The 144,179-nt window shown below is 44.0% G+C and overlaps 1 protein-coding gene across 1 annotated transcript; it reads right to left on the bottom strand.

The window, feature by feature from the left end:
- Window positions 1-39,125: 39,125 nt before the first annotated feature.
- SKI (SKI proto-oncogene) lies at window positions 39,126-139,157 on the bottom strand. The gene is made up of 7 exons (XM_010208319.2): window positions 137,914-139,157; window positions 50,388-50,513; window positions 49,784-49,899; window positions 48,632-48,906; window positions 47,944-48,245; window positions 45,790-46,020; window positions 39,126-43,921 (listed from the first exon to the last, which is right to left on the bottom strand). Exons 1-7 carry the CDS (start codon window positions 138,823-138,825, stop codon window positions 43,733-43,735), a joined length of 2,151 nt encoding a protein of 716 aa, XP_010206621.2. The 5' UTR covers window positions 138,826-139,157; the 3' UTR covers window positions 39,126-43,732.
- Window positions 139,158-144,179: the final 5,022 nt, after the last annotated feature.

Genomic DNA, 144,179 nt, shown 5'->3' with positions numbered 1-144,179 from the left:
ATTGCTTTTACTGCAGAGAGAACTACTTACACTTTCTAGGACCCTCCATTTTTTGGCCCCCTTGTTTATATCTGGACTTAATTTTCTTATGCTTGTACACTGTTTCATATGTTGGATCTAAACCAGAACCACATACTTAATGTCACTTACTATTCCCATGGTCTAGAAAATAGGATCTTTATCTGAACTGCCTTTTCTCCTGCTCTGCAACAAGAGTTTACATGCTACAGTTCCTCTGTGAATAGCTAGCTGGTCTGATAACGATTTAGCACACTGGGATCACCCAGATATCTGCACCATCCTCCTGTTCCTTTGTTAGGATTATCAAAACTTCCCAGTACTAATCCAGGATTACACATTAAAACTGAGTACTGTTTAGCTGGTTATATCCCAATGGCAGGGGCCCTGCTTGGTTGCTCTGACTGCTTGGTTTCTGTAACGTTTGCTCCTTAAGGAATTAACACACAGTTCCTACAAAATGAGATTTGTCTTCCACCATCAGATGTAAACACTGAAGCAGTGGAGCTTCTTTTGTCTACAGGGATGAGAGGAGGTTTCACTAGTGGCTAATCCACAGAGGTGTATGTTAGGACACGCAGCTTTTTGTGAGGCCTTGGGGAAGTCACAGCACCTTGGTGCCTCAGCTTCTCTCTCTGCAGAATGCACAAAAAACTCTCAGGAAACATCATCATCATCATTATTACTATTAGCATCATGCTTTATTCCTCTAGGAAAATTCCTTGCAAAAAGGCAGTGTTACCATTTGTCAAAGGTATGGCTCTTCCTTCTTTGCTAAGGCAGATTCGCCTTGACTTCTCTGGGAAGGCTGCCTGAGCAAACAGGGAGGAAAGCCTAACTCAGGTTTTAATTGCCCATGACTTGCAGTTTCTGGATTTTCCCAGCTCATTCCTCCCTAAACACCAAACTCATATTTCCTGTAAACTTTTCAGAGTTTCTCTTTCCACTTAAACTTTCAATATTCTAAGGAATAAAGGTCCAATGTTCAGAGCTGGGTACACGGCAGCAGCACGGATCCCACTATTTAATTGCAACTCCTCTTCCTGGGCAGATGCCTGGCCCTGCACTCATGGGGCTAAGGACAACTGGTACTGTACAGCACTTCTACAGGAAATGAGCACCTATGTCTGTCATCTTGTCTCGATCTTGTTTCAGACAGAAACCAAGTCTAATCCCACTGAGACCTCCCAACAGCCGCCGTCTCAGACACTGCCTGCAGTTGTTTCCTCTGTGTGTGCACCTGGGCCCACAAACTCAGCTTCTGTCTGCTGTGGAGGAAGAGGAAGAGGGAGGAAGAGGAAGGGCTGGGTTAGTGGTCATGCAAGAAGCTGGTTTGCTTCCCAGCATGCTGCCTTCATCAAAGTGACGTGCTGAGTAATTAACAAGCCCTTTCCACAGCTAGCAACGTAAGACAGGGGACATCTTTGTTCCTGTTTGAAGGGCGAGGGCTACAGGAGAAATTAGGAAACACAGAGATGAGAGCAATTTGGCTTTGTTCCACTAGTACACACTGTTTTATTAATAGGAGTTGCACATGTTTCTGAGCCATGGAGCCAGCCAGACACTGCAGCAGCAGCAGCGAGCCGGGACTGTCTGCTGACTGCCGTCGTGCAGTAACTGAGCACCAGCGTGCAAGGAAAGTTGATGCCCTTCTGAGAGGGGTAATGGAACTACAGTCATGAAGTTGTTCCAAGCAGCAATTCATTTACTAAGAACTGGTTGTTTAGGGTAGCTGTTACCGCCTTCAGTGGAGTTCATTTCTTCAGAGCATGCTCTCAAGCAACTAACACTCTCAGCCCATGTCAGGGTCTTTCATGATCCTCAACACTGTAGTGCCTGACTGACTTATAGTTTACAATGTATTTACCTACTCCTTACCCTTGTTAAATAGAGAAGAATTGTTCCTTTGGCATTTTAGGTGGGCATCTGACACCCTGGAAAGCTAAATCGCTTGGCAGAGCTCTTATGGAAGATCTGTGTTAACAAAGGAGACTGAATAGAGCTCTCCCAGCTGCTGTGATAGTGTTGCAATCACTGCACTGGCCTTCACTGTGCTGTGCTCAGCAGCTCTCACAGCTCAGCAGCTCTCACACTTCAGCAGCAGCAGCAATCCAAAGTTTTAAAATGCACTATGCCTTTTGAATGGTTCAGTTTGTCCACACAACATTCTGCACAGCTGATCATTTACAGCAAACGTGGCACCTCTACATATCGTCAGCTGTTTATGTTTCAGTTACAGCACCTTCTTTTTCACTAATAAGTTTCATTTATACTGGAGGTTCTTTTCCCAATGGACTTTATTCTTCTACCTCAGAGTGCCAGGCAATTGTTACAGTGCAGCAAGCTCATCTTCATTCCTTTTTCTTATTTGTTTTCAGGCAGCATTATGCTAGGTAAGAGTGCTGACAACATTCCTGCCTCATTTAGGTTAATTCTGTGCAAGTTATGCAAGCAGACAAGTTCAAAGGAGAAAAAGCCACCAGCAGCCTCCTTTATTTTGGTAAGATCTTTATTTTATTGATTACAAGACAAAGCTGGGGCATCCCAACGTTATTAAATTGCTCACTATTCTGTTTAGGAGCTGCCATCGTGGAAACACCACTCTGTATCCTACTTAGTAGTTTGGTTTTTTTCCACAGCTGACGTGCACCAAATTGTTCCTATAATTGACATCATCTCTATTCTATTCTTGTGAGGTTATTCCACCTACAAATATTCTTTGTAGGTCTTCATCCATGAAATGACCTGCTGTAATTCAGGCTGTCCCAGTGAGCACAGTGGAACTGGTAGTTACATGAGTGAAGCTTGTAAGCACTCGATCCCAAGCTTAGACTTTAGTCACTCAGTTACTGTCTGGTCCTACAGGGAGGCAGGATGACTGTACACAACAGAGCAGACTAGGAACATTTGATTCACTATCACAGATTCTTTTGCCTGTGTCTGCCTATTTGATTTAAAAATATATACATGCCAAGGGGCTCGATCTGTCTCTCGTGCCCCGTTTAGCATCTGCTGAGCATCCCTGAGCAGCCTGCAGTGTGACACAAGTCACTGGAGGATAGATTTGATAGAGGCAAAAAACAAAGCAATTGATACCCTCAGGCTCCAGAAGTCTTCAAACTGATTCTTGCTGACTACAGGCAACAAAGCAATTTATGGCAACATGGTTGAAAGTTCCTTTTATTTCAAAGCTGCTAAACCCTCCCTGGCACTTAAAGTCACTTTTCATAAGGCAAACCTGGTGAGCTTGCTGTGTTCCTAAGATCTCAGCCCCAGGAAGCTTTTACCAGGAGTCAAAAGAGACATTAAGCACTGGGGAGGAATCAGGGAGACATAAAACAGAAATTAAGGTTTAACACAGGCCCATGAGGAGCTCAGTAAAGAAGAGGCATTTTTGTCATGCGTTAGTTCCTTTGCACAGCATTTCCCTTGCGGTCAGCCCCTCGGCATAGCTCTTCCACGGACGTGTCCCGCTTTGTCCAATGAATGAAGTGACTCTGCAGATGGGAGCTGGGCTGTTTGGGAGAGGGTGTTTGGAAAGTGGTAGCCAGATTATTTTATTTTAAGGCTCTATTGCAGCAAAAGGCAGGAAAACAGACAGGGGGAGAGTAGTGAGTGGTTCACTGGCATCGATTGTCTACCACAGCAGGTTCAGCACTTAAATTTGAGTGACTTCTCTCTCCAGATGGTTGGTGGGAGCTGAGTACCCAGATCCTTGCATAGCATGCTCCATAATGAAAACGTATGGCATCACTTGCTATCTTATAAAGCTTTTTTCTTCAGCCCAAGTATAGCTCACTGTATTATGGATCCCTTCCTTGCCTGGTGCAGAAAAAATGGGTATCTGTCATCTGCCTAACCAAGGACTCTGAGCTTCTGAGCTAGGGCTTCCTTTACTTCAAGACAGACTAGCTCATGCTTTTACAACCTCATAATCCTACAGTAATGGAAGTGTAGTCTTCCTGTCCTTCTGATGCTGCCACTGCTGCTTTCTTCACTTCCACCATGACTGAGGCTTGTTTCTCTCCTAAAGTCAGCTCATGATATTATTCTGGAAAATGCACAGGATTTAGACTGAAAACCTGGTTTCTTAACAGGCAGCTACACTGCCTCTCGAAAAGCAATAAAAGGAAGATTGAAGTACCCCCAAGAAAAGCTTGTAACAGAGAAATTGATAGAATGACCTGACATTTACATACCATGTTATCAGTTTGCATGCTTTTCTGTGACCTAAATATTCGGTATATTGAGTGATTCATATACAGACACTGATCCTGTGAGAACGGAGACATTCAAGTAATGTGAAGAATGCATCTTTGTATCCTCACAAAGCAACACTTATTTTATGGAACATAAACAGACTTACAGAAGCATCATCTTCAGAAATGCTGGACAGACACATTTCCAGTTATTACAGGGTGCATACCAGTGTCTGGCTTTTCTAGAAGTGCAGTATCGTGTTACTTGCCCAATAATAACTAATGATTTTGCTTAAATAAGGAACAGAACTCTATTCTTCTGAGTTCTGGTGCCCAAACCTAACTACTCCCTCAATATTGTAAAACACAGAGAAAGAAAACAAGTTGGTTTTGCTCCAGTATAAACTACGAGCTGTAATTCATTGTAACTCAGGTTCAGATCTTTGCATGTGGCAGTTCTCAGATACAGCTGGAACAGTCTCTTGTCTGAAACACACAGGTCATTAAGCCCTGCCCATGTTCTATGTAACACTATTTCCACGTTCTATAACTTAATTTTCTGGCTATGAAAACCCACAAATCTGCCCTCTTTAATATGTCCCCAGAGTCTTTGGGGACAGTGACCTTGCTGGGTTTGTTTTTGGGTTTTTTCTCCTCACTGGTGTCAGGACTTTGCATCTAAATTGTGAGATGAACCTGGGTCAGACTGGATTCTACTGACTTCTTTCCAGGCAAAAGTAAGTCTGAGCTCCTAGAGAGCCACTCTCATGCTCCAGTTAACCTCAGCTTATGTGTTACACATGAGATGTGTGATGCACTGAGTTCCCTTTGCTTCCCCCACTTTGTACTTTCCACCCAGACGTGGTGTGAGCTGGGAAACGCAATCAATGAGGAGAGCACACAGGAAACAGGAGCCATAAACAAAAGTGACTGGTTGAGTCTCAGCAAGGTCTGGAGTACAGTTGTTGAAACAAACCACTGGTGACCCAGAAAGATCTGAAGCTAAACAGAATGCTTTCAAGATGGAAATGTGGGACAAAGATGGCATAGATGGGTTGGCAATGGCCTCATCTTTTCTTTTGTAGGCTCTGTTCCAGATGTAGCTTTAAAATAACAGCAGCATGTTGGACTCAAAAAAGGGCAAGCCTGAGAGTTAGGAATCCTTCATCTATTGTGAGACTCACATTGTGACTTTGTCTTCCTAAAGCTGGAGAACCATCTTTTAAAAGATCCCAATATTCAGAGCTGGAGGCACGTTATCAGAATATTTCAGCTTTTTTTCAGCTGCCCAGATCTGGGCTCCCCGGTACAAGAAAGAAAAGCACTTGTTGTGTTCAGTCTAGACACCAGAACAAGCTTTTAACTGTGAGGGTGGCCAAACACTGGAACAGGTTGCTTAGGCAGGTTGTGAAGTTTCCATCCTTGGATATATTGAAGGTCCAAGTGGACGTGGTGCTGAGCAACCTGCTCGGGTGACCCTGCTTGAGCTGGGTGCTTGGACTGGACGATCTCCTCGATTCTGTGATACACTGCGTCCTTGTTTGTGTTGGTGTGACTCACGTGTGACTCACAAGTCTTTCCATTCTAAGAATTTGAGAGTCTTAACATTCATTTAACTGGCAGTGAGATGAGGTTCCAAGGTGTCAGAGTGGTAGAAAGCTCTTTATCTCATGAAGCTCCTGGGCACCTTTTACTGGAATTAACTCTGGGCTTTTTTCCCTTCAGATATTCTCCAGCTTTTGCAAAGGAAACTGCAGTAACGAATCAGGTTCTGCACTAACACATTTCAAGACCTGAAGCAAAATTCAGCAGTTTTAGAGGGACAGCATAAAGGAGATGGGGTGGGGGAAGTGGAGTGGGAAGTATTTATAATCCCTTTAATATTTTAAAATTTCATTATTTCCAAATTGGGTTAGTGAGGCTGACAAGAACACTGCATCTGAAGCACAGAGCCCAGAGGCAGCCCTGGAAAATGAGAGGAGAAATTAATAATAAAAAAACCCCTATTGCTTCGAGGCAGCAGACTGGAACACTGACATTCCATTACTCTGTCTGTCTGCTGAATTCATTTAGCATCTGTGGCCTAAATAGGCTAGTTTTAAAGAGGCATGCTCCAGTTTTTATGTTGGAAGGGGGTGGGGGTTGTCAGAGGATTTTTCTTCATTGAAATCTGTCTCAAGAAGGCACATCAGATTGTAGTTAATAGGGTAGAGTAATGCTAACCTCTTAGTCATTGTTAAAACAATATCTTGGAGTGGTTTGTAATGCCTTACAGATTGGGGGCTGCATCTAGCATTTGGCCCACGGCAGTTCGATTTCTGAGGGTGAAACTAGAGCAATAATGTTGTGTGTGTCATTGAAGCACAAGGTCTAAATCTGTAAAGGCATGACATCAGCCACAACTAAAGCACAGCCATTTCCAGCATCTCTCTACTGGAGGTATTACAAGTGCAGGCTGTCAAAATGCTCTCCTTAGCTCGTCTGAAAAACGCAGTCTCGTCCAGCAGCACAGCATTCCTGGCACAAACTCTTCCAGGAGTGCCACCCCAGCAATTGCTGCAACACACAGTTTCTTCCTCAGGATGCTCCTTTTCCACCTTTGCGTGGCTTTTGTAAGATCTAAGATCAAAAGCCTGAGGCAAGCTGTCTGCACTGTTACAGAGAACTTAATACGTGTGTACTGGAGGCCTGATAGATGGCTGGGCAGCAGGCTAGAAGGGAAAGAACAGCATCACACTCCATTTTATTTCCTAGAAAACTACAAGTGTTTCACTTCTGGGTGTTTTCTGAAACATCTGGATTGCAGGAGAATAAAAGGTACCAGTGTAACCTCCCAGTAAGATCAATTGTTTAAAGCTTTCTGTATATTTCCAGTCTTCTTTGGCTTCCTTCCCAAGATTATAGAAACAGGTCTGTGAACTTCCTTGGAGTACAATACAATGTGTTCTGGATAGTTCTGGTTTTTTTCCTGTAAGGTCATAGATTTCTGTGGTAGGACACAAATGAAATGCCACCTATTCCAGTTGTTTGTGATAAATGGGCTCTGAAAAGTGTTTCTTTTTCCTGGGAAAAAGCACTGGATGTACCTTTTATCGGGATGTTAATACCCAGCTCTTATGCAATTATGTTTTCTCACTTAAGAGATCTTTAGTTTATTGAGGAGAAAAGCAAAGGACACAACTGGTCCTGTGATGGCTCGTTTGTTCTCTGCCTCAAACAGGCTGCATTCCTTCAACGACAGTCTGTGTTACACAGCTGAGATCAGGCAGAGCAGCAGGTAGGTCATTAGTGATGATTGAAGCTAAAGAACCAGCTGAGTGGAGAAGTAAGTTCCTTAGACCATGCAAGTGGAAAAGACAGCTAGTTTGATATGGTGGGCTCTGAGGCAGTAAATGGTTTCCAGCAGTTGTATTCTCTTCTGCAGTTTTGTTTCTGTGTTGTGCTGCTTTCTTTCATGGTATAATATCCAGTCATGGGAAGACAGACCCAAGGGAATGCAGGTAGGCAATGTAGCTCTTGGGTGAAAACTATCCAAGACTTTGTCTTGTTATTTGTATAATTAATTTGATATTACAGACTTTACTTGTATGATTATTTCTACTGATATGTGATACTTTATTCACTTGGTTAAAGACACATTGCGAAAAGAAATGTCTCCATGTACTTACTTTCTGAAAATCGCAGCGTACTTGAGATTGTTCCTGCATCTTGGTGTTTGGCATGACAAAGAATATCATTTGCCCAGGCAAGGACAGGCATATTTTGAATAGTGTGCAATGTTTTGTTCCATCCCATATTTTCTACATGCTACATCCTGCAAAAAAGAAGTTATGTTTTAGTAACTGGAAGAATATTTATTAGTTCCATCTTCTACCTATAAATCTAGAAACTTGGCTACTGGGAGTCGAAGTATGTGGGCTTCAGTGGCAAAGGAAAAAAGTGTATCACAGTCTATCATTAACCCAAAAGAAAACAATTATTTTCACTTCTTTTTACCCTAGGAGTAACTCTTTCTAATCCTGACTGTGTGTAGATCTTTGGGCTTAAACCTATCCCTTTTCCTAATGTTATTCACCAAATGGTACTGGCCTGAATACAAAGTGCCACACTTTCTGTGGGAGGGAGAAGACAGGAAAAATGTTGTGGCAGGTGGCTTAAAATAAATAAGAATAAAACAAGCTCTGTTTGAAACTGCTTGGAGCTTTGAGGCAGTCTCTGCAAACCCAGGTTGCTTTGGAGAGCACTGTGAGAAGGCCCAGTTGCAATTATGGTGTGGCTTTGCAAGGTGTTTTTGCATGGCTATTGCTATGAGCGACGCAGTGTGTGTGCATTTGCATCCTAGGAGATACATAAACTAACCTTTAAATACTACACCAAGACTCTAATTGTAAATCCAGATAGAGGGTACATATCATGGACCTGTTTGTTAAATATAATGCACCTGAGACCAGGATTTGGCCTTAAAGTCAGAGTTTTACTGAAGTTTTTCTCCGCCTGGATGATAATTTTAATAATGTGAATAAGAAACTGTGCAGATGCTAACCAGATGCTAATATCAAACTGTAGTTCTACATGTTTCCATGTAATAACTACAGTGTTACTATGGTGATAACAGATTCACTAGAGGTTTGATTTAATAAAGCAGGATTGCATGTTAGTGTCTGTACAGTTGCCATAGTTTTAGCCAAACAATTGTGCTTCTTCTGACTGAGTTAATGGTGTTGCCACTGAGCTTAGTTTCACTTGTAAATCCCTTTTTCAGGAATAAATCTGCTAGGTAAGCAGGTTCTAGTATGTTGCTGTATGACCTCTCTTCTCTCCAATGGCAAAAACGACGTTTGGAGTATGAGTACAAAAGCCATTTTGCTTGGAGTGTTTTCTTTGCTTTTCCTTTTTCCCCCCAAACGCTGCATTTCAACTTTAAAGGTAGTTGTGCCAACTGACCAAAACTTCCCAGGAAAGCCTAACTTAGAGTCAGCAACAAACCTAAATTGGCTTTCACATGAGATCACCTGTTTTTGCACGTGGCAGAAATGGATGTTAAGTTTTATTGTTCACATCCAAAAGACCCAGCAGTAAGGACCTGCGTGTTATTGAGCTCATATGCAGTGTATGGATCCTGAAGGCCAAATTGTGCTGGAAGTTCTGTGATGACCAGTTCAATAGACTTGTGTTGTTGGTCCGAACCCAGACCAGGAGAACTGTGTATACTTTGGTTCTGAGCTTCCTTGCCTCGCATCCTGTGTAATCATTTACAGATCTACAGGGCAGCCACCAGTGCCGTGAGAAGACAAAGCAATAGAGTTTCCACTCCCAGCACGCTGTACGAGGCACAGGAAAGTTAGGTCCAAATGAGTCAGTTTCTTCCCTGACCTCAGACCAAGTACTATTTCTAACTAGTGGAAAGCTCTGTAGCTTTTTATGGTTCAGGATGTTCTTAACCCTCTAGCTCCTCTGACATGGATATGGTTGCATGGAATGGAGGACAGCATGTGGGTCAGAGCTGGGAACTCATCTGTCTTCTGTGAGACCAAGAGGAGCTTTTGGCTTCCTTTGTGTTTTAATAATAGAAGTAATAATAACAATAATTAATAACTATAATGATAGTGATAACCTTCCAGCTGAACATGTGCAATTTGTATTGCCTCAGCATTATTCCCAGGCAGAGCTTCATTGATATTCAGAGCATCGCCGTGTCTGTCACTGCTCTATGCACTTTGGGTCTGGAATCCTTGGGGAGCCTCGCAGCTGTCAAATTGACTTCCATCATTTCTCTCCGAGCTGAGAGACAAATTATCCATCCAGCCATCAGACCAGACTTTGCAATCAAACCTGCAATCTCTAAGTGATAAAATGCTGCCTCCCAGTTCAGTCAAACAGTTTGGCCTGTGAGCAGAGGGAGGCTGCCTGGGAGCATCGCTGCAGCGTGTTCCTCCGTGTCCTTATTTATTCTTTAGAAGCTGCTATTGGGCTGCTTTTTTCTCTTTTTTAAAGGGGTATTCACGGTCTAATGATCTGGCAGGCCCCACAGTGAGTCACTGACATATGTCGGCTCAGAGCCCCACTGGGACAGACTTCTACTCCCGGGCGATGCTGACGCGGTTCGGAGACTCAAAGTGCACAGCGTGAGGACCAGCACGGTTCACGGCTTAGCTGCGGCCGTAGGAACACAAAACCTACCCCATCAAGGGTCTGGGACCGCGATGGGAGTTGGAAAGGCTTTCCCAGTGTTTGCTGTTAGGTGCAAAGAGGTTTTGGGAACCTCAGTGAGCTGTCTGGGAAGAGCCTCAGTCCCCGCAGCCGGAGATGCTCCGAAGGTGCACAGCGGAGGTGCTGAGGGCCATGGGCCGGTGCTGGGCCGGGCACTGCGAGGGCAGTGTCGGGACCCGCTGTTCCAACCATAATGACTCTGTGACTCCATCTGTGCCCCCAGAGGGGAGCCGTGGCGAGAGGCGCAGCCAGGCTGCGGTCCCGCAGATACAAACGCTGCCCAAGCTCCAAGGGGCTACTTCTCACCCGTTTGTGTACGAAACGGGCAGGTGCTTACGATGGAGCTGCGGCGGGGCCCTGGAAACCCCAAACCCAGGGCTCGGATCCCCGCTCGGAGCGGGAGGCAGCGGCCGCCGCCCGCGGGAAGCGCCGACACCCCGCAGCCCCGCGGCGCTGCCCCCGCCCGTCTGCGGCCCGGCCGCCCGCCAGGGGGCGCCGCCGGCGCTCTTAAAGGGGCAGCGCCTCCGCGCTGGGGGCGAGGTCGTCGCGGGGCAAAGGGACAGAGCGGAGCACAGCGCCGCCCCGCCGCCGTGCCCCGGGCAGAGCTCAGCCCAGCGCCGCCCCGCCGTGCCACGGCCAGAGCTCAGCCCAGCGCCGCCCCGCCGCCGTGCCCCGGGCAGAGCTCAGCCCAGCGCCGCCGCCGCCCCGCGTCCCGTCCCGCTTTCCCGCCCAGCTGAGGCGGCGCGTGGGCACCCGGCGCCTGAGGCGGCGCGCGCGCAGGCCGCCGCCATTTCGCCCTGGGCGCGGAGCGGCCGCGCTCCTGCCCGCGCTCGTCGACGGTTCGGCACAGGGCCCGATGTCCGCTGCTCCTGCCTTCGATGCCCGCCTGCATCCCGCACCGGGGAGGTGCTGGAGGGGTGGCATTTGCAGGCAGGCACTTTCTTGCGTGCTGAGGATGTCGCGCTGCTGAGGGGTGTGAGGGCGGAGGAAAGGCAGGTGCTGCATTGGGAAACTGCCTGTGCGTGGAAAGCTGTATGACAAGAAAACAACTGAGCCGTACAAAAGGCCTTTCCCAAGGAGGGAATCTCGGTTGCACGTAGTGCTCAGTTGAGGGCAGAGGACTGCCCTCTGTGACAGCCGTGTGGTGCCAGGGTGAGGAGGAAGCACCGCTGAGGGGCCAGCGGCCCACGCGCCTGCTCTCCCCACCAACAGCGCGGACGCTGCGGAGTCTGGCCCAGGACAGGGCTTTGACCTGTTCTTCCTCTTCAGGGCAGTTTACGGAAAGTTCCTCATCATAAGAGGAGGAAGTGAATCAAAGAGGTGAGACTGACCAGAAGTATACGATTAGAATGTACTTTTTGGTGATTCTGGAAGCAGGCAATGGGGGTTGTGTCTGGAGCAAGAGATGGCTCATCACCTGCAGCCACTTGTATTTTCCCCTAAAACAGAGGTTGCCCGTGTACTTGAAGCTCAGACATATCCCCTAAAGCATGACATACCTTTCAGTTTATCATCACACTGTGTGGATGTTCAACCTTTAAGCAAGCTGTCCAGCATCAGTCCCCTATCTCCTCATCCTCCTAGGCCTCTCCTAGGTGTTTTTTCTGGAACCAGAATAAATATCTCAGCCCCCAGGAGCTTGTTGCAGGGAGAAGAAAACATCTGGGTTTCTCAAGGTAGCAGCCCTCCTGGGGACGACGTTAGATGCCACTGGATTGTGCTTTTCTCTAGGTCATGTCTGAGGTCAGGATTTGACCTGGGATAAAAATGTATGAGAAAACACCTGACTTATTTGCTTGAGGTCCCTATTGACTTCCCTCTCTCCCTGTCTATGAGCATCTAGGTTAAAAACAACACAGTTCTCCTAAACAGCTTTTTCTCTTTAGCCTCTTGATTGTAAGTAGGTGTTTTAAAGGGCCAGTTTGTGTCCTCATTAAGAATTCTTAAAGTGAGTTAAAGTAAAAAAAAGGTGTTTTTTCTTTAAAAAAAGCAGTTTCTTAGTGTTATTGTTTTGTGTGATAAAGAAACAAAGCGTCAGCTTGTCTGTTTCCTTCTGGCCACATGACCACACATCCCCTGAGAACAAGCAGGCTCCGGGATGGAGGTCAGTTTCACCTGTGAAGCTGCAGAAGATGAGATCAATGCGGTGCAGTGACGCAGCTCTTGTTTTGTATGATCCTATTGCTGTTACAATCAGCTGTGTTTGGCTGAAGCTGCAAGCGTGGATTTCCATCTGCTCTTCAAACAGAACTTGCTCCTTCAAAAGAAGTCAAGATTTCTGAAACTCGGAGATGGACTTTGCAGTCCACGTTTACTGGCCATTTTGTTGTTTCTTTGCTCGTTTAGCATTTGGGATTGATTGCAGTTCTGCCTTTGGTGATTGTCATGTGACTATCTCTTGAAGATGCCCAGAGTTAGTTGTAAACACTTGGCATTAACTTGGACGTAAATGTGCTGGAAGTCAAATAACGATCTATGGTATTTCTCAGAACGTTCTGAAGCTAGCTCACATTGGTATCAGGTCTAAAATGCATTCACTGTCAGGGTTTTCACTTTCTTCTTTCCACCACTTCAGCTTTTAATTACAGCTGTCAAATAGAGAACAAGCCAGACATGGCATTTAGCAACCTGATTCTACCATCCTTCTTTTCCATTTCCTATAGGCATCCACAAGTGCCTGTACCAGTGGGTACCTCTGACATTTCCAGATTGCAGTGTGACAGTGTCAGAAAGGTTCATGAATTATTAAAATGTCTCAGCATCATAGAGGTTGGAAAATTACATATAATTTTACAAAACAGGCACACACAGAAAAAGAAAACCCCACCCAGGCATTCCCAAATCAAGAGGGCACCTTTAAAACTTTCCTTTGAATTTGCTTAAAAGGCTTGAATAGTAGGAGAGATGCATGAGTCATTCTCTCTCTGTCTCTCTCTAGAACAGGAAAGCTAGCAGAGGGTGGAGGCATGTCAGCACATAGTGTGGTACACTTTAAAATATCAGCTGAAATGACTAGGCTGAAGAAGTGGGAGGACTGATATTAGTCACATGCTATTACACAGTTCAGAAGACGAAGGCAGAAGGAATTACCGGACAGGCATATGCCACTTGGCCCAACCTTTTAAAACATGTATCTTGGCTTCAGATCTCTCCATTCTTTCTTCAGAATGTCTCTGTTTGCCTTGCAATGTGAGCAAGAGTCATTATCTTGGCCACACAGAGAACAGCGGACTGTTCTTAAGCTGAGATGTTAGAAAAATGGTTGAGTTTACCACACGGACAGTATCAGCAACTCACAGCCATGGTCATTTTGCTCAAGCCTTTTGTTCCTTGTCCCACTGGACAAGCACAGGAGCTGTTGCAATCTTCCAGCTCCATGAGCATTAGCAGGGAGGATGAGGATCGGTGTGGGAGGCACCAAGATCATGGAGAGATCTTCTACATGATTTCCTGCCCTGCTGCAAGCAATTCTGTGTTAGCTGTCTGTACAGTGAAGTAATGTGTTCTCAGTCTCTCAGGCCCTTGTACCCTCATTCCTGGCATTCACAACATGGTGCAGAGTTGGCCTAACTTGAAAGGAGTTTTCTTTTCCACTTTGTGTGAACCGCTCGTTCGTGTTGGCAAAACCTCCTGAAGCCAACGAAATCACAGAGATGCAGATCACATGGCACAGACCTTGTCTGATACTGGCTTGAGTGTGGATAAATCCAAACTGAAGTACAAGGCTCTGCACGCCCCATCTTTCCCAAGCTGTCTGTTTTTGGTAATGTTTAAGTCTAGGGCACGTGCCTGGTGCAAGACAATTGGTTGTGCTGAGCAGATCTGGGGGTCAGTCTTTCTTGAGCTGAGTCGTGATTAAGACAGAGACGTGGTCCCTGTTTTGCCCAGGTCTCAGTGTGGTGTGTTCCCCTGCATACGGGTTTTATCCAAAGACGGGAAGACATTTGTGCTTGGGTAAACATCACCCAGTACAAACAGTGGTTTGCTACTCAGCCCCTCTGCTTGGGCCCGTTGTGGTCTGCAGGATAGAGCCCTTTTTATGTAGCTGAACTTTTAAAGAAAGTGTTTCATTAAGTAGCCCAGATCTTGTCTCTGTTCCATACTGCTTTATCTCTCTGCAGTACATCTGATAATCTTACATCTCATGTTTAACCAAGCCAAAAATAAAGCCTGCAACAGACCTTCTTAGTTGTCTGTGACTGTCTTGATAAATACTTCCATCAGCCCTGTGAACCATTGTAGATTTGTTCTTACTCAGGCTTCAGCCCGTTTGCCACATAAAAGAATTTCCTTGGTGCCACTCCTCAAGAAACATTTCAGAAGTAAGATATAATGCCTTTTTCTGTCAAAAAAACAAAAGTCTTGGTAACTTTAACTAATTTTCTCACAAATTCTGAGATGCATGATTGAAATGGTACTGTTCCTCGTTCCTCTGCCCTAACTGGATAGCTGGAAAGTCCAGAATTCTCAAGTGAGTAAAATACAGTGCTAAAGCTTATGGAAGTTTTTATAAGCAAGCTCCAGCAGCTGATGTTGTGAAATAATTTTGTTCATTAGAATGTCCAGAGTAGTTTACTCTTCCCTCTGGTTAATGTGCTCTGTAGGCTTGCCACAGATCTTTTATAGCATGTATTGAAATATCTTTCACAGAACCATTATTTTAAGGATAATAAGGGCAATAGCAGGCAAATGAAAAAGCCCCTCTTGCCTTTCATGGTGAACCTTGGCTTACTGAGCGCATTTGTTTGCTTTTTTGATTTATTTTCTTTTGATCAGAACCATCTGACCCTCGTGTTTGAAGGAATGTTCTTTCCAGTTTTGAAATCTACCCATTAGAGCATCAGTTTTACAACCTGCAGCAAAAGCAGGCAGATGCATATTCGACCGGTACTGAGCAACTCTGACTCTCCTGGCATGCAGAGTTCACACCTGGAGCATATCAGCAGTGTCCATGGTCCCTATACAGGGGGTTAAAAATCCAGGTTGCAAAGTTACAGATTCCCTCAGTTTGCCTGAATTTTCTTACATGTGCAGAATATCGTGCACAGTTTTCTTGCATGAGCCTTTCCTCTCAGTGTTCTGGTTATATCTGCTTTGTAAGTCTCACGTAATCGAGTAATCTGGGTTGTGTGTTTAGTGAATTTCTAATATGAACTTGTTCAGGCAATACTAGAGAAGGCTGTGCTAACCACACAGAGATTTTACTGCAGTCAGTGACCAGGTGCTTCTCTGGAAATGATTCCTATCATCTAACTTATGAGATATAAAATAGGTCACTTTGTGCCTTTGATTTCCATAGTGAATCTGTTCAGGTGACCTCACAGCAGCATCCTGCAATCTGGCATGGTGGGTTGGAGCAGCAACAATTTCTTCACAGCATGAACCTGCCACAGTCCTTCCTGTTTTTTCTTTGAAGTAGGTCAAGTCTATGAACTGCTAAGACACTGTGGACCCCTCATTCCTTTTACTATTTTAGCTTTCAGAATGGAGAGTAGAGAGATCACCTACTGCGTTCTGTCTGAGCACCGGCAGCTTAAGGGCAGAAAACATGGATAGTGCATGCTAGGCCTCAATCAGAAAGGGTCTCAGTAGCATCGTACTTCAGCTTGAAGTACAGTGAAAACCCTGAGCCTAGTTTCCTGTTAGAACAGGTACCCTTAAGTTTCGTTAGCGGGTATTGGATGAGAAACATATACATCTTTGTCACTGATATTATATATAAGTTTGTCATTACATGCATTACCAGGGAGAGCATATAGAATTTTTCCTGTTATACTGACTGAGGAAGTTAAGGTCTAGAGAAAGGAAGTGATTATTCACAGAACCTGGAGAGGAAATTGAGTCCAGAATTCTATATAATAGACCGTGTAGACAATGAAACATGCCCTGAAATAACTGTTGCATTTCAGATACACCTGTGTGCTCTGCATCCCAAAGAAAGAACATACCTGTTGCTCTTTTTAACCAACTAACCCCCTCTCTTTTTTTTCCAGATAATATCTTGGAGCCAGGCTCTGAAAACACAGATGACTTACGCCCAGCAAAATTTTTGGTAAGTCAATTAAATTTCAGACTTGAGCAAAAGAAATATGATCAGTAATCTCAGTGTAAGGCTTTACTAGTCAATTAGTTGCAGTAGAGCAGGAAGAATACAGCTGTTGAGTCAGACATTGCTACCAACATGCTTGTGACAACAGGTGAAATTGTGGCTTTCAACAGACTGGCAGGGAAGACAGTCCACTGCAAGGAAGGTGCAGAGAGGGAAATGAGTGTTGGGAAAATGGTGTTGGTGGAGCCAAAAATGCTGAAACCCTTTTATTTGCTCTGTGACTTCAGGTCTCAGCCCAGCTCTTTGAAACTGCAACTGCCAGGACTCAGCAGAAGAGTAATAATGCGTTGCCACAACAGCATTGTTTGCCTCTGTTGATGTCCTCGTGCAAAATACAAATCTTGAAACAGCTTGGCTCAGAGCAGCTAAATGAATTCAACCTCTTCTGAAAGCTCTTGCCTCTGTGGGGCCCTTACACAGCATGGAGACGCTGAACCAGATGCTGACAGGTCTCTCATTGTGCACAGTTTGTGTCTTTTTGCTTTATCTGCCATGAGTGAACTCAACAGTCCTGGTCTTGTTCTTGTCAGACTAATCCCATCTGTGATGGGAACTCCCTGAGGTCAAGGGGAGTTGCCTGTGCCTAGTGGCCTTCAAAGTTCGGTCCACCGAATTCAGGGAGGTCTTTGTCATTAACTGTTCTGGAACCAGGAGATACAGCCTGATTTTGATTACTGCTGTAGTTAAATCTGAGAAGAGAATCCTTATATTCGTTCATTCTCTCAGTCTACGGGTACTGAAGCAGGCAGCATCAGGACAAAGTATTAGTTAAAAAGACAACTTCCCATTGGCTGTAAATCAAGATTGCCATGGCCAGTTAGAGTCAGAAAATGGGATGGTTGGGGGAGGAGGCAGAGGAGGAGGAGGAGCGCTTGCAGAGTCTTGCAGCTGCTTGCATATCCTTTCCTAAATTGGTAGCAAGGACTTTATGCAGGAAAACTTTGAGGAAATCAGGTTGCACAAATGCTTTTTTCCCCTGGAGCTGCCATAAGTTGCATTAATGCATGTTATTTTATTCCACTTCTTTCTCTCTCTGTGGAACTGCAAAAGTGACAGCGCTTTAAATGGAAAGATTTGCAGCAAGCCATCAGTCATTGTGCATGGAGGATATATCTCCTGGTTTAGTCTTGCTTGTGCTTCCATAAATCAGCATAGCTAGAATATTTGTGGTAGTCTGTAGGAGATTTATGCAGGTGGGAGATTAGAGTCAGTCTGTCATTTTTGTGGGGGAAGTGAGAGATGGAACGGGCTGGGGAATGCTGGCGTGCAGGAAGGAAGGATTTATAATAATGTCGGTGGATATTTAGGGGTTCTATAGAAACTATTAGCAAAAAACTCTGTGTGTACATGTGTGCACATCTCTGATTTGAAACAGGCTGTTGCTTCCCTGCATCATTTCTTAGTCTGGTCAGAGCGAGACACTATATGAAGTATTCTTTTTCTCAGATTCCTTCAGACTTGGTTTTCTTCTTTCCCGGTTCTTTTCCTCCCGTAGGGCCACAGTGTTCTGTGTACGGGCTCTGCCTGACTTTTGCTGGCATGTGCCTTTCTTAAAAACCGACTGTATGGGAATTGTGTCGGGTCAAAAAGATCTTATAGACTGTCTCTCGTCTCACAATCACTGAGTGTAGGCTGAAGTACCTTTGCTAATAATCACTACGTAAGTTGAGCTGAGCAGAGGATGAAGAGGAAGGAGTGGTGTGAGAAATACGTATTCTAGTGCTGGCAGCAGAATTCAGGCCACATTCTCAGTTGCTGTAACGTTGTACGGCTCCGCTGACCCTCATGTTTCACTAGTTCATAGCAGCTATGATGTGGCCCCTGACTGCAGTGGAGTTACACTGATTTACACCAGCTGAGGTCCCAACACTTTCTAGGCGACAGAAGCAGCCCACCAGTAATGGAACAGCTGGAAGTGTCCTCTAAGCCTCTGCCAGTTTAGCTTCCCTGGGCAGCCTCAGGCAAAGGCCAGGACTAAGCTGTGTGGAGGTCATCACTGTAGCTTCTCTTTCACCTCATTACTAATGAGATCAACCTTGTTCCTCAGTGTTGGCTCGTTTAGGCAAGGTTCAGTGGCAATGGGGGAGGCTGCAGAGCCCCAGAACCTTGTAAATGCATTTTGGAAAGCTTAAAAAGAAGTTCTGCATAAAATACGTTACTCAGAAGTTCTCTAGGCCTCTTTCTCCTTTTCTTCAGTAGTGGGTTTCTGATTTTTCCAAATACCTCTGTTCTGTACCCTCTGATTCTTTTATTCCCCCTCAGATTTGCTTCAGACTGAGCTGTAATATGATACAACCAGTCAGCAGCAGCCAGCCTGGCTTCAGGGCAGAGCCTAGGGAGTCCTGTGTAATTCCAGCAGACAGGTCTGCGTAGGCCTGTCCTGAACACTCTTGCTTAGGATGTGAGGAAGGGGCAACTCCACCTACAGGACTCCCAAAACCAACACACTGACCAGTGGTACCAGGGCCTGACTGGGTGAAAAATTACCCCTTAGTTTAAGCCCAAATGAAAGTCTTCAGTGCTTTACTAATAGACATACTTTGCCAGTACTGTCTGGAGTGAAAAACATCATGAAAGGAAGTACCAACAGCTTTGTTGAAGTAGCATTGCTGTGCTGTGCCACTCTCGTGTATTCTATTAAACTGAAGTAAAAATAATTTCCAGAGATGTGTGTGATATGAAGGGACAGAGACTCTAGTCTTCAATCAGGGTGTTTTTTGCCTGTTTTCTGTCTTTGCCAAGTCCCTATAAATCTTCGCAGTTGTAGAGACAGCCTAAAAAACTGCTAACATTTCCAGCTACAGAGCATAACACTGAATAAGGAGAGTTGAAAAATTTCTGTCAAAACTGTGTTTAATGGAAAATAGAGTTTTGATAAAATAGCATTTTCACCAAAAATAGCTGCTTTCCATGGAGAATGATGGTTTTTCACTGCAATATTTTGACAGAAATTTTTAAATCTTGGGTTGAAATGTGTACAGCTGTTCAAGTCCGTCTAGTGCAACTCATATTTCTTCACCTCCTCAAATTCGGGGTATTTTGCCAACTCTTTGGTTTTTAACATCGTGATACTTCAGGGTTTTTGTCAAACCCACCTGTAGATTCATGTCATAGGACTATCAGCTTCGTGTTTTAAAAGCTGAGTTTCTATGGCTTTTGAAGATGGAGGAAAAAACCCTCTTGCAAATGGGCTCCAAGTATATCAGGAATTAGAAACCAAAGCAAGCAAACAAAAGTTTTATTTTCTTGTTTCAAGTAACTCCCAAGATTATTAAGGCATTTAAAAATCTTTCTATATAGAAAGTGGTTTATGTTCTGATGAATTATTTGGATTATATTTCTCTGATAATGCATTCTGCATAAGTTTCAAATGTATGATTTTTAACCAAGTTATGTGAGGAACGTTTAAAAGAACCCAAGAAAAACACAAAACCAAAACCACCTTAATTTTCTCCTGTGAAGTGAGTGGTAATGAAGTCTCCCATATCAGGCTGTGGTAAAATTTACTGAAAGTATATAAAACATTGTGTGATCTTAGTATGTCCTTGTATTAGCTGTTCTGTAGCACAAACGTGCAAGCATCAAACAGGTCTGTGAGAACTGCCATACAGTGTCAGGCAAAAGATTTGTTTAGCCTAACGTCCTGCCTCAGAATTGCTCCTGTCATATGACCAGGGAAGAGCAGGAGAATGGACAAGTAGATATTGACAGTCTTGAGCCAAAAGTGCTCCTTTCTTTATGTAGGGTTTGTTGATATTTCTTCTTCTGTTTGCCAAAATACATTTTGTGTTTTAGCATCCACAGCATGCCGTGGCAGGGAGTTCCAGGTATCTGCTCTGTGTCTCTGCCTATCCTCTGCTCCGTTTGCTGTACCTGTTCCAGTTCTATTTGCATTTTTTTAACTGGGGATGAAAGTCAGGGAGAGGGCAGTGCTGTGGGTGTACTCAGAAATGTACCTAGTAGAAATGCTCTCTGGTTTCTTTCCCTTTTCTAGTGATTGCTCACATTGTGTTTGCCTTTCTGAACACTACTTATTGCGCTGTTTTCATAGAGCTCTTTGCTACATCCCAAAGATGCAGCTGCATGGCAACTAGAATTGATTTCTCTGCAATAAGATGACATCTTTGTTGTTCTTATCAAAAGAGATGAAGAGGGTGAAAGAGGTGAAAAGGAGGAAAAGAGAAGCCTCGGAGACTTGTGGGCAGGAAGGAATGATTTGTGTGTGCTTTCAGTAGCAGAGAGGCTTCTTAATGTTTCTCATTAAAGCTGGCGTTGATTGGTGCTTTGAGATCACTTTTTTAATGACAAGGTTAAGATCTCTGCAAGCTGTCTGTCTAAAGTGCTGTGATGGTTGTTTATTCCAGGACAAGAGTAGAGCAAGGGTGTAGAATAAAGGTTTGCTGAGCACACGGCTAAATGGTGCTTGTTCCAAACTGGACTGGAATCTCTTTTAGGAAGTAACGTTAGCTGTGTTATTAATCTCTGCCATAATAAAGCCTCTCTGGTTGTATTTTGTTTTGCATGGGTTCTTTGTTCAGAAGACAGTGTCCAAGTAACAAAACTTTATTCTAGTAAGCATCTGGAAATCTTAGGCTGTGTCCATGCTAGTAAAATCAAGGATGCCTGGGAATGTTCCCAGGAATGTTCCTCAAATGTGGAACACGATACTGTACTGCTGAAGTGCTGGAATGTTTCTTGGCAGAATTTTGGCCCATGCCAGCTAGTATTTTTCTAAACTGTTCCCAGGTATGGTTTGAAGCTGGGAGACTGTTCCCAGTAAGTAGTTTTTATGCAGTTTTTATATAGGCGTAAGCCCTTCTCTGTCAGTTGCCCTTTAACGTTTGTGAGCATTCCTGTGCACGTTTCATTTACCAGTGTCAGCATCTGTTCCGTGAAGTTAAAATCTGGCCAAGCCCCCTTTTGCTTGACATGTCACCTTTACTTTTCAAAGAACATGATAGTACTGCTGAACATACTTGAAGAGCCTGTTTGCATAGTGTTTATTTTAAATTACACTCCTAGAAGTGTCATTGTAGCTGATTCTGTTATTTACTTTGATCGGGGAGAAATGCTTCTGGTGATTTCAAATGGCATCAATTTGATGCAGTGGTGTGTGTGAATGTGTAATACACTTTTGAACAATATTAATTGTTTTGTGCTGTGGTGGCTGTAAAGAAAGATCAAAGATGGATTTTTGTAGAGCTGTGTTCATATGTAGTAGGAAGTTCCCACTCCCAGAACTACAGTTGCACGAGCTAATGTACAAAAAAAGTGGTTCACCCTTTTGTTTGTTTGAGGGTCCAGGAAATGCAGAGTAGTGGCTAATGTAAAATTTAGGCACTTGTATGGTGTGAAAATGAACAGATGAAATAAGGATGGGCTCAATATATAGACTGCAGGTGTCTTCTTTTTTTTCTGCGTTCATTAGAAACTCTCAGTTACTGCAGCTCTTCATTTTACAGTTGTTGGAATTTATTACCTTTCTTATAAATAACTAGGTTTATATGATCCATTTAAATACTGTATGTAATAAATCACATGATGATGATCAAGATTTTGTGTACACATTCTGGATAATGTGTTTGATTTTGCCCATCTAAATTCAAAGTGAATGCTTCTGCCTTTGAGTTCTGGGGTGGGAATTCAGGAGTTGACTCCACGTTAGTTTCTGGTAGAATCTTAACCCAGTAACACAGAAGTGGTAAACGGGCCCGAGTGATTCTGGTGAAAGAGAGCGTTCGGGCATTTAGAGTAAGGGACGTAGCAGTAATGGGGCAAAGCTGGAAAGCAGAGTGTGTAATTGAGACATGAAAGAAACGCTCCAGTGATGCGAGCTGCACACTTGCAGATTTTCCTACCCAAGTGTAAGCAGTTTCACAGCTCCTTTAAAACAAGACATCAGGCAGATGCCAGTTTACAGGTTTCCATGGTGACTGTTACTCTGATGTGCAAATGCTACAACCTCAGTGATCACTTGAGGACTAATATAATTGGTAAATAGTTAGGTCCCACACTGTTGCACTGAGACCTGCACACCCTGTTCTTATCTGGCAAAAGGGAAGAAACTAGCCCCTGCAGAGTGGCTCATATGACAATTCCCATAGAGTACCCCAGCCACTAACTCAACGTCTGATCAGAAAGGGGTAGTTGTCCTCAGCCCTAGCTCACAGAGTACTTTCCTATTGAGTCACCGGCAAAGTGACAGACGTTAGCAGTTTGAAAATTTGGAGCTGGTAGGCATTAATGTGAGTCCTTTCAGTTGCTTCAGTGGGCCCTAAATCCAGCTCACAGAACAGAACTTTAAAAGTCCAAGCTTCCATAACAAAATCACAGAGCTTATAAAAGAAAATTTCCCAGATACATTTGAAGCCGAGTTTTTGCGTCGTTTGAGGTGAAACGCTTATCAAGGTTTACAAGCCCTCCTGGTAAATTTTACCCGTGTGTCAGGGGAATTCCCTGCAGGGGGTGGTGGTAAATGTTGAGGAAAGAGCTATAATGTAATTGTGAAAGCATGAGAAACCATAGAGGGTTTTTCAAATGAATTTTCAGGTTCATTCACAGCTTGACTGAAGAGCAGCTGTGGGAAACAAACCTCCTGAGAACTGAAACCACCGAGTCTAGCTCAGAGTTGCAATTCTTCTGTAAAGCAGGGAATTTAAGCATTTTAGTGTTGGGGAAATGAAACTGGCCAGTGCTCTTATTTCACTAAGTGAGAAAGCAGATCTTTCTGTATGGTTTGGACTTCATTGCAGAGAAGTTTTCAAGGCAGAGGAAGACGAAGGAATTCTTTTACATTTCTTTTAGCCCTGACGTGTCCGAGAGGGGAAATATTTTTGGTTTAAATTTCAGAACTAATCACTAGTGGCTTAATGGAGAGACATGTGGAGCATTGTTATTTTGAAAGCATTGGGCCCCTGTAGCTGTCTGGAGAGAGACATGAGTGTTCATCATGTGATGAATGAACAAAGGTGTCTTATTTGTTGTCAAGCTCCAAACTGAAGGGCTCATACTCAGTGCAGGGATCCTGCTTGGAACTGGTATTCTATCCCAGAAGCAAAAGTACATGAAGACTTTCTGTAGCAGTAAGTGGAACTAGGGGATACTGGGGTAGAAAAAAAGCCTGAAATATGATCTGGAAAGCAAAATTAAATTGACCAAAGAATCCTTACAAAGCATTTTCATGATATTATAGAGATTTACTTAGTCCTCTTTGTTTTAACAAATGAGAGGAAGAGTCGTCCTTTCTGTGTCCTTGCCCTGTTACACCAAGTTACATAGTGCTGTGAAACTGGAGATGTGTGTTATAAAATCTTAAGATGTTTCTGTGTAGTATTCCATGGAAAGGGATCTTGTAGAGCTGAGACTACAGCTCCTGAACTGTACTTCAGTTTCCCCAATTGTGTGCAGACCAGTTCTAAGAGAAGGCAAAGATAATTCTGAATTCTTCCCCTCTTTTAAAGCTCCTTGGACAACTAAAGCTATGTTTGCATGGAGCAATGAACTCAAGGAAGATAGATGCCAATATGGGGCACAGTAATGTATTTGCAGTTTGCATCACAGAAAAAGGGTCCATGTGAAAGCACGCAGAGAGATGGTGTGTGAGAAAAATTCAGAGACGGTACTTTGGATTTTTGTTAGGAGAAATAGAACTTGAGGCAGCTGCACAGCCATGCAGTGTCCTGTTTCTCAGACTGTATAGGATATTTTTTCTAACAGCCCTTTCACCAGACTAGCTTGTATTTTTGCTATGTATGCAGACTTCCTGAGCACATGTAAACAATTTCCTGAAATATGTCAGTGGCTCTATCAAATTAAGGATTACAATATGCTTTCTAGCTGTTTTCTCTGTGTGAGGGACAATGTGAATATGAAGCATGCTTCCCTTATAATTCTTCCTTTTATAACCTCAATTGGCAGACTCCTTTGTTCCAACAACTCATGAAGAATTGATGTGGAACTGACAATTGTTTTAAAAATTATGTTATAAATTTGATTGCACTTGAAAATCAGTGCCTTCAGCATCTAGATTAGGCTCCTAAATGCTTTACTGTCCATTGATTTAAATTGGAATGAGACACCTCTACATCTTTTGAAGGTCTGCAACTTTATCTTTTAATTGCCACTATAATAAAGAGGTGGGTTTTTTTTAAGCCTGTCTATCCTGATAACCTCATCTTCTAGTGCCCACCCTACAAGACCTCCCCAGCTTTTATCTCTAAAGCACCAAGTTTTTTGAATGAATTTTCATTTGTTCTCAGCTAGATAAGCAGTATCCTTGTGATATCCACTTGCTACACTGTCTTCATTGACGCATATAGCCTCTGTGGTTAAGTCCTTATCAGATTAGTGCTTATCAGACTGCACAAATGCAGCCTGGACACTCTTGTCTCTCCAGGGTTACATTAAAGTCTAGTCTGCCCTGTAAGTTAACAGTCTCTATTCAGGAAAGTGTTTAAGCACATGCTTAAGAGAGTGAATAGTCTCATTTAAATTAGAGCTTGAGGTTGGATGACTTATCATGTAAGTACTAATCTGTACAGGAGCAGAAAGGATATATTTGTCAAGATGGAAATAGGATCTGATGTTGCATAGTTAAATGTGAGAAGTGTGCACCTGGTGCAGGTGTTATTACTGGAAGTTATCAGTGGTACATAAGCCATTTTGAAGCATGAAAAATATTGGCAGAGAAAAATGTTGTGCTGAAAAAAGTGCTGTTATGCAGTTGCGGTGTATTGTAGACTCTAAATCAGATTTAGTGCAAGAAGATCATTTATGTAATGGATAATGAAACATGGCATGAGTGCACATGATTTTAATTCATGCTGGGAGGGGAAAAAAAGCCCAGAAAAAGCCAGTCATTGGGCATATTGTTACCAGGACAAAGCAATGTCACTTTTAAAGTAAAGAGATGTTTTCTGTTCCATAAGGCTCTTGGGCTGTAGAAACCCAGAGATGACACCAGTGCTCGCTGCTAACATGCAGCCTGTGCAGTTAGCAATCAAGGCACAAATGTAGTGGAAGCAATAGTAAGTCACCTGTTCTTGCCCTGCAACCTGAACTGCTCAATGTGTCTGTAATCGCTGATATAACCGGCACTGACAGCTACCCAACAACTGTGGAATTCTTACCGAGTGTGCTCTTACAGAGGTGACAGACATTCAGCCCCGTGAGGGGAAAAATGCACTGCAGGATTTTTCAAACCTGTAAGCCTATTTGCTTTGGGGAAGAGAAAAAAGCCACGGAACATTGGCAATGGTTGCAGGTCATGACCAGTGACAGTGAGTCAAAAACATGCCTTGGCGATTTCTGCCAGATGGCTTAGGGCTTTGGTTCCCCAGAATTTCAGCTGCTTGCAAGAGATAAAACCATGTTATTGGTGAATAGAGAGGATGATTTTTTTTTTCCCCCTCCCAGAAGAATTTCCCTGAGTCCCTTGCTTCGTGGGTGGCTGGAGCACGAGCCTTGGACAGGTACATAGTATTGTCTAAAAAGAGACAGGTATATATCTGGGTTGTACCTTGGCTGTAAAAGGTATCATCCAAGGCATAGAGAAGTTTTTGAGGTGTCTGAAAATACCAGCAGGTTCAGCAGTTTGGGTTCACTTATAACTGTATTTCTTTGGTACTTTTCCTGGGATGAGTAAGCAAGCTGTTCATCTGCATCCTTCAAAGCACCAATCATAACAGGATGCCTAAAATTCAGGGGACTTGAATATCCCTTCTTCCATGAACTTCAGTGCAGTCAGTTATAGCTGTACAAATGAGTGCTTAGCATCTGATTGCTTTGATCACCCAAACTCTAGATAGTGAAGAAATCGGGCCTGAGAAATTTGATATGTCCTTGTGGAAGTGACGTTTTGCTGCTTTCAGTAAGGAGCCTTAGTTAGCTTCCCAGTGTTGGCTGTAGTTTGGTGAATCCAACCTGTGGTAGGTGTGAGCCTCTCACAGCTTCTTGTTGGGAATCTCAGCTCTTTCTAACCTTAGGTGTGTGGTTAATCTTTGAACTGCAGAGATCCTTGGACTGATCTCCAGTGTGGCAGCCAAGATAACAGCCATTATATATAGTCATGAATTATACCGAGTTTAAATTTGTATACATTTTGTAAATGATTAATAGCTGCTTTAGTAAATAATTGTTAACCCCAGCGTGTGTAGTGCCCTGACTTGTAAAATGTTTATAACATCTGTGAATAGTTTATTGCCTCCATATAAACTGCTTATAAATGGAAACTTAGTCTGACATGTGACTAAGCACAGGAGCAGAGGAGAGGACGGGGTGTTTGGCCTCTGTTCCTAAGATCCACTGGATTCTTGTGGCTTGGTGAGGATGTGAGACCCTCTGTAGCTCTGTGAGCAGAGGCAGAAAATCACTTCCCTTGGCACTTGCACTATTCAGTGTACGTGAGCTAGAAGTTGTTAGAGCCCTTTGGTCTCTAATGTGTATGGGATTTACCTGAGAATAGAGGTGAGAGGGTATTATGATGACTGGCAGCTGGAAGACAGGGAATTGCTGCCTCTTTTAGTGCTTAGAAGTCACTGGATGGTCCTCAGAGGAGATTCGTTGCATTTCCATTGCAGTCAGTTCCTTCCTTTCTCAGTGTCTTTCTTTCTCCACCTGCTTTGTTTGACATGCCTATCTACATCACCAGTCATTGGGGCTGGGTATGAATCTCAGACTCAACCTCATGCTCTAAGTTTTACCCAAATGTAAATAATCAACAAAATATGTGTGCTAGAAATCATGAATACCTTTCAGTAAATTTGTGATAAACATGCTTTCCTTTATCTTCTCCTCCATCTTTCCTTTAAGGATGCTTTTGTGTCTGGCTTGAATCACCCACATTTTCTCCATTTGGATTGGCTTCTGGTGTGAAGTTTAGCAGCTGTACCTTTTTTTTCTGTGTGCTCTCTCACTGCTGCAGTATGTGAAATTGCAGCTTTCTGTATGACAGACAGTTACTTACGTGACTATGTTAGCCAGAAAACACTGCAATATCAAATAGACAGAATTCTGTACTGCTATTATCTGGGACTAGAAGAGCCTGTGTCTCCTCTCTGAGCCACCCCTCCAAACCCCAAAAGCTGTAAGTCTAAGGGAGCTCTAAGGATACTGTAGGGTTTAGTTAAATTTGAGTTAACCCAAGCATCTTGGCCTTTGTGTTTGTTTTTCATGGGCTCTTTTCCTTCCACAGGCCTGTTTATGGAGCTAAAATAACATAAATATAACATAGACATAAAAATAACATTAAGACCTCTTGATCCAGGCTTCAAAAATGAGATGAACGTGTTTACACGATGTGAAGACCACATTAGTTTGGCACTGAACATGGCTGCCTGAGGCATATAAAAAAGCCTATGGAAAAACATAAACACAAATTTTAGGAGTATCATACAATGGTTTAGGTTGGAAGAGATCTTCAAAGATCATCTAGTCCAAACCCTAAATACATTTTCCTCATGTTTTCTGCCCTAACCCAAGAGCCAGCATGTGGACTTAAGAGAGAGCAAGGTGAAGTCTCTTTGTTTTGATGAGCATCCTGTTAGAAAAGTGTGGAAATGTCTGATCTCACAGGTTGTCACAGTTGTGATGGTGGTAGCCAAAGCAGACAGACTCTGGCTTCCAGGTCCAGAGGTGAAGTCTCATCAAATGATAATGTGTTTTGAGTAAGTGAAGCCCATTTGGAATAATGGGTAAAATTCTGTGGTCTTTACTCAGTTCTGATTCAGAGATGAAACTCCAGCATTATGTTTAATCTCACATGAGTCTGAAAAGAAGTATTCCTGTTCATAACTTGCATGAGTAAGACCTAGGCTACATGTCTGTATGTTACAGCTGCTGCTTTGAGGGCTTCTCACATTGTCTGTTACTATCTATAATACAGAATATTGTGTCTACTCGTGTTCTGACAAAATGAGGTCTGAGTCCAATCTGAAGTAGAAGGGCAGCTTCTCTGGAGAACTTGAAAGTTGGGACATGAATTGTTGGAGAGAGCATACAAAGCTTCACCAGCATTTCTAGAGTTCTTGGGCATGAGACATCGTTGGGATTGGTTTGGTTTGTTCTGTGTGTTGTTCCCCCCAGGCCCCCTTCTCTGTCTTTCAGTCTGAATAACTTTTGGGAGCTTGCATGGATATTTTGTGCTGCATCATATGCAGGGTAGAATCTATGAAAAACAGAGATGTCAAAATGATTTAGTATCTGTTTCTCCTTGTTGGGTTACTTTTAATAAATACCTGGATTGTTGTGCTGCCGAGTCTTTGGCGAATGGAGCCTTGGAAGGAGGGCAGGGTTATGAGCAATTCAGTACTTTTTTTTGGGTGCATTTTATTTAGCACCTCTGCAAGATTTAACATGATAACTCTTTAAATCTTAGCACACTACTCAGAGAAGCAGAATGTCATAAAGGTGTCTGGTAAACAGATGTTCCAGTCTTTATAAGCTGCTGGGAAAGTGTGCATCATTCTGAATAAATATGGGAGCAGCTGCAGCTTTGGAAGCTTTAGTTTCCTGAATAAATACTTTGGACATCTATTCCACTTTAGCAATTGCAGCTCTGGTGATCTAAAGATACGAGTAGAAGTGTAGTTTACGGTAACAGACAGTATCTTTTATTAAACCAACTGGTGACATTAGAAAAATAAATTCACTTCAGGCAGTTAAAGCCTCCTTTGGATTTAATAATACTTCTTCAACTATTGCACCAGCTAAAGAATGTACACAATGCAGAGGGAATCTTCTCTATTGTAGGCTTCTGGCAGTGGAGTACATTTTGTGGCATTCCCTTACTAGTTTGGCTCCTTGGAAAACCATTATGATAAACAAGAGTAGAAGTCTTTTGAGGAGAGTTTCATAAAAGTAGCTGTGATACAAAATCCAGAAAGTTCCAGTAAAGTCAGTATTGAACACATTGTAAAACTGTCTGAAATTAGGTTAGTGCAAATGAACACGTATCACTGTATTTGAGCTTCCTCTTTGGAGGGAAACCATCAGTATCTAGCAGTAATAGATTGGGACAGTTTGCTGTCAGGATTCTCTTTTTAGAGGTAGTGAGGAGGTGTTAACATGCTTCAGTAAGGGTGATACACATCTCTGCTGCAAGGTCACCAGAGGATAAGTACAAGTAAGAATTGCAAGGCTTAACAACAGAGTAATTGTGCACAGTTATTAGAGGAAGATGTTTTGTTTAGGGCATTCACGCTCTGACTTTTAACTTGAGACACTTTAGGCGGCTGGTTTTCAGATAATCCGTGTGGCTGGAGCTCTTACAGTTGCCTGGGATGGCCAAAATTAGCCCCTGTCCTTCAGTGGTTTTTTATAAATAAGATTTGAAGTGGGCATTCTGCCCAAAGTCCTGCTAGAAGATTGCAAAAGAGAACTCGAGACTCTTGCTTGAGCTCCCAAAACCATTTTGAGGTTTAAATAAAAAATATGCAGGGAGGAAAGCAATGGCTTGCTGGATGAGTCTCATGGCATGTTCCATGCTGTAACACACAGGCTCAGCAGGGTGAGCTAACTGGGGATTTCCACTGTGAGTAAAGCTCCTGCTTCTTGGAGGTGTAATTCAAAGTTTGTCATTATCTGATCTCTGGGCTGGTTCATTCTTTTCCATGTAGCTGGCTATCTATCATACTTGACAGAGAAATTGCTATGACAAAATGCTAAAAGCTCTTGCTCTGGGCTATTTTTAATCTACTGTAGGTGAAAGATCAGGACACATTTTTGGGGCTGGATAGAATAAATGGGAGCCGATGAGCTGCAGGACAAGAGATTTAAACCGTTGGCCTCTGACATTAAGAGTCATCACAACTGTATGTTATCACATTTATGTTCAGGAGTTAAAGGCCTTGCTCTGAGGGAATCTCCTAAGTGCTTAGCAAAGGTACACAAACACTGTTCTTAGTCTTTAAGCTTTGTTGATGATCTGTAGTTACTCCTCTCATGCCATTGTGGATTTTGGTGCAGAATATTTGTAAACAATCTTTATGTCTTTGGGTTGTTTGTGCAGAGGAACACATCTCTGTTTCTTGAAAAGGGTGTACCTACTTAATGACAGTTTGACTTAGCAGACTCATCATATTTTGCTGATCCCTTAATAGTCTGGTCTTTCAAACTGCTTCCCAACTCTAGGATCTCTGTTAACCGTGTCCATTTCTGAAACAAAAGCCCTTATAAAGCAAAAAGACATTTGGATTCATGAAGTACTGTTTTCAAGTCAAGTATATACTTCAGTGTTCTGCTGAACTAAGCCCCAAATTTCTGCAGTGCATCATAATGCAAGAGAATAGTAGGAGGAAGATGGAAGCATGCAGCTGCTCCTCTGCCTGTACAACAGATGTCATCTAAAATACTATCAAGCCCTTTTAGAAAACAGGGAGGAGGGGAATGAAGGAGAGAGGGGGAGACTGATAGGATGGAAGGTGAGGTTAAAAGTGGTGGCTAAACAGGAAGACTGAGCTTACTGCAAGTTGAGGCACTGCTCTTGACAGTCACCAGACTGGAACCTGTCCAGTGTAGGAGATCACAGTAGGTCGTCGTCTTTATTGCTGCCAGGAGATTTTTCAGGCGTGTGTAGTCGACTAGCTGACCCTCCAGTTCAAACACAGGCTCTGTGCAATGCTGAGTGCTGTTCACCGTGTTCATCATGCACTGCATGCTTCCTAAATTATACATCATTATGAAGGGCACATAACCAATTAGTATATGGATTTGTTCTGCATGTGCAAATCTTTTCTTGGGCTAAGGAAGTGTCGTACAGAGACTTGGCTGAGGGAAAAAAGAAAACAATTTAATCTTAAATTGTAATTGTCATCCTCTGGCTAATGATAAGCAATATTATGGCCTGCATATCAGCTGTAATTAAGCAGTAAGACACAACAAGGTGTATGTTACAGAGAGATAACACAGTGTTTAAGAGCCAATGACCTGCAAAGCACATTATCTCCCAGCTGCACAAGCCCTACTGAGTCAGTTTGTACATGTGTGGTAGCAAATCCACCGTCCTCTCTTCCCCTGCCTTCCTTCTGCTTCTCAAGGTGCAGAAGTTGTAAAGCATTTCCATATTACTTCTTGTGTCACAGGATTTCTTTTTAAAGCTCCTTTTTTATACTGGGCAACTTCTGCACATATAAGAAGCCAGGTTTTGGTTAGAATTAAGAATTGGAAGCATGGAGTTTGTACTGTTGGTACCAAACATGAAAACCTCTCCTGTTGAGGCACCACTGCCCATGTAAGTCTCATATAGACTGACCAAATTACGCTGCTGCATGAGTGACTGAACTCAAACCAGGGCTGACAGGGTGGCACAAGCACCTCACGAGAACAAAGGGTGCAGGGTTCCTTTTTCTTTGTGCAGGGGTTCTTCTTCTTCTTTGTTGCTCGAAGCGGGAGTGACCAGACACCAATCTGATGTGCATGCGCTCCAATTTATTGTCACATCATCATCACTTCTATACCTTTCCAAATGCTTTGTACGTGCCACAATTCATGGCAAAAAGTTAATACTAAGCATCACACGCTGTGCATAAGGCCTCAAAGTTTCATTTTTGTAACAACTTAAACACCAACCTCACTGTGTTTAAACACCGTCCTTATTGTGCTTAAAACATCAGCCTTATTGTGTCTAAAATATCACCCCATCTGTTTGGCCTTCAGTTAGTTTTCTCTCACACTATGGTTGTGCTTACCTTACATTTAGTTAACTTTATATTATTGTTATTGTCATATGTTACAATTTATTAGTCAAGTACAATCAATCATATAATGCTAAATTGAATGCTCTATTCGGTCTTCTACCAACGCTTAGTTTAATGTCCTGTCCTATCTTCTTGCTTTAACCTTGTTTCTGTTACAATCTGCAGTTTGGGTTTTCCCCTTGCTCAAGCTTGCTGTCACATAGACATTCCTTTCTGTGCTTTTTTGCTGTAGAAGGCAATTCAAAGACTTTCTTCGTTTCTGACTGACTCCATAATATTCATTATAGCCCAGGCCCCAACAAAAGGGGATTAAAGTGTGTGAGTCATGCTCTGAGGACAGTGTATGGTTTCTTTGGTGTGGTGCAGGAATCCAAATGTAAAACTTGTATTGGAGGAAGAAACCCTGGTGAATGACACCTTCCAAATAGTGACAGAAGATGTAGAACGAGTTCAGTTTGGCCTTGTTGAGCCCTGTCAGGGTGTTTGTCTCTCAGTGGAGAGGTCTGCTAAAGGAAAGAGAGGATGGTGATAGGGAGATGCCTGTGACCTTCCTTTGCCTCTTTGAAGGAGCTTCTGGAAAGAGGGCCAAGTGCAAGTATCGTTGTGCCAAGTGTTAATGGCACATTTGTGATGCAGGATGGATGTGTATTTACGATTGTTGGCAAGTACTGTGACTGTTTAATTTTGAACAATCAGATACATGTTGTTGAGGCTATTCCTTACGCTACCCCTCAGGAAACTGCAGCACAAAAACCCTTGTTGATCACATTTTCAGTTTAAGCATTATGGACGTGGGTCTCCTGCCTCTTAGTATTGAGCAACTGTGTGGAACTGTACGAAATTAATATCAAATATAGTAGATCAAAGTGCTCAATTTGGTTCCTGTGTAACAGTCTGCCATACACTTAGTTATTCATGTTGTTTTCTCCCCCCAGCTATACAAATTGAATTCCAGATTAGAATGTCACTGTGATCTTTGTAAACAAACTACTGATTATATAGTCTAGGCAGAATGAGAAAAGCAGCAATAAGCTGTGGCAAGAAGCATCTTATTTACTGTTTTTTAGCCAATAACTACCAGAAGAAGAATCTGCATTTTTTGGTAATGTTACCCACTGAAATGAGTGGATGCTTCTTTAGCCAAAGGCGGGATCTCATCCCTATAGGAAGACAATCCCCTCGTAGCCCGAGTTGTACTAGACCTCGTCAGGAGCAGAGATAGGTTCTTAGGGTTTGAATGGTGCTTAGCCCATCTGGACCCTGATTTCAGTTGGATGTCCTAGATATTAAAAGTATAAGTAAATAAATTTAGACTTAATATAAGAACAGAGAGATGAGGCAGAGGGAAGAGAGACAGCTGTTTCTTCTTCAGAGTCCTTCTACTGGATTAGACTGTTTCTGCTTACAGCTGTAGCACTGCAAGTGCCTGCTAGATGTCTGGTGATAATCCATTCAAAGCAATTACAAGGCATCCGTCACCAGCAGGGTCTGAGCCACAGGCTTCTTATCTGGGAAAATTGATGGAGGAGAAGGGGGAGCGAGGGAGGAAATCAATGCCTTCCACCAATGTTATCTGCCAAATTGAATTAAGCGGCATGGGATCCCTGCTTTGCACACTGTGAGAGTCAGGGCTTAAAGAACCTGTTTGTAGTAAGTTCAGTTCATGGGCAAGGCAGGTGGGGGGCCACACGCTACTGCTGCTTGCTTGTCATGTCTCGGGCATCCACTGCTGTCAGTGGGCAAAAGCACTTCAGAAGTCAGCAGCGTGCAGAGCCTTTAACTGAACGGCATTGCTTCCACTTGGGAACCTTGGGTCTGCCTGTGGTCTTCACGTATCCTTCCATGTTCTTTTTCTGGTTTTGATGTAGCCAGAAGTGTCTCACTGCTCACCACATCACAGTATTTGCATGCAAAGGAGAAAGCAGCTATGATGACATAAGCAAAGATACAATAATTGCAGAGGCAGTACTAGTAAAATTTTACTGCTTAAAAGTGATGCCTCTGAATCTTTTTGGCCGTGCAATCGTGCTGCTTAGCATGTAGTTAAGTACCAAGATCTAGTAAAAGCCAGTGGGTCTTGAGTTCAGGGGTGGGGGCAATGCCTGCAGAGGTTTTAGGTGGATGTTTTTAACATGCAAGGGAACAGGGCACGTGGATGTGGATTTTGGTGTTTTGCTTTCATTAGCACATCTTGCTTATTTTGCAAGCAAGGTTGAAATCCAGGAGCTAGATTCAGGCATGCTTAACAGTGTTACCAGCTGTATCCCCTTACTAGCCCTAAGACCACCAGTACATCTGTGGAGATGTTTGCTAGGTGCTCCCCACTTGGTATATGAACACAGGAGAACAGACAACAGCAGGGGGATTGTCACTTGGGGTACTACAAAAAAGAATCCATCTGTACTGTCTGAATCAGTTTCATCTGTGGGCTGTGTCCGACAGCCGCTTTGATGCTTTGTGTAGTACCTGCTTTTATACCTTGGCTACATAAAGGCAGGGGTTTAGTGATGGTTTTCCACAACTAGCCAGTAAAGGAGTTTCTGCAGCTCAAGAGCATCTAGTGTTACAGGTCTTGGAACTGACAGCACATGTAGCCACTCCTGTCTCATGAACCCAAACATGATGCAGGTAAACTGGGCTTACAAATTTCTGTTAGTAAGCTTTCTTCCCAAGATAATGATGACTGCTTGAGCTCATGGTCTTCGTGGTGTTTAGAGATATGAGCAGATTTTGGCACGAATTTGAGGCAGTAAAACCCCATTTACCTTTGATCCATGTACGTTTCCTCTTGTCCAGCAAGGTTTTTCTCTTACAGTTCATACACAGGGGAGATACAAGTGTAGTCATGTAGGGTAAGTGGCAGAAGGGCCAGAGAACTGGGATAGCTGGGCCAGCAGAGGCTCTGGGGAAGTACTCAAAAGCGTGAAATTCTCAAGGTTCCAGATTAAGGAGCTGACTCAGCAGAAAGCAAATACAAAAGCAAATTCACAAAGATGAGCCAGAAACCCCACGGATACTGCACAGAACCCTTCAGCTACATCAGTTCAGTGCAGAGATCTGTGGAAACTTTTTTCCCTCCCAAATGAAACGTGTGGGAATTTGCATTGCAGTCAGGTATACTTAAAGTGCACATAAACCATCTAATAAAAATTCCACTGGAGTGTACGTCATACAGCTGTGTTTTATTATATTTGTGCTCTCTTCCTACTGACAGTGCCTTTAGAACTGGATTACTCACATATCATCATTAACTCTGACACTCCTGGGTTTTTACTGCTTACCTGGTTCCTATCATCTTCTGCGAGTTTTAGCCCTTCCTTGCAGATGTGCCAAGATGTATTTCTTTAATACCTTTTCAGCAAATGAACGTGGGAGCGTGTAAAAAGTACAGTTTGGACATGGGCAGTGACAAGGGCTCTCATCATTTCTACTGAAAAGCACTGTCAAACCTCTACTCTGCTATGTATGGGTTACGTTTTCCCCTCACTCCATCTGTTGGGTATGAATAAGGGGTGCTGCTTCCAGGGACAGGGAAACCAGGGAGGTACAGCCCTGAGCTGTTGTTTAATCCTGGTTTTGGTATTTTTAGCCATTTCTTTCAGCTGTACTCTGGGCAAGCGTTTCATTTTACCATGTGTACACCATGTTCAGAGGGAGCAGCTCTGAGTGTGTGTGGAGGGTTCGATTTAAGGGTTTGTTGAGTCTTTTTCTGGTGGTTGAATTTGTACTTGGGGAAATGGCCTCGTGGTCCATGGGGCTGGGACAAAGGCTGCACTCGGTGAGCTTAAAGGTCTCTTCCAGCCGAAACGATTCTGACCCTCTGAATAACAGCAGCCGTTGAATAAGAAATGAAGGCTTTTTACTTCAGGCCTCAGGAAATTTGATCTTCATTTCTGATCTCCAGCAGCTAGTTTGAGCTTGGGTCAGTTCAGCTCACTTTGCCGTTGATTTTTCCCCCTTGTTCTTTGTTGTTCCTGTCTCTATGGAAGCTCTTTGGGGTCGGGACTGTAGCTGAGCACAGAAGGGGCTGGGGCCTCTATTAGACTTTTAAACTATTTCTACTTTGTGAAATTAAGTTGAAACCAAGGGGTACTTGAGCACACCAGGGTCTGTGAGTCAGGTTTCTGTGTACCTGGCCAGCTTTAGCTGAACTTGGAGTGTCAATTGATCTCAAAGTTCTGCTCTAGACACAGGTTCCTCGAAGGGTCCCCAGTGCTGTGGGATTGAACGTGACGTGTTAGGCACAAAGGATTTCCGTGGAACTACAGCCCCAAACAGATTCAACAGCTCTTCGTGCACTCTTCTTTAATTGTTGAATGAGCAGTGCCAAGAATTAGCTTCATTCCTGTTTTCACTGTTAGAGGGTACTCTGCCCTATGTTTTAGGGTGGGCATCTTGTTCTGGTTGGACTGTGCAAACAGACATTTTGGGTGATAAACTGAGGAAGGCCAGAGGCAGCCACAACCTTTTTCCTGGGCTGCAGTTGCATCAGGAAAGGCTACAAATGTGGCCACAAGAAAGGCCACAAATCCACAAAAAGTGAGGAAAATGGTAGAAAAGCTTTTCCTGAGTGACCGTGTTTTGGGCATTTTCATTTCTTGCTGCCCAGTAAGAAGCTGTGACAGGCACCTGACTTGATTCCTTTGGAAAACACAGCTCCCCTCAGCATGTCCCCAGCTGTCTGCTTACACTCACAAACCCCTTCTGAACACCTCATTTACAACATCAGATTAAACTGGCGTCCTTGCAACGCAGCTGTAGCTGGCAAATTAGAAGCTCTGAGGGTTTTTTGGTGTGATTTTTGGTTTTGTATGTAAGCTACTTAGCCAAAAAAAATTGACAGCAGTTTTGTAGGTGTGTTTGAGTTTTGCCCACATGTACCCGTGAGTCTGTGGCACCTGGGACAGCCGAGTGCACATCCCGGAGTCGCAGCTCGCGACAGGACGGCAGTGAAATACACATTTCTTTTTGCTTTGTGTGTAATCTAGGTCAGTTAAAGGAAAGCTCCTAGAGTACAGAGGGGCCAGATAAATCTGGGAGAGCTGAAAAGGGGCAGGCCAAGCACAAGGAAGGTGTCCAATGGCACTGGAGAGCTGGATGCAGGCATCGGAGCTTTCCGTGTGCGAGGCCAAGCCTGGTTTCCAAGTTAGCCTCAGTTAACTTCAGAAAAAAACTAAAGCAAACAAGGTTTCTTTTTGAAAACTCCAGAAGGGCTGTGTCCTCCTTACCTGAGCTGGCAGCTGGCACCACCCCAGGGTTGATGCAGATGCAGTTCTGTCTGTAATGGCAAAACTGTGACCCATTCTCAGGGGGAACCGTCGCTTCTCCCATCAGTGCTGCTCTTGTACAAAACGTTGGCCTCCCACAGTCCTGCTGCAGCTCTGGCTGCTCAGAGCCTGAAGCCATTTTTGTGGGCTGGAAAAATTTGTATCTTGTCTTTGTTTTCCTTGCATAATAATTTGAAGTGTTCTTGTATGACTGCAGTGGCAGGAGGATCTGTCTCTATGTGAACTTGAGTTAATATGTTGATTTGCAGTAGAATGGTAAATGACACTGAAGCTTTCCCCATGTTCCTAATTGAAGGAGTCCTAGTATTTCAAGTTAACAAGATGGTGAGTTCCTGAGCTAAGAGACTCCTGCCCTTTGTGATACAAGAATATCTTCCTTTCTTTAAAGTCACTTTGCTCCAAAATGGGGTATTCCCAAAGATACTAAAACATAAAGATAACGTCCTGTGCTGTGCTGAACTGTGATGGAGGGCTAATGGTGACTAAACCCAGGTGCTTTGCTGCAGCTCATCATCCAACAGGCAGCTTCAGACCTCAAGCCTGTATTTATTTCCAGCATCACTTGCAAGCAAAGTTTTTGCTGTTTCCTTCACGCAGTAAGGGTTGGGTCACTCTTTGGCCTCTCACACTTATGAACCAGGGGCCTGACAGCTTGTTGTGCCTGTGCTCACTTGTCAACAAGGTATAGGGGGAGAGGAGGAAGGCAGTAGCCTCATGATGCTCCCTGGGTACAGCTCTGTACCTGGGTGACTCCCTGGGAGCACTGAACAAGTTTCACCTTCCCTGGAGCAAGATTCAGCAGCTCAGTCTGGGTTTGCCACTGGCAAGATACAGGTGGTAGAAACAGGAAATAAAGCAGCCTGTAGAAAGCAAGGCTGCAATGAGTCACAACTAGGAGGGATTTTTTTTCAGCTGTTCAATCATCCTCTGGCTTTTCCACTGTTTTACAAGGGCATGTTAAGAAATGTACCAGAGCTGTGGAAATTCTGCAGCCATTTCTCAGAAAACCACGAGAGAATGACTTTAACATCTCTTTCCATCCTCTGTTTTTTACATTTTAGCCTTCTTCTGTTTCTTTTTCTTTGACCTGGTACAAACTTTTCTATCTGCTTACACTTCCACCAGTCAGAATTCCCTCCAGCGCCGGTGCCCGGCCGGTGCCATCCTCCCTCCCTCTGCTGCAGCGCCGAGGCTCAGAGGTGCTGCTCACACACAGCCTCGGCTTGCTCGTGTGCCTCAGCACGGTTATGGTGATAAGGACCATTTTTGGGGGGGGGGGGGGGAGGGTCTGGGATGTCACAAAAGGCAAAGCATGGCAGGAAATCTCACCTTTCCTCCAACAGCAAAGAGAACTTACTGCTGCTTCTGCTGATGGACAAAACGGGGTTGGTTGTGGCCGGTGGGGGGCTGTGGGGTGTCTGTGAGAGGCTGAGGGTGAGTTATGTGATCTCAGACCTGGCTCACTAGCGGCAAAGGGGGGACACTATAAAATATGGCTTGGCTATAGCTGTATGGTCTTGAAGTTTGCCTGTCCTGAACACTTTGGCCCCAGCTGCAGCAGAGGAAGGTCAAAAACCATACCATAGCTCTTGATCTTTTTTTCTGGACAAACAATTTTATTTTAGGTAATGCGTCTATACACTGTACATTCAGTCACTGTGGTATATAAGCATAGCTATTTTCATACATAATCTCATAAAGTCCTTTATTTTACAATATTATCTGCTTCAAGGGGAGGGGATGTGGAAAAGGGGGTGGAAAAGGACTATCAAGGTACACAGCGAAATAGATAAATATGCCAAGCTTTTTTCTTATTTTTTTTTTAAATCAGGCATTTATAAACAAGAAAGCATACATTACTTACATAAAAATAGTTCTAGAATAGTAGAGTAAGTCATAATATTGTCATTAGCAGCAGCATAGGAGAGACCAGGATAACAAAAATGTGCTGAAATGCTATTGGCTATTATAAATGTAAAGATTTATTTTTCTTCAATTGAAAAAATGTCATTTCTGTGAGTTCTTTTGATTTAAAAAAAAAAGAAAAACCACAACAAAAAAAACAATCAAAGCAACAAAAAAACTTGTCTCTAAAACACATGGACTGAGGAGAGGGCAGAATGGAAAGAAAACCTTTTGGTAATAAAATACTTTACAGTGAAAATAAGGACTAATCCAATGCGGGGGATGGAGAGGGGTAACCCACGGTTAGAACTTGCAAAAAGATCTCGTGTTGTTTTTTCCTAACAGACAGCAAAGGTTCTTCTTAGTTAAAAACACAACTCATAAAACAAGACAACTACCAGTAAGAAAGAGTTTTGAAAAAGTAAACACCATATACACTTATAATACAACAGTGTAAAAGGAAAAAAAGTATTTACATGTTGAATTTACTTTTAACTTTTTTTACATTGGCTAGTTCTGTTTGAAAAGCAGAATATTATGTATACGAGTTAGCTGCTCCAGAGATATGAATGTTATTGCTGTTGGTTTTTTCCCTTCGTTAAGTCTTCTTTCAGTAATAGAAACAATGAGTATTTAAACTGAATATACAAGTACTGAGTAATATATTTCTTTTAGTACAGGGAGAGTCAACAGCCTGTGTGAAACACCTCTTCTCCCCTTGAACTTCTTAAAGGAAACTAAAGAGCGGATGAAATGAGAAGATGCGACTTTACAGTTCCTCACTCACAGGTTGGAGTGCAAATGGAATGCAGCAGGGACCAAGGCTATGGCAAAAGAAAAGCAGTTCCATCTGAACAGGCCAACACTCGCTCTGCTGAAGCGCTGCAGACACAGAAATTACACACAGAACCTCCTCACCGTAAGCACCTGCACCAGAGACTTTGCGGCTGCCCCGGCTCTGCCAGCCCCGTTCTACAATTAGTGTCTCGCTGTCCATCTCCAGGCAATGCAGGACTCAGGGTGGGAGCAGGAATTGGGAACTGGAAAGAAATTCTGTATTCCACAGACTTTTATTGATAAGATGTATTTAGGGAAGAGAGAATTCTCTCAGGTGGGCTCCTATCCTGGGAGCCTCTCCTGGTGGCCTGCTGCTGGCGTGGGACGCTTGGCGGGTCATCTTATTTAATCACTAAATTACAAAGATGTTGTTACCAGGAAGTTTTTGCTCCCCAGGATTGAATCCTGTTGAGTATTAACTTCCAAGAGTGGGATATATTTTTGTGATCTACTAAACTTTATAGAATTACCACAACACAGGCAAAAGAAGAAGCCATGGGTTTGTAACAGCAGTGGAGACTTCTGTCCTGCACGTCTCATCCCCTTTGGGTGGGAAGCACAGGTGGCTGACAGGACTATTTACTACCCATAAAACTATTCACTGTTCTTTCTTTGAAAAAAATCACAGATTTCATGAATTTGGGCGGATAAAAAGCATCAGGTGCACAGAAGAAATCGTGCCAGTGCATCAGTGTGCTTCCCTAGAGCAACAGCAAAGAGCCACGTCCTGGGCCACAGGTAAGTGGGTGCTCGTCCTGCGAAAAAGCGGGTGGAGATGGACACGGTGCCATTTGCTGTGGAGTCAGAAGGGGGAAGACACACTGAAAGATCAGGGGAGAAACCCCAGACAAAGCAAACATGCAAAGTGAGGCTTCCAAAAGCGCACAGGGGGGTGGCAGTACGGTTGTTCTATGTGTAATTTCTTACCGTGGCAGTAAAGCACAGCGTAGGAGACTTGAAATGCACAGTGATCAACCCAAGCTAAAATTATTTAGTTTCCCTTGAAGAAATAAGTAATTAATACAGATCTGGAAATCATAAGGCTGAGAACATTTTTATGCATACTGCATAACAAAACAAACCCTTTACATAAGACAGTAATAATGCCCATTAATGAGTATACGTATGGCAGAATTTTAATTCCATGCATATGATTTAATAATCGCAGAAAAAAACATACAAAGAAGAAAAAAAAACCTCACATAAAAACACCTGCTGAAGCATCATCAAAATTCCTTTTGCATTGCACTTTAGAAGAGGAGATCTGCATCTAGACTTGGTCTCCCACATCCCAAACACTCGGGGCCGACCCCCGCAGGAACGGACAGTTTCCTCCCATGGACTCGGTGTAACTGGTTCTTGCTCCCAACAGTTTTACATTGTCCCAGTAATTCTACTCCTTTCATATTTCTTCTTTTTGTACCTAAAACGTATATATGAACTTCTCTGTTAATGCTCACAGTTATTATAATGGTTATTATAATGGTTTCAAGCAAACAGCTCTTGTTTGAAAAAAAAAAGAAGTCTTTGTAATGTGCTGTAAGTAAATACTGTAACTTTAGGATTGGAAGCCGCTTTCTGTCTACTGGGAAAGAAATTTGAAGCTTACAGAGCTTGCATTAATGTCCAAAAGCAAATAAAGATTACTGGAATCTGTTTCTTGGTGTGACTCCTGGCTATGATGATGCATAGGCTTTGCTCCTTTTTTTTTTTTTAAATTTTTCCTTGTTTTATTCTTTAAGGTAAAAAAAAAAAAGTGTCAGCGTTGGCTCCAGGAGATGCTGAGGAACAATGAGCTGGAAGGCACATCTGCAGCCCCAGATCACATCTTCACTTTCCGCTGATAAGCTTGAGTGTGCAAGAGGTGAGTGTTAACGAGTGAAAAGAACTTTTCTCTTGTTCAGTAAAGCACCAACTGTATTCATGGAGCACTTCGGGGAGCATCGCTATGGCTTCCCAACACAGAGCCACACCACAGCGGTGCCGCGGGCGCATTCCATACCTGCTGAATCCTCGTGTTGCATAAATGTAAGTGATGATGAAGTGTCACACGGTGGAAAGCTGGGTTGATGATTTTCACATCTGTGAGGCAGGGTAGAATCTAGAATGCTCAACTTGTAAACTTTAGAAGTATGGGCTAAAACACAGAGTAAGATTCTGACAAAGTGCAGTTTAAAAACAAAAAACCACCAGCACCAGCAGTAAGACAAAGTGAGGCCATGCTGCATTCTGCTGCCAGGGCTGCGGCTTGGATCCCAAAATTAAAGTAATTTCTCTTTTTGGAAACAAAAAAGTTCTTTTTCAAAAAGATGGAGGCTTATTCACAGCAGCAAGAGGGTTGGTTTTCTCTGGTGTATCCGATACTGCGACGTTGCACTCTCCTTGGGCACAGAAACCCCGACTGACAGTTCAGAGGAAAAGCAGGTAAATACTGAGTTTATGGTAAGATGGTGCAGCAACGGTGAGGCGTCCAGGAAACTGAAAGCTGAAGTAAGATTTCAGAATGACTTCGAAACGCACGTATCTTCTGCTTCATTTCTCAACCCACTTATCAGACCATCCATTTCCTTCCTTCTTTTCCTAAAGCTGAAGTGCTCTTGGATGGAGTGAGTCTTTCCAACACACCAATTAGTGAGGATGTCTTTAGAAAAAGGTGGCATGATTTACAGACACTGAAGTGGGTCAGGCCGGGTCTGTCATCCGCAAGCACGCGCCTCCCCTCCCTCCCTCCCCCCCGGTCCAATCCTGCGTCTTCCTTTCTCCTGGAGTTCGGGACATGAAATGAAGAAGATTCTTTGTAAGGAAAAAATTAACTTTGACAAGCACTCTGAAATTCTGAAATCCCCACGAGACGGGATTAAATCTGGGATGGCTTCCTGGATGGCTGGAAAACTGCTAAGAAATGGCATTATCACCAGAGGGCTTCTCCATTAAGAGCCCCAAAGCCTAGAACAAGTCATTAAAAATTGTGCAGCGAAGGTTTCTTTGTTTTGCTTTTAAAGGTTCATTATAAAAATCTTGTTAATTTTTAATACCAAGTCTGTGTAATTAATTACTTTAAATAGCTTAGAACAAAAGTTTGTTTGTTTTTTAAATTCCAAAATGTCCCACAGGCAGAAGGGCAACACAAAAACCCTGCCCCTGCCTTTGGCTCTGGTTGTAGTTGGACGATGCTGCTTGCTTGGAGTTTGCCAGTAGAAAATTTGCTGTGGACTCAAAAGTATTTTGTTTATAAACACTTTGTGTTTTATAGGCACAGTAAGATGTTGTGCTATATGGATTGGGAAAAAAAAAAGAGGCGTAATTCAGTGCTTCTGTTATAAAGAGTAACATTTGCCTTCAACTAATAAGAATCCAGATTCCTAGATCTGTGTGCCAAGACACAACTCACACATGCACTTACACGCGTACCCACACATCCTCCCTTACTGTGCATATATGTCATTCTGGGGTGCAGCAGATGCCGGGGGTGGCTCAGTTCTCCATGCTGCTGGCTGTGCTCTCGCTGCCGGGCTGGCTGCTGGGTTTAGGCCACAGTTGTTCCTGAAGTTCCTTGACTACCTTTTCCAAGTGTTCTCGCGCCTCCCTTTCGTGCATCAGGTCTGCTCGGAGCTGCTCCCTGTCAGCCTCTGCGTGCTGAAGCTTCACCTGGAGGTCCTCAATCTAGAGAAAAACATATTAAGAAACCTTTTTCTTAATTTCAGGCCCAGTGTGATTTTTTTCGTAGACTTTACAACAGCCTCGTAAAACCAACCACTCCCAGCCCTGCTCTCCAAGAAACAGGGGAAATCAGCTGGGGACTGGGCCTGACATGTGGCACCTTGGCACAGAAATGGACTTAGAAATACAAGCTCCAAACAGCCTCAGGGGAGATCACTTGCTACAATCTTAACAGTCTTTTCCAACTTCCATGCAGACAGCCTCAGCCTCCCCAAAGGCTCAGTAGTCAGCCTTCCTCTTTTTTACTTACTGAGAAGAAAGGCAAAGGGAACCCCCAACATTCAGGGGTGTAAACAGCAGAAAAGCTGCACTGGTTTGAAATATGCAACTTTAGGCCACGAACAGGTAACACAGTTACCAAAGTGTCATTTAACAAAGGAAAGGAAAACTCCTGTGTTTTGGCCTAAAACACCACCCCATCCTTATTTGGGGCTCAGTGTCAAGGTAAGAAAAAAGAAAGGCATAAACTGTACTGCTATTCAAGAGGTATTAAGCATCTAATAGCTTAAGCTTGCACAAAGACATTCACACCCCTGAATGTGTTGTCTTACTTCCTCCTCTCGGGCTTATCTAATGCTACTTCTCTCAGACTAAGCCTGTCTAGAGAATTGTGGTTTCCTCAAAAATAAGTGATGAATATGATGTGACAAACTTCCTGTGTGCCCTCCACAGCACAGAGCCAGGGCTGTGCAATGCTTTACAACTTCTTACAGGACTTAAGCCACACCGGCGTGTTGTAAGATTCAACTCTGAGGTTATTTAAGGCATCTTGCTACGAAGGCCGTGCAGACATCTCGGAGGTAATCAGTAGCTAATCAGAAGGTGGTAGTAATCAGAAGGTGCTGTGCAGCCCCTGGGCCACGAGTTGCCACGTCAGCCTTTGCCCAAGCCCAGTAGGGTTTCGCTGCCGTGGGGCTTCCCCGTGCCGCTGTAAGTGCCGGTACCCACGGCAGGACGGGCAGCTGGGGCTGCAAAGGTGCCAGCAGCGTGTTCAGAAAAGACAAACCAGCAGAATATTCCACTACCTGAATTCTTTTTGAGGTGATTTTTTTTTAGGCTTTTCATTTTTGGAAACCCCATTTCTTCTGTCCCGAGGTGGGGATGTGGCAGGAGGCTGGAAAGCCACGTTGTGAAAATCTGTCGTAGGAGGGGAGGCCGCAGCTGCAGCTTCCCCAGCCCTGGCTGCCCTGTGTGGTGCTGCTTCTGCCTGCACTGGCTGGTGCCTCCAGGCTTTTTTTTCCCTCAAGTGGAAGTCAACTGCTGGTAACGCCCAGTGCAGCAGCTCTCACTCTGGTTGTGTTTAGTCTGGACACCTCTTATCAGTGAGACATCCTGTGATGCGAGAGAGGAAGCCCACATCATTTCCTGCTTCTGGTCTCCTGGTTAGACATGTCGCAGCGGTACAAGGGACAACTCCCCTTCCTGTCCGGGACAGCCTGGGCTCAGCACAGTTTCTGACTGCTGTTGCCTTTTCCTTTCCCCTCCTTCCCTTAAAGCAACCACAGCACACAGCTGCAGCTCGTGCCCCAGGAGGCACCTGTGCTCAGCAGCACGCCCGGCAGAGCTGCCACAGGGAGCAGGGGCTGGGTCCCTGCAACGGGAATTCAGGGGCTGTAGGACGTGGGAGGTAACGGTGCAGGTGTTACCTGGTGCCTGGAGTGAGCAATCCCCATGCTGGGGGCAGAGACGTGAGACAGGCAGGAGCTGGACTTGTAGCAATTAGACAAACACAGACCTGACCTAACCCTGAAACCTGCACAAAGGGTGACGGGCCCTTGCTGTTAGCGTCGCGTTCGGGGTTTGGGTCTTACCTGGGCTGAGTACTTGGCGCGGAGCCTGCCTGCCTCACAGCCCTTGTCACACACCCGGATCTGCCTGGCTTGTTCCAGTTCCCTCTTCAGTCGTATCCGAGACTCGTTGGCTTCCTTCATTTTCTTCTCATTCTCAGCTCTCAGACGTTCAATCTCTTTCCTTAGGTTGCGCTTCGCCTCTGTTGCTTCTCTCAGTTTCTCTTTCTTAGCCACTCTTAGGAACTCCAGCTCCTAGAATACAACAGCAGTTATGTGTGAGAACTGAGAAGCAGAGACTAAATTAGAGCAAGGAAACAGAGCTGTAAAAGCAGCAATCCAAACTGAATTCCCACCCTTCTGTTGGTTATGACCAAGAGGGCTCATGTCTAAACCTCTCTCTGAACTTTGTGCAAGCTCTTCTCCTTTAAAATCAACATGAGACCTTACACTCAAGATACCCTGAATTCTTGGATAATAAAAAGCTCCATGCTACAGCCACATTTTGCTTTGTCAAGCAAAATAGCTGTGACCATCTGTGACTGAATAAAGATGAACTGCAGTTGGAAAGAGCTACTAGCAATGTACTCCACGCTAGCTCAGAGTTTCAAACAAACCAACTGTAACGCCTGCACTTTAATTGAAGACACCAAAGACACCCAGCATTGTGATTGATGCAGATTGTGAGTGCCCTTTGCATACACTGAAGCTGAACAAGAAAGTTCACTGCTGAAGAAATCGGCACTCAGGTCCATTTTATCAAGCCTCCTCAAAATTCAGTTCAGGGTTTATGAAAAACAAACCCTGTCTCTTCAGTCTAACTCCAGGCAATTTTGTTTTGCTGTAGGTGGCTGGTGTGTAGCCCTACGTCCTTGGCACTCAGCCAGGGGGCTGCTCTGTCACAGCATCTGGAAAACTCCAGGCTAAAACTTTAAGCTAAATCAAAACCAGGCTTTGCTCTGGAAATTGCCACTCTCACTGTCCAGGTTCTTAATGGGAGCTGTTTCCTTGAAATCTCCAAGAGAGAGCCATTAATGGAAGTGATAATGATAAGGAACCTACAGCTACAAAAGAAGAAACCTTTGGTTGTTAAAAAGCTGTTGTTGAAAGACACATTCATCGTAAGCAGGAAAATGTGGCTCCCTAAAGGTCTGTCTCCTAAATGGTTAAATTAGAAACTAAAGTTCATGTTTTCCCCCAGAAGCAGCATTTCCTCTCTGTCAGAGTCAAACCCTCACAGCAACGGGTTTCTGTTAAGTAACACTGCCGTCGGGTCATGGGAAATTCACTCTTTGGTCAGTCCCACTTCCCAGCCAGGCCATTGTTAGCTGGGCCTGGCCTCGGCTGGTGCCACACGGGGCCTCTGGCCCTGGAACCTGCAGCCACAGCTGCCCAAAGCGAACACCGTGGCCCCATCTGCAGCCTCTCACCCCAACACCTCGCCCCATTTCACGTCTCAATGCTCAATTCTGCTTCAGCACCTACTTCATGTAATTCCTGCTCTAAGGACACACTCCGTATTTAGTTCAGATATTTAAAAACTAGCTTTAAATATGTATTACTTACAGGTATTTACTTCACATAAACCCGAAGCCATGTTTACTGAAACCCGAGGGAACGCAGCGATTTGCTCAGGGTGACAAAGAACAGCCCGTTCAGCCGAAAGCCATCTCCCAGCCACCCTTCCCCAGGCCCTGGCTCTGCAGCTGTACACAACACACCACCTCCTCACCAGAGCAACGTGGCACAAAACTGCCTCCCTGTCCTGCCGCTTTGCAGGGATGTGAGGTGGCAAACCTTTGTTAAAACTCTACTTGTGAGCATCCCTGCACACTTAGTGCAACCTCTCCTTCACCTCCTCATGCCTGCCACAGACTGCTTAAGCTGCTGCTGGGGTTTTGGGATACTCTTCCCCAGCTGGACTAGACCATTTCTTCAGTAATGAAAAGATGTTGATTCTGGTAACCATGGGTTTGTACCCCACAGCAAAAGCAGGTGGAAAGCTTAAAAATGTAGGAGTGGTTCCTGTGTGCCTTGGTTTCCCAAACAGGACCCCAGTAAAGGCCGTTGCTATTGGGGAAAAATGAGGCAATTCTTTTCTACATGGGACTACCTGATGGTTTCTACCCAGAGAGTATTTGCAGACAGGGGTAAGAGAAAGCTCTTTCTCAGCATTACCTGATGTAGACTGCGTTTGGCTTGCAAGGCAGCATTCAGCTTCTCTTCCTGCTTCACTCTCATTTTAACAACTTCATGGAGGAATTTTTCTTTGGCTTCTTTTGTATCTAGGCCACTGTCCAGGGCCTGCCTTAGGTGCTCCAGCTCAGCTTCCAACCCGCTGCTGTGGGAGTCAGGATGTGCTGCAGCCTCATATGAACTGCTGACTGTGACTGGGGGTTGCATCCCAGGTGAGCTCATGTCCTTGGCAGAGCTGGATGAAGTGAAGGATGGGGAGGACAGCGAGGATAAGGAGGAGGTGACTGAAAACCAGAAACATTGAAAAGTCATTAAAAATTGTCTCAAACTAATGTAACTCAAAATTCAGAGGCCCTTTTGTACAGGGGAGACACTCGGCATTTGAGCAGGACAGGGCAAGACTCAACTCGTTTGCCAATTTGACATTAGTGAGGTGACACCAGCGTCTCCCTCAGCTTTTGCTGTGGGAATAGTGCTTCAGAACAGCCTGACTCCTCAGCTCTGCCCTAAGCTTTTCTCTGCCACGGTTTCCATCGTTCCTTCCTCTTGGATCGTTCCGTCCTGCTGAGCTTTTAGGCTCCCAGAATTACATTTAACCACCACAGAGGCTGAAGAGCTGAGGAAAACCCAGTAACAACCCAGAACAACAGCAGACAGAACCCTCACTTACATTCTTCCCTGGTTTCTACTTCAATTTCTGCTTCCGATTCCTTATCCTCTTCGGTGGCAGTGACAGCGGCCGCAGCAGTGGCTGCTGCCTCGGGGACAGCCGTGTGCTCTGCAGCCAGTTTCCTCTTGCGTGGCTGGCTGGTGCTGCTCGGCGCCTCGCTGCTCCGGGACACCACTGTGGCACACGGCGGGTTGCTCACCATTTTCTGTTGGGCTGGAGGTGCAAGTGCCACGTTGGGGGCCACAGCATTCTCAAAGCTTTTGTAGGAGTAAAAACTGTTGGAGGGGGCACAAGGAAGGAGAAAATGGTCATATTCTCAGCTTTAAAATGCTTCCCAACCCACGTGTGCCACTGAAGCTGCAAGACACTGACTAGACTGCCAGTGAACTTACACTGATTTGCACCAGCTACCAATCTGCCTGTTTATTTGCTGGTGTTTTGCACTCATTTAAAGATGGAGGTGATTTACACAGCTCATCTCCATCCAGATGGAACACAGGGATAACCAAGGGCATATTCTGACACTAGTTTAGCTCTTCTCTATCTAATGTAAACGTCTGTTTAAATGCAAGGATCCCCACAGCTGCTGAGAAACTTGTTCATAGGGGCAGCAAGACACGCTCTCCATAACACTGCCTGCAACACCCAGCACCACCCAAACTTCCCAAAGAAACCCTCACCCCTGGGCAGAAATCTGGCACAGATTCTTCAGACTAAACAGTTCCAGTCTGGCAAAGGCAATGTGTAGTTGCTGTGACAGTTTCTGTTCTGTGACACCAGTGGTCCCAGAGTGACAGAGCTGCTGCAGTTGCCCATTGCCTGGCCCCTGAGCACCTGCCCCAAGAGAGGAAGGGTCTCCTGCAGACAGTGACACCTGATCATTCTGATGGCTCTTCTGATACTCCAGAATGATCAGAACTTCACAGAAGCAGCCTTTGGTTTGGGCTTTCAGGGCAGTTTCACCTCAGAAAAGGTATTTAATGAACACACAAACCAACACCACTTTGGTTTTGTTTCCCTTCTGTGAATTAAACCATTGCAGCTGCAAATGCTTTTATCTGATACTGGTGGGTGAGTATCACAGAGCCACCAGTCACCACTGCAAGGGGACAAACGTCCAGCGAGGTGCTGCCAAAGCAGCCCCGTGTGTACCTGTCTCGGATCAAGGCGGGGAGGTGTGGGGACAGCTCCTTCTCGCTGGCCGACACGGCGGGGGACCAGGGCCGGAACGCCGAGAGACGCTGGCGGGGATGGACACAGCCGATGCTCTGGGGAGCAGGGGAACAAACATCAGCAACTGTGAACAAGCTTTTAAACTGTAACTCAGGATGGAGTGTTAGTGATGCTTTTGACTACACATTCTCTTGTCTCTAAAACCACTCCCACTGGCTAGGACCCACGTAGAAGATTCCACTCGAAGAGCTGAACTGTGCTACTGTAAAACCTCACACCTTTTTTGCTTTGCCAATGAGTTCTATGTAATTTGCAGAGACCAGAGAGTCCTGCTGGATTCTTGTACCTCCCAGGCATGAAGGAAAAGCTTCCTGCATTGTCACAGTCAAGGTCAGTGGCCACTGGAAGATGGCAGGGAAACTGAGAGGACTGTAGAGCTCAATGTGTACCAGGAAAAGGACAGAAATGTCACTCATTTAGAAAACCTGAGCAAGTTCTTTCTCTTGTTTTCTCCTGGTTTCAGTAGAGTGATGCTATGTGCTGATTTGGTCTGTCTTTTGGTTACAAACTGTTCAGTAATCACCTTATTGGACGAACTGGATAAGGACCGTAACCAACTGGACTGTTTGTCCTTCTCGGTAGAAGCTGGAGATTGGGAAGCAGAGTCATCTATTTTGGGCTTTTTGGAAGCAGGAGGATCTGAAGAGACCTGAAACAAACAGGAAAAAACAAAGACAGAATTACTCATTTTGCAGTCAGCTTAGAAACAGGTTATAAAGCAAAAGCAGAGTTTGTATTTAAAGGAAAGAAGCACTGGGGTTCTGCTGCTGCTACCTCAGGACAAACAAAGGAGTGGGAACAGGGAATACTCCAGGACACTGTAGATGGTGCAGGAGTGATAAGCAGTAATAGAAGTGAGTTCACACCACACTGCAGAGAACTATTGGCCTTTTATTATTTTTGTGTGCAGAAAGGTAAGGTTTAATGTGGTTGCTGAACTGGAAAGATTATTTTAAATGAGAACAGACCAGACTTTGTTATTCTGTTTGCAGTGGTTGTTATGCCGATGACTTCACTACCTCACAGCTGCAGTGGATTCTGGGGGTGCTGCCAAGAGCTGCTTTGCCTTTTCCACAAGTGGCTCAGCTTGGCCCATAAATCATACTCAAGCATAAGAAAGCCCTTTGGCAAGCGAAACCCCTTTCCTTCAACACTGTGAAGGAATAAAATTCCTATAATCCCAGCGTGGCTTGCAAAAAAATTGGTAACTACTGGTTTAACTGGTGCACTGGGGATACCAGCTTGAAGCCTTGCCAGTACAAACACGTCTATCTGCAGGGAGGGAGAAGGTTCTGGACCTTATTCTGCATCATGCCTAGAAACAGCACGAGAAATACACCACCTCAGCTTCCATTCCTCTTGCTTTCTTTTCTTTTTGCAGTTCCAGACTCTCTACCTTTCCATATTCCCACTGAACCTGGTTCTAAGTGGCAGAACCATACTGCAAGAACTAGTAATTGCTCATATTTGCATCCAATTTTTCATCCTTACATCTCGCTGTGACTTTTGTGGGCAAACAAGTATTTATACAGATGTGTCTGTAAAACATAAGCATGGCAATGTTTTTTGAGCCCAAAATGCTTCAAAACCAGGTCCGTTTGCCAGTGAAAAAATGATCTTATTTGCCAATGTCTGTGTTCTGAAATCAGTCCCCTTCAAGCCACCTTAAACTGGGAACTTAGAGGCTGCTTCTCCAAGTAATTATTCACTCCTGAAAACTGGGATCTAAATGACTTTATCTGAAGAGTCCACGAGGAGCTGAAAGCAGTACTGGTAAAAGCACTTCTGCAGGCTCCCAACTGACTTCCAGGCAAACCCAACAGCTATGTAGCTAGAGCAATGCCATCCCTTTTGCACACCTTAATTAGGAGGAAATTATGACCTCACATTCACCAGCAGTCCCCTGCTTTCACGGAAGCAGGGCAGTAGTGTGGAACCATGGCTCCAGCCCATGACTATCCAGCTAATGCCACTTCATCTGGCAGCACACTCCACTCATACAGCTCCTCCAGCCCAGTGTGCTTAGTAACATCATCAAACCAAGCCTGGAGGTTTCAGTAAAACATTCCCTGGCACTCTGGAGCCCGGGGCAGCTTTCCATTTGCAGCAGATGAAGAGAGTGACATGGGCGTGTACATGTGGAACCCCAAGGACAAAATTAGCCCGTGCCAGTGCCAAATGCCAGCTTCGGTGGATTTGCTGAGGACTGTTTGAGCACAGCTCCAGGCTTCCCTAGGGCCGACTCCTGCAGTGGCCATGGCATGGTCCCTCCCACCAAACCCCACTGAGAAGATGCATTTCTAATGCTTTCTGTAGGAAACGCTGGACAATGCACCCATGAAGATTTGTTTTTGCTTTCGGAGATGCTGCCTGTGCAGAATTAGTGACAGCATCAGAAAGGTATTTGGCAAGTGCCTACTGATCCCAGCCCTATCCACTGGGGATGGTGAGCTGTGTGGGGAGGGGAACTCGGGGTGGAGGGTGGGGAGGAAGGGGCTTGGAATGAAAAAGGCAACAGGTGGCAAGACTCAGCGTGGAAACCCGTGTGTCCCCCACCATCCGCGCTCTGCTGTCAGCAGAACATTCTGTTCAGGCAGCGTGGAGATGGCCAGCCTGGGCCTGACCCTCAGCCACACCGGGACCCTCAGCCACACAGAACCACCTCAGCCACACTGGATCTCTCAGGCACACAGAACCCCCCCAGCCACACTGACAGAGCTCACTCATCCAGGGCAGGAGCAGTCCTACGGGTCACAAGTGAGAACGAGCAGCTTGGGGAAGAGCAAGTGTCAGGGTTTAGAAAGGTTGGAAGGGAGATACTTCAATACAGTGATTTCATTTGCATTTCTGAAGAAATCCTGTCTCATCCCCAGCTCTCTCCATCATCCCCCTTGTTCCCCCTTCCTTTTGTTGCCAGCAGCCAATACTGACCTGCAGAAATCCCACCATGTATTCAGGTTTCATTGTCATAATGTGAAAACCACTGCAGTCATTTCCCACCTGGCCTATGGAATGCTGAGGCCCTACATGTTGCCATTAGTCAGGCAGCAGAGCTTCATCCCTGAAACTCCTGGAACAGAGGCTTCTGACTACAATCTGTACTCATGTGATTACATTTTTGCTCTTGTGTGTTTCTGTCTGCTTGGACATGCCAACTGAAAACCTCTGTTCCCCCTCTGCAGAAACACTGTGCCCAAATCACGGACCCATCAAAAACTGAACCTCCAGCCACCCACAGCAGGTCAGCGACGTCCTGCGCTGGGCTCCTCACGGCCTCTGCACGGGAGAGGCAGCAGCAAGTTTGCTCACAACTACAGGAAGGTGCAGAGATACGGAACAAGAGCAGACACTCAACACAAAAATCTTCTCTTCGTGTGACTCACCAATTACATCCCACTCTAGGACAGCTTCCAGGCAACACTATACCCCACTCTGATACTTCCAAGGCAGCCCCAGCAGCCAGCAAACCTTGGTACCGGCTCAAATCTGGATGATTTTACTTCATTTGCTCTTTTTGCCAAACAATGAAACACACAAAGTTGCAAAAGAAATGCTGAAAATCTGATGTAACTTTGCTGCCATCTTCATAAATGACTTACAAAAACTGCAGCCCAAAGGCTGAAATCAAGATTTCCTTATTTCCTATTCAGCTTTTTTTCCATTGCAGGCAACTCCACCACTGGCTGTCAGATGGGCTGGGAGAGGGGCTGGGGGCTGGGAGATGGGCTGGGAGAGGGGCTGGGAGAGGGGCTCAGGGCTGGGCAGAGGCATTTGGTGACGTACGTCTGTTCCAATCCACGGATGTGAGAAATTTCAGGAGACAAAGTGGGCCCAGGAATGCTGTGAAACACTGCAAGCTTTTGGACTGTTGTTTTCTGAAGCAATAGATTTTTGAGGAAAAACATACGGAAAGATTTATCAAGTTACTAAAAAAAGAAGTCAAGAGTACATTCCAAAGGGAAGTTTGGGCCTGGGAACTTTAATGTCAGCCATTTGAAGGCAAACTGAAGTGAAGCGGCCCAGTTTGGCCTCTGGCCAAGCAGAGCCACATTTGACATGTCAGATCACATTTTCTACTTCAATTAAGTATTACAGAAACGAGTCATAAGACCAGTGCAAAGGATTTGACTCTCTCCTGAAGATGAGAAGCCTTCCCCAGTGCTCTGTGCCACGAACGGAACCAGCACACCACGCAGTGCCACGACACCTGAACGTTGCTGTTTTGTTGCAACACAGACTGGAAAACAAGCCCAGAACAATCCTTAAGTTTTTAATAAAGGGAGTGTGTCCCTTGGCCCAGTGCCCCAGGTTTAAAGGTGGGTTGGAACTGCTGACACCATGCCAGCAGAAAGCACAGCATCCTGGGCGCCATCGGTAGAACCCCATCGCTGCTGAGCTGTCCCGACACACTGACACAGTCTCCAAAATACAGCAGTTATACAAAATACTGGGAGGCTGAAGAACCTCATTTCATATTCCCAACTCAGGTGTAAATCAGAAATGTCTCCAGTGAAAACTCTGCAGCGAGAAAAGCGCAAAGAACCAGAGTTGGCAGAGTAAGGACCCTGGTGCAAAGGCTGCAGATGCCTGGGGAGCTCAGTGCCGCTGCTGAGGCCGTTGCTGTGCTGCTCCTCATGCAAGAGCTGAGCTCAGTTACACCAGGAGACAGGGTGGGGCTTCCTGTCCCATCTGATACCGGCTGGGTGTGAAAACTCAGCAGCTTTCTCATTAGGGGCACAAACCACAAGACAAGAGGCTGGTCTGATACAAGCATAGAGAAACCCCAGACTGAGACTGCTTGGGTTCAAAACGTGCCAGACACCAGAAGATAAAAATACACGGAGAGAGCAAGAAGCTGCTGGTGAGCACGTTGTACCCCGGCTGGCTTTGGGTGCTGGAGCTGCTGCCTGCCTGGCCCTGCCGCAGCCCCGCGGCTCGGCTGAGCTGGCACAGGGTGGCTCGGGGTGAGCTGGGTCTCCCACTGACTTACTGAGCCTTTGGTTCAAAATTATCTGGTTGGCATTTAAAGCTTTTCCTGTTAAAAACTGTCATCTGACCATCTCAGCTCACTTTTACTCATTTACTCCAAGGGAATCTGGAATTCAGGCAAACGCCTCCAGCCACAGCTGTACCATGCAGAGCAGCAAAGGTGCAGGACCCTGCTGGCAACGGCCACATCTGCACCACAGCCCATGGAACCTCTGACAGGCCAGCCTCACACCTATTCTCAATAAAACTTTCCTCCTTAGGTAAACTGGATAGGAAAGATGGTTTTGTAGAGGAACACACCAGGGCTTGTGACGCCAAGTTCTGCTACTGATTAATTTTTAAGATCCCAAGCAAATCATTTCCATTACCTTCCTCTAGGAAACTAACACTAATTCTGTCCTACTTCAAAAGATGTGTCAAGAATGAAACCCTCTGACACTACAGATACACCAGTAAAAATGTTACCAAAGTGCCTGAAGCTTCTCAGCTACTTGGATTTTCCAGTGAAGAGCCATCTCTAGCAACCTCGGGCCTGCCAGCAGCAGGTTTGTTTTCCACAGCTACTTCATACAGACCCATCCATTAGGTCCTTGCTGGGTTACCAGAACAGACTGGACAGGTACTCATCTTACTGGGAAAGTTCAGCATCATTTTAACAAGTGGAGCTCAGTCAACAAGCGAAGAACAGGCTGAACCACGCGAGAATGGGGCGTGTGCTGCTCTGTGCTGCTCTCAGACTTCTAGTTACAATCAAAATGAGTGGGATCTTCCATGTGGGAGAAAGGGCCCTTGATCTGCATCCTGTGAGCCTTCCCAGGCACATCCACTGATGGATAAAACACTTGCTTCCTAAAGCCTCTTTGTGACGTGGTCCAGAAATGATTAATAAGGTACTAGAGGCCTTCCTAAGGGCTGCACTTTCACGAGGGTTTAGAAACGAAACGTCCTCATCTGCAAGATGGAAAGCTGTGGAGAGCTGTCTCCATTATAAAAAAAGCTAAAAATAATGCTGTACTACAGAGCTGTGAGAAGATTTACTGCTTGTCTACTGTATATGTTTAAAAGAGAAAAAACCTACCACATTGCAGTGTCAGTTCTGGGGAGCGAATGCAGCATTTGTTTTATTTTTCATGTTACAATTCTGGTTCCATTGGGCAGAGTCCAGACTTCCCATCTTCCCGCTTCTCGCTGCTCTGGTGCAAGCAGCAGCACTCACTTTACCCTGTCATTTTGGGACGTGCGATTACGGGAAGTATTTGCTTTCTATTCTTGCCTTCGCAGCACACACGCTGACTGCCAGTGTGTCCCCCAGGCCTGACCCGTGGGGAAGCTTCCCAAACCACAGGCGAGAGCGCTGGGGAGGGCGCCTGGTGCACACAGGCAGGAAAAGGAGCTGTGGAAAAAACACCTCCCTGGCACCAAGCTGCTCTCCCTTCCTATCCATCAGCCTGCAGGGTCTCGCTTTGTCTCTTCCTGGGAGGGGATCTTCTCCTTGTGCAAAGGCCTGGCTTTACTTTGCAGCTCGTCTAAAGGAATGCCATGAAAGAGGAGACGTCTCAGATGTGCATAGATGGAGTATAGGAACTTCATCTTAAAGAACTGGGAATGGAGGTTTTCTCATGTCTGTGCAAAAATCTTTATGGAATCACATCCAAAATTTCCAACAGAAGAAGTGAAAAGGGACTATTTCATCTCAGCATCTCAGTTTGAAGCAAATTCCTACCGAGTACTCTGATGAATTCATTTCACAAAGACAAATCTCAGTTATTTTCTAGAACACTCTCCATAGCCCCTGGCACAAGTCAGCATCCATTTGCAAAGCTTCTTGGCTGCATAAAAGAAAGAAAAAACCCTTTTCTTCCCTATCTCAACATTTCTTTCCTTTTCTTCTTTTAGTATGAAAATTAGGCCAGATGACATCTGATTGCACTAATCCTGAGCAGCACACAGTAGGGCATTCCCAGGGAGCTGTGGTACAGCAAAGCCAGCAGCAGCCTCCCAGGAAAGCCCAGATCCAGAAACCTCATTTTTAAATGGACAGAGGAAAGGCAAATAACCTCACCCCTTCTCTATCCCACAGAGGCTGGTAAGCCTTCTGGGGGTCTTCTGGGACCGAGGAGACTTTATGGCAACTTGCTAGCTCTTTCCTGAGCTCAGCCCTAGTGAAGCTTGGTCAGCAAGATGCAGCCAGTGCTACCCAGAAACTTGCACTGGGATAAAATGCTCAGCCAGTTCAACTAGCTGTTTAATCCCTGATCTCAACAATCACTCTTTTATTTCACTGTTCTGCTTGTAAATCTATCATATAAAACTACTCTTTGATATAGGTCTGATCCTAGAAATCCTTAAACACTCCAAACCTTCCACAAACATTGACTTTTTAATTGCCATTCTTCCAGCCTCAAAATCCTCTGCATCTCCAGTAGCTGCTCAACAAAATCCATTCCAAGTCACTCTGCTTCTCTGAATCTTCTAGTTGAAACCCTCTGCCCTGGGCAAGCATAAGCAGCACAAAGCCACTGTAGTGTGACACCCACCCTGCAGATGAGGACACTGAAATAAGCCAGAAACAAAGTCAAAGCCGTGGGTGAAGGTGGCTGTCGGCTCTCTCAGAGTTAAATCCCGAGATGAACTACCTCCTCCCCTCTGAAAACATGTTCTTTGAAAGAAACACCTGAAAAGACAGCTGGTTATTTGTTACACCATGTACTTGCATCTTGGCTCTTGGCTGATGCAACTGGAAGCTTCTTTTCCCTTGGCTGTGTCTGGTTTGCCCTGGAGAAGGGTTCCCTGACCTGGGCTTTAAAACAAAGCGACACAGAAAAGTTCAACTCGCGCTTCCCGCCGGTGGAATAGAGCCAGTGATGAGGAGCAGCACAAACCAGGTCAGAGGGGTGAAGAAGGAAGAATGGCCCCTTTTCCTCTGGGGGTTTTTATTGGCAACAGTTGCCTGGGAACTCTCTGATGGCCTGTCAATATGAAGGGAAGGAGAGTGTGACTGACTGAGGAAAACAAATGGAGCAGGCATATGTGCCTGCACACACACATGCACGGGTGTTCCAAGAAAACAGAGCAGGTTTGGCAGTTGGAAGGAACTAAGGGCTCAGCTCCTCTTGTAGCTGAAGCTGAGGGAAGTTACACCATTGGATTCAACAAGGAAAGTCAGATTTCCTCTATCAGCAGCCTTGCTTTGCCTGGTCCTTGCTGGGCTGTTCGTGGGGTCACGGTTCTGGGAAGGAAAAAAACGTTTGTGGATAAAATTTTCACCTCACATTTTGTTTGAAACGAAAGCAGGCTCTCCTGCTGCAACTGCACACAGGCTCCAGCTTCAAACTCTCCAAAACATCAGTTCCTGTGCTGTGGAGACACAGCCACTCTGACAGCCAAGAACCCCATCTCAGTTTCAGATTTTACATTAAAGGATGAGTATTCCCCTTGTGATTTCCACTAACAAACACCCCTCTGGGACACGTGGTGTTCTTGCCCAAGAACCAGCTCATGCACCAACTTCAGCAACCAGAGCTCCTAAAGCCAGGAAAGGGGAGAGGGGGCTCGAAATTGGTGGAACACAGAGGGGCTGTTGGTGCTCTCTGTCAAACTCTCCTGCACTAGCTGGGCAGGCAGCTGCCAAGCCCAAGACTGCCCTGACCTGGGTTCTGCCCCAGTCTCTGCTGTGCCTGCAGAGCTCCCTTAGGCACAGAACCTGCTCCCAGTTCAACATAGGCCTGCAACTAAGAAGTTACCAGCACCCTGCCTTTTCCTTGTATAGGGAAACAATTGCATTTGGAGCCAACAGACTCAAAGTCACTGCCTGAATACAACCCATCCACACCAGTGAATCATCTGTTCTAACCAATGGAAAATGCAGGTTTTAAACCCAAAGCTGCTTTAAATATATATATGGGTGAAAGTACAGTGTCATTACACTGATGGTGGAGTAATAGTTACAAATCCTATTAAGGTTAGAAGACAGTGCAATGGAAAACCTCCAGTCCTAGTGCAACAGAATGGTGCAAAGCCTCAGTTACCTCAGTTATCTGTCTCATTCCAGTGGAAACTAACAGCTCGAGTCTCTTACCAAAACATGACTCAATTTCTGACTGAAGAGGAGGACTCACCATACAGTTAAGGGTATTTTAGGTGCCAATAGCTTTTCAGTACGATGCTGAGTACATTTAATATCATCAAAGGAATTTGCTTTTCCTTCCTATCTTTTCAGTCAAGGCAAGGCCATTTCTGTAAGAACACACTTTTCAAGGAGCAACTTCTCACCCTCCATATATAGAAGACAGGAAAAAACTGAATTCTTTGCTTACAGAATGTTTTGAAAGCTACAGACAGGCAGATGCTTCCCTGAGCACCCAACAACTAACGTGCTCTACAATTCTAAGCAAGCCACAAGAAGCTCATCTACTTTAAGTAACAGTTATTACTTCTGAAACCTCCCCAGAGCTCCAAGGATAAAGGCAGACAACCAATTACAGTCTTAGACTTTCAAAGCTTATTTTGCTGCCTTTAGAAATAAGCATCACATGCTCTTTCCACCAGATGCTGAGTTTAGAGGGGAGGGGTGTGTTTAAGAGGGAAGGGAAGGAGGAGGAATGAAGGAGAGGAGATGGCCTTTTAGTTTACTCTTTCATGCAAACCCATGCAGCAAATCCATCCTCCTCTGTCAGAAAGGCTTTTCTTTGCAAGAACCCTTTATCTCCCTAACATCTTTCCTTTTGTCACTCACCTTTTGACTACAGTGACAGATCTAAGAGGAAATGCCCACAGAATGGACAGGAACATGCATAGAGAGATACACAGCATAGTTCCAAAAGCCCTGTTTTGTGTAACATCAAATGAAGCAGCAATTTGAAGGGGGAAATAGAAGGGGAATGGGACAGACAGGAGAGTGAAATCTAGGACACTACAAGAAGGCTTTCAGTTCTTGTATAACACGATAGAGTTTAAGCCTTTAGGGGGGAACTGGCTAAGCAATATTGCAGTGCAGCGTGACTGTGCTGCCACATGGGTTGTGTCTGCTACGACTCTATTAATAGGAGAGACGATTAGAGGGCTTGTCTATAGCCAAACCTCTGTCTACCACCATCACTCCTCCCTTCTCTCCCGGCTCAGTGAAGATCCCCGGGGATGTCAGAATCAAACAGCACCCCAAAAGGTGCCACTGGAGCAAACTTCCACACAAGATGGACCTTTCTCAGTCTGATAACCCCCTCGAGGTATTTCCTGGCCCCAATTCATCCCCCATGCCTGACAAAGCTTTCAGACGTGTGTTTACATCTCACAAGGAACAGGCTTTAACACCCTGAACTCCGAGTCCTGAAGGAGCAGCACAGTGAAGGCCTCGGTGGGTGGACGCAGAACGAGTTCTGTTAGTCCTGCCCCAGTAACACACACAGCACCCACTGGGCATCACAGGCACTGGGGTTTTTCCTCTCTGCTCTCAACTTTGTTACAATGTGAGTTCTATTCCACATCCCCACTCTGTGTAATATGCCTGACCCCCATAAAAGACGGTCAAATAAATATCTGGTGACCTCACAAGTATGAAAATAAGCTTATTTGAAAGAAAAAGTCTATCTTCAGGGGGTTTGGCACTAACTTTCAATTATTTTTAATTGCCTGGAAAATTAAAGTAAGAAAATAGTGTGGTATAACTGTTAGGGCACACTATTAAGCTGTTTTCATAATATCTTAGGCATAAGCTTAATGGACAGAAAGGGTTTTTTCAAGCCTGGGTCGTCTGTTCCGTATGAATGGACTGACTGTTCCCACACTTCCTCAAGGGGAACTGAACTGCAATATTCCGTGATAGAAACCAGATTCAGTTTGACCTGGTAGGCAACAAGAACTCCACGGAACCTTAAAAATTTGGGTTTAATTACAAACCACCACGGAGTCTGGACTGCAGCCTGAGATCAGAAACACAGAGAAAGGAGTTGAGAGAAAGGCTGGGGCTATAAACACCAACCTCCCCTCCCCCACTTGCCGCCTCTTAAACCACTCCATGGAAGTTTTTTTTTCCTCTTCTTATTGTCACCACAACTGACTTACAAAGTGCAAAGCAAGACAGACCTGCAAGGTACCAGTGTGAGTCTGCCTTTCTTTAGTGGGATGACACTATCACAACACTGATGCTGCATCACACGCATCATGGGAATTGACCCAGAACTGAAATGCAGCTCTGGTACCCTCCTGGCTTCAATCTGAAACTTTGAAGCCCCCAAAACAGTTGTTGAACTTTTCTAATGAAGCCTAAAATGCAGTGACTGAGACACACAAGACTTTGAGAAGAACTGAGCACAGGCTTGTGGCCTTCCATGTTCTGGGCAGAGCAGAACTGTGCTGGATTTTTGCCAAAGCTGTGGTATAAATTAGCAATAAATGCCTGACCCAAAATCTTGGGTCAAGGAAAAGGCTGAATCAGGCCCTCACTCCATGAAAGCAAACACCTTAACATCAGTATGAGCAGGAGGAGGATCAGACCTGTGTGAAAGGAACAAATAGTTCCACAGGGTCTGCATTTAATGCTGTTTCCATACATCCAGTATGCAACAAATAACAAAAACGCCAGGGCAAGATGGTGTGTGCCCACCCAGAACAGGGACAGCAAGGAAGGAAGGAAGGAGAGAACTACTGGTCATTTTCAAGAGGACAAATTTGGGCACTAGGTCCTGAGCTGCTGGTCTTTGCAGTAGTGCTGTGCATTCCTCGGGGTGTGTGTGCACCACGTGTATCAGACCAAGGCATTCAGTTAGATGCTGCACACACATTCATTGTTATTGCCAAAGGCCTTGAACACATCAAGGCAAAAATCCTTTGCAGTCATTTAAGCCTTCCCATACGTGTGGCTGGAGGATTGTTCTCCAAGAGATCTGGGCAGGATCTCCCAGCCTCAATGGCAAGACTGTGCTAAGTGGGAGAGGAACTGAACTGTGCTGCAAATTCCCACCTCTGCTAAACTCCAACCTATTGCAAACCTGTTCTCAGCAAGGCCAAGTTCAATCAGCTTCCATGAGAAACGGGCTGAGCCATCACTGTACCGAAACAAAACTCTGCAAATGGAAGAGGGGATGGAGGTGCAGCAGCACACCTCAGGAGGAAGGAAAAATGGTATGAAATACCACATGGAATCCCAAGCTGTTATGAAAGAAGACACTTTAATTTTGAGGGAGAGAAGTTTCTCTACTGCTGCTGCTGCTGAAGTGGGAGGAAGGAACTGCTGGAAACCAGGCGAATAATGGCTGGCTCAGCTGTTGAGGGCAGCAGCTGTCCTGAAACCCTCACTGGAGGGAACAAGCCAGGAGGTCATGGAAGTCATCATTATTTGGAATGAAGAGGGGAAACAATAGGTTGGGGCCCTCTGTCTTCTTGCCTTTCTCGTGTCTTTTGTTAGCTGTTGCCTCCCCAGAATAGCTGGCTGGCTGTATTCTGGGCAGACCTGGGGCTGGTTTTGCACAGGCCCTTTCTCCCCTGCAGCTTCATAATTTAAAAGCAGTGGCACCTCCACCTGCCCTGTACTGGTGAGTCTGACTCTGCCGGTTACCTTCAGCTGACCAAGGAGGCAGCTGGAGGCTTTAAGTTCTCCAGCAAGGGGGAATGTAACTCAGCTCAAAACAGTCTCTTGAAATTGAGTTTTCTCAGCTCTCTCTCCTCTGTGGAGTTTCTCTCCCAGGGCACAGCTAATGCCATTCTGACGGAGATGTGACAACTGACAAACCCGTCAGAGTCGGTGCTTTGCCTGCAGCCAGGAATACTGCTGCTGCTCCAGCCATCACTGAGGGACTTTACAAAGAGGGGAAAAGGTTACTGGAGATACTCCTTCTGTTTGTCTACAGTGTAACAGAGCTTGAAGCATCTTGAGGGCTAACAGGGCTTGTCAACAGGTCACAAGATTTAGTGAACAGAAACAGCCAAACAATTGGATTGTTAAGACCGTGGACTTGATGGTAACCCACGAATCCTGTCCTGCCCCTCACCATGCAGACTCGCATCACCTTGGGCAGGTCACTTAACCCTGATCAAACTAATGCTTGTGGCACCCAGGAATGCTGTGAAAAGCTTTAAAATGGCAATCCTCACATAATGGTATAGTCTAAATGTTCTGGCTTAGCAGAGCTCAAGTGGGAGTGTAAATAAGGACTAAACACAGCTCACTCAGCATCTCAGATGGACAAGGGCAGAAAAGATTGACTTCTCTTGCAGAATTTTTATAACCAAGACTCACTGACTCCTGCTTCCTCTGAATTTGGAGAGAAACAACTCTTAATTTTCACTTTAGGATGCAACTATTGTAGTCCTGCTGCTTCAAAAGATCAGGAGAAACAGCATTAAAAATGTAGTAACTGTCATTTAGGATTAGCAGTCAGTGGTAGGTGTCCCTTGCCTATAGCAGTAAGAATGAACACAGCACCTGCTGAAAGCTACACTGCAGGTAATATCAGGTTAAATCTATGATCACAGAAAAAGCATTTCTTTTTTTCTCTCCATACAGCTTTAATACTGAGCCACAGATTAAGGGGTTTTGTTGAGTGGCATCAGAATTGTTTAATGGGATACCTGTGTTATAATCTTGGTAAACAGACCCATGTATGGATTTGAATAACACCTTAAAAGATTGAGTGTAACAAGAAGGCAGAAAGATTGAAAGAAGATTAAAACCTCATTTGATCCCCAACTCTGAGACAACGTACGGTAACTCCCCTCCTTTCTCTGCCCTACACACACCTGATTCCTGACACCACATTAAGAGGCAGAAGGCACACGAATAAAACCCAGGTTTCATTTTACCTTTGGGACAGGACATGAAAAGACACTACAGTCAGGTGACTTTCATTCTGGATATCCACAATCAATAGACTTGAAATATCCTGTGGCACTTGCCCAGTGCTGTGTGATTTACACCACCACCACACTGTTTGTGAGAGCTACAGCTTCTGGTTTTTTTCTAATGGTATTTGGCTTGGCTTGGTTTTCTGAACTGCTGCTGCTCTCAGGTTCAACAGGAGACATGTTTCTCTAAGCTGATTTCTCTGTGGCTGAGGATTTAACCAGATCAAAGTAGTGATTAAAACATGGACTATAACCACAATCCTTAAAGGGACAGCTGCAACATGAAGCCCTCCCTCACTCCTGTTCAGAATGAGAAGTGAAGCACAAGCTATCTCTGGTAAGTGTAGGCTTTCCAAATAGCTTGAAAACTTGCTACCTTCTGGGTCTCTTTTCCTTTACATGGGGTGCAAAGCTATTGGTAAGTACCAAGAAACTAAGATATGCAAATGAATTAAGGGCTGCACTTAATGTGAATGCATTAACACCATCAAGATATCCTTGAAGGTGGGTTTTCTGACACTCACTTTACTCCAACACATACACTGTAAATTTCCAGCACAGCTACCTCAGACCCTGTCAGTGCTCTTGACATTCTTTCCTACAGTTTTCCACTTGCTACTTTGTAGGTCTGTGGTTCTGTGCATCCATCCAAAGACAGCATGATAGCATGTTTAGAGTGGTGAGAAACAGGAGTATAAAAAATGTAAATGGAGCAGCGTTTCCACAGCTCTACACAGAGTGAACCAAACATTAAGGCCAAAAACGCTTTTTTAGTAACATTTAATTCCAGAAATTAGGCCTAATTTTACAGGAACTTCAATCATGGTCTGCACAAACAGCCAACAAACTGTGCCATCAAATGCACCAGCCCTGCTCCCATCTTCATACTGCACAACAAAAGCAGGCCAAGTGACTCACTCCAGAGAATGCCAGAGCTAAGGACGAAGGCTGCTGGATTCTGGCTCCTGGTGCTTTTCTCTCAACATGAGAAATCACTGGCAGTTTTGACAGGTATCATTTTCAAAGATGTAGAACAAGAACAGCTTCTCCTGAAGTTCATGGAAGCTCTGCATCAGGAGTACCAAGGGATATTTCCAATTAATGGAGAAGTCCATGTTCTGCTGGAAGTCAATGTTTATTTGGAAAGCCTACTTGGCAGTTTAGTCCTCTCCTCACTTCCATCACTGTGACACCTTTGAGATACCAACTCCTTGGTACGTGGGATAGCATCTTCTTCCAAGCTATTCTTGACACTCCACTCCTACTCCTCTTCTATGCATTTAACCATTTTAAAGCTGATTTGGGTCATGACTAATAGGATTAGATGCTAAAATCATGTGCTGGTAGCAGTAGTCATTGTAGAGCTACCAGGACCCATGTGGAATGCAAGCTGAGGTAGCTCTCAGATGCGTGGGACAGCATTCATGTGCATGTGTTCTTCCTTCCCCTTTTCAGTTCTAATTAATAATAAAACTGGACAAAAGTCCCACCAAAAACCTAAACTCTTGAAGTGCCCATTTCTTTAGTTTGAATATCAGCCTAAGCAAGGGCTGATAAACTGGTCTTCCAGCACTGATAGGAGTAGGGACAATGAATAAAGAAATGCCAATAGCCTAATTTTAAGATGCACTGAATTAAACCAGGGTCACAGCCCTAGATTTTGTACAAAATTCACTGGTTCTAGCTACTTTCATCTCACTTCAGCCAATGTGAAGGGCACGTGCCGTTCTCGTGGGTATTTCCAATAGCTTAAAACAGGAGAACACCTCCCTCCCCTCCCTTCTGACATTTGGAGAGTCATCTACTCATATGCTTTTGGGGCAAAAGTAGCAGTTACAAAGGCCTGAAGGCCAGGATTACTGTATTTTATTCCTGGCACTGCTACTGATGTTGTTGAAACAGTCTTAAGTAAATCAAGTGATGCACATATTTCATTAAACAGTACCAGAATTTCTAAAGGAGTTTGAGATTTCGAGTAAAGGCCCTGCAGAACGAGACTAATGCTTTCACAGAGAACAAACCCAAAGCATCTCACGGTCCTAATTCTGTAATAGGGTTAAGCACCATTAATTCCAGCTGGGAAACAATTCAAGATGGAAATCCTGAGTTTTGTCTCCTACATGTTGAGCATTCAGTTTTGAAACCCTTCTCTGCAGAAAACTCCCAACAACTCCAAGTGTCTCAGTTCTCATTCTGTACAAGAGCATGGAGTTTCATTCAAAAAAGGCTGTAATTTAGCCAACATAATGTTCTCCCAAATGGGACATTCCACAAGCTCCTCTTTCTGCTACATCTCACCCTAAGCTGCTGTAACCAAACGTACCTGCAGCCTGACCCAGCCTGACAGATCTTTGTGATATGCTCTCACACAGTAAGTTCACGTGCCAGGTTCTAACATGCATGTGTAAAACGGCTGTTTAAAACCAGCTTCACCACAGATGAGATATTATCTGCTTTAGATGTTTACAATGGAGTTGTCTGCTGTTCAGATAGTTGTCTAGATTCCTTTGCAGTCAACAGAAAGGCACTTTTAGACTGCAATTCATCCCAAAGTAGATGCTTTAAAACATATCAGATAATCTATCAGTTCGCACAGACTTCAGACGCCCACACTGTGAGCAACCAGCAACGTTCCCGAGTTTATTCAGGTTCATGGACGAGACTTCCAGAGAGATAAATGTCTAAATATCCTTGAAAAGCTGGTTAAAACCCTCTGGTCCCTGTTTAAAGAGGCAATGCTTAAGCAGCTTTTCTCCCAGCTCACGTGCCAGGTGCCCAAGATTTGGTAACATCTCAGAAAACACTTTTATGCCTCAAGCTTAAGCTGAATTGATTTTTGTGGTGTCTTCTCAACCACATGAAACAATGAGGCTAAGAATTATTTCAGTGAGTGGCTCTCTCATCGTGATCACACTTTTCAGTAGGACAAAAATCATTTTTCTGGTTTAGAGCAGCAAAGAAACCAATTTACATTTGTCTCAGCATACAGAGCGCCCCTGGGCAGGAAGCAGAGCGAAAGGTAACTGCTCCTGATGTGCCTGTAAATGCCTGAAACTGCACCCAAAACACAGACTGTGAACAAGTCATCCTGGAGAAAAAGTGGTTTAGCAATGATGGACAGGTTACACAGTTCTGGGCAGTTCTACCACTCCAACCACACGCCTGAATCACTTTACCTGCTATCGCTGTGATGGACCTGCTCTGATGGTTTATGTACGGCACTAAGAGCAGGTTGCAGTTCTACAGGAATCAGTCTGACTGATGTGGCCTGTGTACACACAGTCCCAGTACAACACCATGCAACTGACCTACACACACTCCTTGTTTTCTTCTTCCCTGGAGAGGATTCTGTGAATCTGTCTCTGGGAGAGCAACAGGACACCAATATATTCTGTAAAGTCACAGCACTTCTAACGCACTGCTGAGCTTGCAGTTCGCCCCTGTCCTCCACTTCCACTTTCTCTTGTGTCAGACCACATGAAAGTAACAATCAATTCTTTCTGTCTGGCTCTCTCCTGCACAATGCAAACACCACCTCTCTCCCACCCCCTTCATCCACCCCAGCTCCTTCAGAGGGCACGGAGCCTTGGCGTGCAGCCCGTGGCTCATCAATAAGCCAGCAACATGGCTGGTGCAAGAACCTGGCAGCAGTCTGTCATCTTTCTTCTTTGTACTGGCTTCCACTCAAGCCTCATGCCTGCTAAGGCTGATTACTACAAAGATTAACATTTGCAGAGGTGCAGAAGAACAACAGCGGGAACACAAGGTGGGCAAGGACAGAGCTGTGCAACCAGTCAGGGCTTCACCTGAGCGGCTGAACAGCATTAACCCCTTTGTGAGATCCCAGCACCACACCTGGTTGGAAAGAAAAATGCTTCCAGTGATGGCACAGGCACTGTCACTGAGGCCTCACCTCAGGGAGTGCACCTCAGTTTGCCCTGCAGTGGCCCGTGTACACTGTACAGTGTATAGCAATACAAATTCATACCCACCCTTCCAGAGAGGCTGCAGCCTGTCCCTGGACACAGGAGCTGCTCAGCTTCAAGGCCGGAGTTTTTTTTGTAAAGAAAACAAAAATGAAATATAGTAACTTGCAGTTTTCACTGTTACCACTGCAGTGACACAAATAAGGCCACTGTGTGTTTCAGGAACATCAGTAATCTCATTTTCAGCCTTGGCTTTTCCCTTGGAGTAACAAGCACATTTCCCACGGCCACACTTGCTCTGTCGCTTACCTACAGACAGGTGCCCAGGATACATCTGCTCTGCCTGAATTACGACATCAATTCTGACAGCCTTGTGCCTTAATGCAGTTAACAGTCAATTCTGAAAGAGACTGCTGGGCTCAACAGGATATTTCTTACTACCAAAATGGATTTTAGATCAGAGGAAAGGCACTAGACTCCCTGTTCTATAAACTAAAAGCCACTCATCTGTAAAACAAAATGCAAAACACCTTCAGCTACTCTTAGAGCAAAGGAGGGAATCCACTGCCACGGTTCATCGGGTCTCTGTCCTAGGCCTGCTCAGCACGGCACTGTGTGTGCACCCAGAAGGAAACCCAGCGTCTCCAAGCTTTGCTGATGGACCAAAGGTGATTATTTTAGCTTCTGCCAGCTCACAGGGTTCCAGGGGAAGAGAGCAGCAGTGCAGGTGTCTGTAAAAATAAAGAGAAACCACCAAGTGTCCCGGGAGGACGGAGAGGAGGAGGGGAATCATTGTGGTTTAGAAAAGGGAAGGGGTTGGTCGAGAGAAATGCTATAAAAGCACCATGACGACAGAACAGGGTGATGGAAAGGTCAGCCCCTTTCAATAATGCTCTTTTTTTTCTTGTCCAAATGAAACACTTGGCCACGTCCATCGCCAGAGTTCAATCGGAGGTAAATGACTAGACAGGGGGGCCATAAAGTGTCTAGAGATGTGATGCTGCTCTGCCCTGGGTGGGGGCTGCACTTCAGCCCTTTTCCTCATTCTTCCCCCACAGCCATTTCCACAGCAAAAGACTCCAAAACTGCACCAAACAAAAGGTGCTCCTGTGCACCTCACAGGCACAGAGCTGGCCTGTAACTCCCATTTACCTCAAGCAAACACCTTCTGATGCCTGGAGCCCATCATGAAGGACTGCAGGGGTGAAAAAGAAGGTATTTTCAATAATGCAACGGTGATTAATCCTCAGAGGCATGCAGCCCTTACAATTGCTTTTCAGCTGCTAGTGGTAGGTGGTCAAATTATACCTTTCCATCACATTTCCCACCATACTGCACATCTCCTCAGTACATTTTCTCATGAAACACTGTAAGGATTCAGAGCAATTAAACCTAACCACTGAGTAATTCCCACTCCTTTTTTCCTCCTAATATGAAATCATTCTTTCTAGTGCTTTAGGAAAATAGATGTAAGCTCTGGAGCTCCAACTCAGTATTAATGTACAAAAATGGTGCCTTATAACATGAGATACCATACAAAGATTTATGTTCCACAGTCCTGGGTGCTGGGGCCAGCTGAACGGTCATTTCCAGTTTTCATCTATGCATGACAGCTAAAAAAAAACCCTTTTAGTGAATAAAACCCAAACAATTCTGTTTATTATTTGTTTTTCTAATGCCTCCCCCTTCACACACTCCTTTGGAACAGTACAATGGAGCAGTTCCTTCCACTCCAGGTTAATGCACGACCTGAGAATCTAAAAAGAATGTGCAAAAAGTCCATTTTTTCCTAAATCCTAAAACTTCAGCTCCCTCCTGGCAAATTCTGTCACACTTTTCCCTAGTGATACCAGTTTTCACAGTCACTAACAATACCTGGCACTTCAGTTAGATGACTGTGGCTGGTGCAGTGGGGGGAACTAAAGGGCTGCCTGGGTCAGGACTCTGCTGGCACCAGGGTCAATAATACAGAAATATTTAACTTTTCAATCAAGAATTCAAGGAAATATTGAACATAAAAACGAAACAGGGCTGCTGGAGAGAGTCTACTTGGAAACTTTATTTACTAGGAATCTGAATAAATCAAAGAGGAATGTTTTATATGGCTACTAAGTTTGTAAGGCTCTTTGCAGTTTCTTACTTTACAGCCTGTTCTTGGTCTCTTCTGAGTTTTGCTGTTAAAAGGTTTGTATGGAATGGCTGACAGCTTTGCAGCCCTTGATTTTTGATGCACCATCAGTGAGCGCATTCTCATGCATATTTTCCACAAATGCAGTTTTATAAGCCAGTCTACAACTTCTGCAAGAAGGAGCAGTGAGGCTCTCATGTATGTAAAGAACAGCATTTAAAGTGGGGTGTTTGGATCTGCTGAGCAGAAAAAAAAAGGGGGGGGAATATATAGAAGGAGAAGAACAGCACAGGCAGTAATTATAACAATACCTTGCTGTCTTGCTAAGTGTTTCATAGCATGACTCATTAGATCCCAACAATGGCTGTAAGATAGGAAGTGTCATTATCATTATTTAGTAAGTGAGGGAAACTGAGGTAGAAAAATGGGGATGTACTTGTCCAAGGTCACATACCAAACCAGCACCAGAGCAAACAGAACTGCATCTCCTAAGCTTCAGCCTCGTACCTTCCTGTGAAGTGGTTACCCTTTAGCTGACAAACTGCTAAGGTTGAATAGTTTGATGATATCCTTTCAGTAGCATCCACTCTGTTATGACTTTGTGAAGAGATCACCAGAATGGAAAAGAATTTGAGCTGTTAAATTACATAAGTGTGTAGTCACCATCTAGCAATGGAGAAAAAAGGGCTGGATATTTTCAGTTACAACTAGATTTTCTAACCAGATGGCCAGAAGAACTGACGTCACTCACATTCCAAATTATAGAGCTGCCTGAAAGCTGCTCCAGCATTAAGGATGCAACCAGGCCTGCATTCTAAGTCATTTTTCCAAACTCCATTCTGCAAAGATATCAGGAGGGGTTTTGCTGTCATTTTTGCTACGCTGCTGAAAATCTGCTGCTTCTGGGACACACCTGCCCCAAACTCCCTGGGGGATGTTCACGTCTCTTTTTCCTGGAACGAGGTCTCGAGGCTTAGCATTTAACCCAAGTTTCAGAATGTGGCTTAACAAGGTCCTCCTTAGGCCTTTACTGGTGAAGTTCTCTAACTTTCAGTGAAATCATCACAGAAGGAATTGTCTTCTAACATCGACTGCTCACATTCAAACCATCTCACCAGTGAGCACTGCACTGCAGAAGAGAAGCCCAGGCAGTGCACAGGAGCCCAGGCAGTGCACAGGAGCCCAGGCAGTGCAACAAGACTGTGGCAGAAAGGAAGACAAGGGAGGGGAAATCTACCTATTCTGAAGTTTTACATTTCAACACAGAATCGAAGAAAATGTTTCAAATCTGCTGTACCTTTTGCTGCTTTTTCTCTTTCTTTATAAATTGAAGAGCAAAAAGTCATAAGAATCCAGCAGCAGCTTTGCAGCGCAGGGAATGCTGGATCAGGTTCAAATGTAAGAACCCTCTCCATCCCAGCTAAGTAAAATGTCTGAACAAGTTCCAAAAACCCATCAATCATCAGCTGGACATTTTCCCACCTTCAATGAAATGAAATATAAGGGGCCTGCAGAACACTTTTAAACCAAGCCATTCCAGAGTTATGGGAGACCAAGAGAGGAAAGCAGAAAGGTCTGCAACCACAGTATGTGGCATTTTACACTACAGCACCTTAACAATCAGAGAAGTAACATTATGCATTTTCAGATCCTGAGATGTGCTGTTACTGTGCCTCGGGACAGCTGGCCACATTTTCATGGAATGCTCATACCAGCAGGCTGCAGAGTATATACAGATGTACCACATCCAACTGTGACAGCACTAACATTTCTGTCCTAAGCTATTCACCATAGTAAGGGCACAACTTCTGGATAGTATACAATCATAGTCTGTGCTGTGAACAGGGCTAAAAAATGACAGTAAAGTCATGCACTGGATGGCATCACCATTCTTTTTCTCTTCACTGCAGTAAGGTTTTAAGACCACCCATCAGGAGCCTGTAATTAACACACATTTGCAAAGTGTTCTGAGATGCATAGATGGAATTGCAAAGCACTGTCGCTATTTGCACCCACAGGAAAAAGAGCAACAGGAAAGAGCTCTTTCCACTGCTTGTTATCCTTAAAGACGTACAAGAGGAATGTTAGTACAAGTAAGCTGTTGCAAAATACACTATTTTGAAGGTGGTAAAGGAGAAGGAATAACAACAAGAAAATAAGTTCTAGTATTTCTAGCAAGAGATGTGTTTCTTTAAATCACCCCCCTGTGCAAAATAAGCCCAGCATTAGTTGTGTTTGGAAGGTGGCACGTGAAAGCCTGCCAAGTTTCCATGCAAAATAAAACCTTTTATTTGTTCAGATTTCTCCCTCCCTCCTCCCTCCCCATGCAAGAAATTCATGGTTTGGCACAGAATGATGAATTGCACATTGTAGTTTAATTATCGTGAAGTGTGCTAAGGAAGGATCGAAGTGGGGCAGGGAGGGGGGAGAAAGAGACCATTAGGTACAGCAAGGAGAAAAGAGAAGGAAACTTCAGGAACTTTTGGAAAGCTGAGCAAGGGTAGGACGTGCTACTGCTCACAGTTTTAGAAGAAAAGCCAAATAAAACAGAATAGGGAATGAAAGATTTAAAAGATGCACAAAACTAGCCCTCAGTTAGACATCCAAATGCATCCAGAGCCTTCATCACCCTGCAGGTTACTGAACATTGGACAGGGAGAAATCCCATCCAGTTTGTTTTGGGGCATGAGCATCCCCATGGGAAGCAGCTGTGGTAACTTCGTGAGCAAAGCACAGTTTGCAAGTTATCTGCAGTGGGAGATAAAAGCCCCAGCCACATTATTCCTTCTTTCCCTTTCCATAGTAACTATTTGCTGTAAAAGGCCATTGAAACAAAAGGCATGTGCTTCATTTATAAAAGTTTTCCTCTATCCATGTATGAGGAGATTAAGAAACACTCAGTAATGCCACTGCAGTCATCATGGCACTGAGTGTGCTTCTCAACAGGGTGTTTTAACTGCAACTGCACCAATTACCCAGGGCATGGGGAGGGTGCAGGGCAGTTGACTTCTTCCTTCCACAGAGGAATCACACAGATTCCCCTCCACAGATCTGCTGCTTAGCTGCCAGGTTTTAACTATTTCATTTTCCCAAATGTTATGTATCAGAAGCCACAGACAGCACAGACAATTAGAGAAACTTCTCCAGAAGGTAATGTGGCTTTCTGTGATGTTCCAATAAAGTGGTGGCTTATCTACTTTACCCCCAGAAAAGAACAAAAAAACCTCAGCAGGAAAGAGGCAATCTCATTTTTACAGGCTGTCTTCAAAATGGTTTAGTGCTTTTGCTCAAATGGAGTTTTACCTAAAACCCAGATCAATTCATATAATAGTTCATGTAATGAGAAAAGCTAATAGCAGCTGTCAGCTCACAAGATCTACAACTGACAGCTACGGGGGGGTGAGGGGCTGTGTCACTGAAATACTAGAAAAGCATTGCTTACACGAGTATTACTGGCTGCTCCTTACACAGAAACCCGTGCACACACGTTCATTATCCATTACCCACAGTCCCACGTTGCGTGACTTGGAATATCCGGCATTAATAACGCTTCGTGACTGCCCCAGTCTTGAAAAGGTCAAGTCTCATTACTGATCACTCTTTATGTTCTCTGCTTACATTGGCTCAGAGAGCCCCAAATCCCAACAGTAAATATGTAGTATACAACTCTCCTTGTGCAGCAGCAATCAGACCCAACTGCAACCTGCAAAACCATCCATCGCTGCTACAACACTGCCAAGAAAATCTGGTCTAAGTACTGGGCAGAAATAAAATACAAACCAAGGTAATGCATTTACACTGAAAATAACTAGGGAAACGTGTCACCAACCAAGCAGCTTTGTGGTGGAAAGCACCCACAACACACACAGAGCTCCCCAAATCCCACAGCTGACTGGAAAAACCCATCGAGTGACCAACCAACCAACCCACTGACTTCATATATTTCCAATAGCATTTAATGAACAGCCTATGTCAGGTGGTTTGCAGCTGCTTTTAGCAAATAGAGTCATAGTGTCTAGGGGAGAATTTTAGGACTGCACTCCTAAAAAAAGAAAGTACACTTTGCTCAGCTCTGCCCCATGTCCACCAATGCAACTGTGTGTACAGTCACTACTAACTCCATGGCTAACCCACCAAGTGCCACACACACATCTAAATTTACTGGTTGTGTTAAAGCACAATATTTGAGTCACCTTGCAAATACTTTTAATCAGTGGAAACCAGCTATTAATTGCAAAGCTAATGTAGACTGAGATGCCTCTATAAACTCAAGAACTCTCAAAGGAACATACCGGGATTAAATAATAGTCTTACAGTCATTAAAGGCTCTTTGCTGCTTCATGCACTGGGTTTTCTTGCACTAACTGGTATTTTATTGCACATCAGTTGTCCCAGAGAATTGATTATCTATCATGATCAAGGGAGGTGAAGAAGAGTTGTTTGACTACAGCTATTAAAGATCCATCGGATTTGTTAAAAGGGGAATAATCACTCCATTGCTCTTTAGTTTCTCTTCACTTTCCCTTCCTTGGTTACAACAAAGTCCATTTTTATCAGGGATCACAGGCATAAGCCGGGATCTCCGGCAGCTTACTTCACTGGCTAAGCTGTGCCAGACTCAGTTATCCAGGATCACCCACCCCACCCCCACCAAGCTGGTTGTTTTGTCAGCCTTGGGAACCATCATAAATGTTCGTTTCATAAGAAATCTATTGATTGTAAGTAATCTACTAATAAAAAACAAACCCAGAAACCCCCAAATAACCACAATAAACTCACTGAGAAGCTGCAGCCAAAGTACCCGAAAGGCTCTCCCTGGCATGTAACAGGCATGAAGTTAAGGCTAACACAGAAACTGGGGGGGCTGGTACTTTTGCAAAACGTTCAACAGATCCTGTTCAGAGAGTTAACTCAGTATAAACCCACCAAGCAATAGGAAAAATCATCCCATGACAGTCTCCAAGAAAGGCCATCACAGCTCTCCTGGGCAACACCTGCCACCACGAGCTTTGGATCCTGAAATCCACGTTTTACATTCTCAGAAACGCTCAAGTTCCTCCATTATTTGTGCCATAATTTATTTGCTCACAGACCAGGATCATCACAGCTTGGCAAAGATGCTAGCTCACTGCTTTGCCAAATTTGGGCTTTATTTCAGAAAATCAGATCCAGAAGACGTTTTAATGTAGGAACTGACTCCAGGCACCTCAGTCTTCAGAAAAGGGAAATTATCCTCCATGAGCAGAACAACAGCACTTTCTTATCGCTGGATCTCAAGCCATTATACGAACAGGTAATTACTATCATCACTGCCATTTTACACTGGGAGCATGTAGATGAGTGAGGCAACCTGCCACGTGGCAGAGCCAGGAACAGAAGAACAATACTTGAACCCCAGCTTGGGAACATCATCTTCAAGGTTTTAACAAACACACAACTCATTCCTCTCTAAATCATGTGCGGTCGGTGGAGTCAAGTCAAGTCCTTGAAACAGTGAATATTTCAGACATACAGACAAAATAAACAGCCTTACAACCCAAACATCCAGCACAATTAGACTAAATTGTTGATCATTCCAACAGCCTGCAAAGAATAGATGATGAAGAAACATCTGTGTAAATTAAAAGGATACTTAAGCCAGAGGAGCCTTGAGTTTTCAGGATGCTCTATAAACACTCCTGTAGTGCAAACTTGGAGACAGCTGTTAGGCATTTGTACTCTGTCAATATGGTTTACCGTTGCTGTTCAGCCTTACAGTAAGGTAGTAAATGCTTTTAGCATGAACAGCCTTTTTGAGAAGCAAATGTTTTTCCCCAAATTCCGTGTGAACAGCTGGAATGATGGAACTCACAGACAACATGGGAAGTGAAAGAGGGCAAAGTGGGTGGGATCATTTTTACTACATAGCTGAGGTGCTCTGGAGTTTAAAACGAACAATAACAAAAATCCCAACTCCAAAACACTGATTCTCCTGGCACTTCTGTTCTTCCCCAAATATGAAGAACTTCATTTCACAAAGTATCTATCATTAAAAAACCATTTGGGGTGTAATCTTCCAAGCTGAGGAAGAATCTTTGCAGCAGACCACAGGACCGGTACATGCCTACGGATGTTGCACTGACACGCCATCTCTGCACACGAGAGCACTCACGGGATGGAATGATCCTGCTTGAGTTTATCCATGAAACCTTTGCATTTCTGTATTTAGAACTCTCCTTGGCTCTCATACCTAACATGACTTCAGACTCTACTGGGTGAAGAGCGTTGATATGGTTTACCTTTACAGACATCTATTTAATATTGTGAGAAAACAATCAGGTTGCACAACAGCCACCTTGACTCATGCTACACCTACTCGGTACCTTTGTCCTCCTCTGAACAGTCTCATTCATTTGCTTCATTTTCTGCTAAATTAGGGTTCAAGAAGTAAGGAGGTAAATGCTTTGCTGTGCATTTATAGAGCACAGAAGGTCACGATTCTGGTTTCCAGCTTCTACAGTATAAATAACGATCAATCTGGTGTTACTGTGAAATGGAGCCTATAATCACCACGTAAGATCAGAGAGGGACGTACTACTACTAGCACAGAAAGAAACAAATGCCAACAAATGCATGCCAAGCCAATGTCAATTGAGCCATTCCAGATTTACAGAAGTGCCACTGAAAATAAAACTCGAAACTTGGGGGCAAAACTTGAGACCATTCACTTGTACAGAAAATCCTCCTCAACCACAAATACTCAGAATGGGAGAGGACTCAACTCAAATTCAGTCCTTTCAATTGTTTCTCCTATGTCCTAGTTTGACATAGATCTACAATGACTCTGAATTGTTGTTGGGATGAAAAAGAAACAAAAGTCCAATTAAAAGGACTAGCTGGAACTCTTAACAAATCAAACCAAGCGGAAGGCATCTCCTCTCTCAGGTCTTTGCAGAACGAAGCTTAATCTGGATCAGAAACCGCTTAAACTTAAGCTAGAATTCTGGATGATTTTCTGCTTTCTGAGGTCAAAACTGTCTATTCACAAGGTCTCTCTGTTAATTAATACATGCATATGCAGTTTACAAACTGAATCGAGAGACATTTTGTGTCATTTTTGACAACAGTTCAGCAAAGATTTAAACACCTATTTAGGACTCAATCTATGAGTCAACACTCCAGCAACTGATTCTCTAAACTGATTATTTTTCCTATGGCAACTACCATAATCATTGAAACCAAAACATTCCCCCTCCCAAAAAAAAGGGAATGAGGAATGAGATGAAATCTCTCCCAGCTCAGTTTCTTCTATGATTGAATTAAAAGTAAAAAATCATAGTTAGATAGTTCACAGTTGTCTGCAGATTATTCTGCAGGTCATGGAGAATAATGCATGGAGAGGAAGGGAGACAGAAAGACAAAATCTAGCTCACTTTCTCTTCTCCATAATCTCCTTTTTTCTCAGCAGTGGTGGCTCAGAATGCTGATGCATGTGTCTTCTGAAAGTTAACATTTAACAGAGATTTCAGGTCTACTGAATTCCAAGAAATAAAAATAAACTCTTGCCCTGCTTTAGCTGCCAGCTGAGGCCAATGTTTACCGAGGGGAGAGCTGGGAACCAAGGAGATTTTAGGGTGGAAGAGTTCCAGCAGACTTGCTGGCTTGTGCCCCCCTACCACACAGACAATTTCCAAGCAAGCGGCTTGGACCCGCTGCTGTTTTTCTCTGCACACACGTACCTCCTTATCACACTTCTTCAGCTACACACTATTAGCAGAGTTCTTACAAATAATCATATTTATTGCAGTCATATACAAGGGTAAACTGAACAGCCTCTCCAGTGTGCTCAGCACTGCTCAGATTTGACACCTCAGTCCCAAACACACCAGCACTGAAGCATATCCTTCAGCGTGCCACGGCACGAGTCATTATGCCTTCATCTACCAGTCCAGGGTCAGGCTGCTGAAATCAGGATTACAACAGAAATGTCTCACCCTCCAGACAACGCTGCAATTAATACATTGGAAACTGCCTTTCCTGCAGTCAGTGCCTGAACTGTCAAAACAAAAGGCCAAATGTGGTGAAGCTCACTGAGTGTTGTAGGCTTTGTCCTAGAACCAAGAACTGTTTGGGGAAAATGCTCATTTCCTGGGCTCTTTTCAATGCTGACCTTGAGCCTAAAATGCCCTTCAAATTGACACTGTTCAAAAATGCCAGGAGATGTCACAAGACATCTAAGAGGACTGGCCAGATTCTAAATAAGGTATTTATGGACAATTCGAAGCAACCTCAACAATAACAAAATCCCCGTGAGCCAGCCCATCCTCTTCTTAGCACAAAATGCCTTTCCATTGTTGTCCTGACAGACGATGATGCACTGTGTGTGTCTGTACCTCGTCCTGTACTTTCCTCTGTCCTACCACCAGGCACAAACACCAGCATAACACAAGCAGATGCAACACTTTGAGAAGAAAATCATTCAGTAACAAAGATCCACTGGACTGCCTAAAGCAAGCAGACACTTCTCTTGAGATTATCTTTAACGTACAACATTCTGATTGGTTTCTTCCTTTTTTAAACCATCTTTTCTCTGTAAAAACAAACCCTTTGTACATTTTGCACAGAGCATGCTTTTTGAATATTTCTGATATTACTATCTACCTGTGAGAGCAACTATATGCAGCCCCAGGGTGCAAATAATTATGCCCACACAATACAGAATTTGTTCCTTGATTTGTCTTGGTAAATGTAAAATGTGGAAGCAAGAAGAGCCCCAAATGTGACAGGCTTCTACCAGCACAGGAAAGTTCACACAAACCACAACTAATGATTTCTTTTAAAAGGAAAGATACCAAAGTTCTGTGATTCAGCATTTCTGAGAGGTACTTCAAAAAAAGAGGGATTTTTCCTCCTTAGGAACAACTGAACATTCTACTGTGAGAAACTGCACTGATGGGGTTTTCTGCTACAGCTATATATGCCTGTACACATCCTTTGACTGTTTCTGAAGGCAATAAAACCAAAACTTGAGGGAAAAGAAACCCACAGAAACTCTGTCTGGTTTCTACACAAAACCATAAATTGCTCCCAGCTTCCCTGAAACCCAGCTCCAGGCCTGGTCAGAAAACAAGCTTCCAAATGTCAATGACCTCAAACCAAGTTTTAATTATTATAATGACACTTCAAGACCTTAGAATTTCCTTCTAATTTGAGGTCTGGGACACAGCAGAGAGGCTCCACCAGCTCTTGTTTAGGATTCCTTCAGCTTCTGCCATGAGTGGAACGGGGGGGGGTGTCTCACCTCTAATTATACAGCAGCCCAAAGCTACCAAATGGAAGATCAAACCTTGCAAGACTGTAGGATTCCCACTGAATACAGAAAACATGGAAAGGGTTTACAAGGACGGGTTCGTATCAATGGCCTGAGCTGTTCTGCCTTATTGAAACTGGAGATGAAAACAGTTTTGGAAATCCTCCAAAAACCCAACTCTGAAGCGATATATTTAAAAATTGACATCTCTCAAGAGGATGAAGGCCAGAGGATTAATCTGAGGGCAGATAATTCCTTCCTGATTTGTTTTGGTTCCTCCTGCATCCCCATCAGAACACATAATGCCTCATCACTTTACAGGAAACTACAAGAACTCCCTAGAGTCAGGATCTTAAGAGACATCTTCTATACCAGGCAGATGGAGAGCAAGATGATAAAACCCATTCACTTCCATTAACAGAGGAGTTTCAGGGGCTTTTATCTGATGCCAGAGGTTGCTACTGGAACCCTTAAAACATATCTACTGAAACTAACTTTCAGTGCAGACAGAGAGGGCGGCAGTTTGAAACTGCTCCTAAAAGAATGCAGCAGAGCTTGCTGAGACTGACTTAGAAGTCTAAGAAAGGCAAAAGAGAGTTTGGAACTGCTTTCATTAAACACTCACTCCATTAATCTCTAATTCTGCAGATCATCCAGAGGTTTTGACAGAAATACAACCTAAAGCACCTCTGTGATCTACCATGAGTGAACCCTAATCTGTTTCCCACACCACTGGACATACCAGCTGGGCTCAGCTATCAACTAAATTGGCTTCAGGGTGAGAAACCACCCTTGCTGAAAGCACACTTCTGTTAGACACATATATTTCAGTTTGACTTTGCAATCCTGGGAAGTTAAAGACCACCACATACGATTCAAGAACGGGGAAGAGGGGCAAAGTCAAGATTTCGCCTTCAGAGGATCACATTCCTTCTCCACCCCATGCTCCTCTCACCGCTCTCCCCCCGCTTCCTTCTTCTCCGTTTTTAATACTCTTCCAGGTCTGGCAACCCGTATGTTTTTTTTCCTCCATAGAAACCGACATAACAGCAAGTCTGAGCCAGCCTTCAGCTCCACAAACACAGCCTAGCCCAAAGCAGACTCAAGAGAAATACAGAGACATGGAAAGAAATGTCCAGGATACCCACAGGCTGCCAAGCACATCTGATCCTTCAAGGCATTGCTCTAAACTACTCAGGATAAAGGCAACAGTTCCATCTACCTAGCACTGGGAGGCCTACCCAGGAAAGCAACAGACTGTTGTGTGCTCAACTCCACACCACAGAGACAATTTCACAGTTTTTGCTGACCTCTTGCTTTTTATCTGCCTTTTTTTTTCCTCCATCAGTTATCAGGAGAATAAAGACACAGAAAAGGAGAGGGATCGGGGATCCACACACAGACTGTACCATGTTCAGAGGGTCAACTACATCTGTGTCATCCTAAGACTCTTGAATAAAAACCAAGCAGTCCATTCACATTTCTTTGCAAACAGTATTTGCACAAAAAAAATGGACCTAAATACATTCTGTTCCCTGTTAAAAAGACATCTTGACATGGTACAAATACAAAGGCAACTCTCAAAAAGGTTATGGTGGCTTCCAAAGAGAAATAAAACTAGAGGCAACGGTAGATCTGCAAAGATTTCCAGTGTGAAGCTGGTCTGAAAGATGAGTCCTTCTCCCAAAACTCTATTCCACATGACAACCCTTTTTGAGTAACCACTCCTAATTCAGTGTTACCTCTCCTGGGTATCAGTGACCAAATCAAAATCGCCACAGCCTAGGGGAGCACCTACAGAGATCTATCCATCCATGAGCCATGTCTTCAGTCCTTTGCATTGTAGTGTCCTCCTGTCCACAGCAAAAAACACAAGTTTCTGGAAAGAGAGTATCTATGCCAGCAGCTCCAGCAAGCTGTTTTGTGCAGGGGTGAGCTGGTACTGTTACTTCAGTTTGTTCCTCCTCTCTAATACGACTGTGCTACCAGAATGAAACGGCCTTGAGAAGCCCTGGCAATGTCCCTAGAACAGGTTGACTGTGTAAAACACTCCCCGCTTATCTAGTGATACTCACACGGCACTCTTGACACCCTTGCTCTTGCAAATGGGATGCTTCTTTGCAGGTTCTTTTGTACTAACAAGTGATGAAAGAGGTCTGCTCCTGACTGGTGTTGCCCTTGCTCTGAAAGCTACTTACACAGCTCTGAAGGTTCTATCTGGACTCCAACCACACTGTGGGACAACCCAAACATGGTAAATATTTATCTCCTATAGTGAATATTATCTTCTCCTTTCTCACTTTCTCTTAAGATTATGGAAGTGAACTTAAGGAGAGAGGTCAAAGGTTTTAATGTGCACTGCACTCCCCTGACACAAGCACACTATCTTATTTTGGAACTTTCACTGCCCCAAGTCATCCTGGGATTAAGAACAATTTTACAATTAAAGGAATTGTTTCATTGCCTTTCACATATTCATAATCACTTCTTCTATTCTTCTTCCAGCTTCATCAGTCTCCACGTGCCAATCAAAGTAAGAGCTCACCTCAAAAGCAAAACAGTGTGGAAGAAAACTGAAAACAAAACAGTCTTTTGGACTACCTGCTGCCCCATTTGATTTCTTCAGTGCTCACTGGCCCATGATGAATTTCATGGCATATCTTACTTCACATCAGCTCTCCATTGCCTTTCAAGCACTTCTGAAGCACCACTGACAGAGCCTGTACACAGCATGACACAGGCTGCCCCAGCCTTTCACAAATCAAAAAGGACATTGTAAATCACCAACTGACCTTAAATTGTTGTTTTATTTAGGTCATAGCCTTCTAATATAGCTCATAGTAAGTCTATGATTGCAGCTAACAAATAATAATAGAAGGGGGTACACAGAACACTTCACACCTTGAACACAACATTTTATAAGCAGAAACCAAGGCTGTGCAGAAGGACACATGAATTGGTCCCACGGTCTTCAGATCAATACACAATACCACGAATTTTCCACCCTGATGTATAAGGACAGATCCCTGAACCTCTCTAGCATGTCCTCACACATATATAAAATAAGCCTAACCATATTATGAAAGAATACCTATCACAGATAATTAAGGACAAATTCCAACACAACAGAAAAAACCAATGTGCACAGAATGACAGTAAATAAGGAGCAGTTTGTTGTGACAGCTCACAACAGTGCAGCACACGTCAGGCACATGACTCCCCAGACATCAAAATGCAGATAAATACCCTTTATCTCAGGATTTATGCATGCAAGAGCAGAAGAGCGTTTCCAATGTTAAAATGAAGGTCTGAGTGGACAGACTGTGAGAAAATACCTTGCTGGGTACTGATTTGCTCGATTACTGTACAGCATTAACTCAAAAAACTCTTCAGAAAACAAACTGACGCAAGAGGAGACCAACAAAGTCATAAATGAAAGAAATGACTTGTCACAGTTTAGGGGGTTCTGAAGTGTTCTTTGTTTGCCTTTCGACATAAGAAGCCTCAAACCTTTGAAGTAAAAGATTTCCAAAAGGTCAGAGTAAATGAACTCCCAGCCTTGCAGTACTGCAGTTATTCTTCTGCAATACTGGGTAAGAAAAACACCATAGCTACGGAGTGTGGAAATGCCAAGTGAAAACAATTCCTGCTATCTAAACAGGCAGGCTCCAAGCTCCCTTGCTGCTCTTTCCCTCCCAATCTGCAGCAAACACCAGCCTCCCTTGTGCACTCACTGGCCTCCCTGTGTGCTCTGAAAGCGGTTCAGGGACAGCACAACAGGCCACAGAAGGCTTCTGAATGGAAAGCTAAAGGAATCCATCTCTTGGGGAGAGGAAAAAGGGCAGGGACTGCTCATACCCAACGACATTACCCTGTAGGCTGTGAAAACAGCATGTGCCTGACAAGTTTGGTGACTCCTGCTTTTGTGGGGTACCTCAGGGCTAGTGGTGATTAAACCCTGGAAAGAAGTAAGTTTCAACACTCCCTCCTCTCGCCTCTCTTAAAGGATAGAGAGACAGAAGGCTGTAGAACACCACCAGAGAAGCTGGCATTACACTAGCCCCCATCTGCTCTTCCATGCTGTCAAGAGTAAGAATACTGTTGTGTGGCAAATGCAGCAACTGCAGATTTGGTGAGGAAAAGCCCTGGGACTAACAGCTGGATTCTGTGAGACTCTACCCGCCACGGCTGTAACTCAGCCAGGCCAGCAGCACACAGGGAAAACACGACCCGTGTTTCTGACGACAGAACACTCACGTGCACGATGCTGCTGCTTAGGCGGGGAACTGATTCAACTTCTGCATTGGTGGTGACCCACAACTTTTTGCCAGGACATTAACCATGACCCACTGTGTAGAGCAGAGAGATGCAGACTCACTCAAATGCAGACAATTAAAAGACTGGACTCTCTGTTCCCCCCATGCACTTCCTCACTATCTCTGCACACTCCACAAATGGAAAGAGAAGAAGAATCAAACAACTCTCATCTTTCAGTTAAGTCACATTGGAGATTCCCATCAACATACTGCCACGTGACTTCCAGAGAGTCATCTTTTATTTACCCGAGCTCAAGAGAGACTGGGATCAATCCAGCTGAACTATACTCCAGCTCTCATTCTGTAACTTCACCAGTATATCATCTCAGCATCACAGGAACGATCTCCTACCCTCTCACCACGCTGCTCCCATTTTCCCTCTTGCCTGATGCAGTTTCTGTGTGACCCTTGCACAGTCCTGCCGTTGTTTTCGGTCCAGAGTGCAATTCCATCAGCAATAAACAACTTTTTCTCAGAATTTTATTCCCAACCCTCTTTCTCCATCCTATGTTATTTTGTCTGAGGCTGTGGTTCAGAACACCCAGACAGAATTATTGCAACCCATCTTTTTACACACTGTGCAGACTGTCTCCTCAGCGTGATGCATTTTTAATAGGTTTTCTAAATGCAGACAACCAGGCTGCTAATAACAAGCTTCCCCCCGCCCTTTCTTTCCTCCTCCTTTTAAAATCTCTTTTTCACAAGGTAAAGCTGCTGCAGAGCTTTGATGTCTCACTGCACCTTACTCAAAGGAATACAGTTTATACAGCAAACAATTGCAAAATGCACAGCACTCAAACTGTTGCGACTGTGCCTTCCCCGTCGGAAGGATTCTAGTGCTTGCTTGCCGCTCCTCTTAGGTCCACCACAAATTTTACTCTCACAAGCCACAAGAAGAATACTATTTGAACATGAACTGAACAAAATATCTCAGAATGCTGGGCACTGAACCAACAAGGGAGAGGAACTCCAAATTTAGCATGTCACAGGCAAGCCCATCTCCTCCTGCAACATTCAGGCAATTTGAGAAGAATTCCTTCTAGTTGGACTGAGATGAAGAAATCATGCTATCTGGTTAGAACACCTTTCATCTCCTCTCCTATCTACATCTCTCAGCTCTTTACTTTGCAGCTAACCCCTCTGCTTCCTGGGCACCTCATAAATTGTAAGGCTATCCTTGCAGTGATCAATCTGCAGTTACTTGAAAGAGGGTGACCCTGCAGTGCCATGTACCGCTGTAATGTATGGCTCAGGTGTGACAGGCAAGTTCCTAAATAAGCACAGCACAAAGCAGGATGGAAGGCAGCAAGCAGGAGGCTCTTGCAGTGCACGTGGGTGGGTGGATGGATGGATAGATAAACAAAAGATGGATAGGCAGGCAGACACTATGAAAGAAAAAGGCATCATCCCTCTTAAGCTTTCCTGCACTGACTGCACTTTCAACCTTTAAAAATTAGGCTGCAATTTAGCTTCACTTTTGCTGAAAAAAAAAGCATGTAAATAAAGGCCAGGAGCACTGGTATCACTGACTCCTTCTGCCCCTGCTTTTCCAAAAACAGAACTTTAAAAATGGGCCAAAATTCAAGAGAAAAGGCTCTACTGTCTCCAGAGCTAAAATGTACCAGTTTGACTTGGCAGCTGAACAACTTTCCACTGATTTGATGCTTTCCCCCTCCTCGAATTCTCCCATCCAAATGCAGCTGGAAATGTCGTTAGAGAAAAGAAGAGGCATTTCCTGTGCGGTTCCCCCTTCCCCCACCACATTCTTGGCACAAAAGGCACGGGAAAAGCTAGAGAGACAGAGTGTGCATAAGAGGGAGAAAAGAGAGGCAGTGTGCAGGGATTTCTGGCTACTCACCAGAAAACGTACAACAGGAATTGCACGACTCAAAGGAGACAATTTACCCCCTTTCTCCAATGCTCTGAAACACTTGGTTCAGTATGGAATAGTGGTCAGAGACATGAGCATGGCACTACATCCTGCAAAGGATCCTTTCCAGATACTGTAGAGTCCCTAGAGGAGAGATCAAGGATACTTCCCATAACCAGCCACACACAGCTTAGTTATTTACACCTCAAAACCAGCTGCATTAAAGTCCTTCAGCACTCGGAAAGTATAACAAATACCGTGGGGAGGGAACACAACACAGGGAAAACGGCTGGTTTTCATGTGAAGGTCTTTGACCATATTTGATCAACTTATTTAGCATCGTGGGTTTGACATTTGAGAAACTGACCGAAGAGCACACATTCTGAATGAAAAAGGCACCAACCAAGGTTTTTCACATGACAAGGCTGCAGAGCCCTGTTTTCAGAACGTGTGCATCCAGCACGTCCTGAACTCCCTCCAAACGCAAGCGCTCAAAGGGCCGTCGCTTCCAACAGAAGCTGCAGAACCCCCAAGGTTTCGTGACACTGGCTGCTGCCCAGTCATTTTGCACTGTTGTGCACTGCAGAAAGCTGCCATTGTCCCAGCTCCAGAATTCATGATGCCACTCCCAAACTGCTTGTAACATTGAGCATTCTTTGTGAAAATGATCCTACAGCAAAAGCCTAAAGCTGGGGTACTGCGAGCTGATTTCCCCTGGCTTCACTTAGTCACTCTTCTCCAGAATGGATCAAAGCCTCCACAAAGGTTGAGTCAATTCAAACATTCAGTTTGCTTCTTGAGCTGTGAATTAAATGCATTCTTTGGTGGCTGGGTAGGGATGGGTGACTCAGTCTGTATAAACATTAACTGACTCTAAAGCTAATGGAAAAAAGAAATATGGAAAGGCGAAGAACAGAATCACACGTAACTTCGTGTTTCAGCTGGCAGCAAAACCAGAGCAGGTTGGTGCACAACGGCTTGCATGGGCTCTGTACCACTGAGTCTATTCTTTTCCTAGGTATCAAGCACACCCCTGCCTTTAAGTTCTTTAAGTCTCAGTCCTGAAATTCAGATCCGTGCAGGGGAAGGAAACATATAAAGGGTGTGGCATAATTACTTCCTTCTTTGTTCTGCAATCAAGTAACAGTTCTAGGCTATCTATACCCCTGCTTCCTCCTTGGCAGAGGGGAAGAATTCTCAGTTCACTGCCAAGACTTTGCTCTCTGTGGAGACTTTCAACTGATCTCATTCTTCGGGTAAAAACCTTTGCTACGTTTGTACTGATCTCAGACAAGAGCACAGCGCTACAAACACGTGCACATACAAGCAATTCCTATCCCAAAGAGTTTAAAATCCAAAGATGAGGAAAAGAATGGAGTCTTTTTAGAGATCTGGGTTAACAGGATTTGCACTGTGCTTACAGAGGATTTATGTAGCAAAATAATGAAATTTACATATCCTTAGTCCCAGCTTCCACTGAAGAGACTGTAAGTGTCTTCACTGCACTCTAATATCATATGCAGCACACTGAAACTTCTATCTGGATGCCAGCAAGAGACTCAGGGTAAGAGCACCATGTACAGGCCACCTTCAACACTCAAGATGCGCTGCCAGGCTGCCTGTCTCTGTTCGGAATCAAAGATGTTCTACTTGGAGCTGGACTGGCCCTTAAGTACGAAACAAAGGCAAAGAAACAGAATTGTACTGACTTGCTAAATGGGTACCAACACCTCTGTAAACAGCATCCCACTCCTCCCAGGGCACGAACCTTTCCTTATCAGTCAATGGCTGCGCTACTCAGAGCCGCAATGATAACACGCGCTTGGCAGGCGGCATCAGGAACTGTTTAATGCTGTTTGACTTCAAGATGATTTAGAGGGTCAGCTCCTGCCGTTCTATTCTGCTACTGCATTTCACTATCATCCCTGTGTTCCATTAGAGCCTGGGAGAGGTGGTCCTCAGGAAATGAGCTACACTTGAGAACAGCTGTTAATTTCCCCATTTGTGTGCTTGGAAGCTGGTGACGGACTGTGCGGCGCGTTTGAAACCGCACGAAAACCCCCTCACAGCAGCAGAAAGGAGCCTCAAAGTAAACAAAAAGGCCCTGTGAGAATAGATTTTGTACCAATGGTTTCTGTACTGGTGCAAGTTCTGCTCCAGCCCGACCACAGGTGTAACAAAGCACTGTGAGTCGGCACAGAGTATGTCTATACCCAGAAACAGTACGACAGAGCAACCATGAGGCTGCTGCTGTTCCAGTTCTTGTTTCCAAGCTCTGACTGAGGAACACTGCTTATCTTGACATGACCACTAAGGATACCGCCTGTGGGCGTCCACTTCTCTACATATACTGACAGTATCTCCCCCCTGCACGGCCTGTTCCCACTGCTGCAGCATAGCTCTGTTTCTAGAGCCATGCACGAGCCCCCAGGCTGCAGGAACAGCATTATCCACAGTTTGCTGTTTTTCTAGAACAGGAAGTGAAAATGCAGCAACATAGAAAGAAGCTTAAATTAATGCTGCAAATCAGCAAAGCTACACCCCACTGTCTGGGTGTCTCCCATGGCCCCACTGGGCAGTTATTATCAAGCAAACTCTTTGCAGTCTCAGTCATGCCAAGATCATCTAAGCAATGTTTTTTCCTCCAGCTGTCCTACTCCTCCCTTTTCCCTCATGTTGGGAGTGAGAAGGTGCCTATCCACTACCCACCAACCAGGTGCTGAAATGAAATCCAGAGCTCCATCAGCCAGCAAAAGAAGAATATTGTGATGGAAAAAGACTCCCCTGAACTAATTGAGAAGCATCTCTCAACGAAATTCTGATCTTCAGAGTAGCTTAGACCTGCATATTTTCAGCAGTAGAAATGGATGGAAAACACTTCAGAAAGCTGCTGTAGGGTAGTAAGGATGTGCAGCTCTCGGAACTGGACACCTTGTTCACTTTACAGCACAATACTGGTGTGAATCTTGATGTTACCAGGAGCCAGTTGAGCCATAGCAGCTCTGTCTGTAATTCAGTGCCCATCTACATAAAAAGTCCTTATTTCAATTGTTCTGGGCCTTTAATTCCAGCTTGCTGTCCCATGTACACACGTAAAAAGAAGAGAGAAAGGATCTGTAAGGACAAAACTACTGGACCAGATTGTTCTACACACGCTGCACTAGGAGTGAGGGGGCTCTCCTTGTATGTCAATTTGCTGAACAACCAGGAACTGTTCCCCTCTCTGCCTCAATTTTTCCAGAAGAGAAGTGACAGTGGTAACAGTGAGCTACCCCTACAAAGCACTGATCTGTGCAGCACACAAGGCTTTAGAATTATTACTAACAATTTCATTTTTGAACTTGTTTCAGAGCCTGACACTCCACAACCTATAAAAGTCATTTTTGAGTAATGAAGCACACAGGCACTGGTCATAATTTACTCCAATGAGAATGTGGTGTAAGAGTTCCAAACAAGTGCTGAGCTCACGAAACAGACCCACACAGGTTCATTGCAGTACCTCAGCCCTTTCCTCACAGAGTTGTTAGTCTTTACCACGGCTACCAGTGTGGTTAGATTAAGTTTAGAAACCATGGTTAAATATTTGTGGTCATAGTAAGTGAGTGAAAAAAGGTGGCTGAACTCAGTAGAGGTGGGGGCGAACACAGACAAGGAGAAATGAAATCTGTTAAGTATCAGCTTCCCAAACCTTCTTTACATGAGCAGCCACGTTCAATTTGTTCTGGGAAAAACGAGGCAAAACATCCTCCTTGTTATTGGCAACTCTCAGTGGTGATAACCAGATGTGTTGGGATTTACCAAGCAGTGACATCCACATGCAAATAAACACTTCAGTTTTGTCAAGATGTTTATCCCTGGTGTGTGGATATTACTGCCAACTACACTTGGATACTCCCAGCTGTTATCACCATTATTTTGTGCTACAAAACTAGAAGGATGGAAACTTCCAAACCGGCTTGTCCTGTATCAAATGGCAACAGATCTTTCCTCAAGTGTGAATTGCCACACATTTTACACCCAGTTACTGAGATTACTGGGCCCAGGTGGACAAGAAGCTGCTCTGAGTCTTCACACTAAGTGACAGGCTACAGTACTTCGGCCGGTCACCACCCCTTGATAACTGACAAGTCTGACATGAACCAGCCTGGCTTCAATCTGAGCTGCTCTTTCGAAGTCCCTTTTGTTTCCCCACAACACTCTGCATACTCACTGTCTGTCTCTGCTTCCTCCTGCTCACCCTGCGGTTGGTGTGGGGAGCCAAGGGACTGAGGCCAATTAAATGTGGGAGCAGGTGGCAGCCAGGTGGAATTATGGGAAGGAGATATGAAATTTCCTCTATTCTCGAGGATCTGCTCTCTCTGCACTGAGATCATACTTACAAAACAGGTGCTGCTACACCATATGTCTCCGAGAAAGTCACACTAAGCAAATTCTATCTTGCAACAGAAGAATCCCCCTTTTTTTTTTGATCTCTCAGGTATCAAAACCCTCAGAGGAGACTTGGGATTGCTTACGTGAAAGGTGCTGGGAGCATAACTACTGATGAACCTGACGCTTGGATTGTGTGCAAGGAGCGTTAGACCACTACTCCCTTTCTGTATAGAAGATGTAACAACCTCAGACTCCGTTGTAGCATCATATCAACACAGCGTAGAGACACAGACAGAGGTCCTTCTGATTTTGACTGCTGCTTTTTCATGGCAGAAAAGCAGTCCAAAAAACCTCTCAGACATAATGATGTTACACTTTATTAGGAAGCCATTAAAGAATTATTGGGGTTGTCAGAAAGGCCGAATAGAAACACAGAAGTCATCTGCCTACTGTCCTCTCTTTCACCCCTATTCTTGGCCCTTCCTTTGGAGATTAGTATCTTGCACAAACAAAATTACCTTTGATTGCAACAGCTGAACTTTTGAGAGCAGTGAAAAGAAGCTTGCTGACTACATGGAGTGGGCTGCCACAGACATAAACACAGGAGAGCAGAGAAGAAAGACAAGTTTTAATTAAAGCCACTTCTAGATAATAAACTTTTGTATCATGAAGTTCTTGTAGACCTCTGAAGAGTGTGACACAACTGACACGTCACGTGAGCTGAGTCATGGACAGCAAGGTGGCAAAGTGTGAACAGCATGATGCTGCAGAGTGATGAACACCTTCAAACCCAAGAGCCTGCAGCTAGAGCAAGAGTGGCTCATGTGACACTAAAAGATGGAGCAGCAAGAACATTGACCTATTACTTTCAAAGCTTTGGGTGAAAGTGCAGGAGTGGTAACATTGCTACAGCAGCACTTCCAGAGGCCTCAGCAAGGGTAGAGGATGCCTGTGCTGCCACCGGTCACGCTCATGCCTCCCAGAAAAGCTCACAGTTTGACTCAATATTGCTGCTAGAAGGTGGAGGAGTCAAGGCAGCTTGTTCAACACCACACAGCTGGTCAGAGGCAAAAGGATGTGTGGTCCTGTGTCCCTTGCCCCGTGATTTTACAGCCTGCATCCCTGTGCCCCAGATGAACTGGTAATTCCTAAACAGAATTTAACAGCCCAACTTTTTAAATAAAATGTTCTAAGCTTAATTGATGTAATCTGAGAGAAGAATTTGGGGTTATTTTTAGCCAGTGGCTGCTGCTGCTTTTTATGTATATACACTAAGTAGACAGCCATTACCAGTATCATTTTACATTATGTTCATGCCTAACTGGATGAACATTTTTCTACATTACACACACACACATACTCACTCCCCCCATATTTTACAGATGTGGGTTTTTACACACATGCCAAAGAATAATGTGCAAGGAACCTAAGCATGTGTTGTATCATCCTGCCACTATGGTAAACAATTTATTTTAAACCAATCAGTCACATCAATCTTTAAGAGACTTGTAATTTGTCACACCATCAGAAGAGAGAAATTCATCTATAGCACTGTAAAGAGAGGGAGCACAATGAAACCAAACCTGCAATTCATGGGCTCAGTGGTTTGGGTTTTTTTGGGGGGGGCACAGAGGTGAGGTCGAGAAGTTGATGAGATTTGGTTTTTTTAACCCAAAGGGACCGGCGTGCCCTTCCCCAGCTCCCCACTGACACCCCTCAGCCCCTTCTCCAAGTGCACAGCGCCTGTAAAAATTCCTGCGCGCTATTTGCAGGCAAGGTCACTGTGAAAGGGCATGGCTGGGAGCCAGGGTGTTTTTCAGGCGAGCTGCAGGGAGGGGAGGGGAGGCTCAGGAACTCAATTATAAGTTTCTCCAGTCTAGCCAGGAGGCTGGGAGCCCAGACTGCGGCTGTTCCGGCCTGCGAGCGCACGCCCCGTCTCGCCAGCGCTGACGCATTTCGCAGGCACGCTCGAAGCCGCAGCGGGGAGGCCCGGGAAAGAGCCTGTTTTCCCTTGATGGCCTGGTAAATCCGCATGTGGTTTTCCGGCATGACATACCGGTATGCGAGATGCGTGGCCTTTAATAGGCATCTGTGCTCCGCGCCGCCGCCGCCAGCACGGCTCCGTGTCCGTGTACCTGAGGAGAGCTCCGGGCAGTCTGCCCGCCAGCCCGCTCTGGAACCTGGAACGCCAGCAGCACATCTGACAGCACGGCCCCGTGCTGACGGCGTTCACTCACCCTGTCTGCAGACACAAGCCACTCCTTTGTCTTTCAGAGATAAGCAGGGTCATCCCCAGCGAACAGATCATTAATTCTCTGAAGCCTTATTTGTCTCAGGGCAGAGGAGCAACACACACGGGCTCAGCTACGCACACAGTGTGTTTGAAATACTGTCAAATGTCACTCAAGGGGAACCTTTGCCCTAAAATTGTCACACAGTTTCCCTGGCTGGGACTACATCCAAGGCAAATCCATTCACCAGCACCGCATGACTTCCTCCTGTGCCTCCAGGACAGGCAACCCCCTACCAACGGTTTAAAGCAGCATTTGCATGGAAGCAGCTTGCTGCTTTCTCTGTTTCTCTGTATGCAAGTGCCCATGTCCACATGCTCCACCCTAAACATTACCTTGAGCTTCTTGTCAGGTTTCTGACCCGGATTCCCAGCCTAGGAACTAGCAGCAAAGGCTGTTAGACAAAGATCATGGTTCTGGCACTAAAAACTGACACCAAGAAGAGTGACTGGGAACAGAATACTAAAAAAAAAGGCATTTGGATCTCAAACATTGAGCTTTCTGCTTCTGAAAACACCATGGACATGTACTTCACGTGGAAAGGTTATTCACACTCCATATACTATGGATCCCTCTTTCTCCATGTTGGTTTTCTAATTACATGTTCTAATTGGAATCAATTTGGCACACCACCTGGGAAATGAAATGGCACCTTTAATCATCTATGGAGTTATTATTTCATGTATAGACCTTTTGAATACGTATCCACATACAGACATTCTCATCATCCTAAGCCTTCACTTTGCTTGCTGGAATATGAGTTTAAAACTTCAAACGAGAGGGTTCATGGACCAGCAGTATCTTCTCTCATCTGAAAACCAGGCAGAAATTCCATAATTGATTGTACAACAAATCCTCTGCTAACAGACACACACGAGAGCCCAGAAAATCCAGAAGCCCGAATTTGCTCCACAATGCAAGGGGCCTTTTTTTATGGTCAGATTCCAATCTCAGGGCGGCTCATGTTGCTCCCCTGAAGCCAATGCATACCAGCCTATCTGAAATTAGAATCCATTTTCTGACGTTTTTAAGGTCATGTCACCTTAGATTTTTTGATAAAGGCTGAGTAGTGCTTGCCTGAGAATAAATTCAGCCAGTCCTTAGAGGCGTTGCTGCATGTCAACTGGAGGAAGTGATTAAAAATTAATGCAAGCTAGGAGATAGAGAAACCTGAAAGGGTGTGCCTGTAAACTACTCTGTCTCGTCAGCAAAAGAGAAAAGAAATCAGATTCTTATAATACCAGACTCTGGGGAAGTAGTTGGGGCATGAACTCACTGTTTCTTTACAGATTCACCTTCAACAGTTAAGAACAAGAAACTCCACGTTACCACAAAGATGTTTGTTTCTTACTTTCCGGGTGGGGATGTTGGAAGGAGGGGGCAGGGAGCGTGGGGGTGTGGAGGTACAGCTGTGGGTGGCAATTACACTGCTGGGATGTGTAATCTCACTAATTCTATAACATAAGGGAGTGAGCTGTCCTTGTACTGTTCACTTCTGGCTGGTTTTTTTCATTGTTATTATGGTTGTTGTTTCAGGTACATGATTAAACAACCCTGAACGGATACAGAATCTGTTTCTCAAGGCTCCTCTGTGTTTGAGCTCCTAAGGCACACAAACCAGAACACATGCATAGCAGGAAAAGGAAAATCAAACTTATCAGCTTTTCAGGAAGTGGAAACCAGGGGTAATTTTGTTGTTTTAAACTACCTTCGTGCACAAACCTACGTTTAAGATACTCGGTAATGAAGATCTGATGTACCAGCGAAAGAGCAGAACCTTCTACTGTCCATTAAAAGAATGTTTGCCCTCCAACTGGAGATGTTACTAATTTTCCCAGAGTAAGCAATCCTGTCTGCAAGTGTTATGGCCATCCTGGATTTTAGCAATTTAATTAGCAGATACAGTTTCTTCTTCAGTGGCTGTGAAGCAGCAGGATTCTACCTTATTCTCCTCAACAGAATGAACAGTTTATGTGGAAAAAAGTTAACTTCTGGTTTGGAGGCCGAAGAGAGGCAGGAGAAGGTATCCAGCTCAGTGCCTCTGCAGCAACATTCACAGTTACGTTTCACAAGACTTCACGGAAAGCTCAGGCTGCAATTCTTCCCCTCTCTCCTCACTTTCTCTACCCAACACTAAAAATCCCAGTCATTTCAGTAACAAGTTCAGACTGCTGCTGTTCTTCCCAGTGAAGGGTCTTAACCTGTGACCTTTGCCATTTTCAAGCCCTCTTGACTCCTTCGTGCACCATCATCGATCTACCCCTGGGACTTCCATCTTTTACTGCTCCCCCTCTGTTACTGCTAGCACAATGAAAGATGGAACTGAAGCATTAAAAGGGATACTACTAAATGCATGGCTTTATTTTATGACAGAGCTCGTACGTGTGATGAATATACCTTGCTATTGATACCATCACTGACTGGAAGGCCTTGGAAACAGCCAGCATGAGGCCCTTGGGTCAGGATGTCATTACCTAGCAGAGCTACATCCCAGCACTGTAGTTATTGAAATAAACAAGTAAATAAATAAATTGATTCAGCAGTATCACCAGCAGGTCCCCTTATAAACCCACCCAGGGGCAACATGTTAAGGTCTCAAACATACCATTGATCACTGTGAGAGTATTACCAGTGCAAGAAAAAAAAACAACAAATACACCCAAACAGTAAATGTAACTTGGCGTGAGGGGGATGAGATCAACAGAGAAATGGTGCCCTCATAATTTCTTCTCTTGAGCACAGAGCACACATTACTTTTCCTAATTATTCCTGATGTTCATTGTAGGTTGCATCATTTTGGAACACCGACAGTATCATTTTTAAAACTCCGGTTGCCATGGCAGCACAGAATGTGGCTCTTAAATGTACTCTGCTTGCACATTCCTTTGACGAGAGCCTGCTTTTTTTTTTAAGGAAAAAAAAAAGCATCTCCACTGAGAAACATGATATAATGACAAAAAAAACCCTAGAGAACAAGCATAGGAAGAAAATGGTGGCTTATAAAAATATATGGGGGGGAAGGGTATAGAAATTGGTCTGAAAAAATATAACCAAGAGGAAACTTTTCTTTTAAAGGCAGAATCTTAGCAGTGCATTTTAGATTGTCTCAGGAAGGTTGTAAATTCAGACAAACCAAGCCACTTCCTTAGTGACAGCATTTATAGCACTGTATTCAGCCATTGTTTCCCTTTGTAAGGTCTTATGCTGGACCGATTACTCAAACCCAGAACTTTAAACCTTGAGCAACCTTTCAAAGAAGTAGTGGCAGGTGATAAGGGATATGTTTCTATGCAACCAAGCAGACACTCCCTTACCTCAACTGCTACCCTTTTTCTAACCCTCAACTGTCTGCAAGAGCTCTTAAGGGCAAAGCAGGAAGTAGGCAGGGCACCACAGCCACTTGTAAAGCAGAATTTACCCACATCCCCATAACATACTAAGTGTGAACATCGATTCCAGTGCGACACAGGAGTCTTCTCTGAAAGACATAATGTGTAGAGACTGAAAATAGCGAAACCTTGACATCACCACCAAGTCTGGCACTAAGAACAACCTGATACTAATAACACAGATCTCTTATCAATAAAATTTCCATCTGACAAAAGTTTTGCCAGGGTTACCCTATGCCCTTTAAAAGTATCGTACAGTTTAGAGTCCTAAGGGTATTTTTTCTGGCCTAGTCTCCACTTCAAAGTTCAGTTCTTTCATTAGGAATCTTGTAAGCAAAAGCCTCAGCTCACATGAGCAGAGTGCTGAGCAGTCCTTACTTCAACAGGAACGGCAGAATAGTTTTTGCACGTCATAAGAGACTGTGTCCTGCAACACTGGCAGCAGGCTTCAAAACTCAGTTTCAATAAGGATGCAGTCTCATCAGTGATCCTGCAAGGTGATTCACTGAAAACACGGGTTGCATCTCTCTCATGGGAATTACTGCACCTTCCTGCCTTCCATGAGCCCGAAAAGAAAAAGAGCTAGCGAGACTTGCTTTCTGAAGTATTTCTTCCCTTCTGGCTTCCACTGCAGCAAGAGTGAAAATTTAAATTAAAATCAGTATCTCCAAATGTTCAGTGCAGTATAGTTTTGGCACAAGCACTCAAGCCATTTTATCCTCCCCTAACAAGCAGCCTATCAAAAAAGATAACCCTCTAAGTGCTTCATGTAAGTCTATAAGCAGCATTATCTTTTTTTGCAGATAGGTTAACAGAGGCAAGGATTTTGAGTTCATCACTCAGCAACAGACAGAAATAGAAACCAACTGCTCTGACCTTCACGCCCATGCCCAGTTCTTATGATCACAATATACTCCAATCACAAGAAAATGAATGATGTCCCAGGTCAGAAAATCAGTGGAATGATGTAAGAAGGAAAGATACTGAGTAAGGGAGAAACAGACATGGCAGTCTCCTGATTGGCCATGAGATGCTGCTGCAGGTAGAATGACCAAATAACAGTTTGTTCTGCCTTTAATACTGGTTTAGAATTTTGAGAACAAATTACCACTTTACAGGCCTTCATTTCTAGGAAGCAAGAGGGATGTTCAACTAAAATCAGGTCCTAAATTCAAGATAGATCTAATTTTCAACAGCTGCCCAGTCATTAATGTCTCTCAAATACAGGCTCACAGGCTACTTGAGGTAATTGACCCAAATTCACCAGCAACTTTTGGAGAACAACGTAAATTCCTGAATTTAAAGTTTATATCATTTCATTTTCTTCTTGCAGATTTTCCAACAGCTAGTAATTCCAATGTCAGATACCCCCAGGTTCAATGACCATTATAACCAAGATATAACTATGACCCGAAAATGTCTCATCCTACTCTGTGTTACAATCACAAACCATTTTTTCTGTGTTCTAGAACCTCCTCAAAGAGGTTTCTCCTCACATAAAATACTTAAGACTTAGCAATCAGTCTTGTTCATGTGTTTAAGGAATCCAGGTTTTATGTCTGAGGAAATAAGACTCACACAAACCTACTCATTCCCGTGTTTTTCTACACAGGCAACTTCACTGAGGGTGAAGTTAGGAGGATGTAAGCATATCATGAAAAGTACATTAACATGCAAACCAAACAACAGACCCCTACTGATAAAATATTGTACTTGGAGCCATGTCTGAGTCAAATTTTTACCATTTTGAAATGGAAGTATTTCCAAGCTACTTCACAAGTCTGCTTTGCTGCCGTTGACAAACTGCTGCTGGCTGGAGTAAAATGCATTTCCCAGTCACATTAAGCACAAATATCAAGAGTTTTCTGAGAACAGAGTACCTGATTTTCTGCATGCAACTTTCAACACAACCGTTCATTGATCTGTAACATTGCAAATGTTACACAGGAACAGAAATGGTGGTGGTGTTGGAGCAATGGTCTAATTAACACTAACAAACCAACCACTCAACTCCCTTGCAAAAGGACAAAGTTTCATGAGACTGACTAGATTAGGCAAACTCAGAAGAACACTTCCTCTATTATATTCTTTCAAACTACTGCTTTACGTGCTTCAGAGCTCAAGAAGAACACAATACACCTTCTTTGTCCTCTTCTCAGGTGTAATGGCCTACTTTCTTTATTTGAACAACCTAAACGGGAGGAGTAGTGGCCTGACTCAGGCAGACAGCTGATGTTGCTTTTATTGGTGGAGATTAACTATAAACTGGATTGTGCCCTGAGTTCAGAGTTCAGCCTTATCTATGGAATCCTTCCCCTCTTTACACATTCCAAGGGTTCTTACAGCTTCAAGTCACTCAAGCCTGCAATATTAACCCCTAAAGAAGCTTTCACAAAACTGAAGGAAAAGTAGGTTTGGAAATCTTTTGACAAGACATTTTAAAATGTGTCAGTTTGCAGAAATAAAAGAACTTTCCCTTCCTTCAAAACAATCCATATGTCCATTTTTGTGTCTGTGCAAATCATTCTGCTTTCAAGTTGTATACCAATACAGATCAAGCATTTGTCACTGGATACACCAAAAAAGCAAATCATCTTGTAACTAGTTATGCAGCCAACAGGGACACCTCCCCATGACTCTTCCCTTTGCAGATTTCCTCTGAAAGTGCAGCTGGGAATCAGATCTGTTCCGTATTCCAACAGCGACAGGCGGATTTGATGTGATCTGAATGCTGGAATATTGTTATTTCCTGGGACACAATGCCAGTGTGCTCACAATGCCAGTCCTGCTTTTTGCAGCTCATTAATTGCTCTAGCCTGATAACTAAGGGAATGGAAACTGGCAAGTATTTTGCTTGGTTTTACCACAGTTATACCCCTGTGTATCGGGGAGTTTGCTTTTCTTCCTGCACCTATCTGCTGCTTCCAATTAGTTTTCTTTAAGCTTAGGTACTAACTTCTCAGGAGTGGGAACGTCTATTCTGCCTTTAGTATCTCCACTGTCTACCTTAACACAAATAAACAATGACTAAAAATACCTGCAGTGATTGAATAACTTTGTGGAACACTTTATGACATATCTACAAACCTACAAAAGCGCTCACTGCTTCCCAGAAATGGAACCCTTTTGAGGCGGTTTTGGTTTGGACAATCAAAAACAAATATTCACTTCCTCACTTTCAACGTTTTGTGACAAAAAGGGGAAAGTTTAACAGCAGCCAAGATGTTGAACTTTGATTGGGAACTGTTAAGTAAAAGCAGCAACTCATTCCACTACAACACTACCAAGCAGCTGCCTGGAAGCTCCAGGACAGGTCCAGCTCAGCTCTGGGCCAACAGGCCTCCAGCCTACAAACCAAAGGGAGACGTGGAGGAAGGCGGAGATCCGACAAACTTTAAGTTGGCCTTATTTTCATTAGGGGAGGAGAATGTGTGTTCTAAGTGCTTATGAATTAGTGTCTTAAAAAATATGAAATTCAAGCATGCAGCAAACAAAGGTTCATCTGGCAGTGGTTAACCCCGGACGAGCCCGTGGTACAAGCCTTGTGGCCTGAAACCAACTGACTTGAAGCCATGTGCCTCAAGAAAATGGGTTACAACAAAAACCCAAGATACCACAACACTAACATTGTATGGGCTAATACAGTATGTACCTCTCTCCTCTCTTGGACACTGCTTTTTAAACAGCATCTTGGCAAAACCTTTTATTTCAACTCCATTTACAAAGCACAACTGCACTGGAAAACAAAGCCAAGGTTTCTAATCAACACAACTGAATTTCAACTAGGAGAAGAAAAGCAAACATTAAAACTGCAGCTGCAGTACAATCCCTCTGCCTTTCCTTTGCAGATTCTTGGCTTCATTAAATACACCTTCATTTTCTGCCTTGCTTTTTTTCCAAACTTGATGGGCAAATGTTTCTTTTTGGGTCTTGTATTTTTTAACTTTTAAGGCAAAAACCACTATCCCAAAACACTGGCCTGTTTCTAAAGCAGCATATGACATTTAAGGACCTGTTTTGGTATTTGGGATGTTTCCATTACATATTTAGTTAGGCTACCTCAGCAACAGGCCAGGTCTCTTTCTACTAACTTTTTTGAGGGATTCTCAGAAGGTGACTGTGATGGATTAGAGAATCTATCAGTGAATTATGGAAGTTGATAAGCAATTGGGGAACATGCACTTCTCAATCCCATCTGGGCAAAGTAATCAATGCTCATAGGTATTTCTCTAAAGACACATACTAATTCTGTATTAGTTGTACTTCTAGAGAAGAATTCCCTGTTACTGCCCCTTATGAACAAAGTCCCAGAGGAATCCATTTGGAAAATATTTCCCTTCACTGTGTACAAGAAAATTAATCTGTAATTCGATTACAATGCACAGGAATGGTAAGACAGATGTCTTGTAACCAGAAGGAATAACAGATCACTCTGGTGTTCAAGTGCTTTAAGGATCAGTTGGTTACACTGCTTGTTTATTTTAAATTAATTAGGAGGGACAGAACTGAACTACTTCTATTACAAAATAAAAGTACCAAACCCACAAGGAATTCACTGGGAAACAACAGCAGATACACTCCACACCTTTTGAAGGTCACAGTAAGGACAGGACGTGTTTTCCAGTCAGAAAGCAAGACATCTATCTGGAAAAAGTCTTCCAAAGCTAACATCCCAATTTAAACTCAAGAAACAATATATGTATTACTTACCTACTCCACCACCCAGCACAGACAAAGCAACAAAAGGAAAGGGGTAAGTATGATTCCTGCTCCTTCTCCCCAGGCCTGTTCATAAGAATTTAGGTGTATTTTTTTGTGCTTCTTGTCACAGCAAATCACATTTCCCAGAATTAAGTTTCACATTCTTAAAGGGGGAAAAAAGAATCCTAAAGGCCTTTGAAATGGTTTATGAATGTACTGGGCATGAGTAAGCAGTAATGTGCAAGTTCTTCACTGGGTAAAGGAAAGATTCCTGTTGTTAGAAGAGAACAAAAGTGACGCAGAGCTGTTTCTCCCCTATTTTCAACCCCGCTATTTCTCCTACACTGAGGCTGTTATTCCAGGCAGCTGGGAAGTCTCGCAATTGCTTTTAGAAGTTTTTGTCTTGCTTTAAAATTAAGGTAAACAGCTTCTCCTAGCCAAAATTATTTCTAGAACTTTCAAATGAGCTTGTAGGAAAGAATGACTACTTTCCCTAAAAAAAACCCCAACCCCATCCAAGGGTCATAAAGAAAGAGATAAACACCCCTGACCTGCCTGATGCCCTGGCCAGGAATGATGATGGTCATGAAATGAGACTCCTGAGAACTAAATGGAAGGTAATAAACACACACACACACACAAGAGTTATGACCTTTTGAGCTTTAGATCTACTCAAAGGTGCTAGACAGGACAGTTCCATGAGAGAAAGATACCTGGTAGTTGCAGTTGCTGCAGCTCCTTATCCTAGTGCTTGTAAGCTTTTTTTGAGAGATCCCTGGGCTTGAACCAATGTGCAAAATAGGCAGAAAAAACCCAATATCCCAGACAACTAGGCTACAAAATACTCTTAACTTAATAAATGTATGCAATTCATATGTCAAGTTGGATGCCAAGACAATCAAAGAGGCAGCATCCAATAAAATTAACAGCCTGCAAACAAATGAATTAACAAGAGGGGGGAAAAAAAGTCCAGACTCAAATCAATGATTCCTTAAATTAGCTAAGTAGGATGCTAGTGGATTGTTTTAGCTGTATTATGTGAAGTATCACCTGCATTCCTCCGCTGCCCTTATACTACCATCCTGTTGGTAACAACTACACCAGCAGAGTTTGTAAGCAAGCAGATGGTCCCTGATGGTCCCTACTGCAATCAAGGAGGAATGGTTTCCTCCTGACCACTTTCACACTCACTCCCAAGTGACAGGCACTAAATCCTGACATAAATCACTCACGCCTGCTTCATCTACCCACCTGCATGGCAGTTCCTAAATGTGAAACGTGGATGTGTCAGCCTGTTTCCTACAGAATCACCCTTCAAACCTCATATTTTACAAGAAATCATGTGTCCTATGCTTCTTAACGTGCTTTAATAAACATTCAGACCAGCCTTTCATGCACAGCAGTTGATTGATAGCAATTAGTTGGCAGTGACAAGGATATTGCTTGATGTGACAGACCAACAAAACACACCAGTTTGTGCCAAGAAAATGTGTTCGAAAAAGGTGGCACATCTAAAGCTCTAACATGGCTCCTGCAGTAATAAAAATCCCCTTGAATATAATGAGCAAGTTCAATGTAAATAAAGGGGAAGAAGGTGTATATACACTGCATGGGTGTATATGGATGCAATAAGCTGCACAAACTACTGTTACAGGGGTAATCTTTTTCTCTTTAATTCATCACTGTCACAAGAGTATCAGGGCAGGAATCAGTTTTATGCTAACAAGGCAAACTCACATTACCTTATTTTTATCTTTGCACCGAACATCACTTTCAGCTAGTCTAAATCATTCAATTTAAGTGATTTTTATATGCCAATAGTGTTGTTAAATAGCCGGCAGAAAAAGACACAGTTCAATTGTTATGCATGTCAGGAGTCTGGCACACACTCAGCTGGAGATTGAAACTTCCTCTTTAAAGGAGAGCAATTAAACTGTGCAAGAGGAAAGGAACACCAACATAATTCCTACACTGAAAAACTGCACTAGTTTCAAACTAAACTGGTGTCAGCAGCAATGGACTCATATTTTGTGTTGGTTATACTTGATTTTAAGATGTTCTTGACTGACAAATCTAAACAAAAAGGCCATTCTTAAGAGGTCTGTTTGCTCACATACCAAGTACAGCTGCACTGACTTAGCTGTATGAGTTTAAATTCACCCATTAGGTTAAATATTACACAGATTTTCCATGTGGACACAGTATGTTGTGGATCCCAGATGTGTAAAATCTTAGGACTTGATTCGACAAACTGCTCCTCACGTTACACCCATGCAGAGCCCACTTTGAGCTCTGGTGTCAGCTGGGATGCTTAATGCTGTTTTCTCTTGGGTAAAAATGACCAAAAAAAAAGAAAGAAAATCAATCCCTTCCTTTATTTAAGGTAGGCTTGACAGGAGTTCTTGTTATCACAAACTGTTACACTAAGCAGGACAAAATATACTTTCTTTTCCTTGCACACACTTCTTGTGCCCCACGCAAGCCTTAAAATTGATAGTGGAATATTTCAACTACCACTTTAAAAAGTATTTCAGAGCAGCTTTTGTAACCACAAAGGCAATGGCCTGCAAACAGGATTTGCTGAAGAAAATGCAGAGTAAAAGACAGCTTTTCTTTTTTAGGGTGAAGGTGCCAGAAGTTCCCTTACCTCTAGGTTCTCTGAGGCATCTGGGAAAACGAGGAACAAAGGGAGATGTTTTTCACATCTCAAATACAACTGGGGAATTCATTGCCACAAGACATGGTGGATGCCAAAAGCCTGTAAAAGCTCCAAAAGCAATCAGAGGAATTCGTGAAAGAAAAATCCCCTGAGACAATAAAAAGGGCTGGGAAGTTGTGGGTCTGCTTCAGGATCTGGGAAAAGGATCACTGGAAGCTACCAGTAGGTGTTTGCCTTTGGAATAACTGTACCTGGTGCATCTAGCTGTGCACTCTTAGGATCGGACTACACTAAATCCACCTCAGATCTAGTCTACTAAGCTAGTTCTTGGGTCATCATTGAAACAAGAAGAATAAGGCAGTTTTGAAGTGGCTTCTGTATCAAAGCATGTGCTTCCATATTTAGAGCAGGCTGTGACTTACGGAGTTGCCATAGACAGCACTGCAGGCATTTTCCTCTAAGGCACAACTGAGTGACAAGCAGGATTAGCTGGTTTTTCTGAACATGTGGGCACAGTACTCGAGTGCTGCCCTCCAGACACTTTGCATGCCATACTCCAGTGTTGTTTAACCACAGATACTTTTGCCAAGGGACCAGCATGCAAACCATGAGCAGTAACTTCTTGGGTGCCCTCTGCCACTTCACCACCTGTGCAAGTGAGCGGACAGAGCACTTGAAAATCAAACGGATTTCCAGGGTAGAGCAAACCTGGTGTAGTGAAACTGAACTAGACAGTCACAGAAGTGACAACAGGAACAAAACCCATCAAAGATTGTCACATGTATTTCACAACAAAACCAACCCAAAGCATTCTATATCTTCTAGCCCGTCTTGGCAGGAACTGGCTAAGTTTTCCATCATCTGCATGCAAATACGTCCCTATCATGAAATGAAGGAAACGGCATTATAAGATGATGAATGTATCTGCAGCCTCTCTATCCATCTTTGTTTCTCTGTGCAATAGCATTTTAAAACAAACTAAAACCTGCCAGAGCAGGATATAAACTCCCACACATTCCCTAACAGCTCCTAGACCTCCCATTGGACACACTGGGTAAGAGAAGGTGGTATTTTGCATGAGGACATGCAGAATTTGTGGATAGGAAAAAAACCTCTTGGCCAACAGTGTGTGTTGTGACTGGACGACTACATAGATTAAGGTAGGTTTCTGTGGTTTTCCTGTAGACAGTTGTGACTGACACAATGCTAAGAAATGAGCCCTCCTTTCAGCCCCTTCCTGTCTTATGACCTTTAGTGCCACTTGTCAAGGTTTACTGTATGTAAGAATTTATGAAGCATGCTTTGAGTTGGAAATGCAAAATAACATTCTTAACTCAAGAGAGTCTCAGCTCTTGAGAAATGCTGTTGAAGTTCTCCTAATCTACCAAGAGTATCAACTCTTCTAAATCTTGCAGGATGATAACAAAAGTAGTACAGAGTTTGGTAGCATTTATTTCTAGCTTTCCATTACCAGACATCTCCCGGGTGTGTTCAGATGAAGGTGTGTTGTCTGGGAGAAGCTCCACAGGTATTTATTAACCAAAACTTCACCGAGACAAACTTCTGGAATTGTAGTAACAGTTTTAAGACTCAAGTTCTGGAAAGCATTGCTAGTCAGGTCAGATCAGTATTCTAATGTGAAGCATCTTTAAAGCACATGGTAAATCTTAATCATTGTAAGTCCCTAAGAGAATTATCCTAAGCAACTTCTAAAATTATGTCCTGAGAATTGGGATTTCAAAGTAAGCATTTCTAATCTTCCGTGCATCATTAGAGACCCTCTGGCCCTCAAAACTAACCCCTGCCATCCTCCCCTTGGCTGCTATACCTTTTGGTTTAATGCCCCACTTTTCAACCAGATGCCCACCCCAAGTACTGGCTTAGTCTGGGTACTGATATTTTAATTTCCACGTCATTCAGATCCACCGCAGCATTCAAACGGTGGCTGTAACTCCAGCTGCCTTAGGACTCCACTGTGACAGGCAAAGCTGCCAAGATGGCAGCAACACTGGATATTCCAAAAAGAAATGTGTTAGTGTAGACAAAAAAACCCAGATAACATTCACCCATCACCTAGTACTCTGGTTACTTTCGGCCCCTGGAACTTTAACAATGGGAATGAAGCTGTGCACAGATTTCCATGGCATTCCCAGCTCCTCAGCAGGACACTGCATTGAGCATAAACTGGCCTTTTTAATAAAAATTGCCTGGCAACAGGGGTTTTGTATATTACAAACATTTCTACATAAAAGCCCAAGGTAGCTTTCTCCATGTGATTACAGCCGGGTCCACAGTAATGCAGACCAGATGTGCATTCTGCATTCCAGCCTATTTGTTAATCGGGAAGTTCTGTGTTGTGTGGAGGAAAATAACCAGTTTACAGAGTGACTCACATTAACCAGGTATGGCTGTCTTCAAAGGCTCCTTATTGTTTGGCAAATGAAATTAAAATCTTGGTCAGAAAAATCTATCACTGTAAAAACGTTCTGGGCTCACAGTTCACCCTCCCTTGTGTTCTGTACTTGCCCCTGGTTTCAGACATTTCTCTCCTCGATTTTCTTATTGTTGCTTTAGTACTTTAAACCCCATTCTGCCTGCCCACTGACTCTGCAGTGGGTGTAGCTGCACGCATTGATGCAGCTACTCATGCTCCTTATTTTCATCGTGAAAAGGAGAATTAGGCCAAAGAGTATGGCATTTGTTTAATGCAGAAAGCATTTCTGTCAGATGTTGCTCCTGTCACATCTGGTAAACTGGATTTTTCAGCCTTAAAGTGAGGGTGGCTATATCAGTAGATAAGTAGCTGAGTGGGAGGAGCTATAATTATATATAACATGCAAATCAGCAGGAGAGAAAACCTTATATAGTTACCCCAACTTTTACTTTCCTATGGTATAATTCAAATAAGTATCAGATCTGCTGAATCATCTGCTTGTTTTCCCCTTCAATGTCACCTGCTTGTGTGATATTATTGCCCAGAAGTGCTCTACTGACAAAGAATGCATCATCTCTCTCAAAAGATTTTGCCTGCTACCCTAAACAGCAGTCTCTGAAATCTTCATCATCTTGTTTTCCTCCCAGGTCTGGTACAGCAGCATAACAACCTTTTATAACCTACTAATTGTGTTGAGGAAAAAGAAGAAAAGTAACTGAAAAGCCTGAACTTGCCAGTTCATCGGCTGGGAGGCTGCCTGGCCACCTCATCTAACTACAGCATTTTACAAAGTTCAAGCTGTGTTTAATTTCTCTGTTCTCCAAGGGCTCCAGCAATCTGAGCCTGCGTTGCCCAGCCTCCACCCACAACACAAGCAGCAACATACGGGAGAAGAAAGGGGTAGGAGGGGCTAGTGAGGACAAGCCATTTTACAGTCTCTCGGCATTCCAGTCCCCTGCCTAATTCCCATCTTTGGAAGAAAAAAGAAGGGGGAGAGGACAGCCTGAACTTTTGACCTGTAGTGCAGACACTCAACCAGAACAGAGAAGTGTCATAAAGGTGTCTGTGCAGGGCCGTGATCTCACGACAATTCTCTGCAGCTTGTTTCCTCACCATCCTCCTCAAAAAAATGTTGATTACTTGTTTTATGATTGCCAGATGGTGGACTCCACTGAGAACCTTCTTCCATCTGCGGTGACTGCCTGACCCCACATAAAACTGGAAGGGGCCGGGCCCTTTTCTACCCGTCCCACCACAGGAGGATGCAGAGACCTTCAAACCTTAACCAAGCCGATACCATTTGTACCAATGTGTTTCCAATTCTGTGCGAGGAATTCACGCCCAGATTTAGAATCAGCAGCAGGTCAGCTACTCACAGAACACTGATGTTACACTGAAAGTATATAACATGTTTGAGAGGCAAACACAAGATGAGCTTCCTTGCCTGAGAAGCACATTTAACCCCTACGCTGCCCTTGGCTGTTTAAAGAACAAACCATACTCAATGTAGGGTAGTCCACCCTTCACTCCATATTAACAAATCTGGTTATGGGTACATGCTAACCACGTTCCTCTGGATATTTCCTTGCCTCAACAGCCTTATACTCTGCTTCTACTTCAAGTACTGCTGTAAATCAGCACAGCTTCTACCAATTAATGCAGCTGCACAGGTCTTCATTGGTAAACAAAGAATGGACAGCAAAGGTACAAGGACAGACAGGAGTCTGAAACTAAAGGAACTGCTATCACCACCTGATCTGCATTAAGGTGGGTGGGTACACCACTATCCCATCCCAAACACCATGAGGGAGATACAGGCAAATATGTTTTGGTTAAGATCCTCTCATAACAAGCCAGGACTATCTATACCCACTTGCTCAGCTGATGATGAGCCATGGCAATTCAAATGTCAATGATTGATTGTAAATAACTTGACATTTCCAGTACTCAATCAGACTTAGCTTTGCACTGGAGACAACAACACTGGTAAAATGGAGTACTGACAAACTCAAGGAAGGAAAGTCCCTTAAGGCTATTAAACACAGACATAACTTCCAAGTCAGGAAGCTCTTAGGCCACACGTGACTGGAGTATATATTGGGAAAAGTATCTCTGTGTGCTTAGCCTATAGTCTCTTCTCCTTCCTTCAGCACTCCCTGTGTCCACTTTCCGAGGCAGGACGCTGGGTTAGATGGATGTCCAGCAGGGTCACTCTTACATACCACAGTTAGGAAGGTGTTTTTTCCTTTTAACTCCAGCCCACAGGCAGTTCACGCTCAGAGCTCAGTCACTTGGTCTTATTCTGTTATTTCATCTCCTCTATCTTCCATTACTCCTTCTGCCATTTTAACTGAGAAAACCCTAAAGTTCACAACCTCACTGTCCTAGGATTCCCCTCAGATACAGCATCCTCCCCCACATCGGTGCTAAGTAAGATTTACAGGGATGCTGACTGCATCACCCTCTAATCTCCTCGATCCCCGACATACCAACAAGCCATAAAGTTTAGTGTGACCCCCTTTCTGTTGTTGTTTACAATACAATCCTGCTTTAGCTTCTGTCTTGAATAGCTATCACAAGGTCAGTTGGACCTAATTGCTCTGGGTGCCTCCTAATGACCACAAATAGCACCTTTTTAATGAGCAGAGAAGGGGGAGAAAGAAAGAAAACGAAAAAGAAAAGAATTCAGCCTTTCAAAACCAGAGAAAGCCTCAACTTCATGCTGCTTTCAATTATGCACATCTTTAACTTCTTATGAACTTTACTAGGAAAGGCTTAGACAGGAGCTCAGAAGGTATCCTATTTTTTACCACCTAGATGTGATCAGGAGATTGAGTCTCCCTTCACAGACTTCAGTTGCTCCCTCTTCTCCCTTACTCTTTACTCTGTGTGGTACAGTACATGATTGTAACACAGCAGCACAGATTCACCCATGCTAGCAGGGAGCCACACGGTCACACATGCAAAAATGAGTAGCTATGGTTGGGTTAGGAAGAATTTCTTGTCTGCCTGCAGATTCATTCAGGTTCAATCCTCACTTAAGTTTTATTTTGCCTATATGGATTCATTCTGGTCTGATATAATTGTCTACCCAGGCCACAGTCCCCGAAGACTTTGCACTACTCATTACCTCTCTTTTCCTTATGATCCTGATCTTATTCTTGCTAAATTACAAGCCCAAATGTTACCTGCCATCCTCAAGATAACACATCACAGAACAAAACCAAACCAAACCCATACAAGTGCATAGTACGTTACATTACGTAACTTCTGTAGGTTGGTTACACAAGAATAAAAACTGTAAACATCTCATTAATAAGTCTCAAAGAGAAGTAGGTTTAATGGTCAGTGTAGTGCAATATTCAGTAATGACCAGAACCAAATAATATCAGCACAGTTTCCCAAGTGTTCCACTTGAGGATGAACACACTTTGCCAATCTTTACATGGTTCTGGAGGGGAAAATGTCTTTGCCTTAAAAAATGAGCCTCAAGTTCATTAAAAATTCATCTTCAACTTTGTCAGCTCTTCCCCTTTCCCTACTTCCAGTAAAATGGAAGGTTTCTCATTCTGTTCCCATGATGGAGTTCTCTTTATTCACTCCAAAGGACACATTATTTTAGCCATACTGAGTTCTCTTGCTATTCATTCTAAAACCTACAGAGAGTTGAAGAGTAAATTCTTAACACACTTTTTTTTCTGACATTTTTTGTTTAGGTTTTGTATTTTGTTTTCTTTTCATCTGACATCTGGTCAGCAGAAGGGCTGATACATCCCTCTTATTTACTGCCTGCATGTAACTTGCATCCCAACACTAAACAAAGACCACATGAATCCCTCCAGTACTGCCAAAGAGTCTGATACTTTTAAAATAATACTTACAAAAATGCAGGAAGTTACTTACCAAATTTAACATGCACTTTGCCTATAAATAAGTTAACACCAAGGAGAAAAAAGAAAAAGAGGGTTTTTTATTAACACTGTGCTGGGAAGCATTTTGAGAAGGGGGTATGTGGAATGGAGATACCTTTATAGTGGTGCCTGAACACAACTGGAATCACTGTCTTAAAAATGTGGAATTTACACATACACTCCTGATTTTTCTTCAGCAGAGTGACAGAGCATCCAGGAACCAGTCCAACCTAGAATGAACACTAGCCAGTCAAACTGTGTACAGCTGAACTACAAGAAAGGAACATGAACTGAAGGCTTACTATAAAGCAAGATATGTAAAGTTTCAGTCTATTTACAATGACTGCTATAATTAAGAGGTTCAGGTAAAAAGTCTCCCCTTCAGTATCTTCCCTATAAAGTAACACACCATAAATACGTAATAACTTCCTGATAGGAAAGCCTAAGTGAGGTGGATGTTAAATAACTTGATAAAGAATCCAGATTTCCTAAGCTGCTGAGGGATGTGGGGAACCTCCACGTTTGGATAGTCTCCTTGGGATATTCTAGTAGGTCTCTGCTTTCACAGTGTGTGGCATATAGCTTCTGAAAATCAGTTCCCATAGAGTATCCCAAAACTGAAAACCCTAAAACTGAAAGGAGGCAGGAGGGAGGGAAAATATCTGTCCTTATCTAGAGACTTAGTGATCAAAGAAATCCAAAAAGTTCTAGCAGTGTCTAGGGAAGGAATCAAGTCACAGGGCAGCTACTCAGTTAATCTAAGGCTGCACTCGCTCAATGGAAGCTGCCTCCTCATTGACTACACCACTTCCTGCAGGCACTCATGCTGCAGTGTGCTGCTTAACACGAGAGACTGGTAGTCATGACACCTAGCTTTTATTCTCAGGTCTGGAGATACAATAGGGAGGTCAGAACACCACACTGGAGGTGAAGATTCACTGGTCCTAGGCCGCTTGCCAGGAGGAAGAGCTTATCAAGTCATCAGAACACAGCAGAGCCTGGACTCTAGGGTTCTAATTGCAGGTCCACTAGATAACTTCTTGTGTGGCCACAGACAAGCCATCAAGTCGTTCTCTGTCTCGGCTTACTCCTGATAAAATAAACGGTTTGTCAGAGGGTCACACAATGGCTGTTTAACATACATCAATGATTCTAATGGGTCTCAGGCAAACGGAGCAGGAAAGGCCAAGCACTGCTGGTGGTATTGCTGTAACTGCAGTCCTGAGAGTGTGATGTCACTGGGGCAGCAAATCTGAATGCTGAGCACGCAGAAGTTTCTTTAAATGCAAAAGCAGAGCACTGTGAAAGGATTGTATTCCTAACCACGCCTCCTGTCACAGCCTTGGCTTCCATTTGCCCTTAAATCCCAGTGCAGCAGCATCGTGTGTGTATGAAAGTGCACGCACGCCTGGCCTCTCCTTTTGAAAAAAGCATCTAACAAATCCTTCCAGACAGCATTAGAGAGGAGAGGAGACACTAACAGATCAAAACAGCCACCTGAAATGACCTCTCTGCTGCTTCAGAGACAGTTACATAAGCTCCATGCAGGAGTGGGAACTGACAGGAATGCGGCACGACAGAACAGGAAAGCTCTCCGGCCCACAGGTTCCTTTTCACTGATTGCAGGAAGGTATTTCTCCACACACTGATGCAATGGGCCTGCCCTTGAAAAGCAACACTAATTATCAACTCGCCACTCCAAACAAGTGGCACCACAAATGCAAGAAGGGACACATTTCACTGAGTACGACCTCTATGTGTATCAGACCTGAGAAGTTAAAACCGTAACAAAATATACCCCACTCAAAGTTCAGACACGTCAGAAGCATCCCTCAGTCACAGTCTTTGGGAAGCCCTCAGACAGGAGGAAAAAAACATACCTACAGCATGTTTGCTCCTGCTTGGCCCAGCTCCTTTTAGTACAGCGTTTAAAAAATGTTGTCCGAGGGGCTGGGATACCCACTTAAGTTCTGTGGCTGATTAAGCATATGCTCCTGACTAGGGGAGTAAAAAAGCTATCTGCCTGGGGAAATCATACACCAGAATCAAAATAAACCCTGGAGGAAGAAAAATAACACCTTTTGAACTCATCTGTGCGAGTAAGAGCGAATGGGATGGACTAAGACTTACCAAGAGCATTGGTTTATTCATTTGGTTTTCTGCTACCTCTGCAGTCTTAATGGAAAGTGGCAAAGGGCAATCTGAAGATTTTAAACACTCTTTATACTGTAGAGACCCAAAATAGCATCTTGTGATGTACTTGTGAAATTCTAAAGAAGCTGCACAAAAGCCTAGAAGCCACAGGCAGTGAAAAATGGAGCAGAGCAATGCAACTTATGATCACACAGACCACAGGAACACACATAAGAGAAGAGAGACATTCACTCTCTAAATGTAGTGAATGGGAGCCTGGGAACTGTATGTTTGGGAACACTTTTAAAGAAGGGGCACAGGCTTTCCCAGCACTGACCTGCCACCAGTAAATCACTGGGTCCTGCTGGCTTTTTACTACTCCTACTAGCATCGCCTTGTTTGAGAGCCTCAACAGTTTTCATCAGTATCTGACTTTAATTGCAAGCTGCTCCCAGAAGATACTAGGGCACAGATGAAAGAGTGCTAAACACTTTTAAAGGCTTTAGCCAGGGACTTCTGCTGTGAGTAATTTAATTAACAGTTCAGCATCCAACACATGACCGCAGCCAACTCTCATACTGCAAGTCTTCAGTCCCTTGAAGATTGACCTATGAATATTCCAAAAGAGAGAGCATCTCCTCTTGCTTACTCATTGCTTCTAGACAAGGTCACTAAGTGGAAAACCAATGTGCTTCCTCTCCTCATTCTTCTTGATATATTGAAGTTTTTCCTGCATTACATGAGGGAAGCATTCCCTCCCCAAGGATGCTCCTCAGGGGACTGAAAGCAAGGCAGTGCCGCTGCCCATCCAGCTGCAGCCATCCAGGCTCCAGGATGTTCAATTAATATTGATGTTACTCAGAGGGGCCCTGCACCAGCACTTCCAGAGATGATCTAGAATTTATTACTGAACCAAGACTGCTTACAGGAATGGACCATGAAATATTTCTCAATCTTTTCAAGTAGATTTCAAGTAGACTTCACTAGAACCCGCTGACTTGTCCTCTTAAAGCGGAAAGGGCAAAATATGCCAATACACTGGGAGGAGACAATCTTTCCTGCTAAATCCTTTTTCTGCAAAAGCAGAACTAGCTTTTTGAATCTGCATTCAGGTAGTTCTGCTTTTGCTTAGTTCAGAGGGGAAACCAATAGGAAAAAAAAAAGAAAGATAAACAATATGAACCATATGGCTCCATAGAAGAGCCACCTACCAAGCTCCCGCAAATATCCTTAGATGAACACCATGGATTTTGGCTCAAAAGCAAGATGTGAAGGAGAGGAGGTTGTTAAATATTTTGCTTTAATCTCAGGACGGCAGTGGAAGGCTATATGGCTAAGAAACATGGAACAGAGGAAAGTTACCTGGTCTTCCCCAATGAGTGCTTTTGCCTTTTTATTTTCTTTTTTTCCTTTTACTCTTCCGACACCCCTGGGCAGAACCACCCTGACTCAACTACAGACAATATTAACTTCATGCTCCCTGTTTCTCCATGGTCACACAGCTACAGGTTTTCCAGAGGCTGAGTGGAGTTTACAGTTTCCAGTCTTGTATGGCAAACAAGAGATGAAACCGAGCAGATTTTTCTTCAAAGGAACTACTAATGTGAAATTACTTTCATGACAGCAAATGTTGGCATTGAGTGCAAAGAGATATCTAAAACTGCACAAATAGGAGCTGGAGGCTTCATTTCACTATCATCTTATTCAAACAGATGATGCCTTACTCAATCACAGCCATTCCAAAGAACAAAGCAACCCTGTAAAGAGGCTGAAAAACTTGATGGACCTTGCTCTGGCCTCAGCTATCTGTAAGCATGTCCATCCACATCAGCAGAAATAAAAGGTGTCAGAAGGGACAAATTGGACTATCACTGCTCAGCAGATGCATCCTGCACCCAGGAAAAAATGGTAGAGTTTTGAAAAAGTCACTTGTGTCTTTCAGTATTGTTAATTTGGGAATGCATGGCTTTGGTAGGTTCTGAAAGCAGGCCAGGACCAGGCATGTCCAGATGGACACCCAGAGTCACTAGGGTTCTTTGAAAATCATCAGCAGTGAGCAAATTATGCTCTAGTTATGCCAGTGTACATTTGAAATCAGGGGAGTTACAGAGGCTTTTCACTGCGAGCAGTCTTTGCCCTATTTACAGTATCAACCACACACAAAGCACAACTGACATCTTACTGGCAGCAAGCTGAATGAGAACATGCCTATCATAGCCAGCCTTTAACACTATAGATACATGTGAATATATATTTCTGAGTTACTACTGCTTTCTTTTTCCTCTGGAGAGAAGAGATTCCTCATTCCCCACCCCTCTGCAACCCTCTCCACCTCATTTCCATCTGGCTGACACTGCATTAATGCTAAACCTCCAGCTGGATCCCACAGTATTGTCTTGAACATTTTGTTCCAGCAGAGCTGAACTCTAGGAGACTCTCAGCTCTAAACACAAATCACAAGGCTTTACAAGAGCAGCCTCTCAATAACAGACTGTGCCCCTGGTACCGTGGCGGACAGGCTGGAAATAGTGCTAGCTCATGGAAAGAGGCCAGTTGTTGTGCTATGGGGTTTTTTGTTTTGGCTTTTAGACACTGTCTCTTGTCACATAAAGCAGACAAACAGGGGAGACTCACTCTCTTTCCCTAATGAGAGAGGGTTTACTCTGTAACTCTTAAAGCCCTCCCAGACTGTGATTTGAGGGTGGAAGCCAGGCTCACACAGTACAACAGCAACACTAATTTTAGATCAGGATTCATTCAAACAGGTAAGTAAACTGAAAGGTCTCACAGCACTGAAGTCACAGTTCCATGTATTTGCATTTTTTCTCTCCTTCAGTGAAATATCAGACAACCTCTGGCTACTACATAAGCCAAAATACAGGGCTAATTTAGAAAGGCTTGACCTCCACGTCCCCAGCCCAGGTCAGATGCATACCAGTAACAATCAGCTGCACCAAGTTCCCAGTTAAGTTACCAGGAAACATTTGTAACAGGCAGTATCTTGCATTTATGAGGGCAGGTAGTTTCTCCATGACTACCTCAGGCAAAAAGTGTAATACCTCGCAGTAAGAGTTAACAGGACTGGGCTGTTCTAATACTTCAACCTCATCAAACATGGTAAAAGGCCTCCCATGCTGGAAACTCCTATGACCCAGTTAAAGACAGTGACCCAATTCTGTTATGACAGGAATGAAGCCCTTCTAATGTTCTCAAACAAGAACTGCTTCAACTAAACAATTCAATTCCATTAGAAACAGAACTCACAGAACTGAAATTTGCAGAATATCTTTTTCTTCCTGCCACAGACCTACCCTTTCATAGCACCATTCATGACAGTGTATCTCCAAGTGCTTTACAAACTAAGAAAGCATATTTAATACAGCACCATTGCCTATATGCCAGTTTCCCTCTTGATTTCAAAGGTAAGAATTCCAACCTCAAACCAGACTGAGACCTTTCCAGTAACCATCCGCACTGCTCCTGAGTGGTGCTTTCAAGGCAGTTTTACTCCCAGTAAGAAATGTACAAACTATTTCTGAGTTACACGAAGACTGAACTCCCTTTGTCACTTGAGTAGAAAGGTAATGTGAAAGTGCCACAAGATGCATACAAAAGTGTATTGGAAAGGGTCTTTTGTACTTCACAAAAAGATACTTTTGATAAAAGCTGTCTGACGAGACCTTTGCATAGGAGAATCGGGCGCCAAGCGACATATCTCACTGTAAGTACAAATATGACAACGTGAAAAGTCAGTCAGGAATGGAGAGGAAATGCTAATCAGTGCACTTGTGTGCAAAACAAGGAAATAAAGCATTTACTTTATGTGAAACTTCTTTACTATTGCAGAAAGTCCTGATTTACACAGATCCTCAACCTGAACTACTGGTGATGCAATTTTAAAATGAACTAGATACATAAACACTTTCCAAACCTATCCTTACCATTTAAAGCAGAGAATGAGTTGAGGGGGACAAAGGAACAGGTTAAATACAATTTCTTACTCCTCTAAAGAGTCACCACCAGCTATGTAACATCTGGCTGTTTCATACAGGTCACCCCACTGTGGTCACACGACCTTTACAGGATCAGGGTTGCATCAGAGGTAAAAGAGCACACAGAGGCATGATAAACAACAAAAAACTCCCAAACCTTAAAATGAAGAGAATTCAGACAGCAACTTCTGCCTCTAGTGAAAATCAGCCAGACTTTTCTCTTTTGTATGTAGCACATTGCTTGCAATCTGGGAAAGGTACACGCCGTAGCCAAGAATGAGACATCTCTTTCCCTCAAGACAACAATTAATTCCATTACTGAAACTAAATTTCTCTCCTCTAAACAATGATCTGAATGTGGGGCCAAAATTAAAGAATTAATTACATAAAGTACAAACTCAAAGATATCAGAAAAGGAGAAAGCAAAGTTGTTTATTCAGATCAGAGCCTTTGACAGGTTTCTATCTGACCTAAACTTACCTTGTCAACAGAGTAGACTAAAACCTAAGATTGCTGGCTCTGGGCAGGAACAGATGTTGTCATCTGATAATTGTCACTACACAATTGACTCATATCACCTGAGAAGACCTATAAACTACAAGGCTGGAACATGTATTATAAAGCACTTGGTACTCACATAGGTCTGGTCTTTCAAACATCTCAACATGAAGTCCTATGACAACCCAAAGAAAAAAGGGTTTGGTGGGGTCTTTTTAATAGTCAGGATAACTGAAACAGAATGAAATACTGGTATAGCTCAGGAGTAACATCCATAAAACCTACAAAACCATTTCACTAATTCTTCACATGGCATCTGAGAACACATATACATGATGAAATAATCAGCGTTCAGCTCAATGGGCACCAGCACCACTACAAATCAGTGCAGTAGCTCAAACTGAAATTATGGCCATATTAAGTCACTTGGAGTAACATTTCCACCCTCAGCACATTGTAGTTTGCAAGAAGAACATACAAGGAAAGCTTATGGACATATTTTCCAGTTTCTGCCAAAGAAAACTCTCCCTCAGGGACACAGGTCTGACACGGTCTCCTTTACAATACTTCTGCCCTTCTGCACTCTGTGTAAAAGATGAGGACCACATCCTTCTTCCCTTTACAGACTGGAAACACTCCCATCTCTGAGCACTGTCAAACAGCACAGCTGCACTGTGCTATTGATTAAAAGAGGAAGTTTTCCTTGAGGCCACAAGAGCGACACCCTGGAGATAATGCTTGTGCAACCTTCTCATGGGCCTCTGTGATGTTGATTCCCCTGTCAAAGCTCAGTTGTTGGGATTCAAAAATAAAACCAAAGCACGGTTTTTCATCATTATTTCTCCCCTTCTCCCTCAACAGTAAGAGCTGGATTGTAGGCTCTCACAAAAAGGCCTACAGAAAAACATGACATGCATAGTTTGACACGAGATTTCCTAGGCCCCATCCCCAAAATGCTACCAGAAGCACTGCATACTTAGAATAAATACATTTTTCTTTTAACACCATGCTAATCAGAGTAGGATAAATTTGCTTTGCCACTTTCTCTTCTGAAGATGTCAACACTCCTTGTCTCTCCCATTGCCTAAATTCAGAGCAACCACAAGCCTGTAATTGTTGCGTGTGAAGGCCAAGGTGAGGTAACATCTTAGTGCCCTTCATACATATTCATAAAGAAATAACAATTCTCAGCAATAATACAATTCTGTATGTAGATGTAAAACGCTTCACAGAAATACCCCTAACGTGCCTGTTGGGCAAGCAGCTAAACATTGCTAGTCCTGTTTCACAGATAAGTAACTTGCCCAAAGTCACCTCGTTAAATGGTGTCGAGAGCTGTGACTATAAAACAGATCTCGACTCAATCTTGTGCCCTGCCCACTAAAGCAGGATTACTTCCCTGCACCTTTGGTAATAACAAGGGGAGGACAGTTCCATCCCCACCACCCATGAACAAGTTATACCCAGCAAACACCAAGTAATTTCAGAGGAGGAATGAATGGACTCCTATGTAGTTAATTCCAGGAGCTGATCCAGTCCAGGCCTGCCCACAAACAGAGGGAAATTCTTTCACATACAGAGGAAGAAGAAAGCAAGGAAGACAAAGACAGACAAAAGTGAAGTGCGACATGGAGAGTAAAGCTCCATAATCTCCCAAGAGGAGACAAACCAGACTGACTGCCCCAAGAGCTGAGCTGCCTGAACAGGGACACAAGTTTTAAAGCACATCAATTTCTCGCTAACCTGACTTACCCTCCAAAGCCTCCAAGGTGTGCTTGTGGCTTTAAATATTTTCTTGTTGCTGCTTTGAAGGCAAGAACAGACATGATCTCCAAAGCATCCACTGATATGCAGTTGCAGGGGGCGGGAGTGAGGAGGAGGAGGTGAATACTGTAGCTAGCTGAGAACTGTCAGATTGTGTTTGCCATCAAGGAATGCCATTTCCCAATGCCTGGGTTTAACTCTGGAATGAGATGCACGCTGCTGCTGACCCTTCTGCTGACATTCTATAGACTCCTTTATCTCATCAGCCTCTGAGCATCCCATCCTCACTCCTCCGCGTTCATGTTCCCAAACTGTCAATCTCTCTGCAATGACTCACAAGGTTCTGAACCCACCATTCGCCTCTATGAGTCTTACTATTTTTTTCATACATGTCCTTCTGGTTTAGATTGAGAGGCATCTTATTCTTCTTTAATGTTGAAAACAGAATTTGAAAGCACCACTGAAAGCAATATGCCCTCAGCACAACAGCCTCCCTGAAAGCACTGCACACTTCAAAGAAAAACACAAGAATCTAAGCCTGCTCTCCAGCTAGAGTGCTGTAAATTAGGAATAAGTCTACTGAAGTCAATCAAGCCACAATCACTGTAACAACCATTGTGAGCAAAAGCAAAGCAGGGTCTGCCTGTGGGCAGATTTCAGGAATGGCAATGAGTTAGAAAATGTATTGCAAGGGTGTATTAGAGTTTAGGTCAGCTTTACACATTCTCTCTGTGCTCCACTTACAACTCAAAACTAGAATTTTCTTTACCTACACTATAATCCTCATCACTATATGTGACAGATGAGTTGTTTATGCATTTACTAGATTAGATATTCAAAAGCAGTGGTGCAATCACCACCTGTGCATTACTAACACAATTCAGGGGAAGGTGGAGTGGTTTAAGATGGATGCCAACCAAAATTCCAAGACAGGCTTCATTTGTCATACCTACGTGGCACGGATGTATCACCCATCATGGATGACTTCACTTCTTTACCTTCTGTCACCTCACAATTCAGATTAGCCCATATTAAACCAAAGGCTCACTTAATATGGCATTTTAAAAACTGGCAGAGTCCAGCAATTGGTAATGGAATCGTATTAATGCCTTCCCATCCATCCAACCCCACTGCACAAAGCAGGAGGAAAGAATGGAATAAAGATGGACCTACCCAAAACATTTCTTCAGATGCTCTGATATTCCTTAAGCTTCCATAATTGCAGAATTTTAACAAAATGGAAAGGGTTAAAGAAAGCCCAGCGTGCTTATTTTCCAGAGAGCATAGAACCAAACACAAACATGCACATCCATACATTATTGGATTTGCTGGTTTAATCAGCAAGTACCAGTGACTCAATTAGCCTCTTAGCAGTGCCTAAATGCCACTAATTCAGCCCGCTGGCTGCTGCAGCGCACATCTACAAGCTTGTCCCTTTAGATTTAGCAGTAACAGCACTGCCATTCTCCTCATGACAGCACTAGGGGCCCAGACAGTCTCCTGCTCTCTCTCTCTTTTTCTCTGTTCTGCCAACCACACAGAAAGAAAAGACCCCAGGGCTGACTGTGTGTGAGCGTTGAGTAGGAGGAAAAAGGAAGAGGGAGACACTATTTCTATTCATTTTACAGCTTCATCCATCAAAAGCCCTTAAAAAAAAAAAAAAAAGAAAAATGCATTCCCAGAAGCTCATGTTTTACAGCAACAGCCTAATAAGGTGTTGAAGAGATACTGACCTAATCTTTAGCAGCCACATCTACTACACTAAGGTTTAACAAATTACAGAAGCTAGGGCTGGAGAAGTACTGTTTGATTCCATCTAATTCACACTCCTACTATTGCTAGTCTCTTCTTTCTATCATTTGATTTAGGATAAAGCATCAAGATGTAAACCATACTTTCAGCTGAAACTTCAGGTAATCTCTGATAATAATACCCAACTCCAGTGAACAAACCAACCAACCCCAACCTGCTTTCCATACTACTCAACAGCACATTTGTTCAGCTCATTTTTTGACTCTCCCTTATATAACGACTAATTTTTAGACAGATTGATTCCCTGGTGAGTTGTTGCACATTGTGCAGCCATAAAAGCACTGGTGACAGTCAAAGAAGGTGACAGGAACAGTAGGCTGGTGTTAGGGCAGAAGCCAAAAGGAGTTTTGGCAGCAGCTAGGTAGATGTCAAATTAAAGTGACCAAGCAACCACATTGCTTCAAAAGTTTTGACTCAGTATGAACAAAATGTGCTGTCAAAACACAACGTGTCAGAACTGAACCCATCAGATCTACTTTACTTGATGACTATACATGGAATTACAGGTCAGGAGAACACAGGAGATCCCAGAGGAGGTAAAAAACCTTTGCTAATTAACTTACAATGTGGAAAACAGAGCAAAAGACACACAAGCTCTTCTCTCTTTCTCATCACTTAAAACTGAAGGCTCATTAAAAAATGGTCAAAGGCATGCTCACTCTAGGTTTGAGAGCCACAACATTTGCAATAGAGGCAGTATCGCTTTAAATCCCTCCCAGCAGCTTCCCAGCTGACAGCCGCTTGGCATCCAAAGGCTAGGTAGGAACTTGGCAACCATGCGGCATTTTCTACAAAATATGCAACATAAAATGAAACAAACAAACAAAAAACCCCTTTTTCAAGTACCAGACAGTGAAGAGGCCTTGCACTCCCACTCCCCTCTCCTCGTTAATATTCAACAGTTTCAAATAAAGATGTACCAAACCCCGCCAGGGAATCCAGGGAATTCATTAAGCCTTTAGAATTTCAGTTTACCAGTCTCTGATTTCCAATCAGCTGAAACTGGAAAGTCATTACTTCAGCTGTAGCCCAGGTCAGAGGAAAGACTAATCTCGTACTCACAAAGCTGCCAGATTTCAGGTTCAGAATGAATGCAGGGTGGTTTTGGAATTGTAAGGAGCTAAGGAGAATGCAGGACCTTAAATAAGGAAAACCAAACAACGTGGCCCCGCAAACAAGGACATACCCTCTGCTACTGTGAATCTGCATTTCTTAGGAGAAGCCACTACATCATGCAATATGAAAACTGTAAATAGTATAGGGGAGGAAAAAAAAGGACCAGGTTTCCTGATCTTTTGCACATACTTGCATTTGTTACCTCATTTTGAGAGATGATGGATGTATAAATAGTAAATATGCTTCAGTTAGTACCTAAACCCAATCACAGACACCTAGCTATGGTCTCAATACAAACAGATGCTGCCAGAACTATTCCAGGTACAATACCAGCCCTGTTCATACTAGAGAAGTTCCTTCCTGCACAAAAGTCCACATCACCTTTCCTGCACAAAGTCCGAGGAAATTGCTGTCACTTGGGGAACTCCATGGGAAGAGTGTGCAGAGACAATATCCTGGCTTGGCAGCTCCTAGGAGCCAAGCACAGCTTCCGAAACTGGTCACAGATCTGCACAGTAGCTCTGCCTGTGCTGTTCCATCCCCTGACTGTAGCCCCGTTCCTTTCACTGCCTGTCTGGTAAATCCCTTTATACGCTCATAAAGCCAGCTGCTCCCAGAGCACCCCAGCTAGCAGGAACCGACGCTTCTCTTGCACCTTTGCCTTGCAACAACAGCACAAGACAAGCACATCTTTGTAGTGGGTTTGGGGTTTTTCTTTTGCTTGGGGGTTGGGGTTTTGTTTGTTTGGTTTGGTTTTTAATAATCAGAGCTCAGCCACCCAGGGTGGAGGCAAACTTCAATGTGAGAGCACTTTCTTTTTTGAAGATGCCACAGAAATTATAAATTGCAGCCTGATATTTGGTAAAAGCTGCATTTCCCTAAATACTGCTGAGAGCAGCCAGACAGAGGTTCTATCCAAATGAAGAGAGATCACAACCAGATAAAATGAAACTAAAGACTGTTCAAAAACATTATCTTGAGTAGGTGATGTTACTGCAGCTTATGCACATTTTGTCTTCCCTTGTCAGAAAAGCTGGCTTGCTAATTTATGGGCAGAGTGGGGAAAGCAGAGGGATACAGACAGACACAGAATACTTAAAACAGGACTCAGAATGGAGACAAAGCTCCCCTTTCACCTCCCGCTGCTATTTACCATCTGGGATCCTGAAAGGGGGTGATGGGTAGTTTTGTGATAGGTTTGGCAAGGGGCAGGACATTTAGGATTTTCTATGTGTAACGAGGTCATGTGTCAGCGCCTTTGCAGCACATGGGAACACTATGCAAAAGAAAGTTCAACAAAAGGGTTGCCCTGGCTGAACTGGAAAGAAACGCTATTAAAGATATCTTGGCGCCAATGCAGGATCTTAATAAGATTAAAATAATACTCAGTTTTAAAAAATGCCTCCAGAACCTAGTCTGGAAAGGCACAAAACAAAAGGAGGGAATGAATACATCCCATTTCAAGGTGGATGTTATTTAATATGACTCTTTTTTTAATGGTATGATATTTAAAATGAAAACTATGAATCACAGCTTCTCCACTTCTGTTTGGAAACCAGACAGGTCACTTGACTCCATGTGTTTTGTTAACTTTTACTTTACACTACAATTAGGAGGTAAGACCACAACAGCATTACGTAAAATGTACTGCAAGTCTGTGGAAAGTGAGAGGTATTTCATATTACATGATGCTTTGACATTTCCACTAATACTTGGGGGGGTTGGGGTGGTGGAGATACATGTAGGATTTCAGTCCTTGTAAGAAGTGTAGGGGTTTTTCTTTCTTTCTTTCTTTCTAACACGGCTTTATTTAACAAAAGCAAATTACAAAAAGCAGTTGCATGAAATGAGGAGTGAAATGAGGAGTTCTGGTTTAGAGAGGTTTCATAAGATAATTCCTAATAAGGTCAATTTCCCATCATTTGATGCTACTGTAAACCTTCAAACAGGATCCTTTCATCAAAGGGCCTGAACAAAACATAAGCACCCCTAGCCTTTTGCCCAGACTGGATATCTGCTGACTAAAGCAATTCTAACAGCACTGCTACTGCAGGCTGTAATCTGTGTGTTAAATTATTTAAAATCCATACTCCACAAGATGCACAGATGCAAGAACTAGTCACTAAACTAATGCAGCACTTTCTTATCCAAGTGTCTCAAACTCCTGGTTGAGAGAAGACCCATTTTCAAGTCTGAAAGCTTTAAACTGAGAATGTCACTGCACACCATCAACTACACAGTGAAGTAAAAGGCAGTTTCTGTGTTTGGAAAACAAAAAAGTTTCAAATTCTATTGATGGAAAACCAAAAAGTCACATCAGAGCCTAAAGAACAGATGCTTAAAACAATCACTGGATAATACCTGTAAAATCTGTGGTGCAGTGGACTGTGAGAATGCTGTTCTTGTTCCTCCCCAGCCTTTCCTCTACACATGTATATGCATAGATGCACTGATCCAAAACTGGAGCCAACAAGCAGTGAAAAGAATACAATCAGCATATTGCTATGAGGCATGAACAGATGGACACTTTCAGTCCATCAGAGAATGGCTCTTCAACATATCAGAGTTCACTATGGCTCAGTCCTACAACAGTCAGGCTGCAACAAAAACTCTTCTATCACACAACCACATTACCTACCATCCTAAGAAACTATTGGTGAAGCCACATAGCACCAGATGTACTCCTGATTGTTCCTTTAGGCAACCCCTACTCAGCATCCTGCCATGCAGTACTTCTTCCTCGACTTCCCAAGTGTTCCTATTATGCCATCTTCAAATTGCAGATACAACCAATGGCTGACTGAGAACAGGGTCCTTCAATGGACCATGGGATCCCTCCCTGCCTACTACAGTTGCTCTGAGGAGTAACCTTTGCTTCTATTTAGCATTGGCAGATTTGCATATCGGAGAATCATACTGGTTGGAAAAGACCTTTGAGACTGTCAAGTCCACAAAACAGCAACGCACAATGGGAGCAGACAACCCAAACTCTTCACCTCCCTTCATTTACCACCTGACTGCTGCCTAGAGGTACCTTCAAACACAGAGCAGGCAGCTGTTTCTCCACACTTTTATGCCAAGTGCATCTGGGAGGCCAAGGAAGCTCTTTGTACCAAAACAGAACCTTCCAAACCAAATGCTGCATTACCTTAGTAAGTAACAGCTAAATCTCCTGCAGACCCTTCATGAGTTATCAATGCTACTTGTTCACGAGCATTTATAGTGGCATAGATCAGAATGGCAGGGATGGTCTTCTGAGCATCACAGAATTAAATGGTGCCACTCTCACACACTCAGATATTCCAAATGAGAAGATGAGAACCAAAACACCACCATGTTCTGAACCAGCACAAAAGTATTCTTGTTTGTATGGAGTTACTTGCATCACTGCAACCCCAGTGACACAGCAACATACTAACATGCTGCAGTGGTGGAGAAAAGCAACTTGGCCAGACAGAATGTGAAACAAAAGCAACCATTCAATACAATGCATGACAACCATATTAGGCACTCACACAGATACTACTGTACTGCTGTCATCTAGCTACAAAAAACCCAACAAATAAACGGCCTTTCTCCAAATTTTAAGTATAAAAATCCTTAATTATTGTTAAAGTAGTGTCTGCTCTGAGACAATAAATGTAGTTTTGCTTTGTCTCCACAGCTTTGTGAAGAGCTTTATGAACAGAAAGGCCCAGAAGCAGCCCAAAGGTCACACACACTGGGCAATACTCACTGTCTGCAAATGTTGCCTACTCCCCCAAAAACTCACCAAAAAAAAATCACAGTTTTGATAGTTCTGTTCTTAGCAAATTTGCAACAAAACTGTTAAGTAATTAAGGCAAGACACTTCACACATGAACTTAAACTGCTAATTAAATCCCCCCTGCTTAATTGACTAGATTTGCATATCATTCAGTGAGGAACAGGAATGGCTTGGGCATGACACAAGTACTTCCTTGTGCATAAGACACCCAAGTAAAACAAGCTAGGAGCAGTGAGGAACAGCAATGACAATTTCTGAATGAAACAGAAATTTTCAACTGAGATTTTCAAAATGGTTTTGGTTAAGAACATTAGAACAGACCTGATTCCAAGCAGTTACCATTCCAACAGCAGTATTCAGAACTACAGCAAATGTTTTACATCCATGCTAACTCTTCCCTTAGTCCTGTTGACTTGGCCAGGAAGGAGATCAACGAGTAGTAGACAACTGAGTATCGTTGTCCTCCATCCTTTGTGTGCTATGGAAACTTTCCTACCTGACTCTTGATGAACAATTACTGATGAAAAGAAAAGGAAGAATTTTCAACACAGGGCCACTCATTTATTTTAGTGCTCCCAGCTGCAGAAAGATTATGTTAAGATGGAAAAGCTACCTTTTTCTTTTTCATTAGGCCAACAAGGAGAAACTTAACTGCAATCAAATTACACACAGCTAATACTTACGTAAGCAACTGAACAAATTGAGGCCATTTTTACATTCAAACCTCAGAAAGAAGAGAGCAGATCATACCAACATATCTCACTGAGCTCATGACTGCTGTGGAAGTTGGTGTCACCCACTTGATAGCACATTCCATTCGCAGATATTGATAAGGAGATCTTTGTTTTTACCTCAGCTTGTATCTTATAAGAGGTAAAAACTGCATCCTTTATCTCATTTTTCAGAAGTCTGAAGCATTAACATTTGTCCCAATGGAGCCAGCAGCTGCTCTGCCAGCCTATGACATGCATGGTTTTGTTAAAAGGTTTTCATGTGGTTTGGTTTTTTTGTTGTTTTCAGTTCAGTGTGCTTTGCATATGAAACAGGACATTTCCCCACCCTCCACCCCCATTCCCTCCTAATCCAGAAGGGACCTCACTTCCTCTCTCTCAAACAAGCAGCCCATTCAGCAAAAGGGAAATCCCAAGATGCATTCGGGCAAGAAGCCTACAGAAGGAGCTTGGAAAAAAACAAACCCCACACAACACAACAAACCAACAACAAAACCGAATCGTGCCCCCCTCCCCTGCCAAAAAAAGCCACCAGTGTGTCCAAAACAGCAGGAAGAGAAGCAACTGATGGTAGTTTTGGATTTACTTCTGCAAACTACTACTTAGGACTCGGATCTGACGTGCCAGCCATTTAAAAAGCTTTTTCCAGAGTAGCAATTCAGTGTTGGCCCTGCAGTAACATAACCCACAGAACTGCAGCTCTCCCTTGCCAAAACAGAAAATGCTGAAAGCCAGTTTGGAGAATCTCTGACATGATTACTGAGGTAGACCTAGTGGAGGAATGTGGAGCAACTCAATTATTACTTTGCAATTACAATTTAAAGGAAAAATTGGTTCAGTTTTTTTTTTTAAATGAAAGAGATCAAAAAACCTTTTCTCAGTTAAGAAACTTGTTTAAAATGGGATCCATGTGTCTCAATAGCTCTCTTCCCCGAGACCTAATGCCACTTTGTGACATCAAAACTGTCTACAGCAATTAATGCTGATGTCACAAGGGATTATGATTTTGACCAAGAGAATAAAGAGTTCAAAAGGCAGGGGGGAGGGCTAATTAATAAAAGATATTTTTTCAAGAAAAAACCAAACACATACACAAGAAAAAAATACAGCAACTTCCATGTAATGGTTTTCACAGCTCTAAAGATGGGATCCAGCTGCTCAAGAAGAACAAAGAGATATGACGTTTAGTATGGATCTACTGAAATCAAAGTTATAAGAGAAGCTAATGAATTAACCCAGCTAACGGGGCAAATTTGATAACTGTTTAGAAACCTGATTACAAACTTGCATGTAAATTTGTGAAAGCAGAATTTAAACGTAGAAATATACTTCTGAAAATACAGTCTCCAGTGATATCCCATGAGTTGTTCTAAATTTAAAATCTCAGCAGTATTTGACCCTCAGCTGTAACGAGTGAGGAAAAACTCGCTGTGTTCAGCAGCTGTGACGAGTGATTTCCACTCTAAGGTACCTTTTGATAAACTAGGACCAAGTTGATTGACATCACTGGAGTCAAACCACAGAGCCAAACGTTGCCTCAACAACCTTCCCCAAATTAAAGCAAGACATTAGGTCCAATTATTACTATACTTCAGGGTCTCTTGAAAAAGAAGCTCCTATTCCTTCCATTTACTTGAATCACTCCCTGGCTTGGCTTGCACACAGCACAACTAGGCTGACGTCAAGTGAGTTATTCTTACTGTGTACCAGGCAAAATAAAGTGATAAAGACCCTCAAGGTTTAGACCACAGTCATTTAAAATATTATCTCCTCTCTGTAATGGTAAAAGTGAAACCTCATATACGCATCTAAACACACAAATGTAACTCTACGTGCTAGAACAATTCAGTGATCTGATACAAGCTCTGGCTGTTGACACAATACTCAGCAATGATACCAGGGGACGATATTCTTGCTGTTAACTTCCCCAGATACGACCCCTTCCACTTGTGTTAGTATAGCTTCTCCATAGCTACACTTGAACTGATGAAACCTTGCAAACTATGCCAAAAATCAAGTGAAACGAGCACTGCAGTTCCTTCTCAGCAATTTCTATCTCATTGTTTCATTTTGGTTTTTGAAGACTAAACAGTCCCCTGGTTCACAGACTTACAAGCACAGAAACTACAGGTGGGGCAATAATCCACAGGCCACTATTACCAGTCATCTGGTTGACATCCGAAACCACAGCTCATCCAGCCCCTTCCTCCCAGAGTGCGTGTGTCACCTAACTGGGAAAGAGATATGTAACATTTTTCATCCTGAGCACTGAACTGCTCAACTCAAAGCCAAGCATGACGATCTGTACAAATGCAAATGTCCCAAATGCCAAGACTAACATTTCTAAAACCTAATTCAACTCTTTCATTTCTTAGCTGCAGGCCTTTACTGCCACTCCTTTTTTCCACCCAAACAAAAGACGAAAGGGATGACTCAAAGCAACTTGAATTTCAAGCTAAAGCCACAAAGCACTGAATGCCTGATCTTTAATATTAAACAGGTGTGCAGATGATATTCAGTCAAGTCTCATCATGGCTAGCTTAATTGTTGAATAAACTGGAAAAAGACCCAATTTACTGAAAAGACACATGGATAAGTCAAACAACACTATAAATAATGACACAACTCATCTGGTAAATACAAGCAAATAGTAGTTACAGCACTGCCAACTCCCTCTACCCCTTTTTTCCCTCCAAATCAGTGATTTTTCTTTATTTCTTTATATTCACACTATTTTATATTATAAAAGTACATAATAATTAAAAGATAATTACATTGTTTTCATTCAGAATTTAGAATCAATGAATCAATTATTTTAAATAATCTCTAGAAACATAACTATGTGAAAATCAGTTTTTAGAAAGGGAACTCCTGATTTGCTGTGATGGGCAAGGCCTTTGAACGGGAGTTCTGCATATCCACTCTACAGAGCACTTCACCATTTGTATCACTACCTGATGGTCCAAAGATTATTTGTCTTCACCAGTTATGTGAAAAAACCCACACTATTGTGGAAAAGAAAAAAGAAGAGGCAAAAAGCCAAACAAAATGAAACCTTTGCATATACTAGTGCAAGGATCCATGGTATGGCATGTTTCTTATTCATGAATGAATGGGGAACAAAGAAATGTCAATAATGGACCTAATACTGCAGCCTGAACTGGTTTGAATCCGATTTCCTTCTCAGAGCAGCTCAGCACCACTCTAAAGACATTTCTCTCAAAGGAATATTTCTAAATCATACCAGCATGGGTGAGATAATTCACACCCACTGAATAAACTGAAACTGCTAGTGGGGAGTTAAGAATGGCTAATTCTTTTTTTTTCCTTGAATGACATTCCATTACCTTTCAACTCAGGTAAGTTTTCCAAGTGTGGCACGATGGTTCGTTAGATAAGCGTGCTGAAACACAGCATTTCATGAGAAAGTCTTAATAATGAAAGTGTAAATCTGAAATCCATTACATCAACAAAGGTTACTGAAATTAGACCACACTGTACTCTTAATCATGTCTATTTCCTGCCTTTCTAGCCTCTGTGTAAAAGCTATAAAACTCATTTTACTGGTATAAATACGTAAACCTGAACAATCTTGAGGATTTTTGCTTTAGGAAAAGGTATCAGACCTAGAGAAATGCAATACTTAAAGAGGGGGGTTTAATTATTTAAAGTAACTCAATGCTTGTAATTGACACTACTACCATCTCTGGTTTAGTAACCAGCAGGATCCCTGCAAAACCTGTATTTTTTCACTCTCAGCAAATTCATTTTGTTAGCTAGGCCCTGAAAACAGCACCTTCAAGCATTCCGTATGCAGTCCGAGATTCGCTGCACTCCCGTATCACTTCATAAGAGGAAGAAAATTACTATCATGATCGCAATTTCTGCCATCTGAACTGCACAGACAGCTCTTCAGGTCTGTGCAGCTCCCCCAGTGAAATTGGTAAGGGTTGTACACACAGGTCAGCTGCCAGACTTCAGACTGCAGGATACAGTCACGCAAACAGCTTCCTGCACAAGTTCCCGTTTAAGCAAGAAGTTACTTTGGCCTCCTCAAGTTCAAGAAAAACACTTGACTGCAGTAGATTCCTTCTCCTGTGTTAGGTGACACAAATCAGCTTAATTTTGCTAAAAAGCAGCAAGAAAAAAATCTGCTAAATGGTCAAAGTTTACTAGGAGCAGCATTTCAGAACTGGGAAGCTTCACCATCACTGTCTCTGTTTAACAGTAACAAAGGCAACGAGTTCTCATAGAAGGAGAAAAATCTAAAGATTGAAAGAAATCAGGTGGTGTTATTGCTGATTTTCACAGTACCATTGGCACACGACACTAATGCATTAAGAATTCTGCAAAACCCTCCCGAGAAGAGGGTCCAACTTGAGCTCCTGGCTGATCCTACTTGGGGGTGAAGAATCAGAGCCTGTAACACAGGTAATGTAGGAAGTGGAGGGGGTAGGGGCTTCTTAAAATGCAGGATATGACAGTGAAAAGATATGAAATGTTTTTTCTTCCAACCTTAACAGATGTTGTCCAATTAAGGATGAAAATAAATCACCCTCTGCATTGCGAGTCGGAAAACACATACATGAAAGCTTTCTGAATACATTTCAGTTTAAACTTGCATAATTCTCCCAGCAGAGAAATCATCTTCAGCTTATGTAATCCTTACAAAGAGGCATTATTACATACAATTCTGTGCCACTAAGAAACAAGAAAGATACATCTCTAGAAAAGAGGTGCACCCACACACAATTATACTGGTAAGGAGGGAACGGGGGGGAAGAGCTGTAGCAAAGATGCAAAGATCAGAGCCTGCTGTTTCCACAGAGACTGATCTGTAACCAAGCTCAAGGGGCTGCTCCCCTTTCACCAGCCAGAACTGTCTGTTATACTTAACCCAGACTTCCGAACACTTGATATCCTGTCTGCTATTTCAATGCCCTTACTCAATGTTTCAGACAGACATTACACAAACTGGCTGGTGAAAAGGGTTGAGAAACCAAGAAGCAATCCAAGTCAGTGACCTTATTCTACAAAATGATGCCATTGACTGAGCAGAAGATGAAGAACAAAGCACAGGGGTACATGTCTTCTGAACATATCATTGAAATCCTGAGTAGGAAAGGACAATGGCTATGCTGGATCTTATGTTAATGTTGCTGCTGTCTTTTCATCATTAAAGCCGAAGCAATTCTTGTGCTGCCGGGGCAATTGACTCTCACACCAAAACAGAAGCAGTTTCAATTGAAAAAAACATTAAAAAATCCAACCCAGAAACCAGGCTTATGTCACATTTTCTACAAAGCATGTGCAAAGGTATCTGAACATAAATCAATAAACAACAAAGCCAAAACCCAAGTTATCGATTAGTTCCTTTGCTGTTTATCTCCAGCATACAGAATGACGCTGCAATTTGTATGTACACACAGAATCTCTACCATGATGGCCTGACTTCTAAAATCAGACTGTTAAGACTACTTAGCATGAGTAAGGGTGGCAGGACTTGTCTCATTTAACAGAACATGTGACTCTAAAGCTTATCAGGTTGTTTTAAGATGCATCCACTGCTTGGAGAAGCTCAATTTCATGGGATAGCAACCAAACCACAGACAGAGCCAATAATAAGAGCCCCACATGTGGGAATTCCCGTTGGCTTCTAGAAGAGCTGTGTCCATGAAACACAGATGAGAGCCTGAAATTGCATCGGTGTTTTTGTTACTTCATCCAACCAAAAAAAGTCAAAGCAAAATTATTAGCTCAGTGCAGAGAGGCCAATCTCTATCAGCCAGCAGGATTGCCCAATACCAACAAATAGGCACACTCAGAGAACTTTGCCTGACAGAATTTTCAGGCCAAGTTCACGGTCACTGAATTTGCATCAGAAAAATAGTCTCACCCTTCACCAACTTCAGATATTTTCCACATGGAGTAAAAACCTAAAAATTAAAATAAACTGGCAAATCCTAAATACAGGAACAAAAACATGTCCCACCCTGTTAGATATCCACCACAACCTTCAAATCCAACCTCCACATAGCAATGAGCAGACAAAACCCCTTCAGCTCAAAGAGGGCTCCCAGTTAGAGAGGCTGTTGCCCCATTCAGTAAGATCCGTCAGGATCAGATCACCATCAAACATCTACAACACCACAACCTCACTAATGAGCCAAATGAAAACCCCACAGCAGCAGAACTGAAGGTTCTAGTCTCAGCTTTACTACACTCCTGTAAATGCCAGGTAAGGCCACAAATTTAGTGAAGCTACTTTGTCTAAATACTGGTATATTCTGGTTCAGAATCTGCCCCTCTATTCTATGGCTGCAAGTACTGACAGTCAACATGCAAGAAGTCTGATACACATACAAGTCTTCTGTGGTTTGTGGGTGAACCTGGCTCCAAATACTATGCTGGCTGATTGCTTGACAGAGAACTGCAGAACGAGCCCCAAGGACCAAAACCATCAAATTAACCTTATATGATCCAGAAGATATGGGAACAGAGAGGAATCTCATGAGGTTCAACAAGGACAAGTGCAGAGTCCTGGGGAAGAACAACCCCATGCACAGGCTGGGGATTGACCTGCTGGAGAGACACTCTGCGGAGAGACACCTGGGAGTGCTGGTTGATAATAAACTAAACATGAGCCAGCAATGTACCCCCTTGGCACAGGCTGCCTGGGGGAGTGTGGAGTCTCCTTCTCTGGAGGTCTTCAAAACCCACCTGGACACATTCCTGTGTAACCTGATGTAGGTGGGCCTGCTTTGGCATGGGTGTTGGACTAGATGATCTCTAAAGATTCCTTCCAACCCCCATGATTCTATGAACCAGTGATTTCAGTAATGATCTGAGCTTCAATCTCTACACTGACAATGAAATGTAAAAGACATACAACAGTACATGAGGTGTAAATGAGGAAGGTAAGGGACCAGAGCACATCTTTTCAGGGTAAACTTGCCTCTAATTATTTTCCAAGAACACATACTGACTGTACTAGAGACTGAGTGGAATAGCATTAAAAGTAGTGCAGATATATTAATGTGCCTTAGCCAGAGTCAGAAAATATATGCAAACAGATTAGATCTCTAAGAGAAATGTATCATTAATACACATACTACAATTGACAAATTTAGAACAAAACCTTACTATATTACTACCTTTTCACATACAGGAAGCATTACTTTAAGATCAATTTGAATTAAGTGCTCTGTGGCCACTCAGCTAAAATAGATTAGTCTGGTAATTGACAGTATGCTATCGATAAGATTCTCTCCAATTCAGTCTAAGTTACTTCTGTCTAAGCTCTCATTTCTTTCCAAGAACCCCTCCTGGATTTAGCGTAACTGCTCCATGACAGTTCTCTTTACAGAAGAGTCACGGTGGCAAGGTCAAAGCTTGCTGTAAAAAAAGAAGACAACAAACATGTGAGAATTAAAAACATTTTTGGGTCTAAGTACTGTGAGCACTGAGACACAATCCTTTGTGTGACAGCAAAGCAGTCTGGCCAGCTAAGCCAGCAGTGTGAGTTCCAATCATCAGCTATCACCAGTAAGAGACGGCCGGCCCACTCCTTACTGGAGTCAGTACTATTCAAACCCCTCAACTTTGGCAAATAACTCTACTGATAGATGAAAACAATGTGAGTTCTCCATGAGAATGGGCAAGGCATCTCATCTACCCAAACCTTGCTGGGGCTCAACCATCTAGATATCATCCCAAAGTTCCCCCTGTTCCAGCTGTGTTGAGAAGCAGGGAAGGTGCAGATAAGGTGCAAGTGGCTGCCAGGATTTAACCGCTGCGTTGCCTAGACATGCTCCGAGCAGCCTCACACAGACGCCTCCAGATGCTTTTACAACACTGATCTAAACGCGCCTCTCAGCAAGTGAAAACACATCCTCATTGGTCAGTTAGCTCAAGGCAGTGATAGTCGTGTTCTCTCCTGGCAGAGACCAGTGTTGGGCTCCTCACACATCCAAAGACCGAACCGTGTTTACACGCACCTTCAAAGCGTGCTGCTGCTCAGGCAGGACACACGCCCGAGCCCGAAACCACAGAAATGGAGAGGCAAGCGAGACAACCCAGACAATGAAGGGAGAGGCAGATGGTTAAATATTTTAGGCAGGGATTTTCAAAAGGTGAGATTGCACATAATTCCCTCTCTAATTTGAGAGGGCTGAATTCAGGAACACAGGAGCTATTCTGGGGCAACAGAGACACAGTTGACTCAACACCATTAGATCATTATTTGCAGCATATTCTTTGTCTAACACACATGCACGTACCTGCTTCTTTGTTCTCCATCTACAACATCTATAAAACTGTTTGCACGCTTGGGAAAAAATGCTGATGTCTGCTGAAACACTGACATCTCCTCAGGTACACGGGACTTTGCTTAAGCATGGTGTCGTTTTTTGAAGTTCAACTTCTAAGCCCTGGAAGGATTCTGCACTCAACTACTGCCTCAAGGCTTCAGCATTTTTTTGGTTTAGAGACTTCTACATTTTTACTGGAGAACCTCTAACACAACATCAAGTAAGGGAACAAATGACTTCAATGTTCCATCAGAAAACAACTGAATCCTCTGTTCTTAGCCAAAATTTTCCAAGTTATCCAGTCAGTTTGCACCAAATAGAATAAATCCATCCAGTGGTCTGAACGCTACTGCCTGCAAGTCAATCCAGAATCTCTCTGCTATACCTACCACAGGATATGTACTATTAATAAACAACAAAGGTGACTGCTGGAGGAGGCAGGACTTGAGGATACAGTAAGAAAAAGACACACATATTGTAGCATTTCAAGCGGCCATAAACCACTGTGCAGCACCTAGAAGTCCACAGTTACCCTACAGCTCAGCCACTACTGTGCTATTTCACTTTCAGCAATTTTTGTTCTTTGATTTGGCTGCAGACTTGACCTGGCTAAACCTTACTCCAGCTGAGAAAGCTGCATGTTGTGGCAGCACTGGGTTGGTAGGCATTGTGAAATAAAGTGGGAGGCCTTACGTGCTCATTTGTGTGTCAGTACCCAGAATGCTGCTTCTAGCTTCCAGCTACTTCATAGAAGTGCTGCTGGGACTTGAACCGTGGGAACACTGCCGTGCTGGCGTGCGTGGGTGTGTTCACACGTGTGCAAGGACTGCACTCGTATTCTCTTACAGTCTGATCACATACAGCTTTGCTAAAAGTACAGATGTCTGGCACACAGGTAGCAAATATGAAAGCACTGTCAACCACTGCTCAGCTCAATGCTTAAAAAAGAAAAATAAAGGTTCAGAAGAGACAGAGTCAAACCTACTCTCCTTTTCTGGAAATAGCAACCAACAAAGCCTGGAGGCCTGCTTTCTGAACTAATTCAATCACAGGGGAGGCACACTGATGTTAAGAAAGCAGAGAGTTGTCAGTCACACTGAAGCAGAAGAGCACAAGAGAAATATCAAGGCCATGTCTATACCAGCAAGTGAACACTCCACATGCACCAGCTGCAGAGCTCAAGAACAAGGCCTTGGCACTGATGATGGATTTCTAGGACCCTGTTTTGCAACCCTGTCGCGTTATTCCCATTTCCAGTGTCTAGAAATACCCCAGAATGTAATGGTTGTAGTCCATGCCAGTAATATGGATGAAATGACAGTAAGGTAGGGAAACGGGACACCCACTCAAGTAAAAGCCATGTTGGTGCATGGAGACTCTGACAGACCAGAGAGAAAACAAAGCAGAAAAAGAGCACTGCATGAGCATACAAGAAGGGGGGAAACGCAGTGAAGGATACAAACAAAGGAAAATGGAGAAGCTGCAGAAGTTATCATATGGTTCGAGTAAAGAAAGAGCTTTGGAAGTGGTAGGAAGGTGAAACAGTTTATGGGAGGTCAATCATTCATCCAAGAATGACCAGGGAGGATATAAAAGTCACAATTTTACAAGAGGTAAGGAAAGCGGCTGAGGCCTCTATGGTTCCTGCTCTAGCAGGGGTTCCAGCTGGCACAATTCCCTCCAGTTTTTGGTTAGGACTCTTTTCTGACTTCATGTAGATCTAGACAAAGCATCTCCCGCAAGTGGCAAGACCAGGCAACGTAAATCTTCAACCAACAAGTTGACTGAGAGACAATATATCTGCATCTGTGTATCCAGCTCTTGATATGGACAGATATGCACAATGGATACTTGATGCATACAGAAATACATGGTGGGAATGAAGCATCTAGGCAAAGCAATGCCTTGCAGCAATGCTTTAAAAACACCAAAGAAAAATGGGAAAGGGGACGGGGGGGAGAGAAAGAGAGGGGGAAAAAAAAGAACGAGAGAGAAAGAGGAAAAAAGGCAGTTTTGCCAGCACGCTGAATCTGCAACGGGGGCTCGTGCCAACCCTGCTCCTCCATTTAAGTCAGACCCTTAAAAGGCAGAGCTGTGCTGGCAGAAACCTACATACCTCACCACATCTCATGAACACACACAGAAAGGTCAAAAAACTCACTGCTTAAACAGTCATAAAAATGGTCATACGCACCCCACACTACTAACACACTAACAGAGCCCCAGTAACAACGCAACACACCAAGCAGTGTGTACACACACACCAATCAGTACATGGGGAAGCTGATAAAAAGCCCACTTTTGAAAGTAAACCAAATATCTGACACAACATATTACAGCACACAACACACACAAACACCTCTGTATAAAATAGAACAAAGCAATGCAGAGATCTACATCAAAAATGAAGACCACCACAAAGACACACATGCTTCACCCTTTCATCCAGAGAGATGGATAGTTGTAGAGCCCAACAGACACACAACACCCACACGGACTGACAGTTATTAACACAAACACACAGGCACAGCGGACCATCCTTTTATTTCCTTACTAGGCATCTAAACTTTACTCCAATGTTACTTGCCCCTGGCCACAGTCTACCAAACTGGGAGCCTGATTAAATCTCTCTGTAATTATCTGCACACACTGCTACAACACAAATGACCTTAGCATATGATATCCGTTGGCTAAGCCCAGTGGAAAAAAGACTTCCGAAAAAGGAAGGATAAGCACACAGAACTCTGCCAGTACCGTCAGGGTCTCGTCAAGACCGCACCACATTAACAGGAGACCCCTAAAGACAGCTCAGAAGCCTTGAGACTTAAGCCCAGCTCTGCATATGCTGTATGACAACGTGCACGCAGATTTTGGAGGCTGAGGAAAGAGTGCTTGCCACGTTCCGAACTAGGACCTACTAAAGGGTCATCAAAAAAGTCAGGCAGAGCCAAGAATCAGTAGTCTTTTCTAGTTCTCCACCTGTAACCTCACCCAGGGAGTTGGGTAAACCATACAACTGAAAAAAAAATGCTGTAAAAGTCTTGTAAAAAAAAGGAAAGCTCCCTTCCATTAACGTTCATTTTAATTAAGCTCTGGAAATGACCAAGCTGGGGACACAGTATCGGGAACAAGAATGTGGGGACTTCTTAATTTTGCTTCACAAAGGAGGCATGCCCTGGAAAATTCACTTCCCAACACCAAAAAAATGCCTCCACTTCCAGAGCCATATTCTCTTCTCACAGACATTCATATGCATCTATCCCACCATTCCATCTTAGCACATGACTGACGAAGAATAGACAAGCCATTAAAAACACATCCACCTCCAACCACGGAGATAATGTGCCTCATTACAGCCTAGCTTTGTCACAGCAGTTCTGACACTCAAGCGGGAGGAAAAGGAGGGGTAAGGGCAAGGACTGAAACGGGGGCTAAGCACAAGAGCAGGACAGAAACTGGAACTTGAACGAACGAGGCTGTGCTCCTTAATCACACCCACGGAGGCCAACGCGGTGGGCTGCCCAGGCCTCCGAGCCAGCCCTAGGAATTACTGCATTGTCTGCGCAGGGCATTTCAAACACCCTGCGCTTTGCTTCAGTGTTTTTTGCTGCATTTCTTAGAAATAAAATCTCTATTTAAGCCTGAATGTGTCTGCCCCTTTAAACAGGTACCTGGTAAGTTAATTAAGAATATTGCTGAACATTCTCAGACTGATTTAGACGCTGCTTCTCTCTCGTTCTGAGGCTTATGTCATTGCCCTTTCAGTCCAGACACAAAAAAACCCAGAAAAGTTTGGAAATCTCTGAAAGATGAAGCAGAATCAACCAGCAAACCTGCAGTGTAAAACTCAGTAAGCAAGAGTTTGCTTTAACCTTATAGCGGGGAAGGGGCAGGAAGAAAACTGCTCATCCCGCAGGCAACTGCACCATCGCCAGCGAACCAGACATCCCGGTGTCTGGGAGCGAGTCCTCAAGGCCTGGTGGCACGGCTGCCCGCTGATCAGGACTGGTGCCAGATGCCAAGGCAGCCTCCCACCCACACACCAGGGATTCTGGGATCTAAAGGCAGCTCAGACTGAAATAAAAACAAAAGACACCTAAAAAAACTGGCTTTAGCTGTCTGGCTCAACACAGCATGGCATACCTCACAAAGCTGCTGCAGCTGCCCCTAGACAGATTCATTTACTGAATGTATACATAATCCAATATACAAAGCCTGTCTGGTGGGGAGATTCAGACTCCACAGGCATACTCCAAATGCACGGGACTTCTCCATTCACGTTCCACACGCTTAATCTTCAACACCAGTGACCTGTACTGCTGTCAGGACTTCTCCTTAGCAGCTACATTTTACTTCCATACAAGCATTTAGACGGTTCAGCCCCCACCTCCATCCCCAGCAGCACACACTGTACAGATTTGCATCTGGAGTGACCACTAAATGATGTTTTTTTCTGGCTTTTTTCCTTGCCTTGACCCCTGAAGACAAGCAATCACATACTTCCTGCTGAAGCCTGAGGTAGGTTTCAAAGATCAGGTTCTATGTAAAAGTAAGACCTGCAAACGTGCATGTGTAATTCAAACAAACTCCGAGTACCGTGTTCTCAACACAATCAGAGGAAAAAAGGTGCCATCTCAAACACCGCTTGCCTACATTCACACGTGGTGAGAATTAAGAACACGATTAGATTGCTAAATGACTCAAAGGAAAAGCAGCTGGTAACAAACTGGGTATATCGATGGATTTTACCAAAATCACAGAAAATTCTTTCTCTCTTTCCCCTCCCACCCCGTTTAAAATTAAAGGCATCACTTACCCTGGGGGCTTTCCTCTTGTATTTGTTGTTATAGTCAAATTTTTCTTTCATTTCATCTAAGAGCTGGCCCAGTCTCGCTTTCTCCTCTTTCCCAGTGTAATCCTGGCTGAGGAGAATATAGGATCTCCAGTTTGCAGAGTCAAAGCCCCAGTGGCAAGTCCTGTTTTCCAGCGATTTGTGAGAGTGGACCACAAATTTGTGAGGCGGGTACATCAGCCTGCAGTCCAAGCACTGGATACAGGCTGCGCTGGGGTTACTGTAAAGCTCTGGCACCAAGAGTCCCTTACACTTCCCAAAGCACTCATGATACACCTTGAAGCTCTTCTCCGTAAGCTCCAGCTCAATTGTGCTAGAGAATTCCTTCTTGCAGTGGGGAGGATAGGTGCCACCATAAAGCAAGGCGTTACAAAGCCTCTCAGCGTCAGTTTTAGTGATGAGCCCGCAGGAAGGAGCAGAGAAGGGCAGGATGCCCATGACTTTGAGGATTTCCAGCTGGTCAGCAGTGCATCTGGAGCAGTAAATATGCAGCTCATCACACACCGAATTAATCTGCTGCAGGGAGAAATCCCTGAGCACGGAGTTCAGGATCTGGGGCAAGCAAAGCCGCTTTTCTCCACCCACCACGAAGCAGGAGATGGTTTCCCCTTCCAGGATGGTCTCGCACCTCTCTGTGGATCGGTCCGAGGGCATGAAGAAGGGACCAGGCATTACCGGAGGAGGCTGGATAGGGGGCAGATGCAGTACAGGTTCCGCTGGGTCTTTGCCATTGTCTTTCTTGTACATCTCCTGTGCCCATCGTGCTGAGAAAGCAGCAGGGCCACCCAGGGAGCTCATAGAGCTCAGATGAAACTGTTCCAAGGTCTTCTGCAGTCCTGGATGAGGCTGGAAGCTGCTTCTACTTACAGTCTCCATTTTTTAGTTTCTATTCCCAGAACAAACAAGAAAAATCCCCAGTTACCTTCCACCCTGGGACAAATCCACTTAAGGGATTTTTTTTTTTAAGGAAAAAAAAATGGAACAAAATAAAAGAACCCACCCTTGGTTTTTTTTTCTCCTTCCCACTCACGTTTAACAATCCACTAACGAATAGGAAATAAATCCTTTTGTATGCGTGTCTCTTTCTCTTCTTCCTTTTCTCTTGGCTCGTTACAATTTCAAAGCCTCCAAGTCTCCCAGCTGCCCCGATGGAGCAGAGAGTCACGGCAAAAAGAGGTCTTCATCCGAGCACTCACCCCCTCAGCCAGCCCCCCAGGCAAAGCAATCCCGCCTCCCACACCTCCACCACACACACACACACGCTCACTCACACACACGCCACCCACAGAAACACACAAAGTCTGTGCCACGCTCCGAGAACCGGCGGCTCAAATATGTTCTGGCGGCTGCTGCTTCTCTGCAGTAATCGCCCTTCTGTCCATATCCACTGAAAGCACGGCGCGGGGGAGGAAAGTAAAAAGCAGGAGGAGGAAGAAAGCTTGGTCTGTGGAAGAGAACAACGCACAAGAAAAGGCCCAAATCTCTGGCACTTCCAAAACGGCGCGAGGGCTTCGGACGGGCAACGAGGGGGCTCCCTTCGCCCTCGCGGTCCCTCAGCTCGGCCTGGGAGGACTCCTCGTCTCTCGCTTCGCCTTCCTTCCCTTATTTCTCTCGTTCTTCTCGGCGTGCCGCGGGGAGCCGCAGTACCAGAGCGCACATCCTCCCAGCTCGTCTTTCCAGCAGAGACTGAGAGTGCCTGAGAGCTGAGCTAATGCAGGCTGGCTCAGCCTCCCTCACTCCTCCTCCTCCTCCCCCCCTCTGTTTGTTGGTGTCTGCCTCAGTCATTGAATCCCAGCCAAGAATGTGACCAACTCCCCAGGCCGGGCTCTTCCAGGAACAGCGGCCGCCTCCCCCCTCGGCTCCGCGCTCAGCTCTGCACGGGCGGGCGCGCGGCGCGGCCCCGGCCGCCAGCGCCGCGGAGGGTAAACTGCTGGGTTCACAGACCGCCGCCCCGCGAAGGAGGGGCGGTAGGGCGAGGGCTTGTTCGTCTTGCCGCTCGCTTTCGGGACAGCGGGGGAATGGGAGACAACGCGTGTGCCTCGCGCCCGCCCGCACGCCACAAGAGCCCTGCCCGGCGCCAAACCTGCTTACAACGCTTCGGTTCAACTTGGCGCACACGCCCCTCCCTGCAAGCAGAAATGGCAGGCGTACGAACACAATTTATGGCGGAAAACAGCACAGCCCCACAGCTCATCCGCGGCTGCGACGTGGCGAGCGGCGCAGCGCCTTCACCCAGCGCCCCTCGCTCCGGACACGCGTGGCACGCCCCGCTCACACGCGGCGCAGGTGCCCGCTTAACACACGGGAACAGCGCGAGGCACGACTGCCACAGAGCTGTGCAGGAGGCAGGCGAGCTGCCCGAGACCCTCACTGGAGTGATACCGCAGAGTCACGGCGGTGGCGAGGCCGGCGGGCACAGGGACCGCGCGCCCCCGCAGCCGCGGCAGCCGGCGCCCTCTAGCGAGCGAAGCGCCGCGGCCCCGGCGCCGCCGGCCTGGACGGGTCTGTGTGTGCCCCACACAGCGGCCGCGCTGCCTCTGCTCCCCCTTAACAGCTAACAGAAAAACAAACCTGCTTCCCTTCTCTTTGATTTTCCCCACGGGCTGCCTACCTGCAGTTCTAAACGCTATTTCAGCCACGCGCGGTCCCAGCCTGAGAGACGAGCCGGAGAGGTCAGCGCTGGTAGCGCCCAGCTCTGCCCAAACCAGCTGGAGAGCAGCTCCACACCAATACCGTTGCTAAAGTGTAATTTGCAATGCAACAGTGACTTTAAGCACTGTCCATAGCATAGCACTTTCCTACACTGAATGAGGCTGAAATGGAGCATTCAGCTGGTCTCCTCTTGAAGGAGTTCATGGTTACAGGATAAAAGCGGGGAAAAACAGGTAAATCGGGACCAAAACAAAAGAGGAACAAACCAACAAACATCCAAAGACTGCTGAAAGGAGCAAGCTGAAAACCAAAAGGTTGTGATTTACTCAGAATCAATGTCACGGGGCAGGGACTGCAGCCAGCGCTCACGGTTTGTGTTTTAATATTCAAAAATCTCATCAGTGTAAAGCAAAGAGGTGTCTGAGGTGCAAAAGAGCTTTGATCGTGCATCTCTCCAGAGAGGAACCCACTCTCACACACCCAACTTAAACATGAAGTATCAAATGGGAGTTCAGAGAAGGCAAGAGCCAAACACATTGGTCCAAGTCATCAGCTGTGTTTTCATGTGCTGAGAGGAGACAGAGAATCTTCACCAAATTGCTTTCTTAAAGGAAGCTTGTGGTGGCCAAAAGAACCCCTTCAGTTTCTGTTTACACAGTGCAGTGCACAGGGAGTTCCATGAGTGGGATTTTTAGATATTACCACAATAGCAAGGCCTAAAGATATGATCTAACAGCCTAGACCACACAGTCCTTATTGGTTCCAGGTGCTAAAGAGGTTACCACTAGAAGCCATGGAGGAAGGAATATCCTTCACCAAGTAACGGGTATCTCAAAGGTTTTAGTTAAGAGTAGTTGTCAATTATATTCTTCAGAAACTATATGTGGCACCTTTTGCTCACATGAAGGACACCTATGACATTCCATCCATTCCCTCATTTCCAAGCCACAGGATGTACTTTATTAGAAACAAAACCCTTCCCACTATTGAGCCCCATCTGAGAAAAGTCGCAGCTATGACAAGGGAGAAGTGCCAGGCACAGAAGGCAGCCAGTCCAGCAGGGACACAGCAGTGGCACAGTCAGGCAGTGAAGGTACTGGGATACAGTGGTGAACGGTAGCAGAACTTAGTCCAGTTCCAGTCCTTTTTTTAACTCACTGAACTTTCTCCCTTAGAAAGAAAGGACAGTGGTGACTGCAGTTCATTGTAAGAGGGGCCAGTCGCCCTTCCAGATGACTCTCTTATGCAAGTAAATCATGGGATAGTGCAACAGATTGCTTAGGGGAGGAATTCATAAACGGAATTCCTGAAGCAGAGGGGACTACCAAAACGACAGGAAGGATGGTCTTGTGGTTAAGACAGAGAACTCAGGACATCTGGGGTCTATTCCCAGATCTCCCACAGACTTCCTGTTGCCTTGGGCAAGTTGTTCAGTGTCTCTGTGCCTCAGTTTCTGTTTCTGCAATATCCAGATGGTGACCAATTGCAGTGGCAGCTTCCGAATCTAAATTTATGACAGGACAGAAAGCAATTTTAAATTCCTGCAGTAACAACACAGCAAAGTTTCATTTCTTTATATCTCACAGACTGCAGAATTAAACAGCATGAGGGCAGGAGGAGAAGGAGTGATGAGAGCTGTCATTTGGGATTAAGGTGGCAGTGGCTTCTGAAGTCTCTGCCTCCCCTGATGCTGGACTGTGAGCGCTGCACATCTTAAAATCATATTAATCTTTCCCCCAGTAACTGTTTGTCTTGCTCCAGTTCCAGAGCCCTCTAGCTGGAGAAAGGAGTGAGGAAAAATATCTCCAAGGAAGGGCCCTAACACCACAGTGTTTTTTCTCCCTCTCTCCTCCTCCCCCTCTCCATTGGCTTCAAGGCCAACAGCTCCTGGAACACAAACACTCTTGTAAACTTCTGAACCACACAGCCCTATGGTGGGTGGGTGTTTGCTCCCTGCCTGCCAGCTCCAATCCACCCACAGATTCCAAAGGCCCAGAACAAAAAGCAGACTCCATTTTCCATATTTAACATGTAATTCTTTTCCCTCCCCATTGCCTTTATTGCCAGAACCCGGTGCCTCTCACAAGCACCACGAGCCACCTTTCAGGCGTTCCCCACGGGGAGGGTATCGTGTTTGTGCATATGTTTGCATAGGCAGATGAAAAGTATATTCTAAATAGATTCACCCCAGTCCCCCTCTGTTTTTGATGCTTGCTTAGCCAGGAAGAACTGGGGATTATCAAGGACTGTGCTGCATATTGCAGCTAGTTGACAATAGCTTTTGGGAAGGGCCTATTGTGAAGATCACGAAGAAGGAAACCACGTGAAAAATAAAAGTGTGGGTGCAAATGTGAGACAGAAATTCACCAGTGAGTAACAACTCCTTATCTTCTTGGCTGAAACACATTTTGAAATGCTTGTTTTTAAAGAGATCACATTTTTTAAATACATACTACAATGGGTGAAGCTGGAAGGTCAGCCACGGACTCGTGAACAAAAATGTTCTCTTTTTTAATTAACAGAAAACAACACCTTTCAGGCTAAAGAGCGAGTGAGGTGGTTAGGACTCTATGGTACTCACCACCTATCAAGTCCTACCATTTTCTAGGTGAGCTTTGGGATTTGCACAGCCTTGAAAATCTCCCCCCATACCACACTTGGTAACGACTGGTTACAGTTTTGGTTCACATACTAATAGCTCGTTTAAAAGGCTATTTTAGGCTTTTACTGTGCTCCAAGCAGTGGCTGGATCTATTCTGGGAGCAGTAAAACCAAAATTGGTAATTATAAGACTGTAAGTGGGGAGGTGGCATACAGGCAGATGTCAAACTGTCTGAAATTGCTGACTTCTGTGACTTGGCCATTGGTGAAGATTGATTTGATAACGGGATAAGTGGGAGCCCATTCCAGTGGGGGATTCAACCTTCAAGAAAGTACACTGGATGCAGAGCTGGAACCAAATCTGGGTGGTTCTGACATTCTCGGGGCCCTCTGTGATTTCACTGCAGTGTTCTGGCTATAGGGAAAATCAGTCCTCACTATTTAAAGCAATGTGCTAACGAGCTCAGGGTTTTATGATAACTTTCTCTTCATAAAGTCATTCAGCAGTTATAAAGTCACTAACAAGTAAACCAGGAGAACAGCAGTGCATTTCCCTTACTGTGTCTAGCTTGATTCAAACAGCAGCAAAAAACAAGTGGAGTTTTTCACTTGCCTGATGGCACAGAACAACACACACTTCACCTCTCCAGCCCTTTCCACCACTGGCTGAAGAAACAGACACCTTATCCCTTACTGGACTTAATCCCATCTCTTCTCAGGAGAAAGCATGGATGATTCCAGCTTACATAAAATCTTCTACAGTTTGAGAGAAATTGAGATCAAGGAATAAACAGGGGAAAAAAATCACAGTGACAGAATTTGGGAACGCTGGAAACACCCTGTGAGGCGTGTGCACAAACAGGCAGATGTGAAACAGAAGAGATCTTATCTTCCTCCCTTTTAGCATCCATGACATGGCCATAGATGATAAAGCAAACTCTCTCTAGAATGCTGCTCCTCTCCAGGGTCTTGCCTCT

Source organism: Colius striatus, chromosome 21, assembly GCF_028858725.1.
Source record: "Colius striatus isolate bColStr4 chromosome 21, bColStr4.1.hap1, whole genome shotgun sequence".
Taxonomy (NCBI): domain Eukaryota; kingdom Metazoa; phylum Chordata; class Aves; order Coliiformes; family Coliidae; genus Colius; species Colius striatus.
This window is presented reverse-complemented; position numbering and strand designations above follow the sequence as displayed.

Bases quoted from the DNA above. Each gene is read 5' to 3' on its own strand.
- SKI (XM_010208319.2), bottom strand. From the start codon at position 138,825: ATGGAGACTGTAAGTAGAAGCAGCTTCCAGCCTCATCCAGGACTGCAG. The intron at 49,900-50,387 runs GTGATTACTGAA...CCTGCTCCCCAG, and splicing joins TATCCAGTTCGTCCAATAAG to AGCATCGGCTGTGTCCATCC. The intron at 48,246-48,631 runs GTAAGTGAGGGT...TCTGGTTTTCAG, and splicing joins AGTAGAAACCAGGGAAGAAT to TCACCTCCTCCTTATCCTCG.